Source organism: Pholcus phalangioides, unplaced genomic scaffold, assembly GCF_987345545.1.
Source record: "Pholcus phalangioides strain wild (caught in Gottingen) unplaced genomic scaffold, Ppha-v1.0 ptg000028l_1, whole genome shotgun sequence".
Lineage (NCBI taxonomy): Eukaryota > Metazoa > Arthropoda > Arachnida > Araneae > Pholcidae > Pholcus > Pholcus phalangioides.
This window is the reverse complement of record NW_028301618.1, coordinates 3,579,550-3,723,728: the sequence shown is the minus strand read 5'-3', so window position 1 is coordinate 3,723,728 and position 144,179 is coordinate 3,579,550. Positions and strand designations below refer to the sequence as shown.

Sequence of the window (144,179 nt, the reverse complement as noted above, 5' to 3'; positions counted from 1 at the left end):
TATTATTGTGTCGTATTATTGAATGAAAGCCATTTTTTATTAGTCCCTTTTATGTGAATGAATAATTGTGGAACGAATTATGTGCGAATTTCCATTATTTCCTATGGGGACGTCTGATTCGATGTACGAGCGATTCTCTCGTATAACCAGTGCGTTGGCGGAACGAATTAAGCTCGTTAACTGAAGTTCCACTGTGTAATTGGATTTACATTGATTCATATGGAAATAATCACCTCGGTTTCGGATTTCGCCGATTGTTTTCGAACGGATTATCGACGAAAACCGAGGTATCACTGTATACATATATATCACAAGAGTATACATGACGAGTTTCGCTCTGATGCTCAGAGGGGACGGATTTAGCAATTCAGCTGTGTGACTTTCGGATCCTGACTAAACGACTACTACTACTACTACTTGACCGAACATGCACCTCGTACACATCCTCTACGGAATTTCTGACGAATCGGCACATGCCGGAGAATGTGCGTTCTGAGTGTGTGATTGTGGCCCTTGTTGTCGAGTTACGCTTGTTTCGTGTTCATGATGTCTTCCATTTTCTGAAGTAAAGATGGAAAGGCTTGAATTTTTTCATGATTTTGTCAGCGTCGTGTTGTAGGCCTGCCTGCTCTCTGCGGAGAGGCTTTTTCAAATGGGGGACCGGATCGCATTTGCACCTCGAAGCGGCACTAAACGACTACCGCTGCACGAGTATGACGAATATGCTACGGGATATTTCAAAGTTGAACAGTAAAGTGTTTCGCGCTGTAACAAGTCATCAACAGAAACCTTTTTTTTTTTTTGTGAAAAATTAAAGCGTAAATGAAGAGAGCAAAGCAACTGCGTCACTGCAAGTTCTGAAGAGTTTCCTGGCACTTTCGCCAGAAAGCAGCTTTGTACATGCAAATTAGAGAGGGGGGGGGGAGACGAATTTATGGCAGGGACGAATTTCGGGCACTTTCACTTGTATTCCTACTGCAAGGACTCGTGCTCTGAACTCGGGACCTACGAACCAGATGGCGTAAATTTCTGATTTTCATGTTCGGGTCAGATCCTGGCATCAAAAAGTACGATGACGTGTATTTATACTGCAAAGACTCGTCATCTGAAATCGGGACCTACGAATCCGAAGGCGTAAATTTCCAACTTTAGGGTTCAGAGCCGATTCCGGGATCGACAAGTTCAATGACGTACATTCCGGTTGCAAGGACTCGGGCTCTGAACCTGGACCTACGAATCCGAAGGCGTAAATTTCCAACTTTAGGGTTCAGAGCCGATTCCGGGATCGACAAGTTCAATGACGTACATTCCGGTTGCAAGGACTCGTGCTCTGAACCTAGACCTACGAATCCGAAGGCGTAAATTTCCAACTTTAGGGTTCAGAGCCGATTCCGGGATCGACAAGTTCAATGACGTACATTCCGGTTGCAAGGACTCGTGCTCTGAACACACAGGACGTACGAGTCCGAAGGTTTAAATTCACAGTTTTCCAGTTCAGATGAGATCCCGGGATAAACAAGTTGGTTTCCTTTCTACCCTGCTGCAAAGATTCGTGTTCTGAATCCGGGCCATGAATCCAATTATCCAGTTCAGATCAGATCCCGGGATGAACTCGAAAATGGGAAAATTCACGTTCTAGAATTCGTAGGCCCCGAGTTCAGAACCCGAGAACTTGCAACAAAAGTACACGTCATCGAATATGTTAATCTCAAGATCTATCTGGAAGTTCGATGACATTTGTCCCTGCTGCTAGGAACTCCGGCTCGGAACACTCACACGAGACCTACGAATCTGAAGGGCGACCTAAGAATTTCCAATTTTCGCATTCAGAGCTTCGAACCTGAATCAACAGGTTCGATGGCGTGTATTCTCGTTGCAACGACTCCAGCTCCGAACCCGGGACCTACGAATACGAAGAAGGACGGACTCTCGATGGACCCGAAACTATTCAACAATGGCGTCTTTGGAAATAGCAAAAGAATAAGACGATGGAAAATCATTGGAGTGTGATAGAAAAAAAAGAAAGAAACAGAAAGAAGCTTTTGTTTTTCTGTGACCGATAGGATAGAGAAATTAGCATACCAGACAGACTTGTCTTGACTCTCTCGTCTTGTCCAGACGGTCATCAAACCGTCTGCTGCTGATTCTCGTCCTTTACCACGAGAGGGAGAGAGAGAGAGACCTGTTCCTTTATTACTTACTTTTCGGATACATTTGAATCTTTTTTTCTTGTTGTCATTACGGAACGCGATCCCAGTGGATCCACGGTCGTTTGTATCATTAGGACTCACTTGATGAGGACTTGGATTTATTTACTAATGGCCGTTCACCAACATCTAATTAGTCGGATTGCATTTATGAAACTCGTCGATGAACCATCACCATCAGAGGCGCATTTATGGTTTTTGCCGCCATTTTCTCAAATTCTATAGTCTAATTTTCTCAACTACTCTTTCCTCGAATTCGCCACCCTGTGTTACAACCCACTTGGCCTCCCCCCTTCTCAATCCTGCAAATACACCTGCGTGAGTGACTCTCGTGATCACTTCTATTTTCACACACCCTCCAAGTCACTCTTTGGGTCAATGACGTGCCTGCACGGACTGTTTTGGTCACTCACATGCTTGCAAATACTTTGAGGTGCCTTTTTTCTTTTGTCGCTCGCTGACCTTATATTACCTCACTCTCTAGTGCCGGGGTTCTTAACCTATGGATTGCGACCCGAAATAGGCCGCAGAGATTTTAACGGCCCGAAAATCCACTAGCAGTCAGGTTCTTGAGCTATGGGTCACTACCGAAATTTGATTACAGGAGCTTCCTAGATGAGTCGTATAAATCCACTTGCAGCCCGGGATTCTTGAGCCATGGGGGGTCACGATCCAAACTTGACTCGCAGGGGGCTTTCGAGATGGGTCGTACAAATTGACTTAAAGCCACGGATTCTTAAGCTATGAGTCACTGTTTTGGTCACTCGCATGCTCGCACACTGTCTTGGTCACTCGCATGCTTGGACACTGTTTTGGTCACTCGCATGCTCGCACACTGTTTTGGTCACTCGCATGCTCGCACACTGTTCTGGTCTCTCACATGCTTGCACACTGCTTTGGTCACTTGCTCACACTCTAGGTCACTCATGCTTGCACACTTCTTTGGTCACATGCTCACACTCTAGGTCACTCTTTTTGTCACTCACTAGCAAGGTTCTTTGCTTTATGGGTCATTCTTTTGATCATTTGCATGTTTACACATGCTCTAGAATCTAGATCATTCTTTTGGTCATTCACATGCTTTCACCCTCTCTAGTTCCTGGTCCTTTGCTCTGTACATATATCACTATTTTTGTCATTCATAAGCTTGCTCAAGCTCTGCGTCACCCTTTTGTTCACTCACGTGCTCGCAAACTCTCTGGGACACTCTTTTAGTCACTCACTAACCTAGTCACTTGCTGTCTAGGCAGAGGCGGATTTATTGAGAGTTATAAAAACCCTTCTCTCACATTCTACAAATTTTCTTGGCCACTAATCCCTCAAATTTGCTGCCCTGGGCTACAGCCGGCCAAGCCCCCCCCCCCCAGTATATACATACCCCACTGACTACCATCTAAGATAAGTGATATGTGTTCTTCAGGTGGGCCGCTTTGGCCACCTGAAGAGCGATCGGGAACTGTGCTGCGGTGAGTAGTTAATATTCTCTGGGTCACCTAAGTGCAGTGCCGTGGGTCGGGCACGGTCCTGGGGGCCTCACAAAAATGACATATAGTTGAAATTTTCGAGAAGCATACATGTGAATTTTCCTGGTACGGCCTCTGGGAAAAAAAATCACTTGGCCCGGGGAGTCCATGGTGCTCTTAAGACAGTCCTATTTAAGGTCCTAGGAAGTTCTACTAATCCAAGATATATGTATCTGGAACAGGCGTCTTTTTTCAACCCGTTGCTCGCAAGCATCACGGTGTTCCCTGAAGTTCCCAGAGTGCTCGATGTCCGATTTCGTGCTCGCGAGCACTTGATCAACGTTCCAATTAAACATCATGGAGGAACTGCATTCAAGGATTGAAATCATCATCATTTCATGAGATCGTATGTTAAATTTGCTGTAAGAGGGGGGGGGGTGCTCTTTTTCTTATGATGGGATACAGGCAGTGCTCGCGACTGGAAAAAAAGATTGAAGGCTCTGGAAAGCCGTTCAAAAATTGTAAATATACGTATGCTGGTCCGTACTTTAGCCCCGAAGAAATTTTTTTTGAATGGTTAATATACGTATGTAGATCTGCAGGTTCAGCGTTAAGACCCTACGAAGTTATTGGGAACCTGATCTTACGTACGGGGATCCGCATGCCCAGTGATAAGGCGCTAGTATGGGGACACGCTTTAAATTGCAAATATATCGGTATATAGGACTCAACAATTCCGTTTCAAGGATCTACTCTAGGATATTGAGACTAGGTTCTATTCTTCTTCAGGGATCGATCAACTACCTCAAGTTCGATCCTTACCAACACAAAACACGGCCCCACTCTGTCCCTTGCGAGATATAAGCGGTCCACCTTTCGGTTGGGCCATGCTAGAAAAAAAATCCTACGGGGCATCCAGGCCCGGCCACAGGATCCACATCCGCCGGAGCCCCACGCCATTCCCAAACAGCAACAGCCACACTCCCGGAAGCCCCCGCCAGTCCAGGAGCAGCACGTGCAGACCACCCGCGAGCATCGCGCAACCGGACCCCCCCCCCCGACCCACGCAATGGACCAGCAAAAACATTCCGGCGGCCCAGTAGGTTCGATCCCTGCCAGAGATGCCCTCGCAAAGACCCCCCCCCCTCCCCCTGCTCAATATCACTACGAAAGGGATCATTGAAGTATTACGTCAGCATCGATCGGGGGAGGGAGGGGGTTTCGGATTTGCTGACTTTTGAGGACTGGGGGGGGGGGAGGGGTTTGAAGGTTGCTTACGTCATCGACCACCCCTTTTTGAAGATATGAAATATTCTAAGCTGCTGACGGGGGGGGGGGGGGAGAGGGGTCAAAAATGGCTGAAAATCTGCTTACGTAATACTTGAATGGCCCCTAAGTAGACCACGATTTTCTCCAGAGAGAATGATTTCTGACCCAACTCGATCGGTAGTAAATTGCTGTATGGTGATACGACTGGAGTTGGTGTGCGGCAGAGTAGTAGTATACAGGGTGTCCCGTAAGTGCTAACACGGGTTTTATCTCATCAACCGTTCGTCGAAGAGGTATGATTCCAATTTAAAAAAATGCTGAACAGGCGTTCAAAAATTACCCTGTACCCAGTTTTGACAGTGAAAATACAGTGTGCGTCACAAAATGAAAAATCTAACGGTACCCCCTTTTGTCCTCTAACTTCCAGTTACAAAATTCTTGTTCCTGTCTCCCCTGATGCCAACAAAAAAAATCCCATGTTTCTAAGTGCAGTATTCACAGAGATGTTCGAAAAACAGAGGAAAAACTTGGGAAAGAACAGCTTTAAATGCAGGAAAACCGTTATACCTGCATTTAATGCTGTTCTTTCTTCCGTTTTTTTAGTATTTCTGTGAATATTACACATGGATTTTTTTTTCCCTGGCATCAGGTGAGACACGACAACGACATTTCAATTCGAAGTTGGAGCACAGGGAAGACCGTATTAAAAATTTAGATTTTTCATTTTGTGACACACTGTACTTTCACTCTCCAAACTGGTACAGGGTAATTTCTGAACTGCTGTTGAGCATTTTTCAAACTGGAATCGTACCTGTAAACGGGCGGTTGATGAGAGAAAGGCAGTGTTAGCATTTACGGGACACCCAGTATAGTCTGGGGAGTTATTTGAATCGTAACATATGCATTTGGATCCACAGGTGCAGTGTTAAGAACTTCAAGAAGTTGTGGATCCACAGGTCTAGATTCTAGATTTTATCACCGAAGAAGCTTTTTTTGCAATCGCAGATTGCGGATTTCTGAATCCGCGGGGTCTAGATTTTAACGCATAAGAGGTTCCTTGGAATCGCAGATTGCGGATTTCTGAATCCGCGGGGTCTAGATTTTAACGCATAAGAGGTTCCTTGGAATCGCAGATTGCGGATTTCAGAATCCGCGGGGTCTAGATTTTAACGCATAAGAGGTTCCGTGGAATCGCAGATTGCGGATTTCAGAATCCACGGGGTCTAGATTTTGACGCATAAGAGGTTCTTTGGAATCGCAGATTTCGGATTTGTGGATCCGCAGGTCAAGATTTTGACGCAGAAGAGGTTTCTTGGAATCGTAGATTGCGGATTTGTAGATCCGCAGGTCCAGCGTTTTACGGCCGTATAGTAAGTTTTTCGTATAGGAATTTTCGAACGTCAGAAATTCATATTCGAATTCATAGGCCCTCTACTGAGAGCCCCGGATCGGGCGTAGTGTAATATTTTGACTGCATGCATGGAATATGATTGAATACAATTGAGGGTTGGCCTCGAACCAGGGATCTACTTAAGTATTCCTTAAATTTTCGCCGTTTTGGTGTGTAGGCCGTAAATTTCCTACATTAAATCTGTCTCATAATTAATAACACGTGATTGAACCCACAAAAAAAAAGAAGTGATACGTGTCGACCCACGGGAGACAGGCCCTCCTCTTTCCGCCATCAATCTCATCGGGCAGCACACGATCACGTTGAACGCCACCTACGTTCATGTTAGTGCGAAGGTATAGAAAGAGAGAGAGTGGGGAAGGGCCCCCCCAATATCCGGTTAATTCCGTCCAATAATGGCCCCGATTATGTTCTTATTACTCACTCAGCGGGACTCGAGAGACTCTTCAGTGGCAGTTTCCGCCATTTTGTGTGAATAAAAGTTTTTATTATACAAGATTATTCAATGCGTCAGACATTTGTTTTTTTTAAATAGCTGTGGGCACCGTGATTCGATGGTGGCGCCACCTTACGGGCATAATAACCGTGACTTCGCTTTTTGTTTTTTTGCTCCAGGTCCTTGTTTCCTGGTAGCAGGCCTTTTCATGATTCAATCACGGCCAGAAATCTGCCACTGGGATGGGGGAAGGGGGGACCTTCCAAATGGGCCAACGGGGTCCCCCCCCCCCAAAAGCACCCCGCGAAAATTAGTTAAGAATTTTTCTTACATTATACGCATTAGTAGCGGTCCAGGACCCGATTCCCTCATAGGCAAGTGGGACCATTTGATAAGCACCTGATGATTTGGGGGGGAGGGGTTGCAGAATTTAAACAACATATATATTGACCGACACTAACTCCAGGGTGCTCAACTTCTAGGACAGTACGGGCCACTTAATCAAGTGATCAGGAACAGCGCCACAGATTACTTACTTCAGCACGAATTAGATTACTTAATCTATAAATGCGCCTCCGGCTCATGGCCCCCACATAGGGGGGGGGGGGCTGACAGGGCTCTAGCTCTGGGGCCCGGGACGATTATCATCATTTTTTTGCTTTTTCACGCTATAAATTAACTACAGAAGGGGCCCGTTAAAAGTCTGACCGAGGGGCCCTCAAAAGATCCCAGCCTAGGGCCCCCGCTACAGGATGTGGGGGCCATGCTCCGGCCGCTTGAGTGGTCTGTAAATAGGCTGCGGGTCACGTGAGTGATCTGGAACTGAGCCACTGGCCATTTTGGTGCTCTGTAAACGTACCGGTCAGTCGACCGAGTGATATAAGAATGCACCGTGGGTCACTTGAGTGATCTGAAAATATGCAGCGGGCCACTTGAGTGATCTGAAAATATGCAGCGGGCCACTTGAGCGATCTAGAGATGTGCCACGGGTCACTCAAAATGATCTGTAAACGTGTCATTGATCGCTTAAATGCTGTGGAACTGTGTCGCAGTGATTTGTGACTGGAGTGATCCCTAAATATGCCGCGGGCAACTTGAGTGATTTTTAATTGTACCTCAAGCCACTTAAACTGGGAATATGCCACGGGCCATTCATGTGTGTGATGATGTTTTCCTCCCTCCCAATTCCTGTTTTTCCTGCCAAAACCGGGTCTTGGAGGCTGTGAAACAAGGGCTGTGGTTCCGCCTGATTCGTCTTTTTATCGATCTTGAAACTGATATGGGGACATGTCAGGGGTAATGGCTTAGGGACCCCGTGGAAAAATTAAACCTAGGTGGGGAACCCATTCTAGGAGATTTGGGGTCCTGAATTCCGCTGCAGGACGTCATCTATGATGGTGGACCACGATTCGACAGCCCTGATTCCGAATGTCGTTTCATTCGTTCGCCTCCTTCAACCCGAGGTTCCTTCTCCAGGATTTAGGATTCCCATCATTCCGTTATCGCGCAGCAGAGTGCACCAACCCTCGATTCTGCAGGATCCGCAACCACTTTTATCATAGAAGGGGGAACGCGGCCATATGACCATCCTGCGTACCCCTCTGCCATGGGCGGAGACACGGGGTGCCCACCCCCAGCGTCAAAGGTGGACTTGCCCCCCCCCCAGACTTCCACGTCTATCTCCGCCTCTGCCCTCTGCCCTTCGTGGACACTTTTGAGCTGACATTGGTTCCTCATTTAGTCTGCCCGTTACAGGTGATTAAATGATAACCCTTCTCTCACAGGGCCCTAAATACACTGTAGGCCCTAAAATAAGCTTTTCAGATATATTTAATCTTGGAACTCCCCCCCCCTCTCCCACAATAATCATGGGGCCCCACGCATGTCCCTTAAAATCCTCGGATGAAAATAATTGTAAGCTAGTTCTGTCCAAAAGCCCACCCCCCTTCCAAGAGTGGGGGCCCTTACGCCGGTTCTTATTTTCTGGGGTTTCCCCCCCCCTCCCTACTGTAAATTCACCCTTCAACGACTCGTTGAAAGTCTAGCGTTTAGGGGACCCCTAAGTTCCCTGCTGGAGGACGTGTAGCGCATGTAGACCCCATCCGCTAGGGGTATGGGGCGTGATTCCGTCCTGTAAAGTACTTCACCTGGAAATGTTATTCGAGCCACTCAGGTAATCTGAAAGTGTGCCGTACGGGTCGCTTGAGTGATCCGGAAATTGGTCGCGGGTAATTTAAGTTATATCTGGAAATGTGTGTCACATGGGCAATTTAAGTGATTTGGAAATGCGCCAAGAGCCACTCAATTCATCGGTAAAAAAAATACGCGGGCCGCTCAAGTGAACTGCAAATGCATCTCGAGCTGCTCAAGTGATCTGTTTTTGTGCTCAAGTTAAGGTCTACTTTAAGTGAACTGAGGTGTGCCGCGGGTCGTTCAAGTGATTTGGAAATGTGTACCGGATCGCTCAAGTTAGTGCCGTAACTAAGATATTTATTTCCCGCCCCCACAACTTTGTTTGTTCTTTGTTGCCACCTAAAACTGTTGCCCCTAAATTTTCCGCCTGGGGCAGTTGTCCCATGTTGGAAAAGTGTTTGGCGTCGCTCGAGTGATCTGGAGACATGGGCAGAGATACGGGGGTGGCGTGGGGGAGCATCGCCCCCCCCCCCAAGCGTCAAAGCTGACTGATCTAATGTATATATGCATATATGAATTGACATCATCATCATCGTGCGCCCCCAGACTTCCAAGTCTATCTCCCTTTATGTATGGAGATATGTCACGGGGCGCCACTCAAGTAATCTGGAAATATGCCACGGGCCACTCGAGTGATTTGGTGTTTCATGGGCCACTTGATTGGTCGGTTATGTCAACATATCTGTCTGCAGATGACTCCTAGGGCCACATTTGGGTTGGGCACGTACGAATTACACCTACACGGAGAACTTTATATAAAAGGTACATTCAAAAAGGGCACAAAGAACCAAAACGCGTGGGTCACGTGATCTCTGGAGAAAGAAAGCAGAAGACATTTTCAAAGTTTCTTTCTCTTCCAAGAAACACGAAGGAAGGTATGTTGTTGGTTGAAGAAGGGATCGCGGTCGGTGGCTTTTCTACAAAAAGAAAATAGAAGGTTCTAGAAAACCGGTTTCTCGCCCCTCCCCCCCTCTCGGCACGGTCAGTGTCAAGGACGTGCTGCTCATTACAAATGAACGTACAACACATACACGCACGCACGCTTTCTATTTTTTTCATTCGTAGTTGTTGTAGTTGTTCGTTGACCGAAATATAATAATAATAATAATGAATACAATATATACAGTATATATATATATATATATATTTTTACCTTGTTTCTTTTTATCCAACCCCAAAAAATGTCCGCCGAGAGTCCACCTTCTAATGATTATGATGATGATGATGATGATAATAATGATTATGATTTTTCTTCTTCTTTTTTCCTCTTCAAAAATGGCTCTCAGTTTTATAATGTCGTGTGTTTATTATAGTAATGGAGGCGAAGGAATGAAGGACGCGCGCGCGGATTTCAATTCGATAGTGACTTGTCTTGACTTGTGAAACGCGCGTTCGATGGCGGGCAGACGATTAACCCTGTCCCTAACCCACGATTATAACTGCGTTGCGTATAATTATCGTCGCTGAAAATATTTTTTTGTATGTGTCCAATGGCGTTTTTTTTTAAGGGGAGGGGCGCTATGGCTTTACCCCACGGCCGCGAATTTGAGGAATGAGTGATCTCTAGAACAGCGTTTCTCAACGTAGGGTCCGCGGACCATCGATGTCATAGGTGGTACGCAGTCCGGCTTGATAAATTTATTCACCGTTTTAATTAATATTAGTAATTTCCATATAGCGTGTTTCTATGTAAGTCAGTGTTTTCTCGTCACTCCCATGTCTGCACACTGTTTTGACCACTCTCCTGCTTGCACACGCTCTAGGTCACTCTTTTGGCTGCTCACTGGCATGGTTCCTTGCTGCGTCACTCTTTTGATCATTTACATATGATCTGGTTCACACTTTTGATCATTTACACATGCATGCTCAAAGCCATTCTTTTGGTCAAGGGGCCATTCAAGTATTACGTAAGCAAATTTTTAGCCATTTTTGAGCCCCTCCCCCCCCCCCTTGTCAGCAAAATTTCGTCATCAGCTCTGCCCCTGTGAATCCTAACTCATATTTTCATAAAGGGTGGTTGATGACGTAAGCATTATCCAAAGCCCTCATCCCCCTTGTCATCAAAAGTCAGCAAATCGGAAACCCCCTTCCCCCCCCCATCGATGATGACGTAATACTTGAACGGCCTCCACGGCTACGCACAATGGGCGGAGATACCCCCTCCCCCCCCCCCCCCAGCGTAAAAGGTGGAGTGGACAGATCTAATGTATATATGTATATATGAATTGACATCATCGTGCCCCCCAGCAATAATGACCGTGCCCCTCCAGACTTCCACCGCCTATGGCTTGCACGCACTCTAGATAGCTCTTTTGGTCATTCACTTGCTTTCACACTGTCTAAGTCGCTCTTTTGGTCATTCAAGCTAAAGATCACTCTTTTGGTCACTCACATGCTTGCACATGCTTCCCTCTTTTGGTCATTCACATGCTTGCATACGCTACATGTCCCTCTTTTTGTCATTCACTGAACTAGTCTTACAGCTGTCTGGACGAAGTCGAATTTTTTCAGGGTTATACTGTATATACAAGTTTTTCCTCCCTTCTCCCATTCTAGTCCATAGGCGGAGATAGACTTGGAACTCTGGGGGGGGGGGGCACGGTCATTATTGCTGGGAAGGCACGATGATGATCTCAATTCATATATACATATGTACATTAGATTCGTCGACTCCACCTTTGACGCTGCCCCCCCCTCCCCCCCAGCGCCAATTTTCTTGGCCAATCATTCCTCAAATTTGCCGCCTCTCCGAATTCGTCGCCCTGGGCTATAGACCCTCCCGTAAATACGCCACAGTTCACCCATGCATCATCGAGGAGAATGCGGGAAATTGCGATCTTAAATACGGGTATATCACTACATTTTGCCAAAAACTGCAATTTATTGCTTTAAATGGGATTTGCTAATTGCTGCTTTAGAAATTGCTGAAGGGTGAGGGAAATAAAAGGCTTTTGCAAATCGCAAAAAACTAAAATGTAAAGCATTTCACGAAAAAAAAAATTCAATTGTCTGATGACCATATTTCATCGAGGAAAAATACGGGACATCGCCAATTGTCATCATAAACGTTGCCAGAAGTTGGCACATTCACCGATTGTTATTAAAATTGCGTAAAGAAAACGGAGATACGCTGGGGCCACCCCAGCGTCACAGGTAGAGTCGACTAATCTAATGTATATGTGTATATATGAGTTGACATCATCATCATCGTGCCCCCCAGCAATAATGACCTTGCCCCCCCCCCCCCAGACCTCCAAGTCAATTTCCGCCTATGGTTGAACCTGAAAAATATGCGAAATGAATATTTATTGTCAGAATTATAATAATTTCCACTGGATATATCCCGCTTATAACGTTTTTCAAAAAAAGAAAAACCACCATGAAGAAACGTTGTAAGTGGGAAAACGCTTTGAACGGGAAATCTTAATGAGAATAATACTTAGAAGTGTGAGACCACGAAAACAAGTCGCACTAAGCGGGAAAACGTTACAAGCGGGAGGAACGTTATAACCCGGATCGACTGTATATATTACGAATACGGCGCGTATTCATAACCTTAATAAATATGACAAATTCAGTATTTGTTGTATAAAAAAAAATCGGAACAACAAAAGTTACAGGAATGTCCCGTAATACGGGACACTAGTCGTCCGTCGAAGTGTTTCAGACATTCTACCGGTCCCTGGGTTCAGAAAGGTTGAGAAACGCTGATCCAGAGAATATTCGACTAATATGGGAGAAGGGCAGCGAAATTTGTTGTTTGGCCCACCGTTGGCAAAACCATGCACCATAGTCACTGCCTAGAGAGCGAGGGACAGTGAGCGACCGAAAGAGTGCCCTGGGGAGAGTTTCAAAGCATATGAGTGAATAACCTAGACTCAGGGCTGGCTTAAAAGCATCGTGAGCCACCGGGCAAAGTGACTTTTCTGAGACCCCACCTGGAAAATTCTCGAAAATTTCAACCAAATCCTTATTTTTGTGAGGCCAAATTCTTCTCTTGAGGTTAAGACGGCACCGCCCACGAGCATGGAGCACTTCAGGAAGCACCATGGTGCTCGCAAGTAACATGTCGTAGATGCCTGTCCTGGAGAGAGAAAGGGACCAGGTGACCTGGTCCAGGTCACGGAGATACCTAGAACGTAAAGAACGCATGAGCATGGGAGCGACCGAGAGAACGTATGTGTTTGAGAGCGATCCAGAACCTAAAGAACGTATGAGCATGGGAGCAGCCTAGAACATATGAGCATGGGAGTGACCTAGAACATATGAGCATGGGAGCGATCGAAAGAGCGATCTGGAGAATGTATGAGCATGGGAACGATCGAAAGAGAGATCTAGAGATGCGCGTGTCGCGCATCACTCAAGTGATCTGCAATTATATGAAGTGATGTAGAACGGCACTGGGGGCCCGCGCTTAAGTGTCACAAGTCACTCAAGGGATCTCTAGATGGGCCACGGACAGCTTAGTGTTCTGGAACTGTGTCGCGGGTCACTTATGTAATCTGTGAATGTGCCACGGACCTACTTGGCGATGTAAAAATGTGCCACAGGGCCCTTAAATGCTCTGGAATTGTGCCACGGGGTCACTTGAGCGATCTATAAAAATTTGCCGCTTTCTTCATTTTTACAAAATTAGGTTTGAGGTGGCAGGCTTCATCCGATAACCCCGAGGGCCACATTTGGCCCGCTGGCTGAGCACGTGTGCTCTGTAGTAAATTTATAGCATGAAAAAACAAATAAGAATGGCCCGTGGGAGCCCATTTCGCGATCGGGGGCCCCCAATTTTTTTTTTTCACCTCCGTTTTCGCAACCGTCACGCGAACGAGCCATTTCTAAAAAAACAAAAAGAATTCGAATGGGAATCCAAGTGCATCATGGGTAAAACGAGAGTAGGGTTCGACGACGCTATCGTTTGGGGGGGGGGGACCCGAAAGGGAAAAAAGAATGAACGTGCATGAGGGGGGGTCGGACCCGCTTTCTTTATAGAGAGAAGGACCCCCCCTTCTCGATTCCCATGGGGGGGGGAGGAGCGATGGAAGAAGAAGATGGGGGCAAGGGAACCCTTGAAGGTCACACACACACACACGTTAATAGCGGGAAAGGTGGTTCCCGGGTGTTTCGGAACCGGTTCTTCGAGAATCCTCACAGCAAGTGAGAGAGAGAGAGTGAAAGGACCTTTTTTTTCCCCCCCCCTCCTTCTACCGAACCATTTCATGCCCCAGCAGGTCCTTCGGGAGGGGGGGAGTAGTGTGGGGTTCTTGGGTCAAGCAACCCTTTCGCGTCCGCCATGTTTACGGGGATTCTATGGAACCATTTTCGCTCTCGATGATGATGATAATAAAAATAATTCGCAATGAGTTTGTTCCGCTGTTTCTTCGTGATGATGGCGACTGGTGGTGGTGACCGGGCAATGACCATTCGGTGATGATGATGATGATGATGGTCCGAGAACCGGTTTCGGGAGCGACTGGAATTTTTTGGTCCACTATATCGTGAGAAAAAAAAAGAACAATGGCGATCGCGTTTGATTGATTGGCGTCAAGCGCCATCTGTCGTCGGGTAAAACGTCACTCTTTGTCTTTTTCAGACCTGGCAGTTTATCGGCTTAATTTAATTTACGGCCCACATTTTCTCGACCCATGACTGCCGGGCAGAATTTCCACCCTCCGAGTCCAGGGGCGTAGCCAGAAATTTCGTTCGGGGGGGGGGGGAGGACCAAAGTGATAGAACAATAGATTTATCCATCTTTTTCTCTTTTTAAGGTCATTTCCTCACATTTCGCGGGGGACCAGACCCCCCAATTTCTCCCCCCCCCCCGTTACGCCCTTGTCGGAGTCATCTGATGTGGCCCCGCGACCTAAAATCTAATTATTATTTTTTTTTGTAATATGAAGTAAGTGTCGCATTCGCTAAAAGTGACCCGCGGCAATTTTTCAAATCAATTTGAGTGACCCGCGGCATATTTACAGATAACTTGAATGACCTGTGGCACAGTTCTAGATCACTTAAGTCATCTGCGGTATATTTCCAAATTATTTAAGGGACCCACGGTACCTGCTCAAGCGACTTGCGTTAGAGCCATGCCCTCCCTTTTTCCTCGAGGGCGGGGCTGATAGGACCCCAGCCCGGTGGCCTGGAATTGTTATTATCATTCTTTGTCATTTCACGCTATTGAATTTATTATAAGAGGGACCCACGAAAAGTCTAGCGTGAGGGCCCGCTGAAGTTCCCACCCTAGGGGCCCTGCTGCATGATGTGGGGGGGGGGGGCATGGACAGGGCCGTCTTAAGAGCAATATGGGCTCTTTCAGGCATAGTGATTTTTCTGAGCACCCCCCCCCCCATCTGGCTAGTAATGCTTCTCCACCAATTTACATGCTCCCTCTCGAAAATTTTAATGAGATCTCATTTTTTAGAGGCCCCCCCCCTGTTCATGGGGGCCACCCCACCCGGGCCATCACCGAGTGAATAAATGCGTTAAGATGGCACTGGCTTGTGGCATATTTACAGATCACTTAAGCGACCTGCGGCATATTTATAGACCATTTAAATGTCCGGAGGCACAGTTCGAGAACAATTTTGCGACCCGCGGTACGGTCTACCTACATCACTTGAGTTAGCAGCCAGATTAAGTTGCCTTCCAGATCGCTCAAGCGGCCTTGCGGTACTGCTGTTCACGATCACTTAATCTGGCCCGCGACACGTTTGCAAATGAAGTGACGCGGCACTCTCCTAAAGGCTGAGCACCCATGATATACGGCTTGCAGGGCCGTTTTAAGAGCACCACGGGGCTTCCCCCGCCCCCCGGGCAATGTGATTATCATGAGGCCCTCTCTGCAATAGAGGCTTTTTTTATTTTGATTGAATCACGATATGGATGAGGCCACTCCGTTCGTGGCCGGAGGACAAGAAGCCCAGCTGATTGAGTATTTTGATGTGGCCCTGCCCTGGATGCCTGGATATTTGTTCGGGCCTGTTCGAAGGAAAAAGCTTAGAGAACACTAAATACGGGCCGCTTTCTTCGTTTTCATTTTATCAAGGTCATTTTGTGTCGGAGGGGTCGGTGAGCTTGGATGAGGAGAAACAATTACGAGGCACTTTGGCAAAAAGGGTCCGTGCAAGCCGTAGCGGGGGCGGGGGGCTCTTGGGTGGGGGGTCTGGTGCCCCCCGAAATGTTAGAAAATGACCGAAAGAAGGGAAAAAAAGATGGCCAAATCTATTGTTCTATCACTGTGGTCCCCCCACCCAGAAATGAAAGTGGTCCCCCCCACGAACGAAATTTCTGGCTACGGGCCTGGGTCCGTGAACTTGCTTAATATTACTGGAGGGAAAAAGGGTCTGTCGCCTTCACTTTACTGGTAAAAGGGCAGTGGCCGTCATTTTACTGGCAAAAGGGGTCCATTATTCACATAAAGGACCCATAAAAAGTCTGAAGAGTTACCTAGAATTCAGTGTTTATCAACCGCCGGGCCGCGGCCCGGTACTGGGCCATCATTCATACCGGGCCGCGACTGATCTACCGTTTCCTTTTCCCCCATTCATGTTCCGTTAATCATGTGTTCCACCGGTTCTTTCAAATAAATGAAACCGGGCCGCGGGCTTCCAACGGTTGAGAACCACTGACCTAGATCATGCCCCCCCCCCAACAGTAGGGCTGACGGGGGGGGGATCTATCTTTTTTTCTGGTTTTTTAACATTATGAAATCGCTATAGACCAGTGGGTCTCAACCTTTAGAAGCCCGTGGCCCGATTGGTTTCGTTTTTGTGAGTGGACGCCCGGTCATGCACACGACTAATGTGAAATAAATGGGTAAAAATGAAACAGTGAACACTTAGTTCGCAGCCCGATTAGACTGATGTTAGGGCCCGGTACCGTACCGGGCCGCGGCCCGGTGGTTGAGAAACAGTGCTGTGGACGGTTTCGTCAAATATTCTAATATTCTAACCTAGGGATGTCGAGGGTGCCATGACCTAGATCCTAGAAGGGGTCTTCAACCTTTATTGAGCCGCGAGCACTGGCTATGCCCATCATCAAACGAAGAGCACCCTTACGGCAACTTTGACATAAGTTATGCCCACGAAATCTGTATAATTGTAATCCTTGGATGCAATTTTTCCACAGGGTGAAGCTTTTATCAAGTGCTCGCGAGCACGAAATCAGATACGAGCATAGAGCACTTTTGGGGCTTCGAAGGGGGGGGGGGCGGGAGCGAGCAACAAGTTGAAGATGCCTATCCTAGAGATATGGTTCTCAATGTGTTCGTCGTGGCTCCTAGAGAGGGGGGTCGTGGTGGGCTGTTGACGTGTACCCTTTGGTGAGCTATTCCGAGGGGCCGCAGTTTGAACGTTGACTGAGGCAAGGGAGCCACGGTCAGGACCACAACTAGATGCTCGATCACCCGGGGCAAGTGCACATTTTGACGCCCCTTTTGTGATGTTGAAGGAGAGGTCTCAGAATGAAATTCGCGCCCTCTCGGGTCTAGCGCCCGGGGCACGAGACCCGCCCGCACCACTGACCTGGAGAGAGTGTAAGCATGAGAGTGACTAAAAGAGTGACTTTGAGGGGGGAGGGAACAGAGGAACTTACGAGGCCCTGCCATGTATGGGCAGCATTATCATCCACCTCCGTGAACCTCGATCATTTCTAATAATTATTTGCAGGCTCCCCCCTCCCCCCGTGCCATCCTAAGAGCTTTGCCCGGACCCCGGGCAAAGTGATTTTTCTGAGTCCCTCCACCTGCCGAGACATGTTTGCTTTCGCAATTTTTGAGCATATCTAATTTTCACGAGGCCCCCCCCCCCACCCCTGCAATTAAGGCACCTCGGCAGTGCCCGTGCGGGCTACTGCGTTAAGACGGCAGTGGGTGCGGGCCTCCCCTGGAATGATTTTTAATCAAATTAGATTTATCCAGGGAGGGCCTCCCGCATTGAATTATGTTGGTTTCATCCCGCATATATAGGAAAACTTGATTGGCTATCTACGTCATACACGCTCAACCCATGGCCCACGGGCCAAATTTTTCCCTCGGAGTCATCAGCTGCTTTCATTCTCTTCTCCGGGTGGTGATCGACCACGAACCTAATTTTGGGAAAATGAACAAAGCGGCGCATCCCCCAGATCACTTGAGTGTGGCCCCATGGCGTATTCTCGGATCGCTCAAAGTGGCTCGCGACGCATTCCCAGGTCATTTAAGCGGCGCTCTGAGGAGTTCCGCATCACAAATTAAGTGACCTGCGGCATATTCTCAGCTCACTTAAGAGTCCCGCAACGTATTCACAGTTCTTGAGCGACCCGTGGCACAATTTACAGATCACTTAAAGTGATCTGCGGCACTTAAGGCATATTTACAGAGCATCGCTGCTCAGTGCCGGATCGTGAGGGGACCACAGCTTCCCTCGGTACAATTCCCAGATCAATTAATAAAAGTGGCCCGCGACATATTTTTGCAAATGAATTAAGTGGCCCGCACTATCCTGAAGTTCGATCACCCTTGCTTCATCAGGGGTCGAGTTACGAGCACTGTGTGCCTATGCTTTTCATCAAACGTAGAGCACCCGCGAGGGTTGCAAGTAGGTGGTTATGCGGATCGGGCAAACACGCATTTTGGCACCCCTTGGTAAGATTGAAGGAGATGTTAAAGGGTGCAATTCGATCCGGTGCCCGAAGCACCAGACCCGCCTGCCCCCCTCCCCAATTTACGGCCCTGATCATCTCTTACACCAAGGGTGTTCAACCTTTAAGAGAGTGCGGACCACTTAAGTAGTCTGTGAATGTGCCGCGGGCTGCTGAAGTGACCTGCGCCGCGGGTAGCTTGACTGATTTGTAGATGTGCTGCGGGCTACTCAAGTGATCTGGAAGTAGGCCGCGGGCCACTTGTCGATCTGCAAATGTGCCGCTTAGTTCATCAGAATTAAGTTTTGAGGTCGCGGGCCGAGGGTCACATCGGGCCCGCGGGCCATAAGTCGAGAATGCATATGCCTTACGGCAACGTTTACATACATATGCTTGAAATCTCAATTTGATCGTAATTATTGAGTGCAATTTTTTTACCGGGGCCATTCAGTTGAAAAGTTGTTCAAGTGCTCGCGAACACGGAATCTTTCACGAGCACTGAGCACTCTTATTGCTTCGGGGGGGGGAGCACCATGGTGCTCTCGAACAACAGGTTGAAGATGGCTACTCTACATATCGCTATATATTCTAGAAACCTTGTACTCTACATACTAAACGGCAGCCAAAAAAAAAAATAGAAGCCGCCATTTTGTACTCGGTCCGCTTCCTGTACATGTTGTATGCGGTGGGGAAGGCTCTTCGCCCCCTCAAATGGTAAGGGGGACGGGACGGGATGGGGGGGGGGGATTGAGAATGAATGTTGTTTGGTTCCGAGGGTATGGAGGGTCCCTGAAGAATCAAGTGCCAGCGGCAGATGTCCGGCGTCCCCCCTTTTCACAAGGTCACCTACATATAGTATACTTACTGCAAACTACAGTACCAAAAAAAAAGTACTATTGGCGACGAAATCAAAGTTCGATGTCGCCAAATGAAAATGAAGGTTCATGCGATTGCATTTTACATTTTCAGTATGAGTAAGAAATTAGAAACAAAGAATTTACAATTTTTTTTACATTAGAAGCAAAAAAAAAAATCGCCAAATGTTTGGAAATCGCCAAAAAATGTCACTCATAATTCCTATTAATGATATTGAAACGCCATTTTTGGCGCTTGCCATTGGGCATTGAGGCGGATTATAAGATTTCGCCGCCCTTCTGCCCATTATAGTCAAATTTTCCGCCTTGGCCTGACCATTTAGCCTTCTTAACCCCCACCCCCTCCGTTAATACGCCTCTGTCTCTGAGTCACTCAGTTGGTCCTCTCTCTTTGGTCAGTGTTTCTCAACCGCCGGGACCTGACATCAGTTAAACTCATTTCATTTGTATTCATTTTTACCAACAAATAAATATAAGGACCCGGGACCCACACACACAATTTGCAGAATTGTAGCGCTGGGGCCCAGACTGGATTTATCTCGGGCTTCCACTGTTGCAAATTTTACAGTGTAAAACAACTAAAAAAAGAATGTCATTCATCCATTGTTTCGGGGCCCCCAAAATGAAACCTCTCAACTATGCTACATGGGGCACCGACCTGGAAGGTTGTCGGACACCCCCCCCCCTCCCTCTCTGTGGGCCACGAAAAATTTTCATTTGCATCCATTTGACCAACGAATAAAATCCGGTCAAAATACGCAGATTTTTAGTCGGGGGGGGGGGGGGGGGGGTTAGATTTATCTCGACCTGAAATTCATCCAGGCCGCCCCGAAATTAAACCTGTCAACTTTTCCATGGGGGGGGGGGGCCCGACCTGTCGGACACCCCCTCCCCCCATCCCTTGCGAGGGCCACGAAAAATTTTCATTTGTATTCATTTTGACAACGAATGATACCCAGGGCCACCCAACCAAGGATCCGGGACCCAATTCGCAGATTTTTATAGGGCCCACAGACTGGATTGGCTTCCGCTATTGCATATTTTTAAATGTCACAGCAGCATGAAACCAATGAGATCCATCAGAGGCCCCTGGAAATGAAACCTTTTAACTCCCCCCCCCCCCCCCCCGATGAAGGTGTATGTACCCCGACCCCATGTGTTGGGAACACTGGTGATATATGTATAATATACATATACATACATGTCGGGGCATGGCCTCCCAGAAGGGCAAGGCTGACAGGGGGCCGGAATGATTTTTATCACTTTTTGATTTTTCACACTGTAAATTAGTCACAGAGGGGCCCGTGAGAAAGCTGGTTTGGGAGCCCGGCAACTATCCCAGCTTAGGGGGCCCTGCTGCAGGATGTGGGGGTCATGCCTCTCGGTACATACACATAACTTGGTCCTTGAGTGATTTGGACAGTCGTTTGGACTCTGAGGCCTCTCCAGCGTAGTCCAACCCTTACGGGTAAACGGCTTACATCCCACCAGGGACAGAGCCTGGACTACGACTGGCCTTTAAGTCGTTTGGACTCTTGCCTATACGCAATGCTCAAACACTCATTTTCGTGAGGCCCTCCCTCTTCTCTTGAGGCCCCCGTAAGTTCCCGGGAGGGCAAATGTATCAAGACGGCACGGACCCTGGAGCAGGGACGTCCAATGCCTCTGATTAGGCTTCCCCTTGCACACGATGGATAAATTTCACGCACGGGGCTCTCGATATTGCTTTTACTCCGTCATCTCCCATAGGAGAATCTGTGAGAAGAGGACGGCCTCACAAAAGTGGGATCCGGTTGAAATTTTCGAGAGCAAGCATCATGGGCCCCCCCCCCCAAGACAGGGCTCCAGCCCTGGGGGGCCCCCAGGAGGAGGAGCGGCAAATTTGATGAATGAGTCGCTCGCCGTGAAAAATTTCGTAGGGTGGAAGAAGGACGGCAAAATTTATATTGCCCAGGGCAGTAAAACCCTTAATTCGCCTCTGCCTAGAGAGCGAGGGACTCTCTAGGCAGGTCAGGGAGTAAAACAACTACTTAGGGAGCTGCGAGCAGTTCAGTGAGAGACCAAAACGTGTGTAATCGTCTAAAAGAGTGACTTAGATAGTTTGTAAATATGTGACTGCAAGGCCGTCTAGAGAGCATTATAGGCCCCGGTAGTGGAGAAATACTAGAGAATTCGCAAGCATGTGAGTGTTAAAAAGAGTGACCTAGAGAGCATACGCGTAAACTTTCCCAACATTTGCCACAATCCCCATGTGAGCGACCAAAAGAGTGACTGAGAACGTGCGCAAGCGTGTGAATGGCCTAAAGAGTGAGTGCACAGGTTAGTGAGTGACCAAAAGAGTAAGATATACGCAGTGGAATCCCACTTATAACATTTTTCAAAAAGCCGTCGCGAAAAAACGTTTTATCCACAGTCGACCCCGCTTATAACGTTTCCATTTCAAACGTTTTCCCGCTTAATACGACTTATTTTCGTGGTCTCAACTCTAAGTATATATAATTCTCATTAAGATTTCACGTTTAAAGCGTTTCCCCGCTTACAACGTTTTTCATGACGGTTTTTTTTTTCTTTTCAAAAACGTTATACGCACAAGAGATCCACTGTTTATAAGAATCGTCCCGGGCCCACCAGTGCTAAAGCCCTGTCGGTGTGGAGGGCCATGAGCTAGTGTGCAAGCATGAATTTGAGAAAGAGGTCATTCAAGTATTACGTCAGCATCGGGGGGGGGGGGGGAGGGTTCGGATTTGCTGACTTTTGATCACAGGGGGGGGGGGGTTTCGAAGGTTGCTTACGTCATCAAACCCACCCTTTTTGAAGATATGAAATATTTTAAGCTGCTGACGAAATTTTGCTGACAAGGGGGGGGGGGGGGGTCAAAAATGGCTAAAACTCTGCTTACGTAATACTTGAATGGCCCCAAATGAGCGAGTGGTCAAGTAAACATCAGACTAGAATTGTAGAGTGGCGCTCAAACTTGCGTAGCCCATAGGCGGAGGTACGGGGTTGCCCCTTCCCCCAGCGTCAAAGGTGGATTCGACTGATCTAATGTACACATCATCATCATCATCGCGTGCCCCCCCCCCTCCCCACCCAGACGTCCAAGTGTATTACCGCCTGTGGTGCAGCCCACAGGCGGAAAAAATCCTAAATCTAACTGATAATATAACGCGCATTATTTCACGTGTATTTTATTATTCTTCGTGAAAACAAATAAATGTGAAGTAATTTTCCCAAGTGTACGTTTTATTTTTAGAATTCTCGTCTTGTGTCGTCTGCTTTTTCTTTATTCTTCTTCATTCCTTGAGGCGTACTGTATGAGTCAGCCTATCGTCGTCTGCGATTTTTGTCGTTTCCTTGGTTTAATTAATCATCGTTTTACAATTTAGGTGTAAGTGAAGGTGTCGTCTGCTTTTTTTTTTTTCCCCCTCTTGTTTCCTTCTGAGTGTGTTAATTTGATAACTAGTCACAACGAGACCGGAACCGTGGGCGTTTAATGCCGGAATCAATTGTCGTCTGCAGTTTATGACCAAAAGACTCAAAGTTTAGACCATCCGTCCCGTATTTTCACGTTATTTTGGCCATACCGTCGTTTTTGTAAGAAAAAAGGTATTTTTCAACGAAGCCTACTTGAATTTTTTTTTTTCCTTTTTTAAAATCGAGGATTGAAATTATTTTTCCGCTCATAAATTATATTATAAAATAATTATAACTATTAATAGGGTGACCAAATGTCCCGTCTTTCCCGGGACAGTCCGGTTTTTTCTGGCCGTCCTGACTGTTTGGCAAAAGTGTCCCGGTTTTTCCCGTTTTTTACACGAAGTTTACTAGAATTTTTATTCTTTATTGAAGTCAATGATTGAAATTATTTTTCAACTTATAATTATATTATGGTAATTACAACCATAAATTAAGAATATTAATCTCCCACATTTGTCTTGGTGAACGTTTTAATGATTCATTTTCCACCATTATGATTTTTCCGTAATTTCAGTAGTATTTGGCAACTTTTTTTAGCGTCATTTTTGGCAATAATTGGCGATGTCCCGTATTTGGAATCCTAATTTCCCGTATTTCTCTCGAGAAAATATGGTCACCCTAACTATAAATAAAAAGAATATTTACCTCACATATTTATTTATCATGTTCAAACGTTTTATTCCGTGCAATTCACCTAAATCCCCAGTGTTGCCAACAGTGAAAAAAATAAAATCCAACTAGATTCTTCATCAATAACAACTAGAAACCTGGCTTGAACAACAAGAATTAATTTTAGGCCATTATTTGGATAACCATAAGTCCCGCATTATTCGGGCGATTGCCGTAATTTAATAATAAACTACTGGTATGACGGAAAATGTTTGAAAAGACCAAAACAAACAACTGGCAACTGCATGGGTATTTTTTCCAACAATTTAGTTGCCGAAAAAACTAAGTTGGCAACTCTGTTTAACCCAGTGCGTCTTTCAGTAGTGATGTACATTTCCCGTTATTGGCAACTTTCCAGTGATTAATGCAACCGTTAGCGACATTGCTTACCTTTGGCATAACTGGAATTGTCCAGAATTTGGAATCCTAATTTCCCGTATTTCTGTCGAGGAATTTGGTCTCGGCCTGCACAAAATGGAAACTTCCATGAATTACAAATTTACAAGCATTTGCAGGTATCAGAAATCAAGTGTCGTTGACATCATCAACCACCCCTTTAATGAAAAATCTTGATTATTTTCGTGTTTTCCAGGGACCCCCCTCACGAAAAATCCTTTTCCTGAGGGCCCTACCAAAAGACTGGAGCTCAGAATCTTGGGACCCTGCGGTAAGTTTATACTATTCCTAAACACAGGAGAATCACTTCCTATCTAGAAAGATCCCATTGAAATTGGAATTTCAAGCAGTTCGAAAGAAAAAGAAGGGCCTCAAGGCCGACCCCTCCCCTCAATGTCCAGAGGGGGGGGGGTAGGATATTCTTCACTACTGCCCTACATACTTTGAAAGGGGGGAAAAAATTCCAATAGGGGACCCAACCTCTTCATCCTCCTGGGGTCTCTTCTTTTTGAGAGGAAAAGGGGAACTCTCTCGGCCAAATCTCCCCCCTATTTTTTTTGTTTTCACTCCAAGGTGACCTTTGACCATTTTAAGGGGAAAAAGAACGACCCCTTCGGGCACTTCGTTAAAATAGAAGCGAAAAAAGGGGGCTCTTTATGGTAGGTATGTATCCGATATCAGTGCAGCAACTAGTTGCCACCCCTTATCAGTTTTGCGAGGGGGAAGCCCTAATCTATACAGCAGAGTGGACTCGTCCGTTTTTTTTTTTTTTTCTTGTGTGTGTGTGTGTGGACAATAGTGTGTGTGGGGGCCATTGAAGATCCTCTCAAGGCCATAAGGTCCCCCATATTGGTCAGTTGCGTTTTTGAACCCAGACGAGGTGGATGTCGGTCAGAGTCGGTCTTCCCTTGCTGATCCTTTGGTCCACAGAGAGAGACATAGACCATCATCGACTCTGGTAAGTCCTTTCTGGAAATAACGTTGATTCTATTTTGATTTATCGTTGGAAATTATTTGATAATTATCTGGTAATAATTGAATTGTCGCGATCCATGGACTCCTTATCAGTGTGATACCTATACTGGACTTCGATCCATGGATTCAGAACCGATCTTCAGATTCTTGTAGACGCGGCAGTTGAAGCATACCAAATATGCTGTGAAATCCCATCTAACGGTCACCCCGCTTTTACGACCAAATAGTAACTTTTCCTTGTATAATAAGTATGTATCTGAAACTACTGATTAACGGTCACCCCTCTTTAACGGATTTTTTTTTTTTTTAGCTAAAGAGGGATTTCACTGTATTACATTATGATCATACATTTCTCAACCCATGGGCCAAATGGTAGCCTTCGGAGTCATCCGACGGGGGGGGCCCCCGTGAGCTTGAACGTAATTCTAATGCTGTGAAAATGAATTTGCCGTAATATTTACAGATCAAATTGAACGGCGGCACAGTTCCGTGGATCTAAGTGAAGTGCGGTGCAGTTGCACATCATTTAAGGGACCCGCGGGACAGTCCCAGATCACTTTTAGTGGAGTCAGATCACATACCACCGTACATTACATTTTTTGTTTTGCATATTCAAGGCCCACATTTCCAGATCACTTCCGTGATCACCAATCCGTGAAATAGTTCCAGATCACTCAAAGTGGCCAGCGGCGCTTTCCCAGAATAATTAAGTGGTCCCACGACTCGGTTTTCAAAATAATGTGAAGTGGCCCCGCACTCTTCTATTGGAGCACTTTTGCTCTAGATAAGAGGTCTTCAACCATTTTACTAGTCGCGAGCACTGCCTGTACCACATCATCGAAAGAAGAGCACCCTCACAGCAAGTTTGGCATGAAAATGCGTGACATACGGATGAATCTAATTCTCGAATGTAGTTTGTACAATGTGTTTAATTCGAACGTTGATCAAGTGCTCGCGAGCACGAAATCGAACTTTTGCATCGAGCACTGTAGGTGCTTCACGGGTGCACCGCGGTGCTCACGAGCAATGGGTTGCAGATGGGTGCTTTAGATGGAACCAAAAATGTGTAGAGATATATCGTACACTCGTGATCTGTTGATTGTTGCGATTATCAACTTGAACGATAATGGAAAAGATCATGATACAGTCGAATCCCCTTATAACGAGACCAGAGAAATCACTTCGTTGTAACGGAATTTCGTTATGAAGGAATTCCAGGATTGTGCATTGTTTCCTATGTAAACTTATCTGGGCTGGGGGGGGGGGATTAGAAAAGTGTTCGTTAAAACACTGTTTTTGCTATAACGGAATTCCGTTATGAAGGAATTCCAGGTTTTTGCGTTGTTTCCCATGTAAACTTATCTGGGGGATTAGGAAAGTGTTGGTTATATTAAATGCGATTTTCGCTATTACGGGATTTCGTTATGAAGGAATTCCAGGTTTGTGCATTGTTTCACATGTAAACTTATCTGGGGGGGGGTTAGAAAAGTGTTCGTTAAAACACGGTTTTGGCTATAACGGAATTCCGTTATGAAGGAATTCTAGGTTCTTGCGTTGTTTCCCATGTAAACTTATCTGGGGGATTAGGAAAGTGTTGGTTATATATATATGCGGATGATTATAAAATGCGATTTTCGCTATAACGGAATTTCGTTATGAAGGAATTCCAGGTTTGTGCATTGTTTCACATGTAAACTTATCTGGGCTGGGGAGGTTAGAAAAGTGTTCGTTAAAACACTGTTTTCGCTATAACGGAATTCCGTTATGAAGGAATTCCAGGTTTGTGCATTGTTTCACATGTAAACTTATCTGGGAGGGGGGTTAGAAAAGTGTTCGTTAAAACACGGTTTTCGCTATAACGGAACTTGGTTATGAAGGAATTCCAGGTTTTTAACATCGTTTCCCATGTAAACTTATCTGGGGTGAGGGGGGGGGGAGAATTATAGAAAAGTGTTCGTTAAAACGTGGATTTTTTTTTTGCTATAACGGCATCCGTTAAAACGGGATTTGACTGGAACTACCAAAAGAAAACTCGAATACAAGGTTTATAAATTGTGTTGGTCTATTTTAACGCGCTTTCATCCTGGCTGTAATAGCTTTGTTACCTTGCATGTAGCCACATTTTAAACTGCAAATTTTGCCATCTCTTTTTATAATCCTTGGTCCATCATCTAATGTTGAAATAGCGAGGCTATCGTAATGCTTGCTTTTGTAATACTTTGCAATGCAACTTCGTGGCACTAACTTCACACACCGATCTCTATTAAAACGATCACTTCTGTGATATCAGTTCGTACAGGAACGTATGCGGGAGGGGGCATAGGGTGCTCGTGCGCCTCCGCCCGCCCTCCCAGACGAAAAAGATGTTATTATAATCAATTTCTCTTAATTTCAATGCTATTTGAATTGAAGGCGAAGAACTGAAAATTTCTCTTTGCGACCCACCCTTTAAGCCATATATGGTAAACCTTGACCCGCAGACCAAATGTGGCCCTGGTGGTCAACTGACGTGGCTTGCCCCCCCCCCCCCCCATAAACCGAATTTTGTAAAAATGGACTAAGCCGCTCCTTTACTTATCGCTGAGTGACATGTGGCACAATTTTAGAGCACTTGAGCGGTTCCCAGTGTGGTTGGTTCTACACCACTCAAGTTACCCGCGACACATTCCCAGATTACTTGAGAGATCCGAGGCATGTAATAACGGATCATTTGAGTGATGCGTGGCACAATTCTATATCACTTGGATCCGCGGAACATTTGGACATTACTAAAGTGGCTCTATAGGGGACTTCTTCCCGTTTTTGGCGCACCGAATGAGATGCCATTAAGAATATTTCACATCTTCGTGAAGGGTGGTTGATGGCGTAAGCATCCAACCCCCTCCCCCTCACCCCACTTGTCATCAAAAGTCAGAAAATTGGAGCCCCCCGCATCGATGCTGACGTAATACTTGAATGATCCCTTTGTAGAAAAAAATCTACTGTTGATCAAGTGCTCGCGAGCACGAAATCGGGGTCATAACCATCAAGCACTCTGGGTGCTTCAGGGGAGCACCGTGGGGCAACGCGTTGAAGATGCCTACTTTAAGAAAAGGCACTTGTGCTTTATTAAGAACGTCTTTTCCTTGGCGAGAAGTTCTCGACAGTTCCTTGGCTCCCAGAACTTACTTCATAGAAGTAAACGTTTGTTTTAATTTTGCCATTGGCAGAAACGGTGGTTTTTGCCCCCAATTGTGGCGGAAAAACTTGACATCCCCCCCCCCCTATCCAGGGCTGGACCAGGGGCAAATCTAGAGCTCACTGTTGGGAGGGATGAAAATAAAGCCAAAGCGATCATCTATGGACCTTTTTACCCCGGGTGAAAAAACATTTTTTGGCGCATAAAGTTTTTTCCTGCCCCCACCAGATTTTTTTTTTGTCCAGTCCCGCATTTGTTACATTTTTGTATAATACATGTTATTTTTTGGATGGTGCCTCCCTCCCACCCTTTGGCCTTATTGGCTCAAGGAGTTCGTTGAGATCTGAAGGGGCCTGAAACGGGTCCGTGGACATCCGTCAATAATTACGGTCCTGTCACGGACCAGAAACTTGCATATTTTGTACGGTGACCACGTGACTCGAGCGGTCCGAAGCTTACAGGAATTCCTCTCTTGAACCACGTGACCCATATTCAAGAGGGTATGTCCCGTTTTTCGCCCTCATTTTCAACGAGACTGAATTGAATTTTTTAGATTAAGAATTACGATTATTTTGATGATTATGACGATCTCATAATTAGTCATAGTCATAAATAATTATTCATCCGACGTATTTGTCGAACATGTACGTTTTCTTTGTTGAATTGCATTTTTTTACTCACTGTAACTTGCAGCTGCTCCTGCGATTTTTCAGCTATTTTAGCAATAATTGGCAACTTTACTTGCCTCCGACAATTTTTTTTTCCGATCTGTTATTGGCTTATATTTGCTTTTGACAAGTTTATTTTGCGATGATTGGTAACTTGTTTTCGCATTTGACAATTTTTGTGCGGTAATTTGCAATTGTACTTTACCATTGACAACTTTTTCGTCCGTAATTGATAATTTACTTGCCTTTCTTCAGCTGTAATTGCCAACTTTACTTGCATTTGAATTTTTTTTTTGTCTTTAATTGACAGCTTCACTTGCCTCCGAGTATTCTTCGACTGCAATTGATAATTTTAATTGCATTTGGAATTTTTTGGCCTTAATTAACAACTTTACTTGCCTTTGACAATTTTTCGGCTGTAATTTGCAATTTTACTTGGATCTTTGACAATTTTTTCGGCTGCAATTGGCGAGTCTTACGTGATATCACGTTATGGGTCCGGAATTTCCGTGTTTTTATGAAGGAAATATGGTAAGCAAGCCGGTTCATGTGTGTATTGATGCTTTTCCCACCGGAACACGTTTCGTGTTGTGCAACCCATGGGCGGAGATACGGGGGAGGGGGTGCCCCCCAGCGTCAAAGGTGGAGTCGACTGATCTAATGTATAAATATATATATGAATTGACATCATCGTTCCCCCTCCCCCCCCTCCCCAGCAATAATGACCGTGCCCCCCCCTCAGACTTCCGCCTATGGTGCAACCCTAGAGAACTCACCCAGAAGCAACGATGACCATGATATAATTTTGAGGGCTTCTCCGAAATTCTGTATGATGGTGAGATAATTGGGATGATAAGAATAACTAGCCAGTCCCGCCGGTCTAACATGCGCAGAAAACTCACCCTGAACCAACAATGGCCGTGATAATTTTTGGTGCCATTTCTCGTGCCACCACTTTCCATATTGAATCTTATAATCGCTTGATTGAAAAAAAAAACCCTTTTGAAGCATCGGAATAACCTTCCCTAGGTCCCATCGGCTTAAATTGCCCAGAGAATTCACTGACCATGATAATATCTAGAGCCCTTTCCCCAACATCTGTTTAGCTTGATGAAGTATTGAATGCTAATGCTGATGATGGAATTGAAAAACCGAGAATTTTCTATGATCATGATAACTTGTTATTTGGGCCTGGGTCCCGTCAGCCTAATATGTGCAGAGAACTCAGAACCAACGATGGCCATGATAATTTTGTGGACACTTTCTCGAACATCTGTCGAACGTGGTGAAATGATGATCAGGATAACTTGACCGTTGGGTCTGGGTCCCGTCAGTGTAATATGCACAGGAAACTCACCCAGAACCAACGATGGCCCTGATAAGTTTGTGGGCACTTTCTCGAACCTCTCAAAAGTAGTGGAATGTTGATGATCAGGATAACTTGGTAGTTGGACCTGGGTCCCGTCAGCGTCTGTCAAAAGTAGTGGAATGTTGATGATCAGGATAACTTTGGTGGAGGTGCTGGGTCCAGTTGGCCTAATATGCGCAGAAAACTCACCCAGAACCAACGATGGCCATGATAATTTTGCGGACCTTTTCCCGAACATTCATATAGTGGTGAAGTATTGATCAGGATAACTTTGGTGGGGGAGGGGGGGGACTGGGTCCCGTCGGCATAATATTCACAGGAAAACGATGGCTATGATATTATTTTGGACACCCTTCTATGCGTTTGAAGAGGAGTTGGTGCGATATTGCATCTAATAATCACAGGGAATTACAGTGAACATTTTTAAGGAACTGGAGAGCTTGGTGGGTCGGGAGCGGGAGCCGAGTCCCGCCGGCGAAATATGAGCAGAAAACTCAGCCGGAACCAACGATGACTGATAATTTTTCGGGGGGGGGGGACCTTCCTCGAGCATCTATACAGTAATGAAATATTGATTATAGGATAACTTGGGGGGGGGGCACCGTCGGCCTAACTTGCTCAGGGAACTTCACCCAGAACCACAATTTTCGAATTATTTCTCTTCTCGATCCGAATGAATCGGTTCCGAACCCGATCCTTGCAATAGCGCAACAGGTCCTCTCACTCTCTTGATGACTGATGATGGCCTTCGTTGAGATATAATAACCTTTTTTTTTCCTCTCCCTTGTACGTATTTTTTATTTCAAAATGGCGGGCCCCGATGAAGAGGTGGATGACTTTCTATGGAATCACGCGAAATTGATGACTCAACCGGTGTGTGAAAGAGAGAGAGTGAACCAAAAAACCGGTTCCAATCTTTGGATCCGATCCCACCAACAACTACTACATTTCATTCTGCTAATCATGAACCTGTTCTTGTGTTGCCGAAAAAACAAAAATCATTTCTACTTTTTTTCGCTGTGGAGAGTAGAGAATAATTTTCATTACAATGTGACATCTCTCCAACTTTTTCACCATTGGGAGACTATCTAATGTGGCCGAACGGGCCCTTGAAGACCGTGGGGGCCTGGGAAATGCATTTTTTTCCCCGTGAGATTCTCATGTTATCATTAGCCACTGGCGGGGGGGGGGGGAGGAGGCGTAGAAACTTACCGCAATTGGTGTTGATTGGAATTCAATTTTATCGCGATTAATTACCTCGTGACCGAGAGGGTTCTCGATGAGCCGATAGGGGCCCCCAAGAGTATGGTTCTGAGTGGAATATAACGCCCCTCCCCCCGGAAAAAATGTATTTCGTTACGAATTTTTCTACGATCGTTGTTGAATGAATACAGTGGCTTTTTAATGGGTCCGAGAGTGATGATGGCTTCTAGTCATAGAAGATCTCATTCGAATATTCATTCCGAACTGTTTGTAGCAGTTTATGAATTCATTCCAAAATTTTTTATGAAGATGTTCCCATTTACTCGGAATTTTAATTGAAGTTAGAATTCACTCCGAATTTTTTATTGAAGAGTTAAAAATTCATCCCAAACTTTCTAGTGGAGTTCAAATTCATTCTGAATTTTTTTTCATTAAAATTTGAATTCATTCCGAATTTTTATTGAAGCTTGAGTTTATTCGGAATTTTCTTTTTATTGAAGATTGAATTCATTCGGAATTTACAATAAAGTTTTAATTCATTCCGCGTTTTTATTAAAATCTGAATTCATTCCGCGTTTTTATTAAAATCTGAATTCATTCCGAAATTTTATTGAAATCTGAATTCATTCCGAAATTTTATTGAAATTTGAATTCATTCCGAAATTTTAATTCAAGATAATTCATTCATTCCGAATTTTAATTCAAGATAATTCATTCATTCCGAATTTTTATTGAAGTTTGAGTTCATTCCGCTTTTCTATTGAAATTTGATTTCATTCAGAATTTAGTAGTTTGAATTCATTTCGAATTCAGTAGTTTCAATTCATTCCGAGTTTAGTGGTTTGAATTCATTCAGAATTTAGTAGTTCGAATTCATTCCGAATTTGCACTGAAGTTTGAGTTTATTCGGAATTTTCTTTTTATTGAAATTTGAATTCATTCCGAATTTTTATTGAAGTTTGAGTTTATTCGGTACCATTTCTACTTCCGAAAATTTATCCAATTTTTTTATTGGCGATGAGTTATTCATTCCGGATTTTTCAATGATCGTTGTTGAATATAATGGCGTCTTAATGAGCCAATGGGCACCAGAGCAGTATTTTTTCCCGAATGAAATCAAAATCATCGAAGATTTTTTATTAATTTCGAATTTTCCTCTGATCCTTGTTGAATGAACGAATGGGGCAATAGGAGTACTGTCTTGACTGAAATAATGGCCTGCCTTCCCCCGTAATTATTGATTTTTATTCGGAATTTTTCTATGATTGTTCTTGAATACATTGTGATGTGGTCAATAGGGTCTCTGTGAAAAGATTCGAATGAAATAACCTGCCAAAAATCATTTATTTCTTTCCGAATTTTACTATGATCGTTTTCTGGAATTCAGTGGCCTCCTAATGAGCATATGGGACCCTCCCAGAGAAAGATCCCGATTGAAATGTCCAGGAACACATTGCACCCAGGAAACGTCTCATCTTGAGAATTCTTTATTTTCATTAGCGCAGTATCGACTAACAGACCGGACCGCCCGTAAGTCGGGAGTAACGACGTAATTCTGTGACTGAGAAAAATTGTAGCTTTATAAGGGGTCTGCAGAAAATTTTTTTTGCTAAAATCCGGATCTGAAAAACGGACCCTTCACAAAATAAAAATTAATGAAACCATAAATTTGGCATTTTTCACTCTATTTTTGAATAGATTAACTAGATTATTTCACTTCTCACTAAAATTTATACATATTTTCACAAAATTAATCAACCTTTTCACAAAACTTTTCACAAAAAAGGACCCTACAAAAAGACAACCACTGGGTCAGAATCAACCATAGCTCAATTATTTCGAATTAACAATCGGTACTACATTTCCAGGTCAAGTCAAGTCACAGTTGCAGGTCCAGCAATATTACATTAATACAAATTAATAATACAACGAAGAGAGCAGTAGACAAGGGAAAAAAAACATTTTTATTTTAATTATCTGGCAACGGTAGAGAGGTAGGAGTAGAGAGAGAAGAAAGAAAGGGAGGGGGGGGGGAAGGTAGGGGAGGCGGGGAGTTGTAAAGAAAGACTCCACTTGTATATTCTCATTCCTTTGTTTCACTGTTGAATGTAATGTTCGTTGTGGTGGACCCGTCGGACCGGTTTTTCCTTTTGTGGGACCTGTACTTATACAAAAAAAAGGAAGGTATTAAGAAAAAATGGTTTATTTCTCCATTTCCCCCCCCCCCCCCCCACCATTAAATTACAGGTTTGCACCTGTAATATCGAATTCGCAGCCAAATATCGCCAATAGAACTTTGCCATTTCCTTTTTTTCTGTAGTTTTGGAAATGCGGCAGACGACTTTTGGTATTTAGATGTCGCGGTTACGGACGAGATTAATTACGAGAAATTAGGCTTGTCTTTCCTCCTAGAATTGTTTTTCGGTGTTATTTGTTATCGAAAGAAAATCCCGATCTGGATCCCAGGATAGTTCTCGACAGGTGTCCAATTGTTTTAGGACTATTGAGAGCGTTGGGAAATGTTCGTTCGTGTTTTTAGCCAGCGGGTTCTCGGTGGGATACCTACACGAACGACACACCTGTGGAATCTTGCGGGACTTATCTTTAGCGCCCACTGCCCACGTTTTTCGGGACAACGATGATTTTTTCGCCCTTCGGGTTGGGCGCCCCATGCGGGTTTCACGGCCCAAGAGCCGTCCCTTGTGAGTCTGCACTCGAGAGCCGATATTTCCCACTTTTGGGGAACGTATTTTTACGATGACGATTCATGATTTACCAAAAAGAGACATCTGCGATGATGCCAAAACACAAAGGACTATTTACCCATTCTGGGTCTGATTTGTATATTAGATACGTCGTTCCAACTTGATTGACAAATGGAACTTTGTTCTCAGATTGTTGGTCCATTTCTAAACGAAACACCTCAAATATTAGTAGTGTATCATTCCTTTTTATACTAAAAGCCAAGACCATAGTCTTAGGGAGGGGCTCGAGAAATTTGTTTTTTGTCTTCTCTCGCACGGGTTATTTTTGTCTTCAGTTGACCACGTTCGGGATCTATTCATCAAAGTTTACACCCTTCAAACTCTTTGCCTTCCCTCTTGCAGCGGCGCCCTCCCTTTTCGCTCTCTTCAATGCAAATCCGTTTCAATTAGTAATGACGGCTCTAATCATGAGAGATAATTTCTACTATAAAGTAGCAGACGACATCGGCCTGTGTGAAAATTCTGAGATAAAACGGCCGCTAATTGTGGTTTTTTCAATCCAGGTAGGACAGGTTAAAATTTGGGTGTGCTTGCTAATTTTTTTTCATACCTGAAACTGTTCACGCCTGGGGGGGGAGGGCCCTGGGCAGTTACGGTCGCGTTTTCTATATTTTAATTTCGCATCCGGTTTTGGAACGACCCACGATTCATATTCGTGAATCGTATCTGGCGCGTAAAAACTTTTTTGGCGCAAGAAATGGAAAGTTAGATAAAAACTAGCCAATCCGTGCAGTAACCCCACCTTCTATCTGTGGCGGCGCGGGGCAAGAAGGCAATCAGCATCACCGTCGTTGAGCTTTGTAAGTCCACATCGCGAGCCCCAAACAACAACCACAACGTTTTATTATTATTTTTTCTTTCTCTTTTTTTCTCCCGAAGGCGGGCGGTGCATTCCTCAAACGGGACGATGAGAGTAGTGAGAAAAATGGAGAATAAAAAAAAAAGGCCTCAGGGTAGGTTTGGCCTAAAAGACTTCTTTCTGTAGTATCCCTAAAAGCCGGTTTTTCACTCGCCTCCCCCCTGCTTTTGAAAAAAATTAGAATCTCTTAGGATCGACGCGATTGGTCGAAGAACTTCGTGTATGTTGTTCGGTTGTATATGTTTTTTCCCCCCTCTCTTCTGCTTCTTTTTTTTTGGAACAGCATAGATGGGAGGGTAAAGAAGAAAGCAGACGACAGGCAGGCACAACCAACAACAGCCGTGCGGCGCTCTGAGCGAGATATTACGTACGGGGTGCAAAAATCTCTCTCCGCTGGCTCCGAAAAAAAAAAGTTCGGTGTCGGCGCCATTTTTTTCCCCTCGGTCGTTTTTTAGCACCGTGAGAAATTTTTATTTTGCATTTTTAATTTTTTTTCTTTATATTAATTAAAAAATATGGCAACGTCGATTCACGGAAAGCTAAGTCGGTACGAATGGAAGCCGCCATTGTTGAACGAGATGTATACCGAAGAAAGCAGACGATGGATTTCGTTTTCTTTTTTTCCAATTTCCCCGTCGTCCTCGAGATGTTGGAATTAATACCCGTGGGTCGATCGGGAGAAGGTGACGAGTCGTCATCGCCGTGGACGTCGTTTCGCCTACCGACGGTTGGGTGAGTGCGCTTCTGGTCGTGTTAAACTTTGCATATGAAGCCATGACTAGATCCACACTCATCCAATCTCGTGGGTCGTATTCTCAACGTTGGATTTTTTTCTCCCTCCCCGCCGGATCGTCGTACGTACACCGGAATGGGTCGCCGCTGATGGATTTAACGTGTATGTGACACCGGTAAGTTACAAGGGAGAGAAGACCCATTGAGAGAATTGCGTTTATCGTCTGTAATTTAGGGTTTAGATTCTGCTGATTGGTCGAGCATTTTTTTTTTCTCTTGTAGTTATCGTCAAGGTAAGTTTAGTGTTAGTTAATAATGTGAAATATAGTCTAATCCCGTTATAAACGAACTCGGGAATCGCTTCGTTATAAAGGAATTCCAGGTTCTTTATTGTTTCTATGTAAACTTATGTGGGGGTTAGGAAAGTGTTCGTATAATTTTCGCTGTAATGCGATTCGACTGTGAATAATTGCGTGTAATTTTTGAAATTACGATAATCAATTGAAGTATCTACGCTTGATATTTTAACGAAATCGTATATAATTTCTACGTTCGAATTTTAACATTTTTAATCCTAGCAATTTTTATCCGTATGAGTTTTTGACTATTTTAGCTATTCCTGTAAGTTACATTATATAACGTGATCTAGTAAGGCCGGTTGAAGCTCCTTGTCAGTGACAAAAACCATTGCCGACACGAGATGGCGCTATTTTCAGTACTGGCTGTACTAATTTTTAGTTAGCTAAGTATAAGATTTATCGCTTAGGATTCCTTTATGGCGAGATTTTCAAATTTAATCCGGAGTTGCATACAATTAGAACTAAACTTTTTGTATTAGAAATTCATTTTAAGTTTGTTTCTTATTTAGCGGTATCCTTAATAGAGGATTCTTTTCAATAAACAAATGAAATGAATGATTTGCATGTTCTTTGTTTTCTTGACTCCAGATGGTGGTTCCATCTACCGTTTACGATCTTAAGTTGATCTGAATTCAGAAAAATGGCTGCTAGCGCCATCTGTGATTTTAAAATTAATTGTTTTGATTAGATGGTAACAGGTGGGGGTGTGTGTGTGGAAGTTTTGAAATGTTCACAGAGGGGGGGGGGAAAGTGTAAACGTTTCCTTTTAAAGATTTAGGCTTTCGCCGGGTTTTCCTAGGAATAGATTTGTTGCGGAGCGTGAACAGAATTAGACTATTTCGCGCCGACAGAAACGAGTTACATAATCACGCTACGCATTTTCCTAGCGAGGCGCATCAGATCAGGGTGGCTTTGGCATCAGCTACTGTCGTCTGCATGCTCGGGTTTGAAGGGAAGGGAAAGTAAACACACAAGAGTGAAGAGAATATCGGCAAAACCACGACGCAGTTGACTCCTCCAGAAGCAGTCGGCCAGTCACGCCCGACGTAAAGCGCTGTCGTCAGGCGTATTGCGCTCTGTAGGAAACGGTTATGCTGCTGTTCTTACTGGTCAGTGGACTGCGTGTCGCGCTGGGCGAATCACGTTGCGTGCGGCACAGGATACCTGTTCCTAGGAAAACCCGGCTTCACTTTCTCTACATATGTTGTCATTTTGGGATGCAAGTTCGACGTCATTGTAAAAATCAAAAACCTTATTTTTGGGGGAAGAAAAATATGCCTAATGAAATTTATCCGAGGAAAAGACGCTGCTTGAGTTTAATGTAAATTGTCGCCATTGCATCGAATGAAGATATTTTAATTTTCCGCGGGAAAAAGAATCCCTTCAAACAGAAGGCATTAATGACCATATGTCCCTTACTTGCCGGGACAGTCCTGTTTTTTCTGGCTATTCAGATCCCCCCTCCAAGAATGTCCCGTATTTTCAAGGAAGCCAACTTGACTTTAACGGCCGTATTCACCAACACAGTCTAAACTGCAATTGCAGGTGAAAGGATTGAAGATCGAAACGGGTTGGTTAAACTGAGGAATTTTAACCAGTCCGTGTCGATCGCTAATCCTTTAACCTGCGATTGTAGCTTGACACTGTCTGAATACGGCCATAGATCAAATAACATTTGATATTGCAAATAAGAATTTCACTTTTGTCGTTTATTTTTTAAATTCACTGCAATTTGATGTGCTACTTCGTTTTCATCGATTGGCGGCTTTGCCAATGACACCAAAAAACAATGTCCCATATTTTGAAAAACAATTTCAATTTTTTTTTTCTCGAGCAAATATGGTCAATCCCGCCGGCGTGAATTAGCGAGATGACTATCTGCTCTGACCATTTGCCCGTTAAGTTCAGGGCTGGACGAATAAAAAGTGGCTCCATCTAGCGTTAGCCAAATTTCTTAGCAGCCAAGGATGTTTTTACCAAGAACTTTCAGGGTAAAAACATTAGCGTGTTTATCTAGTATAAAAATATTGAATATCATAGACACACGAAAACCCCTCATTTTACAGGACGATTCGAAAAGTCCCGTTTGCAAGTGGAGTGACCATATATCGTGTTTGGTCGAACGGGATGTATGGTAAAACAGGGCCATAGCGAATGAATGGTTGCAAACTATTTCATTTTTTTATTATTGTCAAACGATTTTTTCCCCTTCAAGCTAAAATGCTGCATTTTTCTTATTCATTGTGAGACATTAGAATGGACCTGTCTAATCAGGGGGTTCTCAGACTAGGTCCCGGTGCCCGATCAACCTTCGTCGGTCATAGGTGAGGGGTGGGAACACGTTCTAACCTGCTACTTTTCCTTCAAGTCTGATAACTATGCTGACCATATTTGCTCGAGAAAAATAGGTAAAATTATGCTTCAAAATACGGGACAAATTGCAGTGAATTTAAAAAAACATGCCAAATATGTTAAAAATATTCTTACTCGTAGTTGTAATTATCACAATGTAATTTCTGAATTGGGGAAATGACTTATATTCTTCAAATCAGTGATTGAAAAAATTAAGCTGGCTTCGTTGAAAATACGTGAAAAACCGGGACATTTTTGCAAAAAAAAAAAGTGCACTGCCAGAAAACCAAATGAAACGTGGACCGAATACGGGACGTACAGTCACCCTACTGATAACGATAACTTGAAGTGGGCAAAAATGAAAACTCGCACTGCCTGTAAATGCAAACCCGGTGGATCCCACTTGTAACATTTTCAAAAATCAAAAGAGCTGGAAAATGCTTTAAACGGGAAACCTGGTATTATACGAACGTCTGGACTACTGAAGTTAGTCGTACCAAGCTGAAGAATGTTATAAGCGGGATCCACTGTACACTATAGTACATTCACAATATTTGTTTAGCAAGCAGATTTTGCTAGGAACCCTGTAAAATTGTTCGATTGCATGGGATTTTCGACAAAATTTTGGACGTGAGAAACAATGATTGGGTATTATTGGAGTGACCATACGTCCCGTATTTCCCGGGACGGTCCAGGTATTTTCTATTTTTTGGCCTTCCCGACTTTTTGGCAAAAGTGTCCCGGTTTTCCACGCGTAAACTACTTTAATTTTTATTGAATTTTTTTTTCAACTCATTTATAGTTGTAATTATCATAATATAATTTACAAGAATATTAATATACAAGGATGGCGTCACTCTCCGCTACCATACGAAGGTTTTTTAACAACTGGCTGTTGCGAAGATATATTTTGGAAAGAGAAAATTCAACTGCCCCTGCGGAGAATCGAATCCACGCCCTTTCACTTTCCGGGTGAACGCACTAGACTACAAAGGCACCGAATCGCAGTCTTTCCTTGGAGCTCGTGTACGGTGAGTGACCGTACATGGACGGCCGGACTCAGGCCAAGCTCATAACTGCTGACGCTGCCACCAGATGGCGACTTGTACAAGGATGACGTCACTCTCCGCTACCATACGAAGGTTTTTTGCCCCTGCGGGTAAATCGAATCCCGCAGGGGCTCCCACATTTATTTTGGTGAACGTTTTTTCTCGTGGAATTCATTTTAATATACTGCAATATGCAGTAATGCTTCATTTCCAGCAATATTTGGCAACTTTGTTCATTTTTGGCGATAATTGGCAATGTCCCGTATTTCCCGTATTTATCTCGAGGAAATATGGTCAACCTAGTTATTATACAAAACCACGTGGCACAGCAATGGTCAAATTTATGATTGGAATCGCTGGGGGAAAAAACCGGGCGGAAATGTAAGGGCATTTCAAGAAACCACGTGAGCAACACCTACGAGTCCAAAAATGTGCGTTAGTGTTCTGAGACAACCAAATCCAAGTATGCGTAGGGGGAGCTACTATAAACAATCTACGAAAAAAGTAGAATCCCGATTTAACGAATCTGATAGAACCGACGTTTTTGTTCGTTATACAGAGAAAAATCGTTATATCGGGGTTGTGATTAATCCAATATACGCACAGGAACTTCTAAAAAAATCGTTGTGTCGGAGTCATATTCAGTCAAACCTCGTTAATGAGTCACTCTTGGGAGAGCAAAAATATGACTCGTTAAGCGGAGTGGGCCATAGCTGTGCCAATTCCTGGTTGAGTAAAATTGGTACTTCCAAAAAGTGATCCGGTAAGCGGAGTGACGTGTTAACCGGGTGACGCACTAATGAGGTTTGACTGTATATTCACTCATAATCTTCGTTATCTAATCTTCTAATGGAATGAGGAAAGGAATTATTCACAATCGTCAGATAATGGTAATGGTTCGGTTTTATTCGTTAAAGCGGGTTTAATAGGTACGCACTGAATTACAAAATGAAAATTTTCATTGAAAAAAACCTTGACATATCTATAATGGTTCTAAAGATTCTCGGAAGTACGATGATGTTCCGTAAACTACGGGTCATATGGTCAGCAATATTGGTTATGACTATCCTTCCTTTCCCGAGGATATGGTGGTGCCATCTGGTGAGTAGCTCTGAAAAATAAAAAAGTCAGACCTCTCGTTATAGCGTCACCTGTCTGATTGAGCAATGCTTTCTCGTGAAGAAAGTTCGATCAATGCAAATCACGAGACTTCTGGAAGCTGACGTTATATGTGGGAGATGGCGTTAAAATCTATAAATGTAAGGTGGAATATCTAGAAATTTGATGAGACACAAAGTTAAATAGGGTTCAAGTATTGAAAATATAGTTACAGTCAGGCCTCGATATAACGTTTGTCATTTTAATTGTCACCCTGCTTATAACGTCAGTTTGATCAGCATAGGAAATGAAAAGTCTTGTGTTGTGCTAAGACGGGGGGGGGGGGGTGTTAAAAGCAATTTAGGTCCTGCTCCATGAGATGTTTAAGGGGGTTTTCAGGGTCGACAGGAGCCTCAAAGTTCGAAAATTACTGACTGATTGATTGGTGCTGCGTGTGAGCGTTTGTCGGATTTCCTACAGGTAATCGTGCAGTGCCATCTATTAGAAGTTACGCAGAGGACTATTAACGAGGTGCATGTCTGGTTTAGTAGTGCCATCTGTGCGTGGAATTTCGCATTAATTGTTCTCGCAGATATTCATCACATCGCAAACTATGCTCATTTTCGTGAAGCCCCCCCCCCCCCTTTTTTTGTAAACAACAGACTCTCGTTCTTTTATAAATCTGGAGCCCGGGTACCTGGAGGTAGGGTCTCGCCCCTTATTGGGGAACATCAAGAAAATATCCATGGATCAAAGTGTTAAGAATCAATGAATGGTATTTACACTCTACGTGATACATATTTATCCGAGGACCCTCCCGTCCCTGGTGTCTTCAGGACACCAATGAACGCATAGTCTATGCTCGAGTCGCTGACCGGCAAGTATTTACTATGATAAGGGCTGTAAGTATACGCTAGGGGCTACCTGAGCGATTCTATCGGTAACCTATCAAACCCAACTTCAAGGCGCTAATACGAGCCGATCACCCCATTAGAAAGTCCCGCCGTAGAGAGCAACAGGCCTACACAACGTAACAATTATTCATTCATTGCACTTCACTCACTATGAGTAGAGGGAAAAAAACTCAGTTTAAAAAAATTGATTGCAGATGGCAGCACTACACATTTTTTTTTTAAAATTCATTGCAATTCGGTAGTGGTTTTTTTTCTCGCGATAGCGACCTTTTCCTGATTTTAGCGTGAGTTGGCAACATTGCTTATTTTTGGCGATAATTGGCGGTGTCCCCGCATTTCGAAGCCGTTTCCCGTATTTTTCTTGAGTAAATATGGTCAGTCTAAATTTAATCCTGATTTTTTTGTCTTAAGGAGGGTCTCTTCAGAGCTTCAAGCATTCTTGCACGTGGTTCTTGTTGACCTGACGTTTGTGTAGGGGTTAAACGGAGCGAAGGTTGCGGGGGGGGGGGGTAACGTGTCCCTATCCGTCCTCTAAGACAGTGGTTACCAAAGTGCTCGTCGCGGCTCGCAGGGGTACTACTAAACTTCACCGATGTGTGCCCTACATAATGATTAGTATATGTATAGATGTGTACCGACTCTCCACGCAACTTGTACCGCAAGGGTGTTGGACATTGAGGACAGTGCGGTCCACTTCATTAATCTGAAAACGTGCCGTTGGGGGATCTGAGAATGTGCCGCGGAACACTCACGTGATGTGAACTGCACAGTGTGGGGGGGGGGGAGTCACTTCAGCGATCTATGAATATGTTATCGGCCACTCAACTGATCCAGAAATGTAACGCGGGGCACTTGAGTACTCACGAGGATCACTTACGATCTGTAAATGTGCCACAGGTCACTTGTGATCAGTGGGATGTGTGCGAAGGTCCACTGAAGTGACGTGGAACTGACCCGCGGGTAACTTAAGTGATCTATAAATGCACAACATAGGTCGCTTAAGTACTCTGGTACTGCCGCTGGACACTGCACTGCCTAGTGAATGATGTGGAACTGCACCGTATTGTACCGCACGTCACTAGTGATCTGGATGTGACATCATGTGTGATCATTTTTACAATGAGGTTTTAAAGGTCTGAGGGGTAGCCAGAACAGATGACTGTGCGGGGGGGGGGGCACTATTAGGGCAAAAAAGAAGCCGTAAAAAAAATAGCTTGCATATAATAGGACTTATGAACCTCTGCAAGCATACAGCTATATTAGGGCAGGGGGGGGGGGTGCCACCAGACCAGCATCAAATTGTTGCCCCCATGCTTAGTCTGTTGGTTGATTGTGGGAATAAGGACGGGCCTAGATAGGCCTATGAAGCGAGGGGGGTGGGGTGCCATCGAAAAATTTATAACCAAGTTAATTAAGGGACCTCCTGGTTTGCGAGTGACTGTCTGGCGAAGGGAGCCTATTTAGCCGCAAGTGAATTTAGGGCTAGGGCAGTGTTTCTCAAATCGCGGCGAATCGGAGATACTGATTTGCATGCCTACTCATGCCTCGAAGTGGTTCTTCTATATAAGTAAAAATGTCTACTAAACTATTCTAGGGAGCCGGAGATGAACTGGGTACGGGTGCCGCGGAGGACAGACGTTAGAGAAGCAGTGCACTAAAGACCAGTGAGTGGGTTAGGGGCTAGGATAGCATAAGGTACCTTAAGGAAGTCTAGAGCAGTGGTTTCGGTCAGAGCTTCCTGAACCTTTAGAAGCCCGCGGCCCGGTTTATTTTTGTGGGCCCGGTCGAACACATGATTAACGGAACATGAATGGGGGGGGGGAATGGTAGATCAGTCGCTGCCCGGTATGAATGATGTAACGGCCCGGTACTGGGCCACGGGTGATTCTCTGTTGCATTTTTTTTTTCCTATTTATTTCCTCTTAGTCGGGTGTATGACCGGGAAGGGCCGCCGCTAGATACTTTGTCAACCGGGGCAATCACTCGTTTTAGCGACCCGTGTAAATGTACAAGGATAAGTTAAAGCAGGTGATCTTAAATTATGGGTCACGACCCAATCTTGCGTCGCAGGGGCTTCAGAGAGAAATGGGGGGGGGGGGTCGTATGAATTTCCTTATCGCCAGTTTAGCCAGGGATTCTTGAGTTATTGGCCATGACCCAAACTTGATTCACAGCTGCTTCCGAAGTGGATCGTATAAATTCACTTGCAGCCAGGGATCCTTGAGCTATGGGTCACGATCAAAACGGGCCTCCGAAATGGGTCGTACACACATCCACTTACTGTCCTGTTACAAACACACTTACGTTGCGTCACTGGCTTCAGAAATTTTGAAAAACGAATAGTTTCATGGCTCGCGAAGCTGATCTTGCTGATTTTGGGTCGCTGCTGAAATGCTTAAGGACCCCCGACTTGAAAGGTAATTTCGGTGCCCCACCCCCTCTGGTCCAGCGACGGGGGTACCAGACCCACCAGATTGCGGCCCCGTGGACAGCCCTTCCACTCACAAAAAAAAAAAACCGGGCCGCGGGCTTCTATAAAGGTCGAGAACCACTGTTCTAGAGTAATGGAGTCGCTGGCAAAGGACTGGTCGTAGTTGAATGATTTCTGGGACAGGAACAGCAGTGCCAGCCAGGAGTGAAAATTTGGGAGCCCTTGTCTAATGCGATCAAGGGGAATGCGTCACTACCGCCATCTGTTCCCCCCCCCCCCCCCCCCCGTTCGACGATGATGACGAGACGAGAGAAGAGCACCGGTTGGAATTGCATTTGGTAGGTGAATGTACCCAGGTAATGCTTCGATGTACAAAGAGCATCACCGGGTAAACATTCATCCTCCCAATTTGCATTGAAAAAGCATCAGTGGGGTCGTCGTCGGTGCCCGCCAGGAAATCTGTCCGGGAACTTCTGTCCGAGGTATGTACGTTATTATTATTATGAAGTGAGCTTTTTGTTCATAGGAAAAACGGGATGTACAATCAGGGTTGCACGCTGCCGATCGCCATTGCGCCAATTCGCAACGAAATATTCCATTTGGTGAATAACTGAGAGATCGAGTTCGCCAAATCGCGAGTGTCCATTCGGCCTCTTGATGGTCAAATCGGCCATTTGGGGCATTTGCAAAAAGTCGGAAGTGAAATTTTCTTTGGGCAATCGCGAACAATGTTAAGCTACTTTCGGTACGGTTCCAGAGGAGGGTAGGGGGTTGACAGGAACGATTAATAAAACATCATCTAGAAGCGTTACTAGTTGAGCGCACCCGCAAGAACCTACATGCCAAAAAACAACCAATTATTTGAACCTTTTATTCGATGATGAATCCTTCCCTCAGCAGAGATGCCGCCGACGCGCTATTTCGCGTCAAATACCCGGAATGTCGGGAAAGGATGCATAAAAATTTTGTTCACGCTTCCCGTGGGACGCGCACTTTCCGAGTGGGGGTGGGGGACCCGTGTACCAACTTATTTTATTTTTCTATGACCTGTCGTGACCTTAAAACGAATGAGGCCTACCCGCCCACGTCGGAGACAGCGTATTTACTGCGCAAATTCGCTTCGTTTTCACGGGATTGCAAATGCGATTTTTTGAAGAATCGCCCGTGGAATCGTAATACAATTTTCCGAGATCGATGGAGAACGAAGCAAACAAAATCTGTAAAAACTCTCCATCATAAATATCCAGTCATCGGTCGTGAGTTTCACGTCACTAAAATCCGCGTCTCGGACCCGCAAGACCACTAATGCGCAGGGTAAGTGCGATTTCCTGAAGTTCTCCCAACTTTCAGTTGGCTTTGAAAACAAAATCCTGTTGCCACGACGAAGCGGCTCTTGGGATACGTGACTCGCATGGGGTGCCTGCCGCTCCGGGAGGGGCGCCAAATCCAAGAGGAAACAACAAAACAATTTTTTTTTTTGGATTGAAATGAAAAAAGTGGGGGAGGGGAATGTTTGTCCACTCTCTAGAGCAGTGATTTCCAACGTGGGCGTTAACGCCCCCATAGAAAGTTCCAGGGGGCGGTAGAAGCTACGGGTATAACATAGGATCCTATGGGTTAGGGACCCGTTCAAGTATTACGTAAGAAACATTTTTAGCCATTTTTGATCCCCATGTCAGCAAAAGTCAGCAAATCGGAAACCCCCCCCCCCCATCGATGATGACGTAATACTTGAATGACCCCTTTGATTGCGTTGGGAGGCCATGAGGGAAAACAATTTCTGAAGAAGGGGAATTTTGAAAGGGGGTGCCAATCCATTGCCTCTGCTGAAGTCGAATTCGGTTATAACGAACTCCAAGCAACCAAATCACACATGAGGAAAAATACCCGCGAAATTTGAAATTTTTTAAAACTACATTGCTGTGATGATGTATTGGGACGGGGCGGGCGGCTTAAGCGAGGGTGCAAGGGGTGCGGCGCACCCGGGCGGCAGGTTGTAAGGGGCGGCAGCGTAGACTTTACTTAAGACAACAAAACTTAACACAGTAAAAAAATTCACGACATCACGCTTTTGAGTCATACTATACCTCGACAACGGAAACGTTGATAAAATAGACAAGGCCTCTGATCGTAACACCAGAAACAAGAACGTAAGCTACCTGGGCGGCTCGAGACAAAATCTGTACCCGTGTGGGACTTATTTTTTGCGCCTCTTACCTATTACTCCCTCCATAGCCCCTACCTCCTGCGTCAGGGAACCTTTCGTGGGGCCCCTTCTACAGTTAATTTATAGAGTGAAAAAGAAAAGTTATAAGAATTTATAGTCCCGGGCCTCAAGCTGGAGCCCTGTCAGCCCTACCCATAGAAGGTCATGCCCCTCTCTCACAATTTATCCAAACAATTCCTAACAAAACATTTTTTTCGGCCCTTCATTTCGGATTTTGGGCCCCTCCAGAGCCGACAGTTTGGATTTTTTTGGCCAATGGAATTTTTTTTTACCCATTCACCCCGGATTTAGTATCCTCTTAAGCCCGTGTGGCCGCAAAGGGGTCGCATGGCCAAGCGCCACCCCTGTATTCTATTACAAGGGACATGTGTGCCCTTTGGTTCCCTCACCCATGGCCCCCACAAGAGCCCGGGATAATTCTCATAATTTTTTTGGCTTTTTCAGGCTATAAATTAACTATAGAAGGGGCCGTGAGAAATCTGACTGGGAGGGGGGCCTGCGAAAGATCCCAGCCTAGGGGCCCATACCCTCACTCAGAATTTGATCCACAATAGTCAAATGAAGGCAAAGGAAAAATGTGGTTTTTCACTTGTCCGGCCCCTAGAATACCAGAAACACCTTTTGAAAAAGTTTTCGTAATAAAAATTACCCCGTTAAATATGATCTTTACAGGATAAGTGATGATGGCTCACAAAAATAAGTGCTCGTCCAAGGATTAAGTTATCTGGTATTATTAAGAATGGTAAAATAATTCTAGAAAACAAAGAAATTCTACTTCAAAAGCGGGACTTATGGTCACGCACATTTTGCACGGTAAACAATGATGTGCGGCTTTCTTCTAAATAAAAAAATCAGGTTTATCTCCAGGTGCCCTTCACCAAAGCCCTATCGGCCTCCTGCAGGGTCGGCATTAAGGGCGTCACATGAGGCTTCGCACCCGGGCGGCAGTAAGCTCGAGCCACCCCTGTATTGGGACTTCCTCTACACATCTTTAAGGTTTTTCAATCGATACTGTAATGCTTCCTTTTAACTGCCCTACTACTTAATCCTGCTGCTGGTCTACTACTGGCCTGCAACATCCCAAATAATCTCAATGCAATTTCCCGATCCTCTAAGAACAATGTTGTGGACAGTCAAACCCCACTAGACTGGAGAAATCACTTCGTAATAACGAAATTTCGTTAGAAAAAGAATTCCAGATTTTTTATATTGTTCCTATGTAAACTTATCCGGAGGATTAGAAAAGTTTTCGTTAAAGCGATATTATTTCGCCGTTATAACGGTATTCGTTAAAATGAGAGTCGACTGTATTTCGTCTCAAACTATTTTTTTACGTGTATATGGAGGTTACATAGGTAACAGGGCGTACGGCACTTTACTGGCGGGCCGTTAGTCTTAAAGACATACCCAGCTAGAAAAAGTATCCAACTCATATGTCATTCATGTTGTATAGTTATAAAATACACTCATGTCCATAAATTAAGGATAATGCCAGCTCCGGCAAATAAAGGTTCAGAAACAAAACAAACGTTACTTATTCATAAAGCCCATTCATTAAACAAAAGATTAAGAACAAAAACGATGGTGTATGTGTGATACCATTCATAAAAACTACGATTTTTGCTCCCTGGAGAAATTGTAAACAATATCTCCTTTGCAAAAACTTACTATTACATGGTTGGTACGATGGTTAATACATTGTATGTCTCCCATGCGATGAAATACAGTTCGTACAACGCCTAGGCATGCTGAGTATCAAATTATCGATCTGATCTTGGGGAAGATCACTCTACTCAGCAAGCAATGCTCTCCGAAGTTCCGGTACACATGTAGGAGGTGGTTGACAGGCTGCAACTCGTCGGCCAAGCATGTCCCACACATGCTCTATCGGATTCAAGTCAAGTGAGAATGCTGGCCATTCCATACGGGTTATATCCTCAGATTCAAGTCATTCGTTTACGATGTTTGTTCGGTGAGGACGGGCGTTGTCATCCATAAACACAAATTCTGCGCCCATGGCACCCCTAAACAAACGTACATGTTGTTCCAGAATGATGTCCCGATAAATTTTGGCTTTCATGGTTCCGGTTTGAACATGCAGATCTGTTCTGGAACCCAGTATAATTCCACCCCAAACGAGCAATGCTGCACCACCGTAACGGTGTCGTTCAATGATGTTGTCTTGGTGGTAACGGGTACCTGGCGTTCTCCATATGAAAGTCCGACGTGAATCAGACTGCAAGCTAAACCTGGACTCGTCGGAAAACATCACACAAGCCCACTGTGACGATGTCCACGTTGCATGTTCTCTACTCCAGGCTAATCGCGGCCGACAGTGAGTTGCCGTGAGCGGAACACATCTGACAGGCCTGCGAGCATATAGACCAATGTCTCCCAAACGTCTGTACACGGTTTGCCTTGAAACTGCGGTATCCGTGGCTGCAGATAGCTGACGAGACAGGTCGGATGCTGTGCTCCGTCTGTTTCTTTTGACAGTTACTGCCAAATACCGGTCTTCATTCGGCGTTGTAACTCGGGGGCGACCTGTATTGTAACGTCTACTGACACATCCGTTATCTTGGAATCGTTGCCAAAGCCTAGAGATGACACTTTGGGCAATTCCAAGTTCCTCGGATACTTCCATCTGAGTACGCCCACATTCCAGGCGGCCGATAATTCTACCACGTAAAAAGTCATCCACACGCGTCCTCCGTGTCATAACTATTCGCTTATGGCACTGAGCGCCTTGCAGAACTCTTGTGAACAATTTCACTTCTTTGCTACCATTCCTTATATACCCTCTCTTACACTCTCGTCATTGTGACGTACTATCGCCATCATCTGGTGGCTTCCTGAAATTAGCATATCATTCTTGCAGATGTGTGTGTGATAATTCTACAGGTGAAATTTTCACTTCAGATTTCGATTTCCGTGTGATTCTGAATTATCCTTAATTTATGGACATGAGTGTAAAAAAAAAACAACTTTTTATACCATCCCCGTGTGCCAAAGAACCCAATTAAGAAGTTGTTGCTCTGTCTTCCCCGATGCCAACTAAAATAATTTCGCGTTTCTAAGTGCAATTTTCACCGAGATATGCGAATTCGAAAAATTGGGGAAATTTGGGGGGGGGGGGAACAGCATTAAATGCGGGTAAAATGGTTTCCTCGCATTTAATGCTGTTTTTTTCCAACTTTCTTCGAATATCTCGTGAATATTGCACTTAGAAACGATAAATTTTTTTTGTTGGCGACCGGGAAACAACTTTCCAATTGGGTTTTGGGGCACAGCGTGTCCACATAAAAAGTTAATATTTTTATTTTAATAACTATGTAACCCCTGGCAACATGAATCAAATATCTGAGTACTACACATATTATTCGGGTACTTTTTCCAACTGGAAGTATGCCTCTAGGACCAATGGTTCGCCAGTAAAAAATGTCATATGCCCAGTTGCCTATGTGCCCTGTATATTAAATATAGTAGGGAATGTTATGTGAAATATTGTGTTGTGTTTAAGCCAACACGCACGTTGCTTCGTTGGCCTGTGAGAGAGCGGTCACATTATGAACCAAAAAAGCCACTTGAAGGTAACTTGTCATCCAACGAAATATCAGATTTTCACCGTATCGAAATCGAAGTCAATAAACTGATAATTTTCTTATTTGAAAATCTGACCTATATACAAATACAAATACAAATACAAATACAAATACAAATACAAATGCAACGCCACAACAGGCAAAATGCCCAACGAGGTGGCTGATAAAAAGATGCCCATAAAAATATGGTTGTCATATGTTTCAAAAATACAGCAACCCAATTAAAAATGCAATTAACACAAATTACAAACAATATATACACATGATAAAATATTATACAATGCCCATAAAGAATACTTATGGTTGTCTTATTCTAAGAATGGATAGCTTCTCGATTTACCCCAACATGTTTATCGTATTTCTTTTTAAACGTATCAATTGTGTTACAATTTACTACCTCCGGGGGTAAGCTATTCCATTTATTAACAACCCTATTGGAGAAAAATTCCCTGCGACACCATAACCTTGCATTGTCCCTCACCAATCGATACTGGTGTCCCCTTGTAAAAGCAGTCGATTGGCGGTGTACTAAAAGTTCATGGTCCATCCTATCCATCCCATTGAAAATTTTGAACACTTCGATCATATCTCCTCGACACCTGCGTTCATCCAGTGTAAACATATTCAAAAAATGAAGTCTCTCTTCATACCTCAAGCCCCGTGTGCCAATAAGGACACGCGTAGCTCTTCTCTGCACCCCTTCAACCAAGTCTATGTCCCTCTGTAGGTATGGTCTCCAAAACCTTACAGCATACTCCAGTCCAGGACGAACTAAGCCTCGAAAAAGCGGAAGAATGACTTTAGGAGAACGCGAAGAGACCTTTTTGAAAATGAGACCAAGCATTCTATTCGATTTTTTGACAACCGCTGAACAATGTTCAGAAAACTTAAGTCGCTCGTCAATGAGAATTCCCAAATCGGTGACTCTAGTTGCATCCGGGATAGTGACACCATTCAACTCGTAAGAGAACCGTGGGTTGTTCGAACCAAAATGAGCGACCATGCACTTATCTACGATGATGATCGATTTTCGATCGATATGAAATCGATTTTCTGTGTGTGTGTTTTCTATACAAATCTACAATTTTAGATCGATCGTCGCCAAATTTTGCATATATACCGAATGGGACCCGACTTGAACGATAGGCTACTTTAAAATTTCGTAAGAGCAGGGCAAATGCCCCAAATGGGCAAAAAACGGTTGGGAAACAATGGTTTTGGGGTCCCAACAATCACTTTCCGAACGTTTACTTTGGTTACCGTGGTTCCCTAGCAATGCGTTTTCAGACGTGTTTTATGCCTTTACAATGGTTTGTCACTTCTCTAATCCTGTTAGTATATGTATAATAGTTTATGCCTTTAGAATGGTTGGCCACATTTCCAATACACCCAGTAATGAGGTTTTTTTCAATGACGTCATAATCATCATCAGCATCGCTTTGAGGGTCAGGAAAAGGGTAATCCTCGTAGAAATCAGTGTTAAAATTGCCGATTTTACTGTAAAAATGCGGAAATTTGGAGGGGGTTTTCCGCCACACATCAATAATTTTAAAAAATTTTATTGAATTCTGAATTTTTGAAATATTGAGTTCGCTTAGAGGGATATACGAAGCCCAGGAGATTAGATATATGAAGTAATTAGCTCCGGACCTACTTTTGAGTTGGATATCCATGTAATAACATTGATTTCAGCTTTTTACTTATATCTTCTCAAGTATGAAAATTAATGTCTCCTTATTGTTTAACTGCATAAATTCATATAGTTTAGATTGTTTTTTAAAATTAATTATGGGCTCATAAAGTACATCGAAGAAATTCCACAGTTTTAATAATTTTTGAAACAGACACCGGCAGATGAATAAGTAGAACTTCAAGGGGGGAGGGGGATCGAAATACTTGGCACCCCTTGAAAAAGAAAAAAATATATATATTCATTTCTACGTTTCTTTAAATGTAGATGTGTTTATTTCATGAAGTCGCCATATTGGTTATCTTTAGACACGGTTTGTAAGTCCCTCAAAGAAAGAGGGAGATATCACGTGATCCAAAAAAGCCTCATTGAAGAAAACCCGGGCAGCGCCAGGGTATTATAGCTAGTTATTTATATTTTCCGATGGGCTTGAAATCCTGACAATGGATCATTATGTTTGTTTTGCATTTTGGTTATTTTCATAAATTAAAAATTAATCAAGTTAAATTCAAAAGTATTTATACTTCAGACAATTTTTGAATAATCATCTTCTAATGGGAAAACGGGGGTGGGGGAGGAAGGAAGGGGGAGTAGAAAATGATTCATGTTCGCAAGGGGGGGGGGCACAGTAATGAGAAATGGGTGAAAGGGGGGCCGTGGACAAAAAAAAGGTTGAGGAACCACTACTGCAGAGCTCCATTTTTTTTTTTTTTTTTACTATTGTTGATTTTTCAGTGATGTTTCGCAATAATTGCGATCTTTGCGTACTTTTGGCATCATTTTTTGGCGATAATTAGCAATATGTCCCGTATTTATAAATCCCAGTACAGTCGGGCCCCCCGTATTCGCGGGGGTTACGTTCCGGGGATGACCGCGAATACGGAAACCCGCGAATAACAGAAACCATAGGTTTTTTTTTTTTTTGTATATCTCGTTTAGTGAACATCATGAGAGAGAGAGCAGGGTGACGCAGAGGTAAAAAGGAATGTAAAAGAGGGTGCAGCGATTGTTGGCGATGTTTTCTGAAAGAATGTTGTGATTTATGTTTGCCATTTTTTCTTTTTCATATCATCAAGTATGTTGACAAGGCTTCCTCTACTAATTTTTCTGCATGTGAAGAACGTAAAATAGAGGGATATATGTTATGAAAATAATCTATTGCTGATTTGAGCTTGCGAAGCCCTTCCGATACGTCACTTGTGGTTGAACTTGTCTTCTACTTCTTCATCTTGATCTTCATCTCGTACAGCTTTAGTTTCAGGACCAGTTAGCTGCATTAATTCCTCTTCGGTCAATCCAGTATCAAAAGAACTTTGAATAGCATGTATTCAATAACAAGGTACCTCCTGACTTCCGAAACGAAAAACCGTTTAAACCAATCCAGGAAAAGTGTTTTCACAGTCCAAGCCTTTTTGTTGTTCGTCCAAAATACTGGGAGCTTTGGCTTATCCTTCTCTTCAAGACTCATGGATTCGCAGATTTGAAAATTATAGTGGGCTTTATCATGTACCCATACGCATTTTTGCGCAAAACCACATAGTAAGTCTATCTCCACTTGCCTTAAAACCAAGAGCTCGCTTTTTTCTCTTGCTTAACTTCTTTGCGGCGTTTTCTTCCAAAATAATGTAGTTTCGTTAGCGTTAAACACCTGCTGAAGTGCATAACCCTTCTCTTCACTAATTTCCTACAAAGTCTTCAGAAATTTTCTAGCTGTCTCCTGGTCGGCAGAGGCTTGATCGCCAGTAATTTTTGTATTGCGTGATCCGAATCGTTTCTTAAACCTATGAAACCAACCTTTACTTGCATAAAATTTTGATGAAATAGATGTTTCACCAGCCTTTTCCTTATGGAAGAGTAAACATTTTCGCCTTTTCTGTTATAATATTACAATCAATTGGAATTTTGTATCAGTCTTGTACCCACAAAAAAACTGCATTTTCTGTACGAGAAACACGTGGATCCCGTAGGCGCTGCAAAGTTTTGACTGCCACGGGTGCAGCTACAGCCACGGCTGAACGAATTTCAGATTCCTTTTTCCTGATATATCTCGCCGTTAGATTCGTTGATTTCGTAATGGCGGACCATTGATTTACTTTCACCAAGCACAGTTTTCGTCAATATATGCAATTTTTCTTATCAAGTTTTCACTTTTATTAGTCTTTTCAAAGCATTATCAGTAGCATTAGAAGAATGATCCAACCTAAACAAACACAGCTCAAATTTTGTAAACAAAACACGTGAATGACGATTGCTGAGTGTTGTCAAACAAAAAAAAAATTCCAATTCAAAAAAAAAATCGCCGCGAATACGGCGGGCCGACTGTATGTCATATTTTACTGGGGGAACATACGTCCCGTATTTCCCGGGACAGTCCCGGTATTTTCTGTATTTTTGGCCGTCCCGAATTTTTGGCAAAAGTGTCCCGGTTTTTCCCGTATTTCACACGAAGCCTACTTTTATTCCTTATTGAAGTCAAAGATCGAAATTATTTTTCAACTCATAAATTATTTTATGATAATTACAACTATATATGGGAATATTAATCTCCCACATTTGCCTTGGTAAACTTTTTTTTTTCGTGGAATACATTAATTTAATCCACTGCAATTTGCAGTAATGCATCATTTCCCGCCATTGTGATTTACCCGTAATTTCAACAATATTTGGCAACTGTGTTTGGTTTTGGCAATAATTGGCGATGTCCCGTATTTCGAATCTCGGTGTCCCGTATTTCTTTCGAGAAAATATGGTCAGCCTAGTCACCCGTCTATACAGGGGAGCGAAAAAGAAAAAATCCTCACACATTTGTGATTTTTATTTTACTCAACAGATGGCAGCATCAGTCGGTTTCACGCATTTTTTTTCTCTGTACAAATAACGTGACCATATGATCCACACTTTCCATGACATTTCTGCATTCACCGATAATTTTCGTCATCCTGACTTCCCCGTCCCGTTTTTCCCCCCATTGTTTTTGCAATGATTCGCTACTTACCATCTTTTGCGTTGAGAATTGGTATTGTACTGTATTTGTCTCGATGCAAATGTACGGAACCTAATGTCTAACTGCTGCCTCTAGATATAACGATAATCGTTCTACAACGATATTTTTCCCCTTGGTCCGCAGAGTATCGAGGTTTCCCCCGATAATGTAAACCAGTGTTTCCCAAAGTGAGCAATATTACCCCCTTGTGGGCGATGGAATGGTCCAAGGGAACGTTAGAACCTACTGATTTAACATAGGATCCTATAGGTTTACGTGAGTTGGGGGGCGATGAGAGGAAAAAATTTCTGATGAAGGGGGCGATGGAACAAAAAGTTCTATGATGTAAACTATTAAATATTAATATTGAACTGTCGCTGTAATATATAAATATCGGTCTACATATTTACACTACATGTGCAAATAAAATATGTGTTACATTTGTCGACTCATTAGTGCCATCTTAAGGCGAGGGACCGCAACAGCTCCAGGAAAATCAGGACATTGCTTTCGGTGTCCTAATTGCGTCAAAAATACGCCGAAAGATATAAGTTGTTCAAATAGAAAATTAGCCTCGTTTATAACCTTCTCGTTGCAGATAAAATCCGAGTTACAGTGGAACTTCCCATAACGTACGACAGTTTTTCCTTAGCGGACAGCACCAAATAACGGGCACTCCCGAGAGCGGACAAAATTTTCAGTTCCATTGTTATCCATTTCCGAGAGGCTTCACTAGCGTGAACGTTTCGGCTGGGTATCACAAAATACGGGACGACGTAATCAGCGCAAGCAGTCGCCAGTTACTTCCCATTTCAAGTCAGAATAACGATGAGGAGAAAAATGTCGCCATCCGGACCAAAATCGTGACACATTGAGAACGGGACGTATGGTCATAACGCACTGATTAAACTGCTGATGTTCTGGACCATTTACCATCGGGAAATAAAATAATAACAGAAATAAAAATCCCTAATACGGGACAAAGCTGATTCTCGCCAAAATATGCCAATTGGCGAGAGAAATAAAGGGCTACCGTAAATGTCAGTGAATAAAAATGCATTTCACGAAATAAGCGTTGAACATGACAGGTATGTGACATGAATATTTGTCGTATTTTCATTCACCGCAGGGCCGTAAAACCATAGGCGGTGATAGACTTGGAAGTCTGGGAGGGGGGGGGGCACGGTCATTATTGCTGGGGGGGGAACAAGATGATGATGATGTCAATTCGTATATCCATTAGATCAGTCGACTCCACCTTTGACGCTGCGGGGAGGGGGGGGGGGGCAATGCTCTCCACGCATTTTCCCCTATCTGCGCCCATGTTGATGGGGCCCCAGACCAGACTTTTCACGGGTTCCTTGAGATCGCGGGGGAAAAAAAATAAGATCGGAGTCGTCCCAGGGCTGGAGCCCTGTCAGTGTCAGCCCCCCCCCCCCGTATCTCCACCCATGAGTAAAACTATGATTTTTGTCCTCCCCCCCCCCCCACAACTTTAAAATTCGATAAGTTTATAAGGGGCCGTTCAAGTATTACGTCATCATCGATGGGGTGGGGAGAGGGGGGTTTCCGATTTGCTGACTTTTGATGAGAAGGGGTGAGGGGGGGGGGTGGATAATGCTTACGTAATCAACCACCCCTTATGAAAATATGAGTTAGGATTCAGAGGGGCAGAGCTGATGACGAAATTTTGCTGACAAGGAGTGGGGGGGAGGGGGTCAAAAATGACTAAAAATTTGCTTACGTAATACTTGAACGGCCCCTAACGGTGTTCTTTGTTCCCACTTAAAATTGTAGCCCCTTAAATTTCGCCATACTGGGCTGCCCAGGCTGTTCAGTTGCCTTTCCCCTCATGCCCCTAGTTACCGAATCAAGCAAGTTGCGTTGCAAATACGAGACATTTTTTATAAGAAATTCGGGACTCAAAATGAAGAAAATTACGGCGTTCTACTCTAAAAATAGGGGGGGGGGAAGGAGAGAAATAATCGCCAATTACGGCTGGAATTGTGAAAAAGACTACCATAAACCGCAGTGAACCGAAATGTATTTTACTGCAGTAAAAAAGCGTTGAATGTGAGAAATATGAGAAATATCTATAATTATATCATTGTCGAAATGAAACTTATCGCCAAAGTCAGCCATATTCCCTGGAGAAAAATAAGCGAAATCCCTAATTATTTCCAAAAACTATGCCAAAGGCAAGCAAAACTGCCAATTAATGACTGAAATCACGTAATTCATGTTGGTGGGGGGAAAGCTAAACATTACCATTCCGTGAAATTCAAAGAAGCGCCGTCTACGGGACTTTTTTCTTTTTTTTGCACAAACCTTATTCTTATAAGGTTAGGACGGCCAAAATTACGTAAAATGAGGGTAATGTGGTCACCCTACACATACCTGGGGTAGAGATGGAGGCAAAGCTGACTAGACTACGTGCACCTGTCGAGCTGTACGATGGGACTATATTACATCCGGATAACTACCAGTGGAAAATTGCAGGCTGTCAAATCATCCTTCATGGTCTATAGACAGTGCCGTCTTAACGACCCGGGGGGCCTCATAGAAATCAGATATGATTAAAATTTACTAGAATTTACCAGGTAGGGCCTCAAAAAAACCTCTTGGCCCGAAGGGGGGTGCTCATGATGCTCTTAAGACGGCCCTGTCTATAGATAGTCAGGTAACACTGACAGAGGACAAAGGAACATCTGGTCGTAAGAATGTAGACGTGTACACCGATGGCTCAAAGACCGAGCATGGAACAGCGGCAGCATACGTGGTGGTCAAGGACCGCTAAGTTAAGGCAAGATGGTCTAGGAAGATCGCTTTTAACAACACTGTCTTCCAAGTGGAGCTGTTAGCAATCTTGGAGGCCGCCAAGTATGCTAATGAACACGAAGAGGTATAGGTGGCAGGAATATGCCCCGACTCTCTGTCGGCATTGCATGCTGTCTTGGATCCTTTGACCCCTCCCCCCCCCCCCCTCACCAGTTGGCTCCAGAGATTAGAGAAAAATGCATCAACAACTCCAGAATTCTTTTGTCTTGGGTTAAAGGCGGATGCACAGAATTGGGGCAATGAGATGGCGGATCATGGGACAAGAAGATTCTGAAAGAAGGCCTGTGAAATAAATGGCAGCATCTTTGGGACTCTAAAGCCGGGTTTTCCTAGGAGCAGGTTTCCTACGCCGCGCGCAACGTGATTCGCCCAGCGCGACACGCCGTCCACTCACCAGTAAGAAAAGCAGCATGACTGTTTTCCTGCAGAGCGCGATACGCCTCACGACAGCGCTTTACGTCGGGCGTGATTGGCCGACTGCTTCTGGAGGAGTCAAATGCGTCGTGCGCCGCGGTTTTGCCGATATTCTCTTCACTCTTGTGTGTCTTCTTTCCCTTCCCTTCAAACACGACCACCTAAATAACCTAGGTTATTTAGGTGGTCGTGCTTCAAACCGGAGCATGCAGACGATAGTGTGGCTGATGCCAGGGCCACATACTTTATATAGCCGCCCTGATCTGATGCGCCTCGCTAGGAAAACACAAACGCGCAGCGTGATTATGTAACACATTTCTGTCGGCGAGAAATGATCCAATTCGGTTCACGCAGCGCAAGAAACCTATTCCTAGGAAAACACGGCTTAACATCAGATCAGGGCAGGGCCGGATTAACCATTAAGCGAAATAAGCACTTGCTTAGGGCATCAATACTAAAGGACGCACCACAAAAAATATATCAAATGGTCAGGGCCGTCTTAAGAGCATAGAGGGGCCCACGGACCAAGTGGTTTTTCCGAGATCCTACCTGGTAAATTCTATAAAATTTCAACCGGATCTCATTTTTGTGAGGCGCCTCTTCTCTTGACGCCCCCCGGGCCGTGCCCGGGTGGACCCATGCGTTAAGACGGCACTGCAAATGGTACTTTTTTTTTCCAACATCGACCATCCGATAGGTTGAAGATCATTATCACAAAAGGATGGCACAAAAGATGAGAAACTAATAATATTGTAAACTAGACTTCACACACACACACACATTATTGCTGAGTTTTTCGATTAGCTTTTCGCAATTTTCATAAACTACGCCCAGGGCTGCCTTAACATTATCATACACGCGCATACAAAGCGATTTTTCTGAGAGAGGCACTACTTACCTAGCTGAAACTTCCTACCAACCTATTTGCATATTTGCTCTTGGAAATCGGAACCAGATCTAATAAATTGTCACGTGACGCCCCGGTCGAAGTGCCCATGCAGTAAACCAACAAGTTCTACAGAATAAGGACATGATTTTTGTGGGTCATCAGTGGATCAACTGTGTAGTTTGATCCATAGAAGTAAAAGAAATGCTACCAGGTGTGTGTGTGTAAATTACAAACTTGAGAATACAAATACAAATACAACGCCACAACAGGCAAATTGCCCAACGAGGTGGCTGACTTAAGAACATCATGGATCCCCGCGCCATTTTTTGGAGGCCCTACCTACTACTGCTACACCACACATGCACCCCGCTTACACCCCCCCCCCGCGGAACCCCCAACGAATCGGTACATGCGGGAATGTGCGTGTACGTGTAGTGAAACCTGACGTGAAGTTTTTTTTTGGTTTTGTTTCTCTGTAATGCTTGTTATGTGTAGTGCTGCCATCTGCCACCAGTTTTTCTAACTATGAGTGAAGTGTTATGATTGAATGATTTATCGTTGTTGGACTGTTGCTCTCTGTGGTGGGGAGATCGGCTCGCATTTGCGCCTTGAACTTGGGAACCACAGAAAACCAACTTCAGCCGACCACCACTGTGGGGTTCGAACCCGGATCCTCCCATCGCGAGTCCGTCACTATAACTACTCGACCACCACAGCGGCCTGTATCTAAAAGAAAAATACCCAATATGACTGTGATTCATCAGAGTAAAATAAGATACCTACAGGAAGGGCCGCAACTGGATACTTGGTTAGCCAGCGCAACAAGTCATTTAGACACCCCCCTCTCGTAATGCTGAAGGATAGGTTGAATGGCGAAACTTGCGGCCCCTTTTGTGATGCGCCAGGGGCACCAGACCCTCTCCCCCCCCCCACGCACTACTTGCGGCCCTGCCTATCGGTAATATTATGGCCATTCTAACATTCAATGGTTTTCTCCTTGCAGTGTTGTTACAGTCATCAACCGTTCGTCGTAGTGGTGAGGTGATAATTTTTTAAAATTCTCAAATGTGACCAGAAATCACCCTGTACGAGTTTTGAGGATGAAGATATACAGTGTACGCAAAATAAAAAAAATGTAAATTTTTATACGATCCCTCCCCCGTCCTCTAACTTCCAATCAGGCAGTTGTTGCTCTTTCCTCTTCTGAGCCCAACAAACAAATCACGTGTTTTTTAACTGCATTATTCCCTGAGATATTAAAATTCAAAAATTCGGAGACAGGTCCGGGATTAGAAGAATTTCGCGGCGCACTGAGAAAAAAAAAATTTTTGCGCCCCCCCCCCTCTAGTTGCTCCCCGACTTACAAACTTTTCGAGTTACGAACGCAAATCTTGAAGGGGAAATTTTTTTTCACTAGGAACGCATTCTATTACACTCATTTTTTTTTTTTTCATTATTTCAGGAACGCGTTGATGGTCTGGATCAGCGTTTCTTAACCTTTTTTTGCCCGTGGCCCCCTTTGAAGTATACTTTTTCCTCTCGTCCTCCCCCCCCCCCCCCCACGTCTCACCTTCGACCTTCATCTAGCAGCAACATCCTTTATACACGTATTGAATTGATTTTTTCAGTGAATTTATACTGAATGAAAATTTTGAAAATAAGATTGGCCTCCAGACTACTGTGGCCTAGAATCTATTGAGCTCCCCGCTAGTCCGAGTTCTATGCAGGGCCGTCTCAACATCATGGGCCCCCTAGGCAAAGTGATGCTATGGTAGTCCCATACTTAGCCGGAAATAAACAGCCTACATATTTCCTACTTATTTTCAAAATTTATTGTACTATACAAAATATAAGGTGTGGTCATTTATGGACATGAGACCCCCGGGCATGACCCCTCTCAAGAGTGGGACTGACAGAGCTGCAGCCCGGGGCCTGATATGGTTTTCATCTTTTTTTGTTTTTCACACGGTAAATTTAACATAGAGGAAGGGTCTGTGAAAAATCTAGAAGGGGGCTTGTAAAAAACCCCATCCTATAGGGAACCTACTGCAAAATGTAGGCGGTGAGGCCCGGGTGAGCCCATGCCCTAAGACGGCCCTGGTTCTGTTGGATTCTGTAAGTGTATAGTCACTAATATAAAAGCATTATTTCTTCACACCATAATTTTTCTTCTCAGCTCTCTGCAGCCCTCCAAACCACCTGTCATGGCCCCTTTCTAAATTTTCTTCCGTGACCCCCCCTCGAAGTATCCCAGTACCACTAGGGGGGCCATATGGCCCCCGGTTGAGAACCACTGCTGATCATAATCAAACACGATCCATTGAGAGGGAATGTCATTTAAATTAATATTACAAAATTAATAAATTATTAATAATAATTAGCGTGGTCCACCCCCGCTGACACTTCATCGTGGCTCGAACCATATTTTTTTTATTGCTGTTTTTGTTTAATTAATGTAAATTGGTAGAAGTAAAGGAATCAAGTAGGAATTACATGTAGGAGTTCCATTTCTACTGGAATTCCACGACCCCCACAAGGGTGGGGCTGACAGGCAGGATCGTCGTAATAGCATCATGGGCCCTCCGAGCCAAGAGACTTTTTGGAGGCCCTACCTGAAAAATTGAACTACGCCTCGTTTTTCTGAGGCACCTCTTCTCTTGAGGCCCTTCGGGCACGACCCGGGGTGGGGGAGGCATGCGTTAAGACGGGCACCGCCTAAAGTTCGCACCAGGCGTCCTCCTTTTTCAGTTTTGAATCTGGTAACCCTATCTGAAAGATCACATAATCCGTATTTTCACTTATTCGTTCGATCGTCCATATTGTCCGATTTTTTTTTGTGGAAAGAAATAATCGATTATTGCAAATGCACGAATTTTGTAATCGAAATTTTTGTCTCGTAAAAAAATTTTACGCTAAAAAATGACAAAGAACTCTTTCTCTCTTTCATCATCGCATGAGTTTGACTGAAATTTCGAGATTAGATGGCAGCACCAACAGTGTATAAATCAAGCCTCCATCGAGCTTATATTACTGGACAGAGTATGACGTCAGCGATCTCCGCCTTGGCAGTGCTGAGAACTGTCCCCCCCCCATCCCCCAACATCTTTCATCCTAACATCACGTGACTCGGCGAAAACGCACACGATTCCCCCGTTATTTTCTTACGGAATCCACAGGAAATTAAAACAATAAATGAAAGAAATAATTTCACCATCGATGAGATAATTCCAGAATGAAGGAAAGAGATAAAAATCCAGAATTAATGAGATATAATTTCAGAATCAATGAAAGAAGTAATTGCAGCATTAATAAAAGAAACAAATCCAGAATTGATGAAAGAAAATTCAAGAAATAATGAAGGAAAATTCCCCAGAATTAATGAAGGAAAATTCAATTGGTAAAATAAATTATTCCACATTAATGAAAGAAATGATTCCAGTATTAATGAAATAAATTATTTAATCTTTTTTCACCTTCCTTTTTTAAATCTTTAAAACGCAATATTCAGAGACCGAACTGTACATTTCTATGGGCAAACGAGCTTTGTTTTCACCGAGTCACGTAGTTTCCTTGCATTTGATGGCGCTGCAGTCGAGGCGGCTGCATGCTTGCTCCCTTCGGTAATATATGCTCGATGCAAGCCTCAGAATCTCTGTCGTCTGCTTCTCTGCAGGTCACTTGTTTTGGAAATCTCCTTGTGTCCTGAAAAAATAACTGAACTGGAAGTTTGAACTGCCAGTTCCGTTTGTGAGCTTGGCTTGTAGGGAACCGACTTCTTGTCTGTCGTCTGCTCATTTTTGTTTTCGACGCCTCCTTATGCTCATATAAAATAACCGAACTTCCAGTTTGAATTTCCAGTTCAGTTCATGAGCTTTGTTTATAAGGAGCTGAGCGGAATAAAGAATATAGTTTTTTTACTTTGAACTTCATCATCACCTCAGGAGTCACTTTTAAATTTGACATTAGATGGCAGCACATTACTATAAAGTGAAGTGTGAGAAAAATTCACTTTTTACGATCTTACCTGTCGTTTGCTGGTGTGGAGAGTGTTTTTTCCTTCGTTTTGGATGTCTCCTTGGGTCTTGTAAAAATAACTGAACTGGAAAATTGTACTTTCAGGTCAGTTTATAAGCTTTGTTTATAAGGAGCACAGCTGAATGAAAAATTTAGTTTTTTATAACTGAGCTTTTCGTCATCACCACATAAGGCACTTCTGATGTTGAAAGTGCCAACAATATTTTTTTAAATGAATGTCTTAAAGTATTGTAGAGTATTAAATTAATTTTAATTCCCCTAAATTTGTTAGTTCCATTGTGAATTCGCTGCAAATGCTACAAGGCAAAAAAAAACCCCAAAAAAACTGCTATTGGCGGACGGCGTAACGTTTCGAGTCACCCGGTATATACGGGATTCATTACTTCCTACATACAAGGACGTACTGGCCTAGCGGGAAGACTAAAAGTGCATTTATCGCACCCACGTCCTGCAGCAGGGGTCGCTAGGCTGGGATCTTTAATGGGGCCTTAGAGGCCAGATTTTTCACTGATCCCTCGATAAGGAACTTATAGTATGAAAAAAAAAAAAAAATTATATAGGCTGAAGCCTTTAGAAATTAGGCTGAAGCCTTTCAGCCCCCACAGAGGCCGTGCGACCTGTGCAGCCACATGGGGCACCTCTCTAGGAAAGGGTGCCAAATCTGAGTTGGAAGGTAAAAAAAATTTGTTGAGCTGAGAAGCATCATCGGGAGCACCAAAAATAGGTCCCGTACTGGCAGAGATTCCTTTCTCTTTTCTGCCCCTACATCGAGGCCACCTTAAGACCATCGTAGACCCGGATCCACAACTAGAGGTTTGGTCAGCTGTGTCAAACAAGCATTTTGGCACCCTCTTGTAATGTTGGAATCTTCAGAAAAAGTTGCAAAGCAAAGTTGCAAAGCAAAGTTGCAAGAGCAAAGTTGGAATCTTCAGAAAAAAAAAAAAACCATAATCAGTGTTCTTAACTACGGACGGTTCTTCGGCCGCGCGACCTGCGTGGCTGTATGGGGCATCGCTAGGTGCGGATCCAAGTCTATGTGTCGGGAGAAGCGAATTGTGTAAGTTCGTTGGATCGTCCCGTATTTTACGGGATTTGATTCGATCTCAACTATCAACGCATTCCTGAAATAATAATAGAAAGAGATAATCCACGTCGGATTTTCCACCGTGGCCCACGTCTCCAGACGAACCAGCTTATATCTCCAGGGGGGACAGAGCGGGGGTCACGGTTGGTCTGGAGGTCACCCTACTCATAATAAGCATGCATGATACTCATCATCAAGCATGCTTTATAACGAGTATCCACTTTTTCAGTCCGCGGGCCAGACACTGAAATATTTCCGATAATCACATCACCCGTCCGTACTTTACGGGACATCCCCGAATTTTTGTTTTTTACAAACCGTCCCGTTTTTTTTGATTTTCAACGAATCAATACTTGAGTTTCCATTTTTTACTGAAACCAAAGATCGAGATGGTAAATTACGGTATAATTGTGACTAACTACCATAATTAATTGTAGTCATACAATTATATTTATTTCACATATTTGTCAAAGTGAGGTGACCATACGTCCTGGTTTTTACACGAGATTCACTTGAAGTTTTATTCTTTATTGAAGTCAAAGATAGAAATTATTTTTCAACTCGTAAGTAATATTATGATAATTGCAACTATAAATCCACTGCAATTTGCAGCAATGCGCCATTTCCCGCCACTGTGATTTTTCCGTAATTTCAGTCAAGGAGGTTAAAAAAATATTCGTTCATTGCTCCATGAATTTCAGTAATATTTGGCAACTTCTCGTTTACTTTTGGCGATGTCCCGTATTTCTTTCGAGGGAATATGATCAAGCCTAGTTAAAAGTATTTTAACTAAGCGTTTGCTTTTTTGAGTTGCATTTCAACCGCTTACGAGTTGCAATGACGCTCTATTTCCCACCGTTGTCGATTTCTCAGCAATTCAGCAGTAGGTGGCAACTTCAGAATTTTTTTTTTTTCAGATAATTGGTGATCATTAGGGCTAAGATTTCTGACTTTTACAAATTTTTTATGCGTTTTGCATATTCCGCTATTTTTTGGCTACAGAACATTTTTCATGATTTTCAGTGAGTTTAGGGCATTTTCCATGATCTTCAGAAGTTGATGTATATTTCCATACATCGGAGCATTATTTTGCGTAAGAGGGACCCCCCCCCCCCCCAAAGCTATCTTCACTAGCTTCATATCTCGCAATTGGCGATTTCCTGCAATTTCCCCGCATTTTTCTCGAGGAAAATATGGTCAGCCATTTATAAGAGCTTATTTTTAGATATGTACGAAATATGACGTAAGACGAAATATTTTAGGACGTAAATGAATTCTTTTATGGAGCATATTCTGTCAGTTTTCAGGTCATAAAAATCCTAGACCTAGTGATGACCAACGATGGAGTTCGATTGCTGTCTCTTTGTGAAATGGTAGGCTTATTTTTGCTATCGATACCGAAACAATTTTCGCGGGCCGGAGATTATGCACCCCTACTGTACAACATATCAAAGGCTTACCCAAGTTCCAGTACACAGAACGGCTGGGAGACCGCCAAAAACGAAATACATTACTCATTTGGCGAGAAATCGCTACATTTGGCTCGGGTTCACGTACGAAATGAATTCGTAGCCATGCAATCGAATAAGCATTTCAATTTCTATGAAGAGATGGTATTTTTTTTCGGACCGAAATATAATGAGAAATTGAATTTTCCGGATATTATGCCGAAACTAATATTTGGAAAGAAAAAATGATTTGTCTCCTCTCCGGGAATCAAACCAGGATCCCATAGCATACCGGGAAAGTACTCTAACCAATGCGCCAGACACACACTTTTCGATTCCCGGAGGTGACAAATCACTTTTCTTTGCAAATATCAGTTTCGGCATAACATCCAGAAAATTCAATATTTCTCTCAGTATATTTCAATTGCCATTGAATTTTCAAACCTGCCTGCGGACCACAAATTGAGAAACGACGCCAATAACAAGAGAAGAAAATAAGTGAAAGTTAATGTTTCTTTTATTGCGAACAACGAGAAGCTGCCGCGTCCCGTATTTTCTATTTTTTACAGCGGCGGCGCATTAGTGTACATAGTTTTGCTCTTCTTCTGCCGCCAAATTTATTACCAAAAGATAAAATTCTGCAATATTCAATCAATCATCGATGATGTTTTTTTTAAAACGAATAAATTAATACAAAATAGAATATGCGTGTGTGTACTAGTCACGTGATGGGGAGGAAAAATGCGTAAGCGGCCGTCTGATTCGTTCATGAACTGACGTCACGGAGGAAGCTACCAAAAGGTGATTGGCTTCTCTCTCTCCCCCTTGGCGACTGATTTAACTTTTTTTTTGCAGGCTAAGCGAGAATCTTGGCGGTTAATCCATTGGATATTTGACTACTAACTACTACTAAACCGCACCGCTTCCACATTCCTCTCGGTTGAGAGGTCAACTTTAGGTCGCCAATTTAAGGCAAAGAGTACGAAATTTCTACGTCGCGTATTTTACGGGACAAAACCATTACTTCTCCCATTATTCCTGACTCTGGGGAAACGATCGTACAATACCAAGAATCTGGCGTTAGTTGCATCGCCAAGAGGTTCTTCACCTTCCGTCGCCAAGAGAATATGATTGAATATAACCGACCCAACAAGATCGTGTCATTCGGTTCGCCAGAATGTCTTCGGCAACTCTCTGCTTGGCGGTCGACGTCAAGTGAATGTACTAACGATCCCTGATGATGTCATCTTGGCTATAGGTAGGCAACAGCTAGTCTAGAAGCAGGGAAGCCCCAGTTCAGGAGCCAATGACAAGGACCCTGTTAGAAGCGGCGACAACTTTCTAATCACCGCCAAGTGTGGTGGAAACAGCTTTCGAATGGAAGACACGTGGAAAATGTGCGACGAGACAGAAATGTGCCGCTGACGTGTGCACAAGTGATTCTCCCGTGCCTGGCGGCGAACTAATCGATTATCCGGCACCAAAAAAAAAACTCGCCAATATGATCGAGCAACCGTGTATAATACACTATATACATATAACTGCAGGCTACACATCGCCCCATCAGATCATTGTTTGGCGAAAGACCGACTTAATCGGCGGCCATATCGCTCGTCATTACTATCAGCTGAACGCCATTGGCGCCAAGAAACGGAGATCCTTAACTATAACAATCAACGTGTCCCAAGGTCGACATGAAAAAAAAAGACGCCAAGCTCAAGACAAAAAAAAAGGCCAATCACCGAAGGTATGAGGCAAGATTCCAATTGGACAGCCGACCAATCGATGAGACTCTGACCTTGACATTCCAAGGACCCAACCGACCAATGGCGCAGCTTGCCGAAGCCTAGTCACTCGCCTGTACCCGGTACCGACACCGTGCTCCCGTGTGCGTGCGCTAAAAACATCAACAGTAGCAGCAACAATGATTGGTTAGATTGAGGGGGGAGGGGCAGTAAGTTGTTAGTCGTCCAGTCGGTTAGTCTCTTTAACAGTGGGCCGTGTTGTTGGCGAAGACGCGAGCGTCCAGCTGGATATGCAGCCTGGTCTGCGACACCGAGTGGCTCCGGGCAAGGTTCCCATGGTGGTGTCCGGGTGGAGGAGGGGGAGGCGGCTGCCGCCTGGCTGCGGACGATCTGTCGGACATCGCTGTTGGTCATCACCACGACATGGAAAAAAAGAGAAAAAAAGATTTTTTTTTTCAAATGAAAGAAAGAAATTGCCATTTAATAACAAACAATTTCAGGGTGAAGCATAAAAATGAATTTTTGGGGGGGGGGGGCACGATTTTCACTTTCAATAATACTAGTACTTTCAAGAATTTCTGCAACCCCCCCCCCCCCCCCCATAAGCGGATCTCTTCGCATGGGGCGGATTTCCAGCTCCACCCTTCCGCTTATAATACAAAATTTGCACTGAACGGTAGGGGGCGATCACCCTCTCCGTGTGTATATATATATATATGCACCTCCACCCTTATTATTTTCTCATTCGTGCTCTCCTGCTATCCTTTCCACGATTTCTGCCCACCCTGGCCTCCCCTGCACATATGTACACACCCTTGGCGAATTTCAGTAATTTCTGAAACCCTTGGCGTTCCGTTAATTTCTGTCCGCCCTGATTCTTTTTTCATTTCTGCTCACCTTGGCTTCTACTGCACATATATGCCCACCCATCTTTTCAAGAATTTCTGCTCACCCTTGGCGTTCCGTTAATTTCTGTCCGCCCTGATTCTTTTTCATTTCTGCTCTCCTGCTACGCTTTCCGCGATTTCTGCTCACCTTGGCTTCTCCTGCAGACACATATGCCAATCCTGTTTTTTTCAAGAATTTCTGCTCACCCTCGGCATTTCGTTAATTTTTGCCTCACCCTGATTCTCTTTTCCTTTGCGCTCCCCCGCTATGCTTCCTGCCCATCTTGACCGTTAAATGAATCTCTGTTCACTATTGGCTTTTCTTAAATTTCTGTTTTCCCTTCAATCCTTTTCTAATTTGTGCCCCTGCTGGTCTTTTCCCGATTTATTTCCACCCCATCGGCTTTTCTCGAATTCCTGTCATTTCCCCCCATTTCTATTTTTTGTTCTTGAATCTCTGCCTACTTGGACCTTCAAATAATCACTGATCACATTTGGCTTCTCTCAAACTTTTGTCCTTTTTTTGATCTTTGATGAATCTCTGTTCATTCTTTGCTTTTCCCAAATTTATGCCACCTTTTAATCTTTTACACTAATTTCTGCCTACACCCGGAAAGTTCTGCTTCCTACCTCCTTTTCTAATGCCCACCTCTTGACATTTTCTGAAATGTGGTTCCCCCAAACTCCCGGAGTTCCCTCCTTGACGTGCCGCCCATCCCCGCCAGGTCTAATAAGCCAAACTAGCGAAATGACAAATAAGTGTCATACGTACCTCTACTCGGGTAGGTCTTCTGGATGTTGCCAAATCTGTCGGGTAACGGGAAATGCTCGGTGCCCTGGAACTTGTGCAAGAACCTCGCCTCGAAATCTGAACCGAGAAAAAAAAAAAAAAAAAAAAAAAAAAAAACATGCTGAAAAACCATTTTAAACATAACAATGTCCAACAACGAGTCCTCCTTCCCCGAAGGTGTGACTTCACTTGCTCATTGAAGTGTTCAGAAAGCTCGGGGTTTCTCGTGGTTACTGCCAACCCGTGAGAGCAATTTATCTGTCACGTGTGCTCCCGCGAATTATTAAATTTGACTCAGTATTATATTGGCCTTTCTTCAGTCACAAACGTTCTCGTACCTGGACTTCGCGGTGTCCAAAAATTCATTTCCGCACCCACACCACATTGCAAAGAAGGCACTGCGACTAAGGTCAAGAGCGCTTACTTTTGTCAGTTAAAATATAAGGTGGCTCCTAATATGGCCACCCCCGATTGTGTGAGTTAGCTAACCAAAAACATCCGCTGGATGACATTAGCATCCAGTGAGATGGTCCCCCCAGAGTGTCACATGTTCATTTCCCATCCACCCATGCCGAGCAATATGGCGTCAGTTGCCTGTTTTGTGTTTTTCCCGTAACCTCTTCTTGATTTTCTCCGGCAAGTCTCCTTTGCTTATGCATGTTTTTCAAAGAATTTTTTCCATGAAAACCATCCTACTCTATGCAGTTGTATATGCTCATCTCATTCGATTGGTGCATCTTTTACAAGTTGTTCATAATTATTGGCAACTGTTTTCCAGCCAAACAGAAGCTCAGCCGTCTAAACCGAAAAAGGGGACCAACTACGAAACAGCCGTTGCCAAACAAGCCAAAGAATCAAACAGCAGCAACCCAGCAAAGAACAATACTCAGAAAACCACAGAAGCTGGTACTGCAGTCTATGCGGTGATGGTAACTAACTCGGGGGGAAATTTCCCATATTCGTGGGAAAAATTGGCCGAAATTGGTCCACATGGGAAATTTCTTGGCGTTTGTAGGAAATTTAGAGAGGTCATCAAACAAAAGAATTTTTGTTGAAAAACAAAATATAAATGCACAACAATGCTTTTCTAGTGTAAAATAGTTGACTACATATTTCCACCAATAGATGGCAGCACAAATTTCGGAATGTGTGGGGAAAAATTTAGTCAAAAGGGAAATTTTGCTTGTTGATGAGGTTACCCTCACTGAGTCTAATTGATAGTGTAAAATACTTGATTACGTGTTTTCCCCCACTAGATGGCAGCACATTTTTCGGAATGCGTGGGGAAAATTTAGCCAAAAGGGAAATTTTGCTGGAAGAGGTTACCATAACTGGCCCTCACTGCTGCTGACAAAGGCATTTTTATCTGTCCCAATTGCTATAAATAATAATGTTTTAACAATCTCATATTTGTCTTGTACCTACTCTTCTTTTGCATGATTTCACGATTTTGTTCTTAAAATGAATTTTTAATGGAGTATCTTGTTTTGGATCCACTTTTGACTAGCGAAAAGGGTTATTTGGTATCAGGTTTATTCATCTCTTACACAAAAATTATTTAAACTTCGGTAAAACTGCCCTATGAAACTTGAAGAAAGGTCACGATTCGTAGAACATGGAACAAGGGTGGCCATATCATGTGAACGTGCTCCTGATATGGCCACTTGGTAGGCTTCAGGATTTTCGGTCTTTGGACTAGTAAAGCTATTCTCTTGGGGGGGGGGGGATGTGAAATTTATTTTATGAAAATTCCATTAACCTGAGAACGATATAAAAAGAAATGGTTTTGATTTTTTTTCGAAACGGCGTCTAGAAAAATTTTCAAAACTTAGCATGGCCATATCAGGAACACCCACTTTACATTATTTAAATCTTGGGCTTCTCAAACTAAGCAAATGCTTAGTTTGAGCAAATGCTACATTATGGCAAGGCCGTCTAAAGAGCATCGTGGGCCCCCGGGGTCAAGTGATTTTTTTGAGGCCCTACCTGGCAAATTCTCGAAAATTTCAATATTTTAATATTTTTCATTCTTGTGAGGCCCGGGTAGGCCCATGCGTTAAGACGGCACTGCATTAGGGCGCCGCGAATACAAAAACGTTTAGAGAACCCCCGGTCTAGAGCAGTTGGCCCTAACCTACGACGTATCACCTGTAATTGTGTAGGAGGCGTGCGTATCGCTAGGAATGAGCAAGAGGCGTTCGTAACTTTTAGAAATGCGTACGAAGCCCAGAATGCAGCTGGTAAATGGCTTGCGTGCAGTGTTGCCGACAGTCAAAAACATTTTCAACTAGATTCTTCATCAAAAACAATTAGAAACCGGGCTTAAAACAACAAGAATTAATTTTAGTCATTATTCAAATGACCAAATATCCCGTATTTCCCGGGACATTCCTGTATTTTATCGTAATTTAATAATATATACTACTAGTAGAAAAAAAAAATTTTTGAAAAAGACTGGAAAAAACAACCAGACGGGATTTTTCCCGCATAAATGGTCGAAAAAAGAGACCAGATCTGGTTGGAAAACAACTAAGTTGGCAACACTTCTTGCGTGCTCCTTGAAATTGCATATGCTAACGAGGAGTCTCTCCAACTGCTTTGTTATGCAAACGAGGAGTCTCTCCAACTGCTTTGTTATGCAAACGAGGAGTCTCTCCAACTGCTTTGTTATGCAAACGAGGAGTCTCTCCAACTGCTTTGTTATGCAAACGAGGAGTCTCTCCAACTACTTTGTTATGCTAACGAGGAGTTTCTCCAATTGCTTTGTTATGCTAACATTGAAAACGATACAATTTATGCTTTGGCACAATCATTAGATTGCAATCTACAGCATTTGTAATATTTGGCAATGTATATATCGATGTTTCCCTGCACAATTACATGAATTTTATTGATAGGATTTTTGGTAAAAAAAGTAGGACAAAAATTAGAAAGTAGGAAAAAAGTAGGTCATTTTATCAAAAAGTAGGAAGTAGGGCAAGTGGGAGCCCTGAGCTTGTGTAGGGGCATGTGAATGGGGCTTGTGTGTGCTCCACCCTGGATATGCTTAGGTTTGTTACAGCTAACTAGCCTGGAATTGAGTTGCATCCGTGAAGGGAAACATCCAAGAATGGTAAAATTGTCCCTTATCAACGAGCGCGGAATAATCCGCTTTGGACAGTACGTATAAACCCGTAATAATACGGGAGTTGAATGGGAATTTCTCCTACTCTTCATAGGCCTATCTTGGCCCGTCTGTATTCCCACTAAGAGCCCTCAGTCGCTGGGAATGGGGGTAAAACTTTGATTCCGGTCTGGTCTGGTGAATAGGAACAGTAACGTAGGCGTGTGTCTGGTTTTTCAGGTAATACGGGACTTTGCTGTACCAGCGTGTCCCCTATACGTTATAAGTTCCTCAGGAATATTAACTTGGGGTAATACGGGACAATTAGAGCACCAATGGCTCCGGTTCTATCTCCAAAGCGCGTCACTGGAGGATTGCATCGTATTAGATAGAAAGTCTGATGATATCCGAGCCAAGGATGTCGCCCCCCGGTCGATGTTGAGAAGCAAATTCGGGGGGGGGGCGGGTTAAAATTAGTTAATTACAGGTTTCTTTATTCATTAGGCCAGTGCGAGGGAATTACTACGAGCTCCAAGAGGTGAGCCGCTCTCCCACGAGTAACCCCTGAATTCCCCTTCTTAATTAAGGCGAGGAGAAATTTAGGAGGTTCAGAGGGAGCCCCCGTTCGCAGAAAAGAAACGCCACTGACATATGGCGTATATAACGGACGCAGTGAAATCTGTCTAAAGCGGTACCCGTACACTCACCTGATATAGTGTCAGCTGGCTGGGAACCCATCACAGACGAAACTCTCTGAGGAGGCGTCGGGGTGACGTCCACGGCACCGAAGGAAGCGGTCGCCTTCAGCTGCGACGGGGGCGCCGGATACGTCGGGGAGCGGTGCGGAGGCGGCGGGGGAGGTGCCGCCGACCTGGCGACGGGCGGGGGAGGCGGCCTCGTCACGGGCGGCCGGGCGCAGGCGCTGAGCGGCCTCGTCGGCGGCGGGGGAGGCGGCGCGGTGGCCATCTTGTTCACGTGCACGGCGGTCGGCGACGAGTTCGGAACCTGGTTCAGGCCGCTCGGCACACTGTTGTTCCGCGGCGGCGGCTGCGGCACCACAGTCTTCGCCCCGGGGAACCTCGCGACACCGGCACCACCGTTGTACACCGACATCGCGGCGGCGTCCGCGACGCCGAAGCTCTGGCGCCGCTTCACATTAGGAGGCTTCAGCGGCGGGGGAGGAGGAGCCCGGGCCATCACCGACGGGGCGCCCTTCGGGGGCGGCGGCGGCCTGATGTTCGGCGGGGGACGCGCGGGCCGTATCTTGTAGCCGAGCCCCGTCTGGGACAGAGACCTCCTAATGTTAGCGGCGTTATTGTTCCTGCTGGCGTCGTTGTCCTGGTTGGACGAGAACCTCGGCTTCTGACTCGCCGGCGGCGGAACCGGCGCCGGTCCCTTGATGTTGAGGTCGCTCGGGAAGTTGCGGTTGACGACGTTGGCACCAAGCTGCTGCTGCTGCTGGCGGGCCTTCATTAGCGGACTAGGAGGCTGAGATCGGCTCATTCCGACTGCATTCGCGTTGAATATGCTTTCCGTAGAGATTTCGCCCTCGCTCGCCCTGTTGCTCGTCGAGGAACCCTGATGATCACCTAAGAAGCAAAGATCAAAATCATTAATGAGCAACGGCGACGACATCACAGCGACAAGTGAATCACGGCAAACTAAAAAACAAACTCACCCGCTGGCGGCCTGCACCCGGTGGGTCTGAGCTTTGGTATGCCCTGGGCGAAAAGACCTCCCGGAGGTATGAACGGAGGCGACGGACCATTGTTCGTTGCCGCGGAGCCGCTGTTGGTGCCACCGACCGTCGACGACGCCTTGCTTCCTGTTTTGGGGGGGGGAATGCAAAAACGGGAAAATGTTACACAAACACACGAAAAGTGACTCGGATGCAGTGCCGTCTTAACGCATGGGCTCACCCGGGCACGGCCCGGGAGCCTCAGGAGAACAGGGGCCTCACAAAAATGAGAATTATTTAAAATTTTCGAGAATTCGCCTGGTAGGGCCTCAGAAAAATCACTTGGCCCGGGGGCCCATGACGCTCTTAAGACGGCCCTGCTGGGATTGCGACAATTATTCGACCGACGCCAAACCGATCAACACAGCTTTTTCCGGCCACTGGTCACGCATCAACTAACGACTACATTCGAATCCCGTTATAACGGACCCAAAACAGACCGGAGAAATCACTACGTTTTAACGAAATTTCGTTATACGGGAATTCCGGGTTTTTTTTGTTTTTTTTTTGCATCGTTCTTATGTAAACTTATCTGAGGGGATTAGAAATGCGTTCGTTGAAACGAGATTTTTTCGCTATAACGGTGTTCGTTTTTTAAAACGGGATTTGACTGTAATTGACCGCACATGTAACTAGTAAACACCCTTGCGGGAGGAATTACTAACGAATCCGTACACGCCGGAACTTTTTGAGTGCATATATGTGGCCCTAACTTCAACCCCTTAATACCCTGTAGGACCTCAGCGAGGACCAAAATGGCTGACGGTTCCGCTCGTATATGAAGGCGTCTTAGCTCTAACCAATTTATCCCGTCAGAATTAGGCGTTTCGTGTTCTACTGGTGCTGCCACCTTGTGTTCAAAATATTATGCAAAAGCATTCACTTAGGTTTTTTTTAGATAGTTTAAACCAGTTTCTGACATCAAAAACCAAATCATGGCTGCGGATCCCTTAACTGACCTGGAACTGTGCCACAGGGTCACTCAGATGATCTGTGAACACGTACTGTGTGTCCCTTGAGTGATGTTGAAATGTGCCGTGGGCCACTTAAGTGATGTGAAATTGCATTGCAGGTCACTCACGTGATCTGTGAATATCCCGAGGGTCATGGCCCCCACGAAGGGGAGGCTGACAGGGCCCGGGACAGTTCTCATCATTTTTTGCTTTTTCACGCTATAAATTAACTACAGAAGGGGAATGTGAAAAGTCTAACCGGGGCCCCGCAAAAGATCATAGCCTAGGGGGCCCCGCTCCAGGATGTGGGGGCCATGCTGAGGATCCTTTAAGTGCTCTGGAACTGTGCCGCAGGTTGCAAATATACTGCGGGTCATTCAAGTTACCATAAACTGCGAAGCGGGTTATTTGAATCAGGGCCACAGCTAGAGGGGCAGAGGAGGCAACTGTAAGTCCAGACATGGTCCACGCTCTGTCCCAAGAGGGATGTAAGCGTTTTACCCCGAGGGGTTGGACCACGCTGGGGAGGGTCGAATGCACCGGGGCCAGGGGCCCGTTTCCGAGGCACCCCCGGTCCTCAATCCCTATGATTGAGGCTCCAAGCCGTCAGGCCTGGTCCCCTACCTCCATTGACCCGAACCAAAGCCGAAGCCGCCCCCCCCCCCCCGAAATCCCCCTGGAGTTTTATTTCCATATATAGTATTTACATTTTATACGAACATTCCATGTTCATTTACACAAAAATATTTTTCCCCCTTTTTTTTTTCACAGCATGTATTCCTGTATAGGATCTGTATCACATTCAGGTGCATGACATGTAAGACATTGGGGGGGGGGGCGACATCATGATTGATTTTATACATTTCTTTTCCTTCTTGTTAATTGTTTATCAAATCACTCGGGGTCGGTTGAGTCCTCCTCTGATGTTGACTGAATTCGGGCGACTGGTCTCTGGCGTCTTGATCTTGTGATGAATTTTTCCTGGTTGTCCTCCAGCTCTTTTATTAGTTTGTCAATCTTCAACATTCTGCCTCCATGTACCGAAATGGAAGTTGTTTGTTATCTGGCATTTGGTGGCGTAGTGCGTTGGAGTACCTTTGTGGCCACATTTGCAGTTGTCGCTGCTGATTATTTTGAACCGTTCTAGGTACGATGGGAAGGGCCCATGTTCTGAGAAGATGATTACCATACCCCTTGCCCAGTTTCGGTCTTTTAGTTTGACTCTTGGTAGTACTCGGTGAATTTTTCTGCCTGTTTTTATTTCTGCGTCCCAGCGGTTCTGCCATTTGAAGATCATTTCTTTTCTGAATTTGTCTAGGACCCAGGATGTGGGGAATGGGAGGTGATGGTCTATGTCTTGGTTACTTGTTGTTGTTTTAGCTAGCTTATCTGCCTCCTCATTCCCCCCAGTTCCCCCTTATGGGCCCTAACCCAAGACAGGCCAAATTCTAGGTGTTTTGATGAGCGTTTCTCTGATGATCCTGGCAGCAGGCGTGGACAACAGAAATCCACGCTGTCCTGAGTCTAGTTTCGCTTGTATTTCCTTTGTGAGCCTCGTTCCTCACATAGGTGCTGCATATGCTATTATTCTTTGTATAACTGTGATATATAGTGTTCTGCGCATTTTGCTGTTTATACCCCATTTCGTGCCCGCGCTGGATAGAAGCTTCGGTAGTAATTTGTTTGCTTTATCTATTTGTTGTATTGTATGTTCTTTAAAGGAAAGCTTCGGATCTAGATGTATTCCTAGGTATTTGAGGACATTTGCCTTTTTGATTTTTACATTGTTACTCAATCGAATGGAGAACGAAGCTTTTTTAGGTGAAAACCACATATATTTAGGCTTGTCAGCTGCCAGAGTCAGTCCATGATTCGTCAGCCAGGTATTGATCTTTTCTAGGGCTTCGATGGCCAGTTCTTTTGTCGATCGTATTGTCGTCCCTGATGCGATTACTGCAATGTCATCGGCAAAAGCTTGGACTTTGGTGTTATCTGGCCATTCTAATTTCAAGAGGCCATCCAATACGGCATTCCACATAGTGGGACCTGAGCACGATCCCTGTGGACAGCCTCTCTTGTCATCTTGTGTGTGATCAATCCGCTTGGCGTGTCAATTGCGACTTCCCGATCTTTTAGAATGCTGCAAGTTGTTTTGAATAACTTTGTTGGTAGTGGCATTTCATGGAGTTTTTCCACTATGTAATGATGTTTTGAGGGCGTCAAATGCTCCCTGAATATCCCGGGATGCCAGGATCACGTCTCTTCCTTCTGTTTTTTGTTGGAGAATTTCTTTTTTCAGTTCTATTAGCGCATGTTCCGTAGAACGTCCCGCGCGGAACCCATATTGTTTTTCACTCCACCATTTCTCTTGTTCTGTGTGGTAGGTTATTCTGTGCATTATTATTCTTCCCAGGGTCTTGCCAATTGTTGATAGAAGTTGTATGGGTCTGTAACTTTCAATGTCCGCCGGATCCTTGTCTTTCTTTAGGAAAAGAAGCACTTGCCCCTGTTTAAAGTGTCTGGGGAAGAAAGGCTCCCATATCCAGGCATTTGTTGAATATTGAGTGTAGAAATTTTGGAAAGGACTTGTTGATGCATTTTAGAAGTTTGTTGTTTATATTATCCAGTCCTGGGGATTTCTTGTCTTCGAGTCCGTTTATAACTCTTGCAATTTCTGCTTTTGTTATTTTAGGATCCTCGAGGTTATTGCTTCTATGAGGGGCTGTTAGGGGAGGCAACTGCTCTGGTGGGGGGGGGGGGGAAGGCAAATTGGACGTGGAAACAAAGAACCCCCATTATTAGATTTTAAATTGGTGGGGGGGGGGGGGCGGCGGCAAAAAAGTAGTTACGGCCCTGATTCGTATGATCTGTAAATATGCTGCGGATCCCCTTAAGTGCTCTGTTGCAGTGTCTCTGGAATTGTACCGCGGGGTTACTCAAGTAATCTGTCAAGATACTGAGGGTCCCTTAACTGATCCGGAAATGTGCTGTGCGGGCTAGAGGCACCGATATGAATAAAACATTGGGGGGGGGCGAGAGTTGTCAGTCATCCCGTTAATACGGGACTCAAGACATGTACAGGAGGGGGGGAGTGCATTTCACTGTATATTCACAAATTTTTGGAGTGGGCTCACCCCCCACCCCCCCACTCAAATTTATTGGAGATCAAGTAGCCTCAGCCCTTGGGTACCGGCGCCCATGCAGCGTGTTCACCACTTGAGTGATCTGGAACTGTGTCGCGGGCAGCTTAAGTCATCAGCGAATATGCAGCGGATCCCCTAAGCGATCTAGAAACGTGCCGCTTAGTTCATTTCATGTTTGAGAGTCACGGGCCCACCACATGAATGATGACTCCGAGGTGCCACAGGTTGAGCACGTACAGCTGTAAATGTTGGAAAGAAAAAAAAAAGGGGGGGGGGTGCTCACCTGAGATTGAGGGTGCGCTCCTGTCATTGGTCTGAGCTTTCTTCAGGGACTTGCCTTTGCGGATCTGGGACAGGAGGGCGCTCCGGTCCGGTGCCGATCCCGACATCGCGCCGGCGACATTGGGCAGCGGAGGCGGAGGAGCGGGCGGCGGCGGAGGAGGAGGCATCGTGAGGAGGCGCTTTCACAACAATCGTCTTCCGTAGCGACGATGAAAAAGATATATAAAAAAAAAATACAGTGAGTACACATAAATAGTGAACAAATTACACATATTCAACCGTACTACCCTCCTGAACCATTTCGTCGCCCCCACGGGGAGGGTAACACCGCCACTAGTCTAAAGGCGGGTGTCACACTATAAAAGTCTAATAAAAGATCTTTTACAAAACTGGGGGGGGGGGGAAACCTATTGGTCTTTACATTAGTCGACCAATACGCTTATTGGTCGCATTTTTCAAGTTTTATAAAAGAACTTTCTAAAAATTTTACAGTGTAACTAGCTATAATACCCACTGCGCTGCCCGGGTTTTCTTCAATGAGGCTTTTTTGGATCACGTGATATCTCCCTCTTTCTTTGAGGGACATGCAAACCGTGTCTAAAGATAACCAATATGGCGACTTCCTGAAATAAACAGATCCAGAGATTCAAAGAAACGTAGAAATGAATACTTTTTTTTTTCCTTTTTTAAGGGGCGCAAAGTATTTCGATCCCCCCTCCCCCTCCCTGAACTTCAAGTTATCCATCTCTGCCTGTTTCTGCTTCCAAAAATGCTTAATTAAAGCTGTGGAATTTTTTCGATGTACTTTTTACGGGCCCGTAATTCATTTTAAAACATCCTAACCCACATGAATTTGTGCAGTTGAATATCAAAAGACAATACGGAGACATTAATTTTCATGCTTGAGAAGATATAAATACACGGCTGAAATCAATGTTATTACAATTTTTAAGATTATTGATGTGGCGGAAAATAACACCAAATTTTCGCATTTCTACAGTAAAATCGGCAACTTCAACACGGATTTCTATGAGGATCACCCTTTTCCTGCCCTCAAAGTGATGCTGATGATAATTATGACGTCTATTCAAAAAGCTCTCATTACTGAGAGTATATTGAAAATGTGGCAAACCATTATAAAGGCATAAACTATTGTAAATATACTGGCAGTGTTAAAGAAGTGACAAACCGTTGCAAACGCATTGCTAGGGAACCACGGTAACCAAAGTAAACGTTCGCGAAGTGATTGTTGAGGCCCAAAGAATAATTTTTGCATAATTTTTTTTTTTCTCTGAATATTCTGAGGTGAAATGGACTACTTACTGACGTCACAAGCAGAGTGCGCAGGCCTTCTATCTCTAGGAGGCGCTGCCTAAACCACAGTTCCGCAAATTCTGTACCACTCCCAACTCGGAAATTTTTTTCTCGTCCCCCTTCTTCCTGAGCAGTTCCCATAGGATCATATACCACTTGCGTAACTATGATTGCACCCCCAGCCCCCCCCCCCGGTATTTCCCATCCCCCTCAGGGGCCGAAATTGCCTACTTTGGGCAGCACTGGTCTTAACCAGTTTCCCAAACTTTTCGTTCTACTGCCACCATAAGAATTTATTTTTTTCACCATGAAGGTTGCCGTCAGGGTCTGTGGGTTCGATCCTGCGATGTTCTTTTGCGCAACGAACCTAAGGCGGCAACCGATAGATGGCGCCTCAATTCCCAACCCGATTTCATCGGTAGTAAACAGCCGTTAGGGGCGATATGACCAGAGTTGGATGATCATTTATGATCTCTTTGACCGGAAGCCCCTTGATGCAGTCTCCCTTTCTTGGCCGAGCCGTGTCAAACACCCTTGTGATGGGGAGGGGAGGTGTGTGTCTTACTGATGCCATTACGAGAGTCCACAGAACAGTATTGGGTCCCGCTACCCAGGCGAGGCTCAGATAGCCATCTAGCTAAAGGAAGGTGGTGCGGGGGGGGGCGAGTGTGTCCCACATGAAACACTTTTAGGTTCCACCAAGCGGCCCACCCTCCTGCTATGTTAATACAGACGGGGGGGGGGTATTATATCCACATATGACTCAACGTCTTGCTTGAATTGTAAATGTTTGACCACCAGGGCCAAGATCGCCATCTCGTCCATGTGGCAGCAGGCATCAACCAAACAAGTGCCCCTCCTCCCCCACGACCACAAGACCCATGGGCCGTGATCTTCGGCAAGAGCACGGGACAGATTTTTTACGGGTGGGTTCTCTATAATGAATCTACAGTGTGAAAAAACAAAAACATAAGAGTTGTCTCGGGAAAGAGGCTGGAGCCTTGCTGGGCCTACCCTTGCAAAAGCCTATCCCCTCCCCGCCCTTATTTATTTAGGCATTAACTCCCTCCCCGAGTCAGTGGCACTTCATTGTAGGCACAGTATTCCTGCATTTATCGCAGGGCACCTGAATTCACCATACTACTATGCTCTGGATCCCAGTCATCAAAGAGACCTCAAGAGGGGCCCCTGACGGAGGAGACGGGGCTGGAATGGGGATCCATGGTCGATCTTATCAATTTTTGCTACTTTAGGGAAAATATTCCGAAATAGGGAGCCCCCGTGAAGGCCAATCAGGGGGTAGGATCGCGATTGATTTTGATTTCATCCATTCCTTCTTCCGATTTAGCAACTATCAGCGCAAGGGATGCCTCCAGAGAGGTGTCCACGTGTAGACGACCCCCAGCCCCACAAGTGCCGGCCCACACATACAACGGGGGGCCCACCTGCACTCAAGCACAACCCGAGGAGGAAAAAAAAACAGAAAAACCGGACCACGTGGTTGGTCAATGGCCGAGCGTGACGTCACAACCCCCACAGAAGAGAATTTCGCGAGTGGGCCGCTCACTAATCACAGATGTGGGCAAACGACCACACGAAATGGTTCCGATTACAGCTGTCATCCGTTCTGTCGAAGCGCCGTCTGGTGACGAAATCCGATGGGGAATGTGAACGAGCGTAGCACCCACGTATAATGTTTTATTATTTTTTCATTTTCCAGGCGTCCCATCGCAAGCCATGTCCCACACACCTCATTGCAACGGATCACTAATAAAAACCTCCGAGTGTCTCTTCAAAACACGCATTACAGTGATTAAAAAAAACAACCTCTCTACAAGAGTCGGGGGAGGGGACGGCCGACAATAAAGCGAGCGGACAACCCATTTAAGACGTGTAATCATGACAGGCCGCAACACACTTGAGACGCACACACACAACGGGCGCTATTGTTCGCGACGAACGTTCATTAGGTCATATACGAGGTAGAGAGATGGGGGGGGGGGGGTAGGAATTCCGTTCTATACGACGGTCGAGATGAAATCAAAGAGCTCATTAATACCAACTATAGCGGATATTATATGGATATTTATTCCATTAACTATTTTTCCATTCCCTTCCGTCAACTCTCGACCGCTTTCCAAGCGTAATATCCGAAGATAGCCCGATGCACAGAAAGGGCAGACATCGGTACAGCGGACAACATCGATGACGAACCCACTATCCGCAACAGACGAGTAAATGCACTACGAATGGGCAACAGAAACCTGGACTGAGAAACCTTTTTTTTTTTTTTTCCAAATGAAATGGAACCTCCACACAACGGACACTCCCCGTTAGAGGATACTTTTTGAAGTCAGTCGGAGCGGACAATGTATTTCGCTATATATCAACGGAAACTTCCCGAGAGCGAACAAAACATTCGGTCCCACGGTGTCCGTTACCGACAGGTTCCACTGGGTGATCTTAAAGCTTTCGTCCCCATCCGTTATAAACGGGTATGCTTTCACGCAGTATAACAAAACGCGTTATATATAATATATATTCCCTTTCCACCATTCTGTGAAAAGCCACGAAGATTGTGTAAAGAAAAACCTCCGTAAAGCGGACAGTAAAATAACTGAAAAGACTTCTCGTCCGTAGTTGGAAGGTAACTACATGAGGTAAAGGAAAACGGGTAAAAATAAATTTCCCAATGAGAATATTCGGTTCGCTTTAGTTTTTTCTGGGATTGCAAACCCTCTCATCCGTAATAGACGGGGCAGTATGCATCTCCAGAGATTTCCTTTAGATAGTCAACAGTGTTTTCTTCCCTCAAATGGTCGGGGGGGGGGGGTTAATTAATGGCATATTCTCCCCTCCCCCATACGGTGGATCGGAAACCTCTGTAAAGCGTACAGTAAATCCACAATGTGAGGGCATGTTATACGATTTTATAAAGAAAAATAGACAAAATACTATTTCCCAACGTAGACACTTCAGCTGAGAAGTTAACCAACAGTTTCCGTCATATCTGGGGATACAAAGCTATACACTCGTCCGCAATGGAGGGGTTATATCCACAGCCAGAGATTTCCGATACTTCAAATAGTCAGTTTTTTTTTTTGGGTGGGGGTGGAGTAAATAATGGAATGAGCAAGCCCCCCCCCCCCCAAAGATGGATCAAAAAAATCTGTAAAGCGCAAAATAAATCCGCAATGTGTGGGTATCTTTTACACCGATGTAAAGAAAAATATATTAAATTGTTGTTTCCCATCGAAGACAACATACTGTAATTATTCAGCTGCCAACATAGTTTCCGCTATATCTGCGGGGAGGTGCAAACACTCATCCGCAATGGAGGGGTAATCAGCGCCCGCCTTAAAGCATGGGCTCACCAGAGGGACATCAAGAAAAGAGAGGCCTCACAGTAATAAGAACTGGTTGATATTTTCAAGAATTTTTCAGGTAGGGCTTCAAAAAAAAAATCATTTGGCTCGGGGACCCATGCTACTCTTAAGACGGCCCTGGGGGGGAGGGGGTAATATCTATCCACTTCCAGAGGAGCTTTTTGATATATCAGTCAAATTCCCCCCCCCCCGAACGAGGGGTGGATGCAGAGGCGGATTCAACGGCGGGCTTCTAAAAGGGCCCCGAAAAACCAAAACTCCACACTTTTTTCAAATTCAAGGGCCCAGCATTTTCTTTTGCGCCCGGGGCCTCGACCAACTTTAATCCGCCACAAGGTAGATGATTAATAGCATGTTACCCCCCCCCCCCTCCGCAGTGGATCAGAAACCTCAGTAAAGCGGACAGTCATGGAAACTGGCGAATCCTTTACCCACCAAAAGAAGTTATTAATATTCTTTCTCATCAATCAGAGAATTTGGCAACAGAAAATCCGCCGCACAAATCACACGGAAAAAAAAAACCCATCCGTTTTACAGAGGTTTTCCGTTATACCCGATGACATTAATAGAAAGAATTTCTTACCTACAGGAAGCCAAATTTTTTCGGGTTATGGCAAAGCACACACTGGCTTACGAAACAGCAGAAGAGGAGGGAAAAAAATTGAGCCGAAAGCCTACCGATCGACCCTTTTATAGCGAACGATCGCAATAATGGGCTCCCCACCATAAACCGATATGTGTAAAACGGGAAAATAAAAACGTCGATAGCATTTATTGTTATTATACTCATCTGCAGATAACGAACATCCTGCTCGGTAGAAAGGATGTGGATAAAGGCTTCTATAAAGCGGACGCCCCACCCGGAAGCCCAAGATCGCACCCAGAATCGTTCTAATTGTTGGGTGAGGGGGGTGGGAAAGCCTAATTACTTCATCTTCCCAACTGAAGCTCTGGGCCCCCCGATGGCCCCCAACACAGTGAGCCCAATTCGTATAACAAACTCTTTTCGTATCGGGCCTTTTCAGACGATTTGAGCTGTTCATTTCCCGTATTTATTCAAAGCAGGCCAGAACACTCACATACCGTGGCCAGTAACGGCCTCAACCACACAGCCAGGCCAGAAACACACAGCCCCCCCCCCCTCCTGGTAAGACAGACGCTTTAAAAGGTAAACCGGGCTTCTTTCATCGAGGCAACTTCCGTATAAGAACAAAAACAACCCTAACGTAGAAGAGGAGGAGAAGGCCCCAGCCACGGCCCGAGAGCCAATTAAGGACCTCAATGGCAAACACACGACAAAATGGTAAACATCGGCACCGGGCCAACAAAACACACACGACCAAAAGAAAAACCTTCCAGTAAGAAGCTTCGAAAAAGAAAGAGTGAAGGGGAAAAAGCTCCTCTTGGCTTCGAGCCCGATCGAGGCCTCCCCATACGGTATACAGTAGTAAGAGTTACAACGAAAACAAACACACTGAGAGACCTTACCCAGATCCTGAATAGGAAAAATGAGGCCAATCTCGACGGTCCGGGCCCGATTGGATGTCGGCTAATTAGCTGTTGATGGGGGAGTGAAAGTAATTATCGGGGATAATTGGAGGCCTTGTTGTTGAGGGAACTCTCTTTTGTTTTTCTCTCAACTATGAGGAAAGGCCGATTGAGGCCGCGCGTTCAGACCGGCTTCCTTCAAGAGAGGGAGCGTTTTGTGCGTTGAGACTATTAAGAGACCGGATTGGTTTTGGTATTTTTTCGACAAGCCCAGATCAGGAACACCTCTACGGTAGACCCTTCCTCTAGCCTCTATAAACTCACAAGAGGCCCGGGCTTGATCTTGTACAAATATTGTCACGTTCAACGCTGCTTAAGTGTACAAGAAAATTAAGAGGCCCCCACCACTTGATGCTGTAAAGAGGCCCTGATATCCATATATATGAATGTTAACAGCAGCGTCTTAACAGCAACTCCCCCACATAATATACGGATATTATCCCTTATAAGTAATATTCTGGGGCCCCTACCTGGCTTGACGTGTCCGCCTAGAGCATTCTATTTCCATACTCGCTCCAGAAAATCTGTCCCAAATTTCATCGTCACGATGGTGACCCCCCCCCCCAACCCCTCTATGCACTTGAGAACCCCGGGCCGTGCTCGGATGGGTCCACGCGTTAAGACGGCCCTGAATGTTAGGGCAGGGTATCTACGGGCACTAGCAGAACCAAGCCCCGCGAGCGGAAGTTTACCTTTGAGCGGTATGACCATACAGGATCTTCGAACAAGGGTGGGGGGGGGGGGAATAACCCCGCTTGCCCCCACCCCCCTCTCCCCGGCATGACAACGTGACGAGATGCTTCTTACTGCATAAGAATATGGCGATTCCGTGCGCACCGTTTTGGCCCTTCCCGACCGCGCATAGCTTAGAGCAGGTGTTCTTAACCAAGAGCCACGAACCCCCCCCCCTCTTCCCGGGAGTCCTTCGAGATATCTCGGGGGGGGGGGGGGGAAGTTGAATGTTTTCTTATCCGAGTATTATTATTCTTACGTACATTATTCAGTATATTAGTCTTACGTACCGAATGTTTAACGCTGGCCCTGGATGAGGAGCCTACCCATATTCTACTCAACTTATGTGTACTGAGCCGGAGTCTCCTCTTGCGCCATGTTTCAGAGGACGCAATTGGAAGTTCGGTTAACGAGCAATTCGCATAACGAGCGGAAATTGTGAACAAATTTTGACTCGGTTAACGAGCGATGGTTCGCATTACGAGCAAAAATTTTAAGCGCTTTATTCGGTTATTTTCACGCTATCACAACTGATGGTATTTTGCTTCCGCCCACGCACGTGTTATGGAATTGTGGGCTAATATTCTTCCCTACGGTCTCCGGTAAGCATCACCACAGTCGGAAATTTAACACACGTGCGAGTGTGATTGTTTACCATACGAAACTAGATGTAGCGTAGATGATGTGTATGTGGGTTAATTGCATTGTTGAGGGGCTAGCTCACGAACAGGAGTCACTACTTGTCGGAAAGATTTTGTGCTTGGGGAAGACCAAGAAGGAAAACCTTTTCCTTACAAGGGGTTGTAAGCAGGGCCGTCTTAAGAGTATCATGGGCCCCTGGGCCAAGTGGTTTTTCGGAGGCCCTAACTGGTAAATCATAGAAAATTTCAACCGGATCTCACTTTTGTGAGGCCCCTCTTCTCTTGGGCAACCCCCCCCCCCCCAGGCCGTGCCCGGGTGGGCCCATGCGTTAACACGGCACTGGCACGAGGACGGCATTCAAGAACTAGTGGTGGAAAATGTCTAAGAGTTTGACGGTAGATGAAGTGATGGATCTCGCACCAGCAAGAGAGAGTTCATGGACGGTATCTCGTCTGAGGAAGAGGAAAGTAAGGAGGAGTCCGTCATACATAAAATGAGGTTAGAGAGATGTGTAGAATGTGTGGGAATCTGTGCAAAACTCTGTAGAAAAGAACCACCCAAATAAAGCTGCAGCAATGAATCTGCCCAACGAACATTCCCATTTCCCAGAAATCCTAAAAAGAAGCAAGTGCCATTGGATAAGACTCTTTTTGAGTCACCCAAAAGAAGTTTGCAAACAACAATGAAAGTCTAAATAGTCCTAAACGGTAGTCCCCCTTAGAGTAGGTTAATTTGTAAGCGTTATCGTATTGTACGTTTATTTTTATGGCGTTATCTATGTTATGTATATTTTATTGCATTATGTATAATTATTATTGTGTTTAATTACTGATCGAATGCCGTTTTTATTAGTCATTTTTTAGGGGAATGAATAATATATGGAACGAATTATCCGAGTTACCATTATTTCCTACGGGGAAGTTTGGTTCGGATAACGAGCACGCTGGCGGAACGAATTAAGCTCGCGTTAACCGAAAGTTCCACTGTACATCTCTCTTCTCGTATTAGGACAACGATCCCCCTCGAACGCCAGGTGGTCTTCTTATGTTCCCGTTGAAAAGAGATTCGTGGCCCCCTAATTTCATTGGTGAAACATGGTTTGGGGGGGGGGGGGGTTGAACACAAAGGGTCAAGAACCCCCTTTCTTTCTTTCAACCGAGCACAACTCTGGTCCTATCGTCAGGGGCAATTTACTACCGAATGAGTGTTTCCAGAAGTGTGAGTGCGTATCCAGTGTTGTGTCTCATTTTTCAGTGCTGCCATCTGGCTTTTAGGAGGGGGGGGGGGGATCAACCAAGCCACCAAACCTATAAGAGTAGACGCATAACAGACTTATCTGGGGGCCCGTTAGTATTCCCCACAATCAGTCCTACGGCGCTGGGCAATGCCTATAGCAGAAAGCCTTTGCGCGAAGCTCGTGACGGGTCTGAGGGTCATCTCACCTATAACCACTGGATATAGCAGGACGACGCATGCGCCATCTTTACCGTTTTTTCTGGTATATCCAATGGTTATAGGTGAAATAACCTTCGGTGACGTCACGAGCTTCGCGCGGAGGCCTTCCGCTATAGACAGTGTTGCGCTGGATATGAGGGGGAGGGGGGACTCTGAATCTGGTCTGGAGTCGCGTATAAATGACCAATAAGGCAAGAGATAAGAAATTAAGTCATGCAATGCCATGACTAGGAGTCAGGGTCACCCCGCCCCGCCATGGCCCCCACAAGAGGTGGGTTGACAAGGCTCCAGCACTGGGGCCCGGGAGGATTTTAATCATTTTTTTGTTTTTTCACGCTATAAATGTATTATAAAGGGGGCCCGTGAAAGATCCCAGCCTAGGGGCCCTGCTTCAGGATGTGGGGGCCATGCGCCCCGCTATAAAATTCGGCGATTTTTACAACTTTTGTTTTTGTTTGCGCCCCCCTTCCCCACCACCACTCAGAAATTTATCGGCTTCCAAGACGGTAAATTTGTGGAGGGGGGGGGGGAAATATACCAGCTCAGGTCCCGGAGTCACAGGTGAATTATTTAACACTCAAGAGGTTGCCACGGGCAGCGAACCGTCACTGGATAATTAGGGAGCCGCGGGCGCCGAAATTTCAAGAACCGATACTCGAAGCCTTCAGCAAGAAGCGAAGAAGCCGCGTGCGGTCAAGCGGCGAGGATCGAACTCTGACCCCTCTCCGGCTCGCGCCAACGCCATAAAGCATCAGGCTCTGAGTGTCTCGCTGATAACGTATCCACTCTCCGCAGCATAAAAAGAATGTATGTATCTAGTCCCTAATCTGGCTTCTGGATTTCAAAATCGACCCAATTCCCAAGCCCTTCACTTTGATCGGCCGATCGATCTTCTTCTTCTTCGGAGCAATTCGAGATGGCAGATCGAAAACAGATTATCGGGGTCAAACAACTTAAAAGTGCTGTGCGACGGGGGAATCTCGAATTATGTTTAGATACGCCAGCAATGTGGAAATTCCCGTGCATCTTACATATAAATGTGAAAGTCTATATGTCTGTTCATTATACAAATCTAGTTTTAAGCCGATCATCGCCAGATTTTGCATGTATACCAAACAGGACCGGGAATGAACCGTAGGTTAGTTTAAAAGTTCGTCAGAGCTGGGCGAATGCCCCAAATAGGCAAAAAACTGTCGGGCAACAATGGTTTTGGGGCCTCAACAATCCCTTTCGGAACGTTTACTTTGGTTACCGGGGTTCCCAATAATGCGTTTCAGACGTGTATATGCCTTCACAATGGTTTGTCACATCTTTAATGCTTCCATTATAACCGTTTAATCCTTTATAATGTCACTTTTCCAATCCTCCAGTAATCCTCCCAGAAAACTCGGGAAGCGCCGGGTATTTTTGCTTGCCTGTATACAGGGTGTCCTGTAAGTGCTAATGCGGCCTTTATCTCATCATTCATCGAAGAGGTATAGTTTCAATTTAAAAAATGCTTAAAAGGCGTTTGAATAATATTCGCTGCACAAGCTGGACATATGACGTCACTAACAACAGAGAACAACAACTACGACGACAAAACTGGGAATAAAAATGTTCAACGCCAACTGATGAACTCAATGCTTGCCTCAAATCATCAGCACACACAGGCACGAAGTTAAAAAATTACCATTATCCATCAACATGCAAGTTCAACTGCAAAATGACTCAGCACTGCTATCATTTTCACGTCAGTTGATCAAACTTGGCAGTGGAAGAATTCCCGTAGAGAGACCCAAGCACTTGACTGATTACTTTTCCAAATGGATTTTGCCAGTTGTTAAACTCAGTTCAAGAACTTGCAAACAAAATCTTCCCAAACATTGAACAAAATCACCGAAACCATGAGTGGCTTTGTGAGAGAGCGATTCTGGCATCGAAAAATGACAGTGTGAACAAGATCAACGACAAAAAATCCTAAAAATTACTTGACTCGACATCTTACAAATCGGTTGACACTGTCACAGACACAGCGCAGACAGTTCTGTATCCTGCAGAATTTCTGAACTCTTTGGATATTCCGGATGTGCCAACACACAACTTGACCCTCAAAGTCGGAGCACCTATAATGCTTTTAAGAAATTTGGACACACCGAGACTCTGCAATGGCACCAGACTCTGCGTGAAGAAATTGCACAATTACATCATTGAAGCAACGATTCTAATTGGATTTGCGCCAAAGGAGAAGACGCGGGCGTCTTCATTCCACGTTATCCCAATTATCACTGAAGAAATGAAATTAACTTTAAAGCGATTACAGTTGCCGATCCGTTTAGCTTTTGCCATGACAATCAACAAAGCGCAAGGCCAGTCGTTAGCAGTGGCAGGCATCACATCAACCTACTTGAGCCCTGTTTTTCACACGGACAGCTTTTCGTCGCGTGTTGGTAATCCCAAAAATACATCTACACACCAGATGGAAAAACAAAAAAATATTGTGTATCCACAAGCGATTGCCTGAAGTTTTTAATTAAAATATTTAAAAATAAAAGTAATTTTCTTCTTACTTGAAGCAGAAATTTTTTGATTAAGAATTAATAAGCTATATGTACGTATATAAATTTTTTACGGGTATCAGCTAGTACATAATAAAGTTCACGAAGAGCATGTATCCGCTTATGTACGGGAGTCCAGCAAAATCACTCAAGGACAGCGCATGTGACGCGCTGAGTGAACACGAAACATTTAAGCCGACCCCCCCCCCCGTAAGTGAGACAGGACGTTGGAGGGGTGGACAGTCTGAGAACTACTACAAAAAGGTCTATAGAGGGTTTATCAATTGGGGGGGGGGGGACTTTAGTGGTACACGCAAACTAAGCGAGAAAGTTTTTTTTTTTCGTTTTTCGCGGATCTACGTCTATGTTTAGCCGAGGTATTGAAGTTCGAAATTATTTAGACAGAAACTGTCGGTCATTTGGGCGGCAGTTCCAAGCTCAAGCCCAGCATCAAGACGCTTTTACGTAAACAAATTGATTCGAGCACGTGGCGAACCGACCCGTGTTTTTTATTAAGGGGGCATAACGTGTTTGATATCGATGACGTAATCATTGTCCAAATCAGAGCCGCCCTTGACAACAGGTGCGGTCGCACCGGGGCCCTTTGTTTTTGGGGGCCCCGCACTCAAGGTAACAATAATTCATTTCATAGACTGTAAATTTCCAACGCTAATTTTCATCAATTTCGGAATTCTGTGAATTTTCACGTGTTCTGGAATTCTGTGAATTATGATGAGCTCTGGAAAAGTGAATTTTTCTAAGCTCTGGAATTCTGTGAATTTTGATGAGCTCTGGAATCCTGTGCATTTTCATCAATTCTAGAATTCTGTGAATTTTGATTAGTTCTGGAATTCTGTGAATTTCCACCAATTCTTGAATTGTATGAATTTGGATCAGTTTCATCACTTCTGGAATTCTGAACCATTTCTTTCATACATTCCGAATTTTCGATTCTTCTCTCTCTCTCTCACAGAAGAAAAAACCCTGACCAAGATCGAACAAGAGGAATAAAAAGGCACAGGAATTCTCCACTAGCTTTGGCTAATGAAAATCGGACACGCACTTCGTAAACATTCCTCTGAGGAATTTCTATCGAATGGGGTGTATGCCGAAATGGTGCCGTGTATCTGCGGAGAAATGCGTGTCATGTCTTCGAGAAGTGTTGCCACCCGTCTTCCGGAAGCAACAGATCAGTGACGGGTTCCACGGAAAGCTGCGGAAAATAAAAGCATTGAAAAGATAAAAGGGGGGGGGGGAAATACTATGTAAGAAGATATCCAAAAAGGCCATGGGGGCGAAAACAGGTCAAGAAATACGTACTGCAAAATAAAAACCATGGAAGTAACTTCAAAGAGAATCCCTAGAACATGGGAAATAGTTTCTAGGGCCCCCCAGAACAGTTTTTCCAACCCGTGGTCCGAGAGTACTTCGCAAGGCACACTGTCATGCCTTAGACAGTGCCGTCTTAAGGCATGAGCCCGGGGGCCTCATGCGTTAGAGAAAAGGGAGCCCTCACAAAAATGGGATCTGCTTGAGATTTTAGAAAATTTGTCTGGTAGGGCCTCAGAAAAATCATTTGGCCAGCCCCCCCCCCCCCACATGAAGACGGCCCTGCCTCTAGAACGTGGAAATAGCTTCAAGGGCTCACTAAAACATCAAATTAGCTTTAACGGCCACCTAGAACACTGTTTCTTAATCGCCGGCCCGGTACTGGACTCTGATATCATTCATACCGGGCCGCGAGTGATTAGCCGTTTCATTTTTAAATCATTCATTTTCCGTTGGTCGTGTGTTTGACCGGACCTTCGACTCACAACGAAACCGGGCCGCGGGCTTGAAAAGGTTGAGAACCACTGACCTAGAACACGACGAACTCTATACGAACTCAAGGAAACAGTTATTTTCCGGATATTATGCTGAGGTGAGCTCGGAAAGAAAAGTCATTACGTCTCCGTCGGGACTCGAACCCAGGCCCTCTTGCATACCGGGCAAGCATGCTACCCGGTATGCAGGTAATTAGGAAGGCAGATTCATGTGTCTACAGTGGTGTAGATGGTAGCATGCTTGCCCGGTATGCAAGAGGGCCTGGGTTCGAGTCCCGGCGGAGACGTAATGACTTTTCTTTCCGAGCTCACCTCAGCATAATATCCGGAAAATAACTGTTTCCTTGATATCTCTGGCTGAGAAAAAAGCCATCTAAATCTCTCTATACGAACTCTTTAGCTCAAGCGCTTGGTCACTCACTGACTGACCTAGGCAGAGGCCGACTTACGGTTTCACCGCCTGTGGGCTGTACAAATTCGGTCGCCCGTCTAACCATCTTTGTCTAATTTTCTCGAACAATCAATCCTCGAATTTGTCGTCCCTCCGCAATTACCGCCCTCGGCTACGGTCCGCTAAGTGCGCCCCCCTTCCCCCGCCCGTAAATAAGCCTCCGGATCTAATAATTCGCTAGAGCCAAGCTATAAAGCTATAGGCCGCGGCCCCCGTATTTCAAACTCTAGTTGACACACACACACATCAGTCCGTTGACACGAGGAACAGAATCGAATGCGTGCCGCGCATACACAAAAGATTCGCCAGGATAATAATAAAAAAAAACTCAGACAAGCCCCATACTGTCACGGCACCTCGGAATGCACAAACACCGCAGAAAAAAAAAAAAAAAAGATGGCTTCCCCCCCTTTTTTTATATGGCCTAGGCCTATTAAAGTCAAATGTCCATTCGTCAAACCGGTATTCGTAGTAGAAATATTAATGGAAAATAAATACGCATCGTCGGTGCTTTTGCGAAATTGTCGTTCGTTCGACACCCAGGGCAGTCGTTGGCGTTCAAGTAGGAGTCGCCAACATTTGTCAAAGGCGATCGACACTCCGACACCCTCAATCGAAGATTATGTTCGACTCGGTACCGGAGTTTTAATACGGGTGCTCTTCGTCTTCTGTTTCTGGGCATAAATGGTCAGCCACCCCCTTCCTCCCCCACACGTGATCCTGAATCGCACCATAAACCAGGCATCTCCAACCTGTTGCTCGCGAGCACCACGGTGCTCCCTGAAGTGCTCAATGCTCGTGTCCGATTTCGTGTTCGCGAGCACTAGATCTGAGTGTTCCAATTAAATATCTAGGGGGAATTGCATTCAAGGAGTGAAATCATCATTTCACGTATTCGTATTTGGAACTTGCCATACAGGGGTGCTCTTCTTCCGACGATGGGTGCAGGCAGTGCTCGCGACTAGAAAAAGGTCGAAGACCTACCTCTGCCATAAACCACAGTCCCGTGTTTCTCAATGTGTGCGCCGTGGCCAAGCTGTTGACATTGATGATGATTGCCTATTCAGTGCTTTAAAGTGTTTTTTTTTTCTAAGACTGTTCTGGGGAGCCGTGGATAAGGGTGTCATTCAAGTATTACGTCAGCATCGAGGGGGGGGGGGAGGGGGTTTCGGATTTGCTGACTTTTGATGATAAAGGGGGGGGGAGTTTGAAGGTTGCTTCCGTCATCAACCAACCTTTTTTGAAGATATGAAATATTCTACGCTGCTGACGAAATTTTGCTGACAAGGAGGGGGGGGGGGTCAAAAATGGCTAAAAATCTGCTTACGTAATACTTGAATGGTCCCTAAGCGTTGTCATGGCAAGGGAGCCGCGGGTGGCGAACGTTTGAGAACTACTGCGATAGTCCTCTAACGTGACTTGTTTTTCGCTATATACAGGTCCGACCAATCAGAGCCGTCTCAATAAGTACGGAGCCCTGATACTAAACCTAGAAGTTTGTACATTTGGGAGGGGGGGCACCTGGTATTCGAAAAAAAGAGAAGCTTACATAAATTCAGGGCCGTTTTAACGCATGGGCCCAATGGTGAAATATATCTGCCATAACTATAATTTTCGCTAGTACGAATGCAAATCGGTTTAAGCTGGTACTACTACTACTAAACCACGTATGCACTTCGTCCATATTCCTCCGCGGAACTTCCAACGAATTCGTACGAGTACCTACCGTGAAGTTTGTTTCCGTGAGATGTTACAGTACTGCCATCTATTTTTCGAACAATGAGTGGAGGTGTAATGATTGAAGGTTTTTGCCATTGGTGTTCTCTGTGTGGTGAGATTTGTTCGGAGAACTACAGAAAACCAACTTCAGCCGACCACCATTGTCGCGACGGTGGGATGCGAGTCTGTCACCATGCCCACTCGACCACCACAGCGGCTATATGAGCTGGTTTCTTCCAGCTAAATTGGGGACGGGGGAAAGGTGCTTAAAACAATGGAACCTAACCTTTTTATGCTTCTTGAACCTTCTGGGAATGAATAAGAACCTTGTCTTGCGTACCTCCTAGACTGAGCGCGAGAGTCGTGCTTTGGGTACTGCTTGAAATGCATGGGAGGTTCATCATAGGTGAGTGTAGTGGGTGGGGGGGGGGAACCCCGTACGCGAGAAAGTGTACAGAAATGGGTAGATGCGCGTACTCTTTGAAATATATAGTAGACTTCCTTACCCGTTAAACATGCGTGCCACTCAAAATTCGTAGAAGGCGCGCTTGCTCAGGACGCTTCCATAACTGAACACAGAAATGTGTCGGAGAGACTTGCTGGACTCTAGGAGAGCGTTGAAGACATGCGTACCCTTTAAGATCCATATGAAACGTAGAGGCTCGAAGAAAAGCATAAAAGACGCGTATCCCTCCTAGAATGTGCACGGGACTTAGAAAATCAATCCCTAGAAAATCGTGGGGAACCTGTAAATCCCTAGAAAATCGCGGGGAACCTGTAAATCCCTAGAAAATCGTGGGGAACCTGTAAATCCCTAGAAAATCGTGGGGAACCTGTAAATCCCTAGAAAATCGTACGGACCTGTAAATCCCTAGAAATGCCATGGACACTCGCTGCCTGTAGAAGTACGTCGAAAGCGTGCGCGCTCCTTCACGAGGCGTTTGAGCACCCCTTGAAAAAGAGCAGGAGGCTTCTGTAAGGGTGTGAACATAGTCCGTCTGCATTCCCGATTTTGAAAACCCGCGTCGTCTACGATTGGTTAAAAACCCGATTTTTTTTTTTTTTTAGCTTGAAATTCGAATTTTTAACCAAAGAATCGGAAACACGGAAGCACTATGTTTACACCCTAACCCTAGAAATTCGTAGGAAGAGTGCTTATCCATAGGGATGCATAGGAGGCTTGACAACCCATAGCAAGACGTAAGAGGCTTGCGTACCTTCTAATATGTTGCGCCATAACTAATATTTAGCACTTTATTTTGGCCGTTGCTAATTCCTTTTGGCGAACCCTTGAATGGCCCATCACGGTCGGCCTACGTTTAAAACATTGGAAACCACGGCTTTAGAACATCCTCTTTGCCCAAGCTCCCCCCAAAGTTCCCGTTGAGACGGCCCTACATATATCAGGGATGTCCAGAAAGGGTGAAAAGTACCAACACAAAAATTGGTGCACACTTGGGGAATAAATCAATGAAAACCAGATGATAGAAAGATTTCCCCCCCCCCAAGCCTTCCGGAACGGCCCCGGGCGCAATTATCATCATTCCGCATCCACACTCGATTTCTCGCATGTATGGAGGAGGGGAAATCCGAAGCATTTCATTGCATATTTCAAATTGAGACACCTCGTTTCTGTCTCCGATTAAGACATTTGTTGCGGTGCACACACCTAAAGAAGACATCGCAGGGCTCTGAATGAATGAATACGTTTCCCATCCTTTGGACAAGTTCCAGGTGGAGAGAGAGAGCCAACTTCAACAAGTTGTCTTTATATAAATCTCGACTGGCATTGGCATAGAATGCCAGCACAAACATTCGCTAGTGTCGTGGCTTTCAGATGTCTTCGGAATAGACCTATGTGCAGGGGCGTAGCCAGAAATTTCGTTCGGGGGGGGGACCACTTTCATTTCGGGGGGGGGGGACCAAAGTGACAGAACAATGGATTTGGCCATCTTTTTCCCTTTTTTCGGTCATTTTCTCACATTTCGGGGGGGGGGGGGGGACCAGACCCCCAAGTCCCCCCCCCCGGCTACGCCCTTGCCTATGTGAATACGGACGAAGGCATTCCTCACTGGCTTTCATGGCGGAATAGCCCAAGTCAATATGGACGAAGACATTCCTCGTTGGCTTTCAAATGTCTCTGGAATAGCCCATTTCTAGTAGGGACATTCCTCGCTAGCACAAGCAAAAACGATGGAAGGGGGAAATATGAAGGGTGCAATAGATTTTTTTTTATTAAGGGGCATAACGTGTTTGATATCAATGACGTAATGATTGTTTAAATCACAGCCGCCCTTAGGGTGTGCAACAGGTGCGGTCATTCTGTGAATTTTCATCAGTTCTGGAATTTTGTGAATTTTCATCAGTTCTGGAATTTTGTGAATTTTCATCAGTTCTGGAATTTTGTGAATTTTCATCAGTTCTGGAATTTTGTGAATTTTCATCAGTTCTGGAAAAATGAATTTTGATCAGTTCTGAAAAAATGAATTTTGATCAGTTCTGGAAAAATGAATTTTGATCAGTTCTGGAAAAATGAATTTTCATCATTTCTGGAATTCTGGGAATTTTCATCAGTTCTGAAATTCTGGGAATTTTCATCAGTTCTGGAATTCTGTGAATTTTCATCAGTTCTGGAAAAATTAATTTTCATCATTTCTGGAATTCTGGGAATTTTCATCAGTTCTGGAAAAATTAATTTTCATCAGTTCTGGAATTCTGAACCATTTCTTTCATACACATTCTGAATTTTCAATTCTTCTCTCTCACAGAAGAACAAAATAGGGGCTGAGGAGCCCCGCTACTATTTTCGCACCAGCCCCCCCCCCCCCAGTCTGGTACGGGTGCCCCTGGTCTAAATAAAAAATATATTTTGAATGTGGCTCGCTCGGCCTTAACCTAATTTTCAAGGAATGATATAATAACAACAACTACTGTGACGATATTTTCTGAACTATTAATAAGCTCTCTTGTGTTTTCGCATATATTAATGGTTCAAGGTTATCGAGTGAGAGAAAAAAAACTATATCTTTCACGGTCTGATAACCGTCACTCGTCACACTTGGCTGCCGCCTCCGCGGATGACGGTCACTTTCGAGAAGCCGTTAACATTCGGTAGTGATCAAAGAAATAGTGGAAAGGGGGAAATAAAGACTGCAACAGTAGTTTCCAACCTTTTGAGGTACATCTACATATGCCTTGCCCGGGGGGGGGGGTAATAAATAAATACGACAGACTTTTGCTTTTACTCTTCTTTCGCCCTTCCTCCACGCACAACAAGGTCGTGATCGCAGCACCACAGCTTTTCACTACACGAAATCCAAGAGGCACGATGCAAATTCCTGCGATGCATCGACGACCTTCCATGGGTCCTCCGAAGTTTGACGTTCGTCTAGTACTTCAAAGAGAACACCATTCTGACGTCATTAACCCCCCCCCCCCAATCCCTGTTTAACTTAAGGAAAACACTGGAGTGATGCCATTGAGAATCTTTCTCGTTTGTCTCCAATGAGAGGAGCCATACCCAAACGGGACACCATGAGATGAGACCCCTGACGGCTTCCCAGTAATGACAATGTCGTTCCTAGACATCGAACCAAAAATACTTCTAGAAATTGATTCGAGCAATCAGAGACGGATTCATGGTTTTGATGCCTGTGGGCTACCGAGTCTTTTGGCGCCCTTCTCTCATTCCAGTCCAATTTTCTTGACTACTCATTCCCGAATTCGCCACCCTGTGTTATAACCCACTTGCCCCCCCCCACCCACCCCCAGTAGGGACACCCGTGTCTTTAAGTCAGTCACTGTTTTGCCTACTCACTGACACGATATTTCGTTTTATAGGTCATTTTTTTTGGTTCATTCACATGCTTGCTGCACACTCTTTCGTTCACTCTTACCAAATCCTCCGATCTCTAGGCAGAGGCGGGTTTATGGTGGGCTACACAAATTTTGCCGACCTTGTCCCATTCTAATAATTTTCTTGGCTACCGAGAAATGAGCGATTCTTCAATTTGCCGCCGCAATGGGCTATAGCCCGCTAAGCCCCCCCCCCCAATCCCGTAAATATGACACCGCGACCACCGTTGCATGGAAACATAAGCGCATATGCCTCCTGAACCACCTTTTACTCGCCATGAGGGGAGCTACATCCCCTCATGGCAGATGAGATGTGCAGTTTTAGCTTTCGCATCCCGGAGTTTTTATTTGAAACCTCAATAGCCAAGGATCGTGAAAACCAGATGTACGGGCACGTTGCTTGAAGACACATCTGTGAAATAGCGACTGAATATCTCGCGCAGCTCACATACGAAGAATGGTGATACCCCGAGAGAGAAATCGTGACTCGACGAAATGATTTAGTGCCCATGGAAACAATACGGGAAGAAACAGACAATAACAAAGGATTCGGTCACGTGAGAATACGGACGGGGCATGTCACGGAAACTACTTTACGTTCTCACAGTCCAATTTACAAAATGAACTGACGAATATAACCACAATGAAAGGCGCCGAAAAAAAAAAAAAAAAGTCGCACGGCTTCAATTCGAGGACAGAATCTTTCAACAAATGCAGAATCATGGTGCATATTACCCACCATGCTCAATATGATGCGATAAAAAAAAGCCCAGGATCTGTTCAAGAGGCGTATTAAGAAATAAAGGGAGGAGGGGAACCTATCGGGCTATAGCCCATGGTGGCAAATTTGAGGGATGAGTGGCCAAAAAAATTGGAATAGAGTGGGAGAAAGGCGGTAAAACAGTAACCTCGCTTTTAATATTTAAACCCCGTGTTGTTAATATTTAAAAGTTTTTTTTTAGCAGATACAACTGCTAAAACATCTTTTGTTTTTCAATGTTGCACTGCGGTGAGGAAAAATGAGGATTTTGATAATATTTACTGATATTGTAATTATCATTTATAATTAGATCCCGGAAGTTCAGGCAAAATGCCCTTTTTTTTGCCTATTTTCAAACTTTGTTTTTGGTAAAAATGCCTTTTTGGAAGTTCTCCTGCCATAAATGCCTATTTTAACATATTTTTTAAGTTTATTAGTGAATTTCTGAGGCCATGATCTTTAAAACTTGAATAATTTCGAGCATTGAGAACAAAAGAATTGCCCTTTTTAAAATTTTCCAACTCTCTAGGTACTAATTATCACTAGAAAGCCCCCCCCCCCCGCCCCACCCCTTCCAGCCTCATATAAACGCGAATAAGTGATTACAGAGAACTTGGTGTTGTCGTGCATTGACTTTGCTCCGACCAGATGGTATTAGACGTGAATGATTTTGTTTTAGATCATAGTTTCCCAACCTTTTTCGTCCCATGGCCCCCTTCTTCAGAAATGTTTTTCTCCCATCGCCCCCAACGCAATCTAACCCATAAGATCCTATGTTATACCCGTAACTTCCACCGCCCACGTTGGGAATCACTGTTTCAGATGAACGCAGCCCATGTTAGAAAAGCATCGGAAAATTAGAAATTTATGTTTCTCCACATGCTTCACATAAAAATGTCTCGCTCTGGCATTGGACGACTACCACTAAACTACACATGTATCTCGTCCATATTCCTCTGCAGAACTTCTAACGAATTGTTCCATGTTGGAATGTGCGTGTCCGTGTTGTGAACCTAACAGGAAGCTTGTTTCTGTGTACTTCTTGTTATAGTGCTGCCATCTATACATATAGATGGCAGCACTATATATATATATATATATATATTATAAAATTATAAATATATATATATACACTATATAAAATAGTTTTTTCAAGATAATATTGTATTCACAGGGCTTACAGATTACAATGAACAAATATTATTTTCCTACACTTTGAGAACGAAGCCAATATTTCACTTTTATGCGCCTGCATTTTACTTTAGTACTTGTGTATATCATGTTTTTGCTAAAATTTACAAGTTTTATTAAAATTTTCATGTTATATATATTTTTTCAAGTGCACCTTTCCTTATTTTCACTTATATGTCTTTTTTTCTTGTTCCCTTGCACCGAGGCATAAGTGACAGATCACTCTATTCTTCATTATTCGAGAAAATAGTGCATTTTTAACAAAGCGCTGTTTAAAGATATTGATTTTAAACTTTTCAACAACTGGTCTAACTTAAGAAATTAGGAGTCCAAATTAGGGAACTAGTTTCATAAATAGGACCAATTTCACTTTTTGATTTTTGTGATGCCACTCAAATATAAAATGAGAAATAAAACTTCAACAACAAAATTTTTAAGCATAAACATAGTACATATCATCCTGCTCAGTTTGTTCATTTTATCTAAACTATAGATTACCCGTGTTCAATTTACTAAGCAAAATACAGCAGTTCATTAAAAATAAGTGTGATCAGGATTAGGTTTTTGACCTCAGAAACCAAATCGGTATTGAAAAATCAAAACTTATTTTCAATGCTTTTTTTTAGCCTGATAGGCATGTTGAATAACAAAACACTTACTTTTATGTAGATTAAGGTGTTTTATATTTTGAATTATAATCACTGTGAAAAAATATCTATTTTGATATTTTAAATTTTGTGATATGCCCAAAATTATATTCCACATTGAAAGTTATTCCTGCAGCATCTGCTAATACACTAATTAGACTCATTTTCACTTCAAAATTTCTTAGCTCAGGTTGCATAAATCCTCAGTTTTAAAGAGTATTTTCAATCAAAGCAGAGCTGGCAGGACTTGATGTACCCAACACATTTGTTTCGCACATTTAGATTAAGATTTTATTAGAAAACCCATTGCATTATAAATACTAGTAAATATGCCATTTCATAGCCACTCTAAGTCATTCTTACGTTTACAATAACAATAAGTTATAGGAGTTTCTTAAGCCAGAATCCCACAATGACTGGGTCCTGACACAGGGTAAGATAATCAAGGTAAGAGATAATAAAAATTCTTTGTTGGACATAAACTACAAAATGCTATTGGCAACCACAGCCGGGGTCAAGAAAAGCCTGTACTTTTTCGGAAATTTCAAAGGAAGATGCTTGGTTGGGGAGGAAAAAATTAAAGTAGTGTACAATATACAATAGGTTCAGTATGTTAGCTGCCCCAAAGCAGAATGGGCCAAAATCTGTGACGTACGTCACAGAACAATTTGGAAGAATTTTAAGAAAAAGTGCAAAAAACACTCTTACATGAATGGGGATTTTTATCGCAGAACATTTCCAGTCAACCAAGGGCTCGTCGCAGAACAGTGCTAAACATTCTGCTTTGGGGGTTAGCTGTAGGACAGTCTTTTATCTTCACCTCTAGCAAATGAGCATTCTTCCTTTGTTACCCATTTCAAAATGTCTGAATTTTCCCGTTGTTGGCTAGATGACCTCCTGCTCTGTCACTATTCTATGGCCTTTGTATTGAAAGCCATAAAAATTATTGCTTCCCAGAGGTGCGAGGAAGAGTGGGATCCCAGTTTTATGCATCATATGCAACCCAGCACTGCCAAATTGAAGGAAATTTTAGTCCTACTATTTAGTATTTTGATTGCTAGATATATTCTAATGTTATGCGTAATGTAATGTTTTAAGTATCTCTGTGATTGTTTCGATAATTTAATATCAGTCAAGATCAACATCACATATACGGCATAAAAGAACTTTTCAAATACTTATCTGTTATAAAAACAGTACAGCAGATGTTTATATCCATTACACATATATAAAGCCAAAAATCTTGAATTGAAGAGAATATTAAACCATTCCATAGTTTCCCTTCAGCGGGCGTGCATTTGTGCTATGCTCTATTTAAATTGTATATTTTACAAGAAAAAAGCATATATTGTCCAAAACAATTCTGTAGAGAATAGATTTTACAATCATATTAAGTATTTATTCTTTGTATAACATAGTGACTTTAACCATTACATGCAATTAACACGTGTATTACCAATGGGAATTTTAAAAATTTGGAAAGCATCTCATTTGAGGTTTTTCCTTCCGGAAGGAAATAAGAATGTGCACTAATTACTGTTTAATTAAAGTACATTTATAATTAATGCTTTTTATTTACCTCAATTGGTTGCGAAATAATATCAAATAAGTTTTAAAAACAATATTTTGGAAACATTTAAATATCTTACCACAGGATGTGCAATATTTTATTTTCCAATAAAGCGCACATATTAAAACAAATTATAAATACCATACAAAATGTTAATCTGAATGTAAAAAAATATTATATATCTTAAAGTTCAATCAATACACGTTTGTACAAAATAATTGTATGGCATAATAATTTTAAGGGTAAAAATGTGTTAAGAACTGGAAAAAGCTGATCATCAGCTTTCTACACGATAATCCAATAAGACCAAGGCTTTTGGGAAACATCACATAAAACAGCCAATTGAAATGCTTAGAAACATTTTCAATTGTAACGTTTTTTAATCATGGTGAATGGCATGAGGGTGGTTAGAAACATACATGACATAATTAAAAATTTTAATCTGCATGGAGGGATTTAATGAAGCAACTATAACCCATTTCTATAGCATTCAATGTATCAGTGACAGAAAGAACAGAAGAAAAGTAAATAGTGCTGATTCTTGTCACGAATGGATGGGGCTTTTTACAAAATACTGACTTGATGCCTTATTTCTGTCATAAAATTAAGATATAAAAAGGACATTCTCTTCCCTATATCATTTGTTCATGGTTTTACACTTTGCAGATCACTTAGCAATGCATAAAAATATGTGCTGCCAGTTGAATTTTTTGATATTTTGGTTCTGTGATCATAACAGCTAAGGTTTGTTTCCTCTCTTCATTCTCAAGTGCATACTTTGGAATACCTATAGCAGGGCTGGAACTAAAGCTGAAGGGGCAGTCAATTTTAGGCGGGAACAAAAGAACACTGTTATACAATAATCAAATTTTACAGTGGGAGCAGTGGCAAATTTATGTTTGCCCTGAGCAGCAAAATCCCAGTTAAGGCCCTGCTGTGGTTCCAAACTTCAAGGCGTGAATGTGAGCCGATCTCTCCTTTAAAAGTTTTGCCACGGAGAGCAACAGACCTACAAACAGTATAAATGTAATTTGATCATAACACATCACTCACTTCACTTCTCAAATATAGATGGCAGCACTGAAAAATCAAACACAACACCACATATGCACTCAGACTATTAGGCGCACGTGCGCACACACACAGTTACACTTCCAACACAACTCACTAGGTAGTAAATCGCCCATAGATGGTGATAGACCTAAGTTGTGCTCGGTTTGAAAGAAAGAAAAGTTACGGCCCTGTCTATAGCTCTAATTTCATAAACATTTGATGATTTCTGCAGCTGCTAGGGGCTCATTTATCCACAAAGTTGTTTTAAGATCGCTCCGTATATGTATGTGCATGTTCATGCAAGTGCTGGATAAAAACGCTAGCTGTTTCACTGAAGATCATGGTAGTTCATACTCTGTTTACGAGATTTGTTCAAAAAAGGAATCTGGCCATTATTTTTCGTGTGTAAACCAATGAAGATAGGGAGTTATGGTTCAATGAACATATGTAGGGGATCCTAGTGCGCATGCTTGAATTATTTCCTTTTTGCCTGGAAAAAGTTTCAGGCAGACCAGACGAGTGAGGAAAAGTGAACAACATAGCCTTTTGGACAAAAAATGGCAGTAAAACTTGAACAATGCTACTGCATTAATGGTTATGGAGCTACCAATTGTGACGCAGAACCTCTTGGTAGTACTCCTTGGTGATGGTTGTGCTGTGTGTTGCATCCTTGTCCTGTACGATCTACAAACAAAGTTGCTTCTGCTCGATCATTAGTGGCTCCGGCGCGAACTACATTGAGATTCTCCCGAAGCCCAAATCATCAGTAAAAATGAAATGAATGGAACCAACGTTGATACTTGCCTTGCATGTATCAACGAGATATCTCTGATCGGGATTTGACGATCCTGCATCACCAGAGTCCTCACTTAGTTAATGAAGATCTCATTTCTTAATGTTAAGGGACTGCAAGAAGGTGCTTCACTGATGTGCAGTCACCTTGAAGTGCTATATAAGTTTGAATTATATTATTCCTCGATAACAACTTACACCGCATACATACTAAGAAGATTGGTAGTGCACGTCTGAGCGATGACGAGTTCAAACCGGCAAAAGAGCCCCAGTGATTGATCTTAAGAGGAAATATGATCTCCGACCACGTTGGCATCAACAGAAGTGGCCAGTGAATGGGAGGGTCTAAGCACGTTCACTTGTAGAGAAGGATTGGATCATCGACAACAAGAACGTATCAAGTGTGATTTACACGATTTAACCCTGTTAATAATTTTGATTGCCCATTGGCTTAGATTGTTTATATATTTATTAATCCATTATACGATTCCAGATACTGACAATTGCTGATATTTTAAGATAATTTTATCAATTTTTTATTTATTCTATTTTATATTTTGTCGCCTTTGTCTGAGGTGACTATGTTTCTTTAATTCTAATAAAACTTTCCGGATACACTCATCCTTTGGGAATGCTTCACTATCTCTCCAAGATGGGAAGCTAGGTGTTTCCGGTCTTCAAAAGTCAAAGTCACCTTTGAAGCGGTTATACCAATGTGGTGACTCTGCATACTTAGTCATGTAGATGAAGTCAGTACTAAATGACTACTCCAAGTCAATTTGTAGCACGCATAGTGTGAATGTGACTAAAACTTTTTAAGGTGTTTTCAGACCTCAATATATAATAAGCACAGGTAAAATTTCTGACGAAAATTCAAATTTTTCTGTTGCTATGGATTTTGCCAGATCATTATCATTATTAAACGCTCACACAAAACAAGACAATAAATTTAATAATGAAAGAACACAAAAAATATGAAAGAAAAAACATTGAGCACATATATTACGAGCCCCCCAAGGGACAGAAGTCCTTCTGGGGGGTGGGGGACAGAGATGTTAAATACTTGACATTGACATTTGCCGCCACTGACAGATCAAGTGCATGGCATATGCGTGTTTCGTGTGCTGTTACTTATCTTAGAAGTTGTAGCAGCAGATGCCCGAATTTTGTCATGCTATGCAATTGAAGATCCGCCTGGTCTTTGCAGAGAAACTTTTTCAAATGGGAGACCACACCTCAAAGTTAAAAACTCCAGAAAAACAGGGCTTGCGCTGCCGATCGTCACTGTGATAAATAGCGACAAAATATTTAATTTGGCAAATACATAAAAGATCAAAGTCGTCAAATCATGAGTGTTCATTCGGCTTCTTGATGGTCGAATCAACCATTTGAAGCAGATTTTTGGAATTCAAATTTTATGACACGTCCATTTGGCTAAAGTTCTCTCGCATTTGGCTAGCTTTCATTGGCTGTTAAAGAACCTGGATTCCAGAGAAAAGTAGTGTCACTTTACTTTGAGCGACATCACTGAACCATCGAGAGATAATACAATAGTTTGATGTGAATTTCAGTGCAATAATCAAAAAATAACCTACCAGAAATCAAGATACTAAGCCACACTTACACCAGGGTTTAAGCTACGGTCAAATTTTTTGGAAAATATGAAAGAAAATTGTAGTTGTAGAATGCAAAAGAAGTGGTAGCCACTTTTGCAAAAATGCGTACAGGAGGTACGGAACGAGTAGACATCCAACTATCAATCATTACATTAGCATTGTAGCATTTTGCTAAAGCTTTTTTCCCTATTTCCGCTTTTTTGCGAAAGGAATTTTTTATCCAGCTTAAACCCTGACTTACACACATACTCTCTTTAGATAGCAGTCGCTATCATGCTTGTGCACTCTTTTGATGGTACATTAGCCTAGACCATCGTCTCTCTAGGTGACCCTTTCCATCGCTCACTGGACCAGTCCCGTCCCTTGATCCCTATGCAGAAGTGGATTTGTTGTTTTTGAAGATGGCACTCTCCGATATTACTATGATTTCCCACGCCTTATCAATTGCTGGATGAGCGCCCTAGTGGTTCGGTTCCCAACAAGGCCAGTTGAATTTTCTTTCCTGGATTTACTTTACCTCTGCATCAGCCAGCTGTCAAAACAGCTTGAATGAATGTCAAAACATCCGTAATAGTAATACCGGAGAGCACCAAAGCAGAATGCTTTGCATTGTTCTGCAACGAGCCCTCCGTTGAGACGAAATGTTTCTGCGTTAAAAAAATCCCCACAGTATTGTTTTCTACACTTTTCTTAAAATTCTTCCAAATTGTTCTGCGACATACATCACATATTTCAACATATTCCGCTTTGGGCGCAGACAGAGTGACATCTTCAGATAAGTCGCCATCTGGTGGCAGCGTCAGAAATTGTGGGTTTTTTTTTAAGGAAAGAGGATTCATTGGCTTTGTAGTTTAGTTGTCTAGGACGCTCCCCTCAATGAGAGGACGTGTGTTCGATTCCCCGCAAGACCAGTTGAACTTTTCTTTTTCCTGGATTCACCTTCGCATAAGCCAGCTGTCAAAGGATTCATATTTGCGTTTTGCCAACCTCCTCACATTCTAAACGAGACAATTTACTTGACTACTCACTCCGAAAATTTGTCAACCCCCTCCCCCAAATTTCCACCCTGGGCTATAGACCCCCCCCCCCCCGTAAATACACCACAAACGAAACTGTGGTGGCACACATAAGTTTTTACAGCCAAAATAGTATCATCAAGTGCATTATAATGTATAATTATAGATGCAAAATCATTGACTAAAAATGGAAACTCACTTTCGAATTCGCATTTTTCCGACATATCACCGAACAAAAACTCGATTTCTGAATCACATTTTTTTTAACTTCACAAGCGACAACAGCGATTGACACACACACACATATTTAATTAATGAGATCAGTAGATGTTATCGACGGCTTATCAATGATAAGCCCAATAGGATAAGCTCCGCAATTCCTCGAGTCAATTCAAAATATTAAATAAATGCATTCCTCTATCACGTTTTTAATTCAAACTTTAACGAAAAAAAACCCACAATAAAAAATAACGATCACGATAATCACATAAACAACACACTACTGTGCGGAAACTCAGCTCAAGGTGAGGGAAAAAAACTGGGAATTACCTCGAGTGCGCGAAATTCCTACTCTATTATCCCTTGTTTCTTCCCACTTCGTCAGAAGATTGGGGGGTATCAATAGAAGTGAAAACTGCAATAGAGAGCGCTAAATGTCCATTACGTCCGGTAGAGTCTAAGGAATTTAATGGTGAATAAAAAGGGGGTGATTTTTCATTGTACTTTGTTTGACCATACGTCCTGTATTTCCTGAGATAATCCAGGTTTCTTTTTTTTTGGCTGTCTCGACTTTTTTGCAAAAATGTCCCGGTTTTTCATGTATTTTCAGCGAAGCCAACTTAGTTTTTTCCCTTCATGTTATTCTTCAAACCAGCTATTAAAATTTTCCCAACTCAGAAACTACATTACGATAATCATGACTACAAATAAGAATATTCATCTTAAATACGTACGTCGTTTTTTTTTTTTTAATTTCACACCAACTTGCAGGAGCGCTGCGTATCCCGTGATTGGCGACTTTTCTGTGATTTTGGCATGATTTGGCAACTTCGCTTACTTTTGGCATCATTTTTGGCTATAATTGGCTATGTCCCGTATTTTCCCGTATTTATAATCCCAATCTCCCATATTTTCCTTGAGCAAATATCGTCAGCCTAGTTGTATTTATTCCTCTAGCGCAGCGTTTCTGATCCACTGGTACGCGGATCAGAGATTGTCCGTGAGGATGAGACAGGTGGTCCGCAGGCAGACATGAAAATTTAATTCCAATTAAATGAAAATTATTAAATTTTATGCAAATAATGTTAATGATATTCACAAAGGCTTAAAGGCAAATTAAGCCCAAATTATGTGAATTAGTGGTCCGCCGATTTGTTTCAGAAATTTTAGTGGTCCTTGGGCTCAGTTGAGGAACGCTGATCTAGCATGTTTTTTTGAAATTTTACTAAAACCACATTGAATAACTATCATGAATAGAGCACACACTGAACTATAGGGAAACTAGTGAGCTTCGGCTCACTCCTGGGAACTTCATTAGTTTTGAATGCAGTTTTTAAATGAAATGAATGCAGTTTTTAAATGAAATGAATGCAGTTTTTAAATGAAATGAATGCAGTTTTTTAATTCATTTTTTAAATTGTATTCATATTATTTTATTATTATAGTTGTACATTTGTCCATGTACAAATGATGATGATATGGTGTTCTGCCTTTAATTTTACCAACCGATGGGGAAAATTAAAAGATAAAAACAAACTTCTCTGAGCTGTGGGAAAACGCTTGAAATGTTCAAAAGTTTGTTATTATTATGAATTACTTGAGATTTAAAAATAGGTGGTTAATAGGGAATCGGGGTTGTAATATTAAGGCAATTCGAAATTTTGAACTGGCTCTGCGGAACTATTAATAACTTTCATTATTTGAGGAATCAAGGCCGTAACTAGGCTGGAGCAAACCGGGGGCAATGCCCCAGGGTCGCGATCCGAATAGGGGGAAAGGGCGCCAAAATAATTTACTTATTTTGCATACTAATAATTCTTTCAAGAAGGGCTTTTTGTGACTGATAAATAGTATGGTAATATGTGTAATAAGGCAAATATGGGTTTTTATGGCATATAAAAAACAACGTTTCCAGAAGTGTTCCAGAGGATGGAGGGGGGGGGGGGGCTTGTAAAATAAATGACACATGTAAAATGGGCACGTTATTTGGATACTTTTTCTAGTTGAAGTTGTTTCTACGACCAATTGAGAAGAAAAAAGCTTGGATAAGGACTTCCTGGACACACTGTATAGCAAAGTTTGTCGACACGGTAGCTCCTAATTAACTGTTATTTAGGAGCTACTTGTTATTATTATTTAATTTCCAGCTAGGACTTAGTTAGGTAGATGCGATGAATTATATAGGCAATGCATTTTATGTATATTTTATTTTTACGGCCCTTAATATTTTGGGGCCTGGTGCACTTTCCAAAAGTCTGGTTGTTGACTTCTTTTCAAACACCAACAGCGCGTAGTGAGCGTCCTCAATTAGTGACCGCATTAATTTTCTGCGGATCAGCAGCCATAGTCCAAAAATCGATAAATTTGACGTTGAATCTAATCGGTAGTCTTAACGGAAAGAAGAGGGCGGAGGGAGATAGAAAAAAAATTCTTTTGACAAGGGGTTGTAAGCAGGGCCGTCTTAAGAGTATCATGGGTCCCCGGGCCAAGTGGTTTTTCTGAGGCCCTACCTGGTTGATCCTAGAAAATTTCAACCGCATCTCATTTTTGTGAGGCCCCCGGGCCGTGCCCGGGTGGGCCCATGCGTTAAGACGGCACTGGTTGTAAGACAAATATGATTGGGATACTCTCCGCTGGTTTTCATCATATCAACAGTCAAAGAAGCGATAAGGCAGTGTAATACGACGATTTATATTAAAAACTCGTGCATTCATTATTTTTTTTATCGAGGATTATGTGAATAGCTATTACGTGAAGGTATTTTGTGCGTTTGTTTTTAACAATGAGGAATAATTTTTACAATGAAATAAGTAAATCCAGTAAAAATATATTTTGCACTATTTTTCAGGCATGTAAATTTTTAGAGATTCGTCCAGCTCTGCTGTGTACATATGCGATTTTGATCGATTGCATTAATTTGAAATGCTTTTTGAAGGTTAATATACTCAAAAATTCACTGGAAGAAATTCTCTTCCCCCCCCCCCAACCCCCAAAAACAGGTTTGGATCCAGAACTATAAGTCGGAAAGGGCGAATCATTGAAAGTGGACATTGTAAGTTAATATAAGTCCCATATTTTACGTGACAGAGGCAGAACCATTATCTCTTTCAATGTATTTATATCTATCGGAAGGGGTGACCACCCATGTCAACCCCCCCTTCCCCCTTTTAGTCCACGCCTGAGCAAAGGTAGGTCCTGTCATATACTCCTTTGACCAACGCTGTAGTCAAGGAAGGGAGGGATGTAAGAAAGTAACTGCAATTTATACGGAATTACAGGACTGTCGGGTTTACTGTACTATCAGTTTAGTTCCCTTTCGAAAGAAATTCCTGGCTGCGACCCTACTACTAAATCGGGTGTACACGAACAATGCAAGGGATTTTATTATTTGATTAATATGTCTTTTAATAATGTGTTAAGAGAATATTTGAAATACATCACACACAGGTAGGACCTACCTGTGTGGTAGGTACTAGTTTTCCTCCGTTACGAAAAATGCTGTTGAGATGACCCTGCCTTTGTGAGAGCAGTGAAGAGGAATGGCAAGTTGGATTTGAATGTGTGTATTAGGTTTACGAGATTCAAAACTGAGAAAGGAGGGTTCCTACAAGCACCCTTGATAATGCCACTTTCTCAATTTATACAACGGATGACGCCCATAGGCGGATATAGACTTGGAAGTCTGGAGAGGGGGGGGGGCACGATGATGACAATTCATATATACACATATGCATTAAATCGGCCCACTCCACTTTTGACGCTGGGGGGGGGAGGGGATCTCCACCCATGATGACGCCACTATACTGACAAAAAATCCCGCCCATCACAAGAGATTTTTCTAATTAAAGTAGAACCGCTAGAAAAAGCAAAAAAAAAAAAAAAAAATACTGATCCGTCTCCCTTCACTTCAATTGTTCCCACCGTTTGTTCAGTTTTATTGCTTTGCGGCGTTTGCCTAGAGCATGGCGAGGATTTCTTGGTAAAGAACCTTTATTGTGTGTACATTACCTTGAGGCAAGCAGGGCCATGGCCAGAATAGCACCTGCTCTTCTTGGAGGCAACTTGGGTTCATACTATTTTACTCTTGTTTTTTTTTCTCCTCTCTCTCCTTTTCTCTTCCATTTTTTCTCCTCCTCCTTTTCCTTACGTGCGGTTTGGTTAGGACAAGTTTACCGTATTTATCACCGATTCGTCAAATACAGATCAACCGAATTTGTAGCCAATCAATCGCGAAGGGGTTAAAAAGGGAGGGCATGTCCTCCTAAAGGAGGCTTCTGGTAACCCTAGCCTATGTGTGTGGACCCACTATCGACCTTTTGTGTCGATAAGTGCCGTCATCTGTGTTTAAAAATTTACAAAACTCATTCTTGAAATATGAATTGATGTTTATTTAACACACAGTACACTACACTAGCAATATCAATATTTAGTCAGACCACATCATTGTCTGCATGGTAGAGAGCAACTTCGGCAAGTTGTGCTATGACAGCCTCGCTGGAGCTGGTGGCGTCGTCTTCACATTGGCCAGCGACCTCGACGACGGGTGGCTCGGCCGTCTCCTGTCCTTCCACGCCGTCGACCCCTCGAGGTGAAACGCTGACCTCTCCAACGACGCCGTCATTCCTGCGGTACCTTCCCGAAGTGTCGTCTTCGTCATCGTGGCTCCTATTTTTCCTCCTGCATTCAAGGCAGAAGCACGTCTGGCACACGTCCTGTTCGGAATCGCCGCAGCAAGAGAGTTTCGACCCTCTCCTCCTGGTTTGTTGACCAGAATTGGGGGACGAGAAGCTCCGGACCAAGAAAGGTATGATCGGGAGGCTCACCCAGCTCGTCTGGGACAGCAGTCTCCTCGGGGGACGGGTGGTCCCTTGGCGCTGGATCGTGGCAGTCTTCTCCATGGATGAGACGCTCTGTTTCCGGGAAGATTCTCCGACGACGTTACCTGAGCAAAGAAGGGGAAAAGAAATGTATCCAAGTTATTTTGTGAAATTGTAGTAGGCGATCATACGGCAGTGGTTCTCAAAGTGCACATCGTGGCTCCCAGGCCGAAAATACCTATTTGCGCAACTGTTGCTGCCGCGAGTGCACAGGGCCGCAACTAAGGGGGAAGCAGGCGGAACTGGTTTTCCGAGCGCTGGACTCGAGGGAGCAGGGACGGGTTTAAGTACAGTCAAACCTCGTTAGTGCGTCACCCGGTTAACACGTCACTCCGCTTACCGGGTCACTTTTTGTAAGTGCCAATTGTCCTCAGGCAGGAATTGGCACAGCTATGGCTTACTCCGCTTAACGGGTCACTCCGCTTACTAAGTCATATTTTTGCTCTCCCAAGAGTGACTCATTAACGAGGTTTAACTGTATTTTGCAAAAACCACTTTTCTGCCCTTTAAAACTAGGTTTCCTAATCCCCTCAGGGCCTCCTTACACGGGGGTACCGTAGTCTTACGACTGATAAGGTACTCGGTATCCAGAGGATCGAACACGTATATACAAGGTGTTGTGTTAATGGATCGACAAACTCAGAGGGTTGTTAGTAGGCATCAAGAGGAACAAAAATTACAATGGAACATGGTGTCGCAAACCACGTTGACAGGGTGAAAATGGCGCAAAAACGCATGCAGGTTTCGACGTGACGCTGGAACGACAAAAAGTACAATAATAACTACAAAAAGATTTATTTGATTAATTATCACAAGAGTTGTTGGAAGTGGCGGCCGCTGACGTCATTGCACTGTCTACAGGGACGTAAAAACGATTCCCGGACGCGCTCGAAGATACCAGGCATGCTTTTGATGTCCGCCGCAGCGACGACAATCCGCGCTACGAGATCCTCCGCACAGGCGTCGCATGAACGAGTGATTTAAGGAGACCCCATAGAAAAAATTCACGTGGATTGAGCGTACACATCAGCGTATACCTCGTTCGTGCAATCAGCCATCACTATACACTCATTGAAACAGGCAACTAACTGCTACACTTGCTTACTACCTAAGCGTGATCCTATCCCAGCGCATGAGTTTCGCGAAGCTGCTTACGTGTCATGCAACCTATATGGTGAGCGAACCCACGAACGCATTCAGCGACCAACTGACATCCACGTTTCGTCTCCTCTGGACTCAGAGCCTGCATGCATTTTTCGCGATTTTCACCCTCTCAACATGGTTTGCGACAACATGTTCCATTGCAATTTTTGTTCCTCTTAATATCTACTAACAACCCTCTGCGTTTGTCGGTCCATTCACAGAACACCCTGTATATACTACCGAGCTCCTCACACGAGGATATTGGCATATTGGTGATCATATATCCAACGCGACGGATTTACTGACGACATTGCATGGTAGTCAAACGCAACAAAAGTAACGCGACTCTTGAAATATCCCTTCATATTTTCATCCGTCGAGATTGTACGAAGGGTGCCCGACGCTAAATTTGGTAACAAAATGAAACACTTACATGTGTAACTTTTATGTTTATCAGAAATGTTGTCTGATGCAACCCTAACTCCAAATCCCTCTCGAATGGAATGCGTTTAACATGAATATAGGTCGCACACTCTGCACATACGCGTGCGTGTAAGCAGGGCCGGATTAACCATATGATAGCCGTAAGTACTCAAATGATTTTGGTGCGCTCTCCCGTCCCCTTTACCATTAACCTTAACGAATGGACCAGATGCCTCAAGACAATTATATCTGATTACAATTTTCGAGAGTAAGCGTGCGGATTGGTAAGAAAGTATTTTTGGGCGAGTACTGGGGGGGGGGGGAGAGATTCGGAAAAATCATTTTACCCTGGCCCTGTGATACCGCGGCTCGGGAGCCTAAAGTGCCGTGCAGGTCTCTTGACGAGTTGATCTGGTTAAAATTTTGGTGAGATGAAGTATGCAAATTGGTAGGTCGTTATTTATAACTAGTTAGGAGAACAAAAAAAAATTGTTTTTCCCGGAGAGTCCTGTGATGCTTGTGAGACGGTACTGGGCTTACTTCCTGGAAATTGAGTGAAATCTCGATCAAAAAACTGAGCATTAACGTGAGTTCTTGTTCGAGATTAGTTTCTCTGCTTTTGTACCACACTCAGGGCCGCAACCAGGAAAAACGAAAATTTACTATGTCGCTTAGGGGGGTCTGTATTCATTTGGGCTCTCCCAGCCCGTAATTTCTAACGGAAAAAGAATTGATTTTCCGGTCCAACCGTCCACCCCCGCCCTTCCTATAAGTTGCGGCCTTGGTCAACATTTCAATTAAGATCTTCAACTCTACAATCAAATTCACTTAAATTTTTAAGATTTTTCTACCGGACGTACTTGATGCTGGAGGAAAAAAAAAAAAATACATTAAAAAAAAGCCTGTTGCTTTCTGCGGCTAGACTTTTTAACGGGGAGATCGGCTCGCGGTTTGCGCCCCGAAGTTGGGAACCACAGAAAACCAACTTCAGCCGACCAACACTGTGGCGAAGGTGGGGTTCGGATCCACCTCGCGATGCGAGTCCATCACTATGACCACTCGACCACAACGGTGACTAAATGAAGTGCTGGATAGCATGGTCGGAACTAAAGAGGGGAACAAAGAGGGCAACCCCGTCTGGCCCTGACCTTTAGGGGCGGATAATTTTAAGGGCAACAAAAAAAGATTTATAAAATTATCGAACTTTACAGTGGAGGAGTGGCAAAATCAAGTTTCTTCCCCCCCCCATAAAAATTCTTGTTACGGCCCTGGTAAGAACCCAAGGGTAAATGAGGGCTAGGGTGAAAGAATTGTAAGTAAATGATTTCTAGGAGGAGGGAGCCGCGGTTGGTCGAAGTTCCAAAAACACCGTCGTAAGTAACTCGGACATCCACTGGCGTTTGTTGTATTGGTAAAAAAAATTAATCATCGCGCATGCGTGTAACACTGTTTACATCATCACCTAGAGCGGTTGACGACATGCGCCTCAACAAGTGGGGGCCTCAAATTCGTAAATGTACGATTCGATGTTAAACAGAGATGGAGAAGCACACATGAAAAAATGAAGTATTATTTCCTTACCGGAATTGAACTTGAGTGATCCTCTGTTCGACTTGGACCGGAAGCTGAACGAGTGCTCTGCGGAAAACAAAAGCATCCTTTACACAGGGTGGTAACTATTGACCGCCCAATAATTTTACACACGTGCATAGGCGTAAGCAGAATTTTCTGAAGGGGTGCGGGAGGTTTCGATTTTTTTCTTATAACAGGCTTTAGGGGGGTTAGAACCTCTAAATCCCCCCTTTGCTTACGCCAATGCACACGTGATTCCTCATGAAAAAATAATACAGAAAAGTGTTAATACAGAAACTGACGTCTAGCACTAGCGATTATTATAGGTGTCCATTCTGAGAGAGCATGCGCATTAGAGAGGCAAATAGATATTCGAGAAGTGATATATTTAATTACAGTCGGTTAGCAGCAACTGTTGAGCGTTGATGTCAACTGTTGACAGGTTCTGACGCCTATCACCGTGTAAGTGGATTTGTACGAATCATTTCGGAAGCTTCTTGTGACCAAAGTTTCGGTCGCGACCTATTAGTAAAAAAATAGTAATAGGGGGAATACGAACAAATGACAGAACTCACCAGCGTCGAGTCCAGACGCGGATTGACCGCAGATAATCTCTCTGTAACCTTTCCTGAAAGATCGGCTCCGGAAAGCATAAATGATCGGGTTGCAGGCCGAATTCAGGTAACCGCACCAGTAGGCCTTGAACATGAAATTAAAAAAAATTGAGTGTAATCGTAAATGAAAGTGCGGAATTATATTGTATGTAATAATGTGAAAAGAGGATCTACATAACAAAAATATTTTTCCATCTTTACGAACCAGCGGGTTGATGATGTAAGGCATCTTGTCCTTGTCCTTCATGAAGGACGCGACCGTCGAGTACAGCACGAACGGCGTCCAGCACACGAAGAAGCACAGCAGCACCAGGAACAGAGTCACCGACACTTTCTTCTGCTGCTGGACCGAGCTGGCCAAATCGATGTTGGACGTCTCCCGGATCCGGCCCATGTGCAGGCGGATCTCCCTGAAGATCCGGTAGTAGCAGAAGGTCATTACGATAAGAGGGATGACGTAGTTGCTGGTCGTTATGAACAGCGAGTGCAGTTTGGCCCTCGTGTCCCTGGGGATGTCCGGACCGCACTGGCTCGCACCCTGTGGGACCGAACACAAAACGTTTTTTACGCGTGGAGATGGCAAGAAAAATCTGTAGGTTTTTTTTTTTTTAATATACCATCAGATTCGGACTCACCTTCTTATATACGATATTGCTCCAGCCTAGCAGAGGTGTCGTGGCGCATATAAAAGCCCATATCCACGTCGCTCCGATCATGATCTTGATTCTCTTCACGGTCATCGCCCTGTAGAGGAAGGGAGCTCATGAATTATTGAGATCTGATATGGGATTTTTTTGAGTAGAGCTGCATCTACACCCCAGTAGTCATTAAAAACTTTTATTAGTTACAACATGATTTCGATACAGAATCCGATTTAACACATCGCAAGTAGGGGGGGGGGGGGACTAAGATCTCAGCTCAAACTCGTCTGACTTATGGAATACAGAACTCGTTCTTCTGCTGCAGAAAGTTGCCGAGTGTGGGATCCTTTGCCATATTTCGAAAACGAAGGAAAAGAAATGGGGGTTACCGCAAAAAGAAAAAAATTGTTCAAAAACTCACCACCAGCGGGGAATGGCGCTGTAGGCAACATCGTTAAACGAAATTAGACATGAAGACATCGGTTTAAAATGTTTGTTTTTAATCGTTTCTAAAGCATGTTCAAAATGGGGCGTCCACCATTTTCTGAAAGCAAGTTATACCGCATTACTGCGTTCTCAACAGTAGTTCTTAGCAAGTCAGGAGGAATGTTATGCACATGTCGGTGTATCGCATTTTTCAATTCCGTCAAATTGTCTGTTAAAAACATTCTAAACCGATGTCTTCATGTCTTATTTCGTTTAACAATATTGCATACAGCGCCGTTCCCCGCTGGTGGTGAGTTTTTGAACTTTTTTGGTGGGAGGGGGACGAGAAATTGAACAGGTGAAACATAGAATGGATAGATAGAGCTCTCATTTACAGAATTTCATTGACAGGTGAAGCACAGAATCGATCGCCACAGCTGTCGTTTACAGAATCTCATTGCGAATTGAACCCCAGAAGTGATCGTCAGAACTGTCGTTCACAGAATTTCATTGACAGGTGAAACATAGAATGGATAGATAGAGCTGTCATTTACAGAATTCCATTGACAGGTGAAACTGAGAATGGATAGATAAAACTGTCATTTACAGAATTTCATTGGCAGGTGAAACATTGAATGGATAGATAGAGCTGTAATTTACAGAATTTCATTGACAAGTGAAACATTCAATTGATAGATAGAGCTGTAATTTACAGAATTTCATTGAGAAGTGAAACTGAGAATGGATCGCCACAGTTGTCGTTTACAGAATGTCATTGACAGGTGAAACATTGAATGGATAGATAGAGCTGTAATTTACAGAATTTCATTGACAAGTGAAACATTCAATTGATAGATAGAGCTGTAATTTACAGAATTTCATTGAGAAGTGAAACTGAGAATGGATAGATAGAGCTGTCATTTACAGAATTTCATTGACAGGTGAAACTGAGAATGGATCGCCACAGTTGTCGTTTACAGAATGTCATTGACAGGTAAACCACAGAATTGATAGACAGACATTTACAGAATCCCATTGATAGATGAACCATAGCATTGATCAACACAGCTATTTATTCTATCGTTTACAGAATCTCATTGACAGTTGAACCACGGAATTGATCGATAAAGCTGTCGTTTATAGAATCTAATTGACAGATGAAACAGAATCGATCGGCAGAGTCAAAGCGTGTAAGCATCAGGGCTGGACAAATCTATTGCCCGACATGCCCAGGGGCATGTAAAAATTCTTACGGAGGCATGTATTTTTTTCAACCACTCTGCCCGACGCGGGCACGTAAAAAAACCCAAAAATTTAAAACACTTTTCGTGTTTTGATTATCGGCGGCGGTGCAAGATCAGTCATTTTAGTACTCACCACAACAACTTTATGGGTGTGTAATAAGGCAAATAAGGCATTTTTTATGGCATATAAATAAAACGTGTTCTGAAAGCTTACTGGGGAAGAATGGGGGGGGGGGGAATGAAATATATGGCAAAGTGGTCATTCAAGTATAGCGTCAGCATCGATGTGGGAGGAATGGGTTTCAGGTTTGCTGCCATTTAATGACGGGGGGGGGGGGGGGGTTTGAATGATGCTTACGTCATCAACCACCCTTTATAAAAATGTGAAATACTCTTACATTCCTAATGGCACCTTACTGGGTGTGCCAAGAACGGGAAAAAACCTCCTAGTTTGTGGGCACCTGAACTAACATTTTTCCCTATTGATAAGTCCTCTATAGAGCCACTTCAGTGATCTCTAACTGTTCCGCGGATCCTTCAAGTTATCTGGAAATGTGCCCGGGCCGCTTATGTGCTCTGGAACCGTGCCGCGCATCACTCAAGTGATCTGGAAATGTGCCGCGGGTAATGAGTGATGTAGAACTGCACTGGGGACCGCGCAAGTGCCTCAAAACTGTGCCACATGTGACTCGAGGGATAAATGTGCCACGGACCGCTTAAGTGTTCTGGAACTGTGTCACGGGTCACTAAACTGATCTGTAAAGGTGCCACGGGCCCACTCGAGTGATCTGAAGGTGTGCCACTTGAATGCCCACTTAAATGCGGGTAAATCTGTAAATGTGCCGCTTAATTCCTTTTTACGAAATTAGAGGTGACGGGCCACATCAGATAACCCCGAGGACCACATTTAGTGGGCCCATGCCGCCCCCAGCGGGCCATGCGCTCAGAGGATGGGTTGTAATGAATTTCTTAAACAAAATTTTTTGAGTTCTCAGTCTTCAAATAGCATTAAAATTAACAGAAATTGAAGGTTTTTAACAACTGGCTGTTGCGAAGATATATTTCGAAAAGAGAGAAAATTCAACTGCGGGGAATCGAACCCACGTCCTTTCACTTTCCGGGTGAACTCCCTAGACCACTAGACTACAGAGGCATAGAATCTCTCAATCTTTCCTTGGAGCTCGTGTACACTGAAAGGGACCGTACATGGACGGCCGGACCAGACTCAGACCGGGGCCTTCGTGATTTTTCCCTTCTTACCAGGAAATATTTTCATTTGTATTCATTTTACCAACGAATAAAATCCAGGGCCCCCAATTAAGAAGGGAAAAATCACGAAGGCCCCGCTCAGACCAAGCTCACAACTGCTGACGTTGCCACCAGAAGGCGACTTATACAAGGATGACGTCACTCTCCGCTACCATACGAAGGTTTTTAACAACTGGCTGTTGCGAAGATATATTTCGAAAAGAGAGAAAATTCAATTCGAAATATATCTTCGCAACAGCCAGTTGTTAAAAACCTTCGTATGTTAGCGGAGAGTGACGTCATCCTTGTAACAGAAATTGATTATAATCTATATACAGTAAAACTTCGATTAACCCATCACTCATTCAACCGTCAGTTTCGGTTATCCGTCATCGTCTAAAAAAAAAAAAAAAAAAATTACGGTAAAAAGACTGTCCCAGATTTTTTAAGATCCAAAAGGATCGGATGACTGGCATGGTCTGTATAACATGCCTCTTTCTCCCAGCGAATACGACTCCACTTATACAGCCTATGGACCAGAACATAATTGAAAATATGAAGCGACATATTACAGGAAAGCTTGTTCTCATCTGATGATGCCATGACTGTCAAAGAATTTTGCAACATAAAGGACGCTATTTTCAATGTTGCCACTGCCTGGACTGACCTTATATTGAAGTTTATATCGTGATCGTTTTGTGCGTAAAATTAAATAACAATATATTATTCACTTTTAAAGGATTTTATTTCCATTTTTGTCCCAAGCCTGAAGTAAAATCCCGTTACTGTACATATGTATTAAGAGATTTCCGTTATCCGTCTATCCGTCGCAGCCCTGGTCCGAACGGTTAATCGAAGTTTTACTTTATATAAAATTGATGTCCTGTGTGTGTGCTCTCTATAATGTACAAGTTTAGACCGATCGTCGCCAAATTTTGCATACATACCAGACGAGGCCTGACTTGAGAGAGAGAACGATAGGCTAACTTTTAAAAGTTTCTCAGAGCAGGGCAAATGCCCGAAATGGGCGAAAAACTGTCGGGCAACAATGGTTTTTTTTTTTTTTTTTGGGCCTCAACAATCACTTTCAGAACGTTTACTTTGGTTACCGTGGTTCCCTAGCAATTCGTTTCACACGTGTATATGCCTTGACAAAGGTTTGCCACTCCTTTAATAATGTATCATGTGTGATAGTTTATATGTGCCTTTATAATGGTTTGTCACTTTTTCAATCCTCTCGGTAATATTGAAGAAAACCCACGACCACCTAGATAACCTGTGTAATTTAGGAGGTCGTGAGAAAACCCGGGCAGCGCTGGCTATTATAGAGTCAATATATATAAAATTGATTGTGTGTGTGTTCCCTATACAAATCTTCAATTTTAGACTGATCGACGCCGAACTTAGCATATATACCAAACAGGGCCCGGATCGAACGATAGGCTACTTTAGAAGTTTGGCAGAGCAGGGCGAATGCCCGAAATGGGCAAAAAAAACTGTCGGGCAAACTGTTCCTGGGCCTCAACAATCACTTTCGGGGAATGTTTACTTTGGTTACCGTTGTTCCCTAGCAATGCGTTGCAGAAATGCATATGCCTTTGCAAATGCCTTTACAATGGTTTGTCACTTCTTTAATCCTGCCAGTATTATGTGCAATAGTTGATTCCCCTTTATAATGTGACTAGCTATAATACCCGGCGCTGCCCGGGTTTTCTTCCATGAGGCTATTTGGATCACGTGATATCTCCCTCTTTCTTTGAGGGACATGCAAACCGTGTCTAAGTTAACCAATATGACGACTTCCTGAGCGACTTCATGAAATAAACAAATCTAGATTTATAAAGAAACGTAGAAATGAATGTATTTTTTTTTACTTTTTTAAGGGGCGCTAGGTATGTCGATCTTCCCCCCCCCCCCTGAACTTTAATTTATCCATCTGCCTGTTTCAGCTTTCAAAAATGCTTAATTGAAGCTGTGAAATTTCTTCGATGTATTTTATGGGCCCATAATTAGTTTTAAAACATCCTAAACTATATGAATTTATGCAGTTGAATATTAATAGACAATACGGAGATATTAATTTTCATGCTTCAGAAGACATAAATAAATGGTTGAAATCAATGTTATTGCATGGATATCCAACTCAAAAATAGATCCGGCTAATTACTTCCTATTTAATCTCCTGGGCTTCGTATATCTCTAAGCGACCTCAATATTTCAAAAATTGAGAATTCAATACAATTTTTAAAATTATTGATGGGGCGGAAAATCCCACTAATTTCCGCATTTCTACAGTAAAATCGGCAATTTTAACAGTGATTTCTATGAGGATCGCCCTTTTCCTGACTCTCAAAGCGATGCTGATGATGATTATGACATCTATTCAAAAAGCCTCATTACTGAGAGTATATTGAAAATGTGGCAAACCATTATAAAGGCATAAACTATTATACATATACTAACAGGATTAAAGAAGTGACAAACCATTGTAAAGGTACATACACGTCTGAAACGCATTGCTAGGGAACCACGGTAACCAAAGTAAACGTTCGGAAAGTGATTGTTGAGGCCCACAAACCATTGTTGCCCGACAGTTTTTTGCCCATTTGGGGCATTTGCCCTGGGCTGACGAAATTTGAAAGTAGCCTATCGTTCAAGTCGGGTCCCATTTGGTATACATGCAAAATTTGGCGACGATCGATCTAAAATTGTAGATTTGTATAGAGAACACACACACACACACACACACACACACAGAAAATCAATTTTATATATATAGATAGACTAGCTGATACCCGGCGACGTTGCCCGCCCCGTAAAAAATTAATATACGTATAGCTTATTAATTATTTCTTAATCAAAAAAATTTCTGCATCAAGAAAAAGTAAGAAAAAAATACTTTTATTTTTAAATATTTTAATTAAAAACTTGAAGCAATTTCTTGTGGATACACAATATTTTTTGTTTCCCCATCTGGTGTGTAGATGTACAAATTTTTTAGATTAAAAACACGCGAACAGGCGACGAAAAGTTGTCCGTGAGAAATACAGGGCTCAAGTAGGTTGATACCTGCCACTGATAACGACTGGCCTTGCGCTTTGTTGATTGTCGTGGCAAAAGTTAAACGAACTTTAATCGCTTTAAAGTGAATCGCATTTTTTCAGTGATAATTGGGATACGTGGAATGTGTGAAGACGTCTCCTTTGGACCAAATCCGGTTAGAATCGGTGCTTCGATGATGTAATTGTGCAATTTCTTCACGCAGAGTCTGCTGCCATTGCGGAGTCTCGGTGTCCCCAAATTTCTTAAAAACATTATAGGTGCTCCGACTTTGAGGGTCAAGTTGTGTGGTGGCACACCCGGAATATCCAAAGAGGTCAGAAATTCTGCAGAATACAGAACTGTCTGCGCTGTATCTGTGACAGTGGCAACGATGCGTAAGATGTGGAGACTCCTGGAATAATTTTTAGGATTTTTTTCGTTGATCTTGTTCACACTGTCATTTTTCGATGCCAGAAACCACTCATGGTTTCTGTTTGGGAAGTCTTTGTCTGCTAGTTCTTGAACTGGGTTTAACAACTGGCAAAATCCATTTGGGAACATAATCAGTCCAGTGCTTGGGTCTACGGGAATTCTTCCATTGCCAAGTTTGATCAACTGATGTGAAAATGATAGCAGTGCTGAGTCATTTTGCAGTTGAACTCGCATGTTGGTGGATAATGATAATTTTTTAGCTTCGTGCCAGAGTGTAGATGTCCTAACAAACTCGAGGCGACCACCGATAGACAGCACCTTCACATCCAACCCATCTCACTAATGGCAGTAAATTGCAATGTAGCGATATGGCCAGAGTTGGTGTTTGGTGAAGTAGAGTGCTGATGATTTGAGGCAAGCATTGAGTTCATCAGCTGTCATTGAACATTTTTATTCCCAGTTTTGTCGTCGTAGTTGTTGTTCTCTGTTGTTAGCGACGTCATACGTCCAGCTTGTGCAGCGAATATTATTCAAACGCCTTTTAAGCATTTTTTAAATTGAAACTATACCTCTACGATGGATGATGAGATAAAGGCCGCATTAGCACTTACAGGACACCCTGTATACATGCAAGCAAAAATATCTGGCGCTTCCCGGGTTTTTTTTTTAATTACTGGGAGGATTGGAAAAGTGACAAACCATTATGAAGGAATAAACTGTTATGATGGCAGCGTTAAAGATGTGACAAACTATTATAAAGGCATATATTCACGTCTGAAACGCATTGTTGGGAACCACGGTAACCAAAGTAAACGTTCGAAAGTGATTGTTGAGACCCCAAAACTATTGTTGCCCGACAGTTTTTTGCCCATTTCGGGCATTTGCCCAGCTCTGACGAACTTTTAAAGTAGCCTACGGTTCAATCCCGGACCTGTTTGGTATATATGCAAAATCTGGCGACGATCGATCTAAAACTGTAGATTTGTATGAAGAGCATACATACATACATACTTTCACATTTATATATAAGATTTGTCAATTTCTCAATCCCCCAATAATTGAAGAAAACCCGAGCAGCACCAGGTGTTACAATAAATAAAAAGATATTTTCTTCAAAAAATTTTTCAATTTTTTCTTAGAGTATCTTTTACATCAAAAAAATAAATTTCTCATTGTCTGGGGGTGCTCCTTCCGCTTTCGTCTCTGATTTGAACATACGTTAGAAGGTAGTTGACAGAGCAGACGAAATTTTTCTGACGGGGGGGGGGGGTGGTCAGAGTTTTGCTGACTTTTACTGACGGGGGTGTCAGAATTTCAAAATTGGCCAAAAGTCTGCTGACGTAATACTTGAACGGCCCCCATATGTAAAATGATACGTTATTTGAATCCTTTTCAATTGAAGGTATGTTTCAATAACCGGTTGACGAGGAAAAAGTCTTCCGTCGGTCTGTACGAGGTGGTTTGTTTGATGATAATTGTTGTTTTTAGGAGCGCCCCTAGTTATTCTTATTTAATTTCTCCAGCTAGGACTTTGTTAGGCAGTTTGCGCGATGGATATAATCAATGCATTTTAATCTATTTTATTTTTACCCTTAGTATTTTGTGGCTTTGGGGCTGGAGAAACTGGAGAAACCGCGAGACACCCAGGCTCTGTCGCAAGAAGCAACGTAAGCACTTCGCCCCCCCCCCGGAGGGGGGGAAACAGGGCATCTCCGGTAAAACCAAAATTTATTGATACGTCAAAGATTACATATAGTGCAAAGAAATCAAAAATTATGTAAATCGAAGAATCAAATTAATCAAGTTAAAGTAAAGTGCAACGGGCACGGATAATAAATAATCATGAAAAGTTGTATAAAAATCGTATCGCAAAAGGCGCAATCAGAAATTTGATTGATCAAGGATTGTATCAAGTGACGAGAAGGGCAGAGCACCTCATTGCACTCCGGCAGTTCAATACAGTCAGTCTAATTTCTCCGAGACGTCATTAATTAGGTTTGGGATTCATCCTGCTCCTCGCTCGCAAACAGTGCCACCAGCGCACTGTCAGGGTGAAGACGCGGCGATCTCCTTAACGGCGCTGGTACCGGAGTTGCAGGAGCTGGAGGAGACGGATCCCTTATCTTCTCGGGATGTTCCTCAAGGAATTTCACCATTTTTCTTATCTTTTCCTTTGATTCCTCTCGACGTAGTATGCCAAGCATCCATGGTCTGTGTAAATGGGCAGTCGGCGAACGGAAGTGATAGGGTGTCGTTTCTGGACAGCATGTGGCGTAGTGCAGGGGCGTGCCAGGCTCAAGACAAGAGCATTTATCGCTGGCAATCACTTTAAAGCGATGTAAGGTTGCCGGGAAAGGCCCATGACCGGTGACAAATAAGATGAGCTCTCGTGACCAGCCCCTGCTCCTAGTATCTACTTTCTTCATAACTTCATGAGTTGATCTTCCTGACGCCTCCGGCATATCCCAATGCAATTGCCAATTTGCTATCATGTCTCTCCAGAGGAGTGATTTTGCGTGAGAAGCTGGATATGAGTTCGTCGTAAAAGACTCCGGTATTGGTCGCTTCTTTGGCCGCCGCATCCGCAAGCTCGTTTCCCCACTGGCCGTTGTGGGCTTTTACCCAGGAGATGCGTATTGATGGGTGAGATACAAGTATACTCATTATCTTTCTCGCCATTGCGTTTTCAGAGAGCGGGTTTAGAATGGCCTGGAGACTTGAACGGCTATCCGATCTTATTACAGTCTGCCTCCTGTTTGTAGCTGCATCCAGAGCTGCTGTAAATATAGCGAGCATCTCAGCTTGATATACTGAATTATTTTCTTTTAGTTTAGCAGCCCATTTATGCACGATCTCCGTTCCCACGGTTTTTATACAGGCAGCTCCTGTACCTGATTCCAGTTTAGAGCCATCCGTGTAATATACGACGGATTTCTCCTCAGGTGTATCATCCTCCGAAGATTCTATTAATACTTGATTGGCCTGCAGAGATTCTGCAGGATGCGAGGTCCAGCCTATAGTTTTTTGCTCGAAGGCGTCCGGGACTAATGTTTCCTCTAACAATGGACATGGCTTGTGAAGCTTTAGAAGACGTGTGACTCTTGCCAGGAATTCTATCTTGAGGGATAATGGCGGGAGCCCCAAGATCACCTGAAGAGCATTCGTAGGTGTAGTTCTATACGCACCAGAGAGATATAGAAGGAAGGGTCTTTGTATAGAATCGAGCCGTCTGAACATCTGGACCTTGGGAGAATGCCATATTGAAGCTCCATAAGCTATCATAGGCTCAACCACTGTCAAGTAGAGGGATCTCCTCAGAGCCCGTGTCAGTCCCCACTGTGGTCCAGCCATCAGACGCATCTTCTGAAGAACACGTGACGCCTTTCTCTTCTGTTCTTTGATGTGATCTTCCCAGCTAAGTTGCTTATCGATAAACACGCCTAAATAACATAGCACGTCCGTTTTCTTGATGGTTTTCCCTTGGAACCAGATGGTGGGAGTCCCGGAAAGAAAAATCGGCTGATTCCGTGCATAGGTGTGCGAAGAATTTTCTCGGGGGGGGGGGGGGGTGTCAGATTTTTTTCTCCTTCTGGGGGGGGGTTTACGTTGTTTCCTGAAAAATAACAGTAGAATCTTGGCTCGGCTCAAGGGGAGGGGGAGGTTAGAACCCCCCCCCTTCCCTTCTCCCCCCCCCCCCCCCTTGCGTACGCCAATGATTCCATGAGCACACCGACTTCTTTTCAGAAACCAACAGCGCAGAAAATTATAATTCCTTGATTTTGGATTTTCAATTGGTGACCACCGAACTAGTTTTTATGAGGATCAGAATCCGTAGTCCGAAAATTGATAAATTTGTTCCTGAATCTAAAAACGATTTCTGACAAAAACGAGGCAGTAAGAGACAAACACAAGATTTGGATACTCTCTGCTGGTTTTCGTCGTATCAATGATAGTCATCGCCCCCACAAGGGGTGGGCTGGCAAGGTTCCAGCCCTGGAGCCCGGGACGATTTTATTATTTTTCTGTTTCTTTACGCTATAAATCCATCATAAAGGGGACCGTGAGAGTCTGGTCGGGGGGGGGGCGGAGACCGCCAGCCTACTCTAGGATGGAGGGGGGGGGCATGATGATAGTCACAGTAGTGATAAGGTAGATTCAGCTGATGATTTATATTAAAAATTTTGTGCGTTCATTATGATTTTTTTTTGAAGAAGACGAAGATTATGTGAATAACTATTATATGAAGCTATTTTGTGAGATTCTTTTTAACAGTGAGAAATGATTGTAAACTTACTGACTTACCTGGAGAAGGGTCTCGTGATGGAGAAGAATTTGCGTATGGAGATGTACATCAGCGTGTGTATGGAGCAAATCAGGAACAGGGCCATCGTGAAGCCGTTCAGCTGGCACAGGGGAATCCCGAAGACCCAGTCGCCTTCTAGGATCGTAGTCAACGAGACGGGCATGTCCAGCACGGCGACGAGGATGTCCGCCACGGCCAGGTTGACGATGAACATGTTGGTCCTGGTCCTCATGCCCCTGTGCCGAACTATGGTCATTATGACCATGACGTTCCCGCCGATGGCCAGGACGATGAACAGCAACATGAGGGTGGCGAGCGGCACGACCGCCAGGTAGCCGTGGAAGATCCGCGTGTCTGAGATCCCGGTGCTGTTGTCGTCGTCATCGTCCAAGTCGAGGACTATGGTCAGTTCGAAGTCCGAGGTGTTGTTGTTGTTGTGGCCTGTCGGCATGCCGGACCGTTGTCGGGGGGGGGGGGGGAAGGGTGGTCAGTCGATCAACAGCTCATCGAGTTACGAACGGATCAGATGACCTGGAAAGGGTGACTGTCTCGAGACGGAACGCATGCAGTGATAGGAGCAATCCGTGGATCGATCATGCAGACGAACCTCTACCTAAGGTGTTGGCTCAGCCGTCGTTACCAACATAAAGGAAATGAGAAAAGAAAAATTTTAATGCGTATTTTTAATATTAAAGAAACTCGTTTATTTAGTAGATGGCAGGATGCGCGTTTCCTCGTGAGGACGAGCCGAAGCGGAAGATAGCAGCAGCCAGCGGATGCGCCAGATGCGATAATACTGCATGCATTAAAGAGGACGCGGTGGTTCATCCAAGACCTTTGTTCCATTTCAAAGAAATTCAACAGGAAAACGCCTAAAAGCAAAACATCGTGTCATAAATTTATGGTTAAGGGTGGAATTTTCGATTGATGAGGGTCCAAGGAAATACAGTACGGACTTTCAATATGGGGGGGGGGGGAAATCAGTGTTGACAATACAAACTAGTACAGTCGAACCCCGATTTAACAAATCTGAAGAAACCGACAATTTCGTTCGTTAAGTCTGGGAAATCTTTAGATAGGGGTCGAATTGATCAGAAGCATAAGCCACGGCAACTTTTAAAAGGTAGCCTATACTTATTTTGGCGTTGCTGTGACAGCATTAATTAAAAAGAATATATGAACTTGAGAAAAAAAATCAGGATGTGCATGAAAAAATTGTGTGAGAAAAGTTTTTGGTAAGGCCTAGGGTGACCATACGTCCCGTATTTCCCGGGACAGTTCCGGGTTTTCCTGTTTCTTTCGGGTGTCTCGACTTTCTTGCAAAAATTCCCGGTTTTTCACGTATTTCCAGCTTGACTCTTTATTCTTGAAATCAACGATTGAAATTATTTATCTTCCCAACTCAGAAATTAAATTACGATATCTAATTACGACTACAAACAAGGACATCCATCTCACACATGAGTTGGCTACTTTGCTTCTTTTGGCATCATTTTTGGCGGTAATGGGCAATGTCCCAGTTTCCAGTATTTCGAAGCTCAATTTCCCGTATTTTTCTCGAGCAAATATGGTCAAGCTATGTACAGGGAGTGAGGGAGTCTTCACTCTAGTTTCTCTATAGCTCAGTGGGGAACACACACTCCTTCCTACTAAACCCTAACCCAATTTTCGTTTCTTTCAAACTGTGAACATCGCCCAACTTACCATATCTAAAGGGGATGTTCTAATATTTCAGCGGCGTAACGGAGAGTAAGGAAACCTAATAAACTGTCCGGCACAAACCGCAAAATGGATCAGTTTAAACGAAGTGATATGGGTTAGGTTATTTCTGTCTCTCCATTTCACTTTTGTCATTCACGGGTAAGGAAAAGTTACGCATTCCCGTTTCTTCCGTTTCCCTTTATCTGACGTGGATTCGAAACTTCGCAGCGCCCGTAAAGAAGTTTGGGGCATTCACGTGCTACATCAGCATCGATAGGGGGAGAGGGGTTTCGGATTTTCTGACTTTTGATGACGGGGGGGGGGGGGTTGAATGAAGCTTACGTCATCAACCATCCTTTATGAAAATATGGAATATCCTTAATGACATCTTTACTGGAAATGCCAAAAACATGAACAAGAAAAACCTTTCCCCTGTTTGTGGGCACCTGACTAACATTCCCCCCCCCCAATTGATGAGTCCTCTATAGACCTCGTTGTCTAATAGATCCCCCCCCCCACCTCCCCCCGTCCTGTCTCACGCGGGAGCGATCTACAAAACTGTTTTCTGTACACTTAGCGCGTAACATGCGTGGTCCTTGAGGGATTTTCTGGACTCTCATACACACACAAGCGGATACATACTCTTCGAATGGGGAGAGGGGGGGGGGTATGGTTCACCGAGGGGTGTGAATGGTGATCGGAGGTGGAGAGAATTGTATACTTCCTTCCTGCCGCCTGTGCTGATGATGCAATTTTTCGTGAATAGCATACCGCCATCCCCTCCTATACCGTCTATGATCCTGAATAATGTGAAGGAGAAAACACACTGCTGTTATTTACGAGATATTCAAAGAAACTACTACATTCTTTCTCTCTCTCTCTCTCGTAAAAACAATTTTCTTTTATGATGGAAAGCCATGGACTCAATTGGTTTGTACGTTGATGGGACATTAAAAAAGGAAGCAAACGTTTGGTGTATTTACTTACTGTTCCCGTGAAATACTTGATCACGCGTGGTATGGGCTCACCTTTGCCCTCCGAGAAAAAGTGGCAATGACTGGCTAGCCAAGACCAAACACATCCGCAATAATTCCAATAATCGCATTGATAGCTAAGGGGCCGTTCAAGTATTACGTAAGAAAAATTTTTAGCCATTTTTGACCCCCCCCCCCCGTCAGCAAAATTTCGTCATCAGCTCTGTCCCTCTGAATCCTAACTTATATTTTCATAAAGGGTGGGTGATGACGTAAGCATTATCCAAACCCCCCCCCCTTGTCATCAAAAGTCAGCAAATCGGAACCCCCCCCCCAATCCATGATGACGTAATACTTGAACGGCCCCTAAACAGAAAGGAATTACACTGGTACTTCGGTTAACGAGCTTAATTCGTTCCACCAATGAGCTCGTTATCCGAATCGCTCGTATATCGAATCAAACTTCTCTATAGGAAATAATAGAAACTTGGATAATTCGTTCCACAATTATTCACACACATTCACATAAAAATTAATAATAAAAACGGCATTCACACACACATACATTCAATATAGTACGACACAATAATGGTATTATAAATCTACTAGGCCACCTTTGCAGTCCAACCCCCTCCCCCCCTTTCTCTTCACAACATATCTTGTTTATTTCGTCCCACTTTATCAGCGTGCTATGGAAAATGACATGTGAAAGCACCAGCTTACTGAAGAAGCGAATTTTACAATAATAAAGTAACATAAAACAAATGTGATTCATCAAGTACCCCCAGAAAACTTCCCCATAGGTCCCCAGACTCCCTGAATGGATTTATTTCGGGCTACCGATGTGTTGCAAATTTTACAATGTTTAACAACAGAAAAGAGTGTGATTCATCCAGGGCCTCCAGTGAAACCTGTAAACATAGGGCCCCCGACTTGGAATCTTGTCGGTCATCCCCGCTGCGAGTGCTATGAAATATTTTCATTTGTATTCATTTTATCGCCGAATAAAATCCAGGGCCTCATCCAGTAGCGGGGACCCAATACACAAATTTTTAGTGGGGGACCCAGACTGGCTTTATCTCGGGGTTCCGCTGTTGCAAATTCTACAATGTTGAACAACAGAAAAGAATGAGATTCATCCAGGGCCCACCAAAATGGAACGGGGCCCTTGACTCGGAAGCTTACCGGGCATCCCCCCTGTGAGGGCCACGGCAAATATTCATTTGTATTCATTTTACAACGAATAAACTCCAGGCCCCTCCCACGCAATTACCCGTGACTGAATTCGCAAATTTTATGGGGCCCCCAACTGGATATATATTGGACTTCCGCTATCGCAAATTTTTCAACGTTAAAGCAGCAAGAAAACAATGAGATCCATCAAGGACCCCTGGAAATAAAACCTTTTAACTTCCCCATGAAGGTATATGTCCAATCCCCTCCGGGTACCCCGACCCTGTGTGTTGGGAACACTGGTGATATATGTATATTACACATATACATACCTCTCGTCATGCCTCCCCCCCCCCCACAAGGGCAGGGCTGACAGGGGCCGAAACGATTCTTATCACTTTTTGATTTTTCACACTATAAATTAACCACAGAGGAGTCCGTGAAAAATCTGGTTTGGGGGCTCGCCATCTATTCCAGTCTAAGGGCCCTGCTGTAGGATGTGGGAGCCTCTTGGTACATGCACATAACTTGGTCCCGATGGGTCAAATGGGTCCCGATATATATATGCAAGAGTTAAATGAATACTTGACCCAAAATCGTAACCGACTTCCGTAACACAAAAACGTAAAAGATTTCTGTCACTCAAAAAACGTCACCGACTTCCGTTACATAAAATCGTCACTAATTTTCGTTGCTTAGAAACGGGCCCTTTCGAGTTTGTGATTTTATATTATAGAGTAGATATATATAAAATTGATTTGTGTGTGTGTGTGCGTGCGTGCGTGTGTTTTCTATACAAATCTGCAATTTTGAATCGATCGGTGCCAAAATTTTGCACATATACCAAATGGGACTCGACTTGAACGATAGGCTACTTTAAAAGTTTGTTAGACCTGGACAAATGCCCGAAATGGGCGAAAAACTGTCTTGGAAAAATTGTTTCTCAGCCTCAACAATCACTTTCGGAATGTTTAATTAGGTTTCCGTGGTTCTCTGCCATTGCGTTTCAGACATGTATATGCCTTTACAATGGTTTGTTACTTTTTCAATCCTCCCAGTAATTGAAGAAACTCCGGGCATCACCGGGTATTATTGCCAGTAATACAATAAAATACGTATAACAACGCAATAAATAAACAATGTTTACAAATTACCTTACTCTAAACAACAAGAGAGAGGTGGACTATCGTTTAGGAAGGACTTGGGGGGGGGGGACTTTTACTGTAAACTTATTCTTTATGTGTGACTTTTAAAAGGAACCTATGACTGACACTTGCTTTTGCCTCCGTTTTAGGATTTCTCAGAAATGGGGAAGTTTCATTTTCGTTCGATAGATTCATTGCTCGCACACTGCTCCAGCTTTATGTGATTGGCTCTTTTCTACAGAATTTTGCACAGATTCCCACATTTTACACATCTCCCTAATCTCATCTGAAGTGAGGGACTTCTCATTTCCTCTCTCTCCACTCTTCCCCAGACGAGATCCATGGCTCCCACATGGGGGGGGGTGACAGGGCTCTAGCCCTGGGGCCCGGGACGATTATCATCATTTTGTTTGCTTTTTCACGCTATAAATTAACTACAGAAGGGGCTCGTTAAAAGTCTGACCGGGGGGCCCGCAAAAGATCCCAGCCTAGGGGTCCCGCTACAGGATGTGGGGGCCATGACGAGATCCCATCCATAAGCTCTCGCTGTTGCATACACGGTGGGGGAATCCATCAGTTTGTCTACGATCAACTCCTGAATAAGCAGAATTTATTTTAAAAAAACTTACAATGCGGCATCTAGTTTCGTATCGTAAACAGTCACGCTCATACGGGTGCTCATTTTTCGAGTGAGGCACGCTGACCAGAGACTGTAGGGAAGAATAATTACCCGCAATTTCACAGTACATTTCTGGACGAAGTCACGTTCAGTAAGACAATCAAACCACAGTTTTCTCCAAGCAGAATGGAAGAAAAAGAAGAAAAAAACCTTCAAGCGCACCATACAGTTACAATGCTACATCTAGTTTGGTATCGTAAACAGTCACCCACGCACGTGTGTTCATTTTTCAAGTGAAGTGAGCTGACCGGAGACTGTAGAGGAGAATATTTTCCACAGTATGCATGTGGATGAAAGCAAAAACAAAAAACATCAGCTCAATGTGATAATGTGGCAATGAATAAACAAAGCGCGAAATTTTTGCTCGTTAATCGAATCAAAATTTGTACAAAATTTTTGCTCGTTATGCAAATTGCTCTTAACCGAACCACTTGTCAACTGAAGTTCTACTGTATATACATTGCGTTATTATATACAGGGGTTGAACAAAATAATATGTACACCTGTGAAATGAGACAAAATCTTTACCAATAGGCTGTTGGCCCTCCTTTTGCATTAATTACAGCTTGTATCCGTCGTGGGATGGACAAATACAAGTCATGCACCGCAGTCACGGGCAGGGGCGTCGGAAGTGTTTCGAACCTGTGGGTGCCCGTCTTGAGATTCATGTAGGAAATTTCGATTTTTGAATCAATTCTGTGGGTGCTCGAACCCGTTCTACAAACTTCCGTGGGTGCTCGAGCACCCACAGCACCCCCGGCTCCGACGCCACTGGTCACGGGGATACGTAGCCATTCCTCCTGCAAAAAGGTCACTAATTCAGAACGTGTCTTTGGAGGTGGAAAACTACTGCGCAGTTTGGCCTCCAAAATGCCCCACAAAGGTTCAATTACACTAAGATCAGGGAACTGAGCGGGCCACACGAGGTGTTGCAGTTCATCATCGTGTTCATCAAGCCAGTTTGTTTCGGCTCGCGCATGTCTGTGTTATTGTATAGGGAGTCTTCACTCCAGTTTACTTATAGCTCGGTGTTCGCAGTAGAATTTCCCTCACTCTTCATCTCGTGACGTAGTAGCCGAAGACCCGAACTAAAGCCGGATTTTCCCAGGAGCAGGTTTTCTGTGCCGTTCGCAACGGTGAAACGCGACACGCCGTCCACTCACCAATAAGAAAAGCAGTATAACTGTTTTCCTACAGAGCTCAATACGGCTCACGACAGCGCTTTACATTGGGCGGACTGCTCCTGGAGGAGTCAAATGCGTGCGCTGCGCGTTTCACCGATCTTCTCTTCATTTTTGTTGTTTTTTTTCCCCTCCCCTTCAAACCGGACCATGCAGACAACAGAGTAGCTGATGCCAGGACCATATACTATAATATAGCCACACTGATCTGATGCGCCACGCTAGGAAAACAATAACGAGTAGCGTGATTATATGACACGTTTCTGCCGACGCGAAATTATACAGTTCAGTTCACGTGACGCAAAAAACCTATTCCTAGGAAAACCCGGCTTAAGGCGACTTGATAAGGACTTATTATAGTGGCTATAATCCGAACATTACTGAAGATGATTGGGAGCTGCGGCTGTTACGTTTCGCAACTTATCGCCAAACACCAGGGTTCATTCACGCGATTTCCCTTTTATTCTGTCATGACTGCTCGCGCGATAATATTAAAATGACATAATTTAATAGTAATATAATATAATAATCATAATGGTATATAATATAATAAAAACTTTTAATAACAAAAAAAAATGCTTGTGACAACTTTATTAGCAAATACACCTGTAGGCTGAACTTCATTCGAGCTACGCCCGGACGTCGCATCGCTCCTCGGACCGATAAAGGGGACCCCCCCCCCCTGCCCCCGGACCTGAAAATATCGACTCTTGTTTTCACCACAACCGGAAACATGGCAAAACTAATAAGTTCAAACAGGATGTTCCGAAAACCGGCCACGGATAATACTAGACCTCGGCCTGAACCGCATTTGGATTAAATCAGAAAAAAATGAAATAATTTTTTAGTGAATCCATAAATGATAGCAGGGCCTAGCTCTGAACCGTTGTTGTTGTAAACCGTAGGTTCCCAACCTGTTTGGAACCAGCGCCCCCCCCTTTTTAGTGCACGACTCCATAGCGCCCCCCCCCCTTCTCCAGGTAAACTATATTGTACATAGTATATATTGAAAACAAGGACAAATTTTTAAATTAATTTACTAATTTATGAGAAGGTAATAATATGTATTTTTCTCACAGTATTTGATTGAAAATATATATGCTATTTGGAAAAAATGAATATAATACCATTAGTGAGATATCTGAGCTTGATGTGATGAAAGTAATTTCTCGATGTTTGGTGCCATTTTTGTCATCAATAATCCGCGTTCCATTATTGACAATCTGTTTCTTTTCTTCGTTAATAGACTGGTGACTTTGCTAAATCCTCTCTCGGCTGAATATGATGATGGGAATGCAATAAAAAACTTTTTTGCTGCAGCCCATAAAACCGGATATAATGTTTGAATTTGACTTTGTAGCCAAAATTCCTGATACGCTTTTCTTAATTTTAATTTCAACTCTTCATTTGTTGAAAATTCTATCAACTTCTCCTGCAGCGATAATTCTGTTATTTGAGGAAGGTTCTAGGACCCATTCTGGAATAGTCATGTTGACTACATCCTGAAATCTATTCGTAAAATATTCTGTCAGTGTTTCCAAATGCTGGCAATAAACCAAAATGTCGTCATCAGTTGTTTCAATTGAAGAAAGCATTGGAAACTGATAAAATTGTCGTCTACCAAAGTTTTGTTTGTAAAAAAGCAAGTTTTGACACGAACGCTGAAATAATTCCTTTTGCTTTGATAAAATTCAAATCATTACCTTGAAGTTGTACATTCATTTCATTAAATTTAGTACATAAATCGGCCAAAAAGGCGCAATATCACTCTTACATTTCAATAAATTCTCTCTTAATGAATCATCCTTGTTTTCAAAAAACTTTGTGGCTGATTCAAAGAGTTCGTAAAATCGTTTCAGACAGGTACCTTTTGACAACCAACGAACTTCTGTATGTAATAATAAACGATTGAAGTGTCTTCATCGTTTTCATCACAAAGATTTCTAAATATCCTGTGATGGAGAGCATTGCTTCTGATCTTGTTAACTGCTTTAATTACATATTGTAGCGAGCGATGAAAGCGATCACTAAGATTTTTTGCGACCAAATGTTGTCGGTGAATCATACAATGCACGGCCACTAAATTTGGTACGACTTTTTTTCAGGATTGAAATGAATCCACGGTAGGAGATTAATATCACCGGAACATATTGTGTTTATTACAATGAAATGCCTTTATGATTTTACCAGGGTTATTAGAATCAAAACAATAAAAGTAATAAACACACTCTTACTTTTGGTGGTAACAATTTACCCTTGATATGAAGAAATTCCGAAATACATTGGTTGGTATTTATAATAATCTTTAACCTCTGTCCACTGCACTATTGTACCGCCCGGGAAATATTGCCCCGGAAATTTAAGGTCTATATGACCTTGAATTTTCTGCACATGCTTAAAAGGGCGGTACCTTCAACGTCAACTCAATAGCCTTGTTTACATGGGAAATGAAAAAATAAGGGGAAACCTCCATCCACCAAAGCCAAAAATTTTTTGCTGAACAGGGAAAACTGGCAACTCTGTTTCCTTATTCCGCAATAGCGAAAAATCGCAAAGGATTATGAGAATCCCCAAAGCGAAAATCCCCAAGAGGATATGTAAATACAGTATTTTTCCTCCTCTTTCTTTACTCTTCTTTCTCTACTAGGGAAAACAGTCATCAAGCCAGTGCCTGAACTCTCAGTGATACCGCAATATTGAACATGCAAACCGGGCTAATATGACTTGAACAAAAAACGCCCCCCCTCAGACTTCTCAGCGCCCACGTTGGGAACCACTGTTGTAAACTAAGAAGATGGTAAAAGAAATTTTTGATGTGGTTCCAAGTAAAATTAGGTATATATAATTGAATATCGCAAGGAAATATATTAGCGTGCTACGTAACAGCTGCCAGAAAAACGCGCGCCAATCACCATGTCAAGAAAACGCGCAGGAGCATAGTTGCATGAAGTTCCAACGTCTCCCACCCGAAAGCCGGGTTTTCCTAGGAGTGGGCTTTTTGCGCCGCGTGAACCGAATTAGACCATTTTGTGCCGGCAGAAACGTGTTAGATAATCACGCTACGCATTTGCGTTTTCCTAGCGTGGCGCATCAGCTCATATTTGTATATAGTATATGGCCCTGGCATCAGCTACTCTGTCGTCTACATCAGTGGTTCTCAACCGGGGGCCATATGGCCTAGGGATGGCCCTAGGATATTCCAGGGGGGCCACGGATGAAAATCTGGCAAAAGGGGAGCCACGGCTACTGATACGGGGGCCACGTAGAAGTTTGTGGAATTAAATTTTTTTAGTCACTCTGACTAAAAAAAATGTAATTTCAAACAAAAAAATGCATAGAATATCTTATTCGCAATTTTTCCGCTATTCAAGTAACATTAACATGAGGAAGGAAATAAAAAATTGTGGTTCACGTAATCTCGGTGGGTTTACGACTTGGGGGTGACAGTAGGCCCTGACACAAATTATAGAAGAGGTTTAAAGCAAAATGGAGTAACTGTAAAGACAGAAAATTGTGTGTGTTTGAAGACTTTTCATTCAAAGAGGGCTTCCATAAAGAAAGCAGACAAAGATTTCTTGGCCATTCATTGACATTCTTTTGAGTGCTGGTAGTAAATGCAATCCAAGAAGTAAATGGGTGAAAAGTGAAAGCTTTTAAAAAAACCCCATCGTTTTTATGCAATTACAGACGGATAGCCATCTAGTTTATCACAAAGCTATCTTCAACCGGCACTGAGTGGTCTGATCATTGATCATTTTTGGCGCACGACGAGGGCTAATTAGACCCCGGGACCTACAATTTATTGACGATTCCGAACGGCAGGCTTGTTTCTTATACTCATCGAGAGGTTGGTGCGCTAACCCCTCGATGGGGGACTCAGCAATTTTGTGCTGCGCTCAAGTTGTCATTTTTTGTTGTACCCCTATGTCAGGAAAGTTTTCTGACAAGGACGAACCGGGTATCGAACTCGCGACGCCTCTAAACCTGAGTGGTCTGATGGGGAATATATTTATAAAAATCGAATAAAGAGCGATTGCTCTGGAGTATTTTCTTATGAATTTTTTGGGAGGGGGGGGGGTGTGCCAACCCATTGCCTCCACTGAAAAGAAATAAAGTCGAATTCAGTTATAACGAACTCCATCCAAGAGACCAAATCATACATGAGGAAAAATACCCACGAAATTACATTTTGTAAAACTACATTGCCGTATAACTTAAGAAACTGTAATTGCATAAATTTGCTTTTGTGTCTCAATCGCAAGTGTTCTTATGTCATTCCTTTCAATTTAACAGGAAAAACGTGATTTTAAACATATTTAAGACGGTCTTAACGTAATTTGGTTTGCCGATTGGTTTCTATATGCAATCCAAGCAGATAATTTATTGGGACTTAGTAGGACTAAGATTCACACCACATCTTTAAAGTTTTTTTAATCTATACTGTAATGCTTCCTATTAACTGCCCTACTACGTAAGCCTGCTGCTGGCCTGCAACATCCCAAATAATTTCAATACAATTTTCCTATACTGCAAGAACAATGTTGTGGACATTAGAAAAGAAAATTCTAAAATGGCGTATGACCACATTTAAAGCAATTTAAATCCGTTTATTTGAGAGTCAGGGTATCTGCTGATTTTTTAGAAACGTGTAATAAATTCTCACGTAAGTCTTCACTTTGAAATGTCCATAACCGGCTGAATGCATGTCTTTGTATCAGTCAACCTAAAATTTATGGTTTTTAGTGTTGATAATACGCAAGCAAAACCAATTCAGCGACGCATTTTTCACAATCTGCAAAAACCTCGTGGATTTGATAGTTGGAAATGATGTCTAAATGCCAAAGATCTGGAGTTTGAATCAAAATGAAAATGTCAAATAATTGAAATTGTGCTTCGTATAAATGAAATATTTTAATATTGAAAGCTATATATAGAGAGGTTAATCGTAACCGTAGTCAAACGTCTCATAAATGTGAAATTTTGTCATGAAACTGAGAGTGAGGCCCGAATCCCCTTGCGCACAAGTGGAATTTCGAGGCATTTTTACGCACAACCGAGCCCCTCTTGGCCAATTTTTCTTTTTTTCTTCCCACCCTTTCTTCCTTTTGTTTCCTTCCGAAATTTATAAAAGTACAAAAGACATAATCATTATAAAAAGGACTGTTTTCAGATCAAATTGCAAAAGTTCAATTACGTTAGTGGAAAAATATCAGATTTTTTTTGGTGGGAATATAGTCAAACCCCATTATAATGAACTCCAAGAGACCGGAGTAATAAAGAAATTTCGTTACAAAAGAATTTCAGATTTTTATATTGTTCCTATGTAAACGTATCCGGGGCATTAGAAAAGTTTTCGTTAAAACGATATTTTTTTTCCGTTATAACGGTATTCGTTAAAACGAGAGTCGACTGTATTTCGTCTCAAACTATTTTTTTACGTGCGTATGCAGACTGCATGGGTAACAGGTCGTATGACACTCTACTGGCGAGCCGTTAGTCTTAGAGACATACCCAACTAGAAAAAAGTATCCAAATCACGTGTCCAACTCAGATATGTCATTCATGTTGTAAGGGGTTGTCTAGTTATAAAATAAAATAAAAAACCTCTTTATACCATCATCCCCGTGTGCCAAAGAACCCAATTAAGAAGTTGTTGCTCTGTCTTTCCCGATGCCAACTAAAATAATTTCACGTTTCTAAGTGCAATATTCACCGAGATTTGCGAATTTGAAAAATTGGGGAAATTCGGGAAAAGAAACAGCATTAAATGCGGGTAGAATGGTTTCCTCGCATTTAATGATGTTTTTTTCCCACGTTCTTCGAATATCTCGTGAATATTGCACTTAGAAACGATACATTTTTTTTGTCGGAGACCGGGAAACAACTTTCCAATTGGGTTTTGGGGCACAGGGTGTCCACATAAAAAGTTAATATTTTTATTTTAATAACTATGTAACCCCTGGCAACATGAATCAAATATCTGAGTACTACACATATTATTCGGGTACTTTTTCCAACTGGAAGTATGCCTCTAGGACCAATGGTTCGCCAGTAAAATGCCATATGCCCCGTTACCTATGCGCCTTGTATATTAAATATAGTACAGACTATTATGTGAAATATTGTGTTGTGTTTAAGCCAACTCGCACGTTGCTTCGTTCGCCCTCGAGAGACCGGCCACATTACGAACCAAAAAGTCACTTGAAGGTAACTTGTCATCCAACGAAATATCAGATTTTCACCGTATCGAAATTAAAGTCAACAAACTGATAAGAGGGGGTTTCGGATTATTTGCTGGCACTTTTGATGACGGGAGGGGGGGGGGGTTGAAGGTGGCTTACGTCATCAACCACCCCTTTTTCAAGATATGAAATATTCTAAGCTGCTGACGGAATTTTGCTGACGGGGGGGGGGGGGGAAGAGGGTCAAAAATGGCTGAAAATCTGCTTACGTAATACTTGAATGGCCCCTTATTTATATTTTTTCCGATGGATTTGAAATCCTGATAATCAATCATTATTATGTTCACATGAACAGTTTTGTCACTGCGTATGCAATGCCAAAATCCGTATATACCGGGTGACTCGAAATGTTAAGTCGTCCGCCAAAGCAGTTTTTTTCTTGCCTTGTAGCATTTGCAGCGAATTCACAATGGCACTAACAATTTTAAGGGAATTAAAATTAATTTAATACTCTAGAATATACTTTAAGAAATTCATTTTTAAAAATATTGTTGGTGCTGCTACCTACTTTCAAAATCAGAAGTGCCTTATGTGGTGATGACGAAGCTCGGGTATAAAATACTAAATCCTTCATTCAGCTTTGCTCCTTACAGACAAAGCTTATAAACTGACCTGAAAGATCAAAATTCCAGTTCAATAATTTCTTCAAGACCCAAAGAGACATCCAAAACAAAGGTCCTCCACACAAGCAGACGACAGGTAAGATCGATCGTAAAAAGTGAATTTTTCCACACTGCACTTTATAGTAATGTGCTGCCATCTAATGTAAAATTTGAAAGCGACTCATGTGGTGATGATGAAGTTCAAAGTGAAAAAAACTATATTCTTTATTCCACTCAGCTCCTTATAAACAAAGCTCGTGAACTGAACTGGAAATTTAAACTATAAGTTCGGTTATTTTATTTGGGCATAAGGAGACGTCCAAAACAAAGAGCCTCTTAATGAGCAGACGACAGAGAGGAAGTCGGTTCCCTACGAGTTAAGCCCACAAACAGAACTGGAAGTTCGAACTGCCAGTTCAGTCATTTTTTCCGGACACAAGGAGACGCCCAAAACAAGTAACCTGCAGAGAAGCAGATGACAGAGATTATATATTACTGGAGGGAGCATCCAGCTACCGCGACTGCAGCGACATCAAATGCAGGGAAATAACGTCACTCCGTCAAAACAAAGTTCCCGCCTGGCAATTACTCCATAGAAATGTACAGTTCGGTCTCTAAATATTGGGTTTTAAAGATTTAAAAAAAGGATAAAGAACTCATCTTAAGATGAAAAGAGAATTAAATTATTTTCATTTAATGCCGGAATCCCACGACTTTCATTATTTTTTGAATTTTCCTTCATTATTTTTTGAATTTTCCTTCATTATTTTTTGAATTTTCCTTCATTATTTTTTGAATTTTCCTTCATTATTTTTTGAATTTTCCTTCATTATTTTTTGAATTTTCCTTCATTATTTTTTGAATTTTCCTTCATTATTTTTTGAATTTTCCTTCATTATTTTTTGAATATTCTTTCATTAATTCTGGAATTATTTCCTTTATTAATTATTTTATTTCTTTCATTACTTCTGAAATAATTGCTTTCATTACTTCTGAAATAATTGCTTTCATTACTTCTGAAATAATTGCTTTCATCAATTCTGGATTTGTTTCTTTCATTAATTCTGGAATTATCTCTTTCATTAATTTTGGAATTATCTCGTTTTCATTAATTTTGGAATTATCTCTTTCCTTCATTCTGGAATTATCTCTTTCCTTCATTCTGGAATTATCTTTCATTAATTTTATTATCTCTTTCATTAATTTTATTATCTCTTTCATTAATTTTATTATCTCTTTCATTAATTCTTTCACTAATTTTGGAATTATCTTTCATTAATTTTATTATTATCTCTTTCATTAATTCTTTCACTAATTTTGGAATTATCTATCATTAATTTTATTATTATCTCTTTCATTAATTCTTTCACTAATTTTGGAATTATCTTTCATTAATTTTATTATTATCTCTTTCATTAATTCTTTCACTAATTTTGGAATTATCTTTCATTAATTTTGGAATTATCTTTCATTAATTTTATTATTATCTCTTTCATTAATTCTTTCACTAATTTTGGAATTATCTTTCATTAATTTTATTATTATCTCTTTCATTAATTCTTTCACTAATTTTGGAATTATCTTTCATTAATTTTGGAATTATCTTTCATTAATTTTATTATTATCTCTTTCATTAATTTTATTATTATCTCTTTCATTAATTCTTTCACTAATTTTGGAATTATCACTTTTATCAATGCTGTAATTATATCTTACATTAATTCTAGAATATTTTCTTCCATTAATGCTGAAATTATCTTTCTTTAATGCTGAAATTATAACTTTCATTAACTTTGGAATTATCTCGTCCAAGCTGAAATTATTTTTTCATTTATTGTTTTAAACTCCTATTTATGCCATAAGAAAAGAACCGGGGGGTGGGGGGGGGGAATCGTGTTTGTTTTCGCCGTGTCACGTGATGTTCCGACAAAAGATGCTGGGGGACACAGTTCTTAGCACTGCCAAGGCGGAGACCGCTGACGTCCTACTCTCTCCGGAGGCTTGATTTATACACTGTTGGTGCTGCCATTTAATCTGGAAATTTCAGGCAACTCATGAGATGATGAAAGAGAGATAGAGAGTTCTTTGTTATTTTTTGGCATAAAATTTTTTTATGAGACGAAAATTTCGGTAAAAAAAAATTGTACATTTGCAACAATCGATTTTATGTAGAAAAAATAGTTATTTCTTTCCACAAAAACATTCGGACAATATGGATGATCGAACAAATAAGTGAAAACACGGATTATGTGGGCTTCAGATAGGGTTACCAGATTCAATTTACGAATTTTTCGAGAATTTTTCAGGTAGGGCCTCCAAAAAATCATTTGGCTCGGGGGCCTATGATGCTATTACGACGACCCTGCCTGTCAGCCACACTTTTGTGGGGGTCATGGAATTCTAGTACCTGATTCCTTTACTTCTATTAATTTACATTAATTAAACAAAAACATCAATAAAAAATACGAGAAATGATCAAAGTTATCGAATTGCAACGTATATTTGATAAAGAGATGATGATGAAGCGCTTTAAAAGTATGGGAAAAATTTATGTCTGTTCAATATGATTCGAGCCATGATGAAGTGTCAGCAGGTGGACCACGCGCCAATTATTGTTAATAATTTATGAATTTTTGTAAAATTAATTTAAATGTCATTCCCTCTCAATGGATCGTGTTTGATTACGATCCAGACTATCAACGCGTTCCTGAAATAATGAAAAAAAAAATGAGTGTGATAGAATTCGTTCTTTTCATGAAAACAAAATTTCAAGATTTATGATCGTAACTCGAAAAGTTTGTAAGTCGGGGAGCAACTACATAAAAAAATTTTAGAGAGGGCCGCAATTTTTTTTGTTTTTTTGCATTGGGCCGTGAAATTCTCCTAAGCCTGGACTGGTCTCCGATTTTCGAATTTGAATATCTCAGGGAATAATGGAGTTAAAAACATTTATAATTTGTTTGTTGGGCTCAGAAGAGAAAGAGCAACAACTGTCTAATTGGAAGTTAGAGGACGGGGTGGGAGGGGAAGGATCGTATAAAAATTTCATTTTTTATTTTGTGTGCACTGTATTTTCATCCTCAAAACTCGTACAGGGTAATTTCTGGTCACATTTTTAGAATTTTTAAAATTAGAGCCATACCACTACGACGAACGGTTGATGAGATAAAGACTGTAACAACACTCCAAGGAGAAACCCTTGAATCTTAGAATGGCCATAATATTACCAATAGGCAGGGCCGCAAGTAGTTAGGGGGGGGCAGGCGAATCTGGTGCCCCCGGCGCATTAAAAAGATGGCGCAGATTTAACCATTTAACCTATCCTTCAACATTACGGGGGGGGGTGCCTAAATGAGTGGTTGCCCCGGCTAACTAAGTATCCAGTTGTGGCCCTGCCAGTAGGTATCTTATTTCTGACGAATCACCGTTATATATATTGGGTATTTTTTATTTTTAGATACATTCTCAAGTTCGTAATTTATACATGGTAGCATTTCTTTTACTTCTATGGATCAAACTACACAGTTGATCCACTAATGACCCACAAAAATCATGTCCTTATTCTGTAGAACTTGGTTTACTGCGTGGGCCCACCTGAGCACTTCTGGCAACCAAGCGACAATTAGATCTGGTTCCGATTTTCAAGAGTAAATATGCAAATAGGTAGGTAGGAATTTTTAGCTAGGTTGTAGTGCCTCTCTCAGTAAAATCGCTTTGTATGCGGGCGTGTGATAATGTTAAGAGACAGCCCTGGGCGCACTTTATGAAAATTGTGAAAAGCTAATCAAAAAACTCAGCAAAATAATGTTGTCTAGTTTTATTAGTTTCTCATCTTTTGTGCCATCCTATTGATAATGATCTTCAACTATTACAATCAAGTGTTCTTAAAATTTCAAGCCGGGTTTTCCTAGGAATAGGTTTTTTTTTGCGCAGCGTGAACCGAATTAGACTATTTCGCGCCGACAGAAACGTGTTACATAATCACGCCACGCGTTTGTGTTTTCCTAGCGAGACGCATCAGATCAGGGCGGCTATATAAAGTATATGGCTTTGGCATCAGCTACTCTGTCGTCTGCATGCTCCGGTTTGAAGGGAAGGGAAAGAAAACGCAGAAGAGTGAAGAGAATATCGGCAAAACCGCGGCGCACGACGCATTTGACTCCTCCAGAAGCAGTCGGCCGACCACGCCGGACGTAAAGCGCTGTCGTCAGGCGTATTGCGCTCTGTAGGAAAACAGTCGTGCTGCTTTTCTTACTGGTGAGTGGACGGCGTGTCGCGCTGGGCGAATCACGTTGCTCGTGGCACAGGAAACCTGCTCCTAGGAAAACCCGGCTTTAGGATCTTCTATCGGATGATCGATGTTGAAAAAAAATCGCGCAT

General features: G+C 43.3%; 2 protein-coding genes across 2 annotated transcripts; both read right to left on the bottom strand.

The window, feature by feature from the left end:
• Window positions 1-65,669: 65,669 nt before the first annotated feature.
• Window positions 65,670-106,455, bottom strand: LOC149067782 (uncharacterized). The gene is made up of 6 exons (XM_089252009.1): window positions 106,118-106,455; window positions 77,813-78,006; window positions 73,374-73,520; window positions 72,403-73,284; window positions 68,575-68,670; window positions 65,670-67,318 (listed from the first exon to the last, which is right to left on the bottom strand). Exons 2-6 carry the CDS (start codon window positions 77,976-77,978, stop codon window positions 67,158-67,160), a joined length of 1,452 nt encoding a protein of 483 aa, XP_089108135.1. The 5' UTR covers window positions 77,979-78,006; window positions 106,118-106,455; the 3' UTR covers window positions 65,670-67,157.
• A 4,055-nt stretch (window positions 106,456-110,510) lies between these two features.
• LOC149067781 (octopamine receptor beta-2R-like) lies at window positions 110,511-126,748 on the bottom strand. Its single transcript, XM_089252236.1, has 6 exons — window positions 126,102-126,748; window positions 115,402-115,510; window positions 114,972-115,304; window positions 114,728-114,851; window positions 114,162-114,218; window positions 110,511-111,079 (listed from the first exon to the last, which is right to left on the bottom strand). The coding sequence occupies exons 1-6, from the start codon at window positions 126,551-126,553 to the stop codon at window positions 110,568-110,570; spliced, it is 1,587 nt and encodes a 528-aa protein (XP_089108362.1). The 5' UTR covers window positions 126,554-126,748; the 3' UTR covers window positions 110,511-110,567.
• Between the last annotated feature and the right edge of the window lie 17,431 nt (window positions 126,749-144,179).

Coding starts and splice junctions, on each gene's coding strand:
- LOC149067782 (XM_089252009.1), bottom strand. CDS start 77,978: ATGCCTCCTCCTCCGCCGCCGCCCGCTCCTCCGCCTCCGCTGCCCAAT. Junction 73,285..73,373: donor CGGGTGCAGGCCGCCAGCGG/GTGAGTTTGTTT, acceptor TTTGCTTCTTAG/GTGATCATCAGGGTTCCTCG. Junction 67,319..68,574: donor GAAGACCTACCCGAGTAGAG/GTACGTATGACA, acceptor GATGACCAACAG/CGATGTCCGACAGATCGTCC.
- LOC149067781 (XM_089252236.1), bottom strand. CDS start 126,553: ATGCCGACAGGCCACAACAACAACAACACCTCGGACTTCGAACTGACC. Junction 114,852..114,971: donor CTTACATCATCAACCCGCTG/GTTCGTAAAGAT, acceptor TTCATGTTCAAG/GCCTACTGGTGCGGTTACCT. Junction 114,219..114,727: donor CGCGTCTGGACTCGACGCTG/GTGAGTTCTGTC, acceptor TGTTTTCCGCAG/AGCACTCGTTCAGCTTCCGG.